The 119621-nt window shown below is 40.0% G+C and overlaps 8 protein-coding genes and 1 long non-coding RNA gene across 20 annotated transcripts; 3 read left to right on the plus strand and 6 right to left on the minus strand.

The window, feature by feature from the left end:
• The first annotated feature begins 6852 nt into the window (after positions 1 to 6852).
• Positions 6853 to 11558, plus strand: LOC124151749 (sperm-specific H1/protamine-like protein type 2). The gene is made up of 2 exons (XM_046524365.2): positions 6853 to 7529; positions 11415 to 11558. The coding sequence occupies exons 1-2, from the start codon at positions 6924 to 6926 to the stop codon at positions 11472 to 11474; spliced, it is 666 nt and encodes a 221-aa protein (XP_046380321.1). The 5' UTR covers positions 6853 to 6923; the 3' UTR covers positions 11475 to 11558.
• Positions 11559 to 13637: 2079 nt separating this feature from the next.
• On the minus strand, positions 13638 to 18298 carry LOC124151736. Its single transcript, XM_048392864.1, has 4 exons — positions 18054 to 18298; positions 14831 to 14973; positions 14515 to 14643; positions 13638 to 14285 (listed from the first exon to the last, which is right to left on the minus strand). The coding sequence occupies exons 1-4, from the start codon at positions 18296 to 18298 to the stop codon at positions 13675 to 13677; spliced, it is 1128 nt and encodes a 375-aa protein (XP_048248821.1). The 3' UTR covers positions 13638 to 13674.
• Positions 18299 to 26075: 7777 nt separating this feature from the next.
• Positions 26076 to 27468, minus strand: LOC124151733. Its single transcript, XM_046524334.2, has 3 exons — positions 27298 to 27468; positions 26982 to 27110; positions 26076 to 26738 (listed from the first exon to the last, which is right to left on the minus strand). The coding sequence occupies exons 1-3, from the start codon at positions 27383 to 27385 to the stop codon at positions 26128 to 26130; spliced, it is 828 nt and encodes a 275-aa protein (XP_046380290.2). The 5' UTR covers positions 27386 to 27468; the 3' UTR covers positions 26076 to 26127.
• Positions 27469 to 30812: 3344 nt separating this feature from the next.
• Positions 30813 to 32157, minus strand: LOC125378058. Its single transcript, XM_048392865.1, has 3 exons — positions 31997 to 32157; positions 31681 to 31809; positions 30813 to 31423 (listed from the first exon to the last, which is right to left on the minus strand). The coding sequence occupies exons 1-3, from the start codon at positions 32082 to 32084 to the stop codon at positions 30813 to 30815; spliced, it is 828 nt and encodes a 275-aa protein (XP_048248822.1). The 5' UTR covers positions 32085 to 32157.
• A 3765-nt stretch (positions 32158 to 35922) lies between these two features.
• LOC124151732 lies at positions 35923 to 37261 on the plus strand. 2 transcript variants are annotated; one of them, XM_046524332.2, is made up of 3 exons: positions 35923 to 36063; positions 36251 to 36379; positions 36599 to 37261. In XM_046524332.2, exons 1-3 carry the CDS (start codon positions 35976 to 35978, stop codon positions 37207 to 37209), a joined length of 828 nt encoding a protein of 275 aa, XP_046380288.2. In that variant the 5' UTR covers positions 35923 to 35975; the 3' UTR covers positions 37210 to 37261. The 2 variants fall into 2 exon arrangements, with proteins under 2 accessions (XP_046380288.2, XP_046380289.2); XM_046524333.2 differs by lacking the exon at positions 36251 to 36379.
• An 875-nt stretch (positions 37262 to 38136) lies between these two features.
• On the minus strand, positions 38137 to 48667 carry LOC124151748 (coiled-coil domain-containing protein 137-like). The gene is made up of 7 exons (XM_046524364.2): positions 48444 to 48667; positions 44443 to 44579; positions 42177 to 42313; positions 41567 to 41625; positions 41166 to 41251; positions 40046 to 40134; positions 38137 to 39062 (listed from the first exon to the last, which is right to left on the minus strand). Exons 1-7 carry the CDS (start codon positions 48530 to 48532, stop codon positions 38841 to 38843), a joined length of 819 nt encoding a protein of 272 aa, XP_046380320.2. The 5' UTR covers positions 48533 to 48667; the 3' UTR covers positions 38137 to 38840.
• Positions 48668 to 52013: 3346 nt separating this feature from the next.
• On the minus strand, positions 52014 to 79031 carry LOC124151745 (epsin-2-like). 10 transcript variants are annotated; one of them, XM_046524353.2, is made up of 11 exons: positions 78756 to 79031; positions 76971 to 77554; positions 76587 to 76670; positions 74029 to 74122; positions 71336 to 71553; positions 69304 to 69327; positions 65423 to 65455; positions 63646 to 63937; positions 60244 to 60483; positions 58237 to 58386; positions 52014 to 57718 (listed from the first exon to the last, which is right to left on the minus strand). In XM_046524353.2, the coding sequence occupies exons 2-11, from the start codon at positions 77466 to 77468 to the stop codon at positions 57516 to 57518; spliced, it is 1836 nt and encodes a 611-aa protein (XP_046380309.1). In that variant the 5' UTR covers positions 77469 to 77554; positions 78756 to 79031; the 3' UTR covers positions 52014 to 57515. The 10 variants fall into 10 exon arrangements, with proteins under 10 accessions (XP_046380309.1, XP_046380314.1, XP_046380307.1 ...); XM_046524358.2 differs by having other exon boundaries at positions 63874 to 63937; positions 78730 to 79031; XM_046524351.2 differs by having other exon boundaries at positions 78730 to 79031.
• Positions 79032 to 79073: 42 nt separating this feature from the next.
• On the plus strand, positions 79074 to 110275 carry LOC124151746. 2 transcript variants are annotated; one of them, XM_046524363.2, is made up of 12 exons: positions 79074 to 79102; positions 85303 to 85418; positions 85862 to 85981; positions 86436 to 86493; positions 87398 to 87501; positions 88700 to 88811; positions 90736 to 90802; positions 91527 to 91554; positions 92016 to 92184; positions 93104 to 93239; positions 94135 to 94631; positions 98383 to 110275. In XM_046524363.2, exons 2-12 carry the CDS (start codon positions 85337 to 85339, stop codon positions 98468 to 98470), a joined length of 1461 nt encoding a protein of 486 aa, XP_046380319.1. In that variant the 5' UTR covers positions 79074 to 79102; positions 85303 to 85336; the 3' UTR covers positions 98471 to 110275. The 2 variants fall into 2 exon arrangements, with proteins under 2 accessions (XP_046380319.1, XP_046380318.1); XM_046524362.2 differs by lacking the exon at positions 79074 to 79102 and adding an exon at positions 79263 to 79366.
• Positions 94949 to 97379, minus strand: LOC125377968. The gene is made up of 2 exons (XR_007219922.1): positions 96545 to 97379; positions 94949 to 95117 (listed from the first exon to the last, which is right to left on the minus strand). It is a non-coding gene; the product is annotated as an uncharacterized LOC125377968 (long non-coding RNA).
• Positions 110276 to 119621: the final 9346 nt, after the last annotated feature.

Raw genomic sequence — 119621 nt, forward strand, 5'->3', positions numbered from 1 at the left:
TTCAGCAACCCATGCTTGCTGTAAAAACGAAGATGTGCCAAATATGTGAATTTGGACAACATTCGTGAAAGTTGATCACACAACTAATTTTGACAGTGATTCCATCAATATTGCCAACGTGGGTGAATGCTGTTTTATGCCGCAGCTAGATGTAATTAGCCTGTAATTAAAGAGTCTCGGTGGAGTAAATAATGGTTGATAGGATGAACCTGGTCAATATGGCTTTATATCCGTAGAATAGGTCTTCAGCAACCCATGCTTGCCGTAAAAGGCTACTATGCTTGTCGTAAAAGGCGACTAACGGGATCGGGTGGTCAGGCTCGCTGACTTGGTTGATGCATGTAATCGATCCCAATTGCGTGGATCGATGCTCATGATATTAATCACTGGATTGTCTGGTCCAGACTCGATTATTTACAGACCGCCGTCATATAGCTGGAATATTGCTGAGTGCGGCGTTAAACAACAAACCAACCAACCAACATATTTAGGTCTGTGGTAAGGGTTTGTGTGATGTTCACTGTCGTGGTCACTGTGTCTCTGGGCAAATTCCGCACGTTTAACTCGTGCAGAGTTTGCGAGTCGCAAATATGTCGGGCCTCAACAAAAACTTAAATAGCATTCTAGTCTCAAAGTACAATTTGAAAAAAAACAAAAAAAACTATTTTGATTATCAACACAACGAGTCAATTAAATGATATCTTGTCATTTTACGTGCGCTTTAATAAGTGTTACCTACACATCATAATTTTATTAATTTTATTAAATATATTTAAACATATTTACCAAAAATATTATTACCGATGAAAACTAAATTTAAGGAATGATATGTATATTTGTACAGAGTTAAATGACACTCCAGCATAATGTCGTTGTTGAAAATCAAAACCTTGTAAAACTTTAAAAGATTTTAATTTACACACAAACACACACACACACACACACACACACACACACACACACACACACACACACACACACACACACACACACACACACAAACCTCGACAGAGAAAATTGTGTTTGATTACGCCTCCTATATATCAACAGCTGGGGTAAGCGGTATCCGTGTTAAGGGTAAGGCCAAGTACAGGGTGGTTCAACCGGGGGCACCTGCTCATGTCAAATACAACAAACAGTGGGTGAGGAATCTAAAGAGACGAGCCGATTGTAACCTCGAACGCAGAGGCCTATTTCCGATCACTCGAGTGTAGTAATGTGGTATTAGGCAGAGAGGATTGAATTCTGGGCGTATCCTCGTCTCTACAGTGTAAGTTTACAAGCAGGCTGCAAAGGTTTATTTGAATCTAATACACACAGGGATCTTGTTCCTACATTCGACGAAGCCTTTAGTCGTGGCGTATGTGTCTGACACGCACGTTCCCAACACGCAGTGCAAAACAGATGGGGACCACGATCCCACAGCAGAAAACACGGAGACAAAGAGATTTGAATTCACTTCAGCTGGGTTTAATAAGCTATACTTACCACCACATATTCAGTGCGCCTATGTGACGTTGTTTCTCAAGGAGGGGGGTCGCGTATTTAAATTAATGTCGAAGAGCAATGTTGAATCGACGTACGTCCAAGTACGTCCGTTTAATTTGTTGTTTATATGAACCTATAAGAACGAATTATTATGATGATGATGATGATGATGATGATGATGATCGTCGTCCTCCTCATCATAATTATCATTATTATTGTTCTTGATATTATTATTAACCTTCCGTTGTCTCGAACATGATAGTTGTTAGGTTTATAAATGTTCCTCCGTTGTCTAATTTGTGGAAAATGAATCGCTGTTTCCTAGAACTCTATTTCAAAGATACCATATATGAATAGCTCATGAACTATTGCCCTCGTTATAGCAGCTATGCTTATAAATAATTAAAGTTGACTTAAATTGTCTTGATCAGTAAATATTCATATATACTATATAAAAGTTACATACCACCCGATTCTTTAATATTACATGACAGATTAACTACATGTATAATAATATGAGTGAGTGAGTGAGTGAGTGAGTTGGGTTTTACGCCGCTTTTAACAGTATTCCAGTTATATCGCGGCGTGTCAGCTTAATGTGGGAGGAAAGCCCGAAGTGATGCAGGTCTCAGACGTTTACCACTTGGGTGAAACCCACGAGCACGGGTATGGTGCTGACAAACCTAGAAACATAATCGGGGCGAACCGGGATTCGAACCCACAATCATAGGTTTCTGGCATGCCCAAGGGACGCAACTCTGCACAGCGAATCGCGGCGCCTTAGACGACTGGGCCACCCGTGCCCCCTATAATAATATGAAGAATCGGGTTGTCCTTAACATTTATTTAGCAACATCGATAACTATATATAGCCTTTCCAGAAGATCCATCCAGTGGAACAAACATATCCAAGCAAGCAATTTACCACCCCACACCATTTATTTCATAGGATTCAAGCACAGCGTCTGAAATATGAATGGGGGAAACACTGCACGTTTCAACCATGCCTCGACTGGGCACGGTATGATCTAATCATATTGAAGTTAAGCCAGCGATCAAGTTCTTTGTGGAAATAAAGCTCATGGATGTTTTCATGCCATATTCTTTTGTGAAGGCGGCTAAACACATCAACAACATTGCCGGAGCGAAGGATTACGAATAATTGAAATAACCGAACCTGTCTATAAAACAGATAAATGTTTTTTTCACTCTATATAAATGTCCAGATAAGCCGGCCCTTGCTGAGAATCACATCTATTTACAGTTAATGTTTTTGAATAACTACCACTACTAGTCTGGTCCGGACTCGATTATTTACAGACCGCCGTCATATAGCTGGAATATTGCTGAGTGCGGCGTAAACAACCAACCAACCAACCAACTACTACTACTACTACTGCTACTACTACTACTACTACTACTACTACTACTACTACTACTACTACTACTATCACTACCATTGCCACTACTACTGCTTAATGTGGGAGGAAAGCCCGAAGTGATGCAGGTCTCAGACGTTTACCACTTTGGTGAAACCCACGAGCACGGGTATGGTGCTGACAAACCTAGAAACATAATCGGGGCGAACCGGGATTCGAACCCACAATCATAGGTTTCTGGCGTGCCCAAGGGACGCAACTCTGCACAGCGAATCGCGGCGCCTTAGACGACTGGGCCACCCGTTGCCCCCTGTACTTTTGAGACCTATCTGGTGTACCCTGCCGAATGATTATCGAAAAGCTGAATCATGCAGAGATTTCTTGAGGCTTCTTAGGAACTGGTCAGGCGGCATATGCAAATGCTCTATATGTAAATAATTTATGATACATGATTCTCCCCTGTGATGTCATTTTAGCTATTTTACTTTAAATATAATTTAGCTTCCTATGTTCATTTTATCATTTCATTTATATGATATATTTTTTTTCTCTTAACCTGTTTTGTTGGAATAACATCTCTAGAAAGAATGTTATATTGTTACATGTAATAACCAACGTTAAATATTATTCTTGTATCTTGTATCCTATAGGTTGAATTATGATTAAATATATAATATAAATAATGGTGATGTTTTTGATATGATATCAAAGCCTTGATTTGCATCTTAAGTTAGAAGTGTTTCAGCGACTGTTTTCAGTCTACAGTAAACTACGGATATAACGAACTCAAAGGGACCACTAATTTTAGTTCTTAATAACCGTAGTTCGTCATAAGCATATATACAGCATATATGCAACAAATTGCCAGGACAAAAAAAAGGTTCGTTATATCGGTAAGTTCGTTATAAGCGTGTTCGTTATAAACGTAGTTTACTGTAGTTACATTTTGTTAACGTTTGTAATTATTTAGTCAAATACAATTTGTAAGTGTATACTTTCTTTTGATCGGCAGTTTAATATCTTTAATTGGGCGACGAAAAACATACTATTTATTTCACAATCGATGCACTTATAACTCTCAAGTATCAGTACCTCTGCACTGTGAAGCATCAACGCCCTCGGGAGTACATATAAATCGACTTGACATACCAGCAAATACGGGGATGGGGCCTTCAGAGCAGTACTTAGCTGATCTTGACTTGCCTGTCCACCCAGTTATGACCATTCTGATTGAGTTATGGTCGTAGATAGCTATCTGACATGTATGTCGCCATGTTGGTGGGTGTTACAGGGTCATTGGGTTAATCACTGCCACAGTGAAACCTCGCTACACCGGACGGTACAGTTTCCAGTGATCCCGTCCGGAAATTCAAGTTTTCGTATTAAGGAATCGTGGCTTAGAGTAACGTCTCTTTATTAAGATACAATATTACGTTCGTAGTAAATCGTCCAGAGAGACGGGGTTTCCGGATTAAAGAGGTTTTTACTGTACAACCGTCATTTAACCGTGTATTATTTTTTGTCTTAGGTGAGAGAAATAAAGACTTTTAGCCGAGTGTGTTTCCTTACCGTAAATATCATATTTTAGGATTAAAAGCTGTATAAGGCTAACTGCAGGCGAGCGTAATACATATGTTTTTATTCCCAATAAATGGCGTTACGATTCGGAAACATACGTAATAATCTCTTTATCGTATGACGTTCTTCTTAAAATAGTGGGTTTTAAGATGTAATTTCACTCAATGATGGAGCTGTAGAAACCGCGTATGAATACAATGTTTGAGTGAACCGCCCAGTGTGTCAAATAGTGCCAAATGACTTGCAGCCATGTCTACAGAATCAAGACACATGGGGAAACCCTATGTATTGGGAACTTTAGTCGATTGAGAAAAAAGGTCATTGCATCGGTGTATTGAGATTGAAGTAGTTCCTTCTGGCGATCTCATTTGTATATGTAACACTACCCATTATATGATACAGATAAGTGTTTTCTGGTCAATGTTTTTGTTTGTTTATTTGTTAGTTGTTTAACGCCACACACAGTAATATTCCAGCTATATGACGGCGGTCTGTAAATAACCGAGTCTGGACCAGACAACCCATCCAGTGATTGATATCATGAGCATCGATTGTGAACGAGTGAGTGAGTTTGATTTTACGCCGCTTTAGCAATATTCCAGCAATATCATGGCGGGGGAGCACCAGAAATGGGCTTCACACATTGTAGCCATGTTGGGAATCGAACCCGGGCTTTTGTCGTGGCGAGCGAACGCTTTAACTACTAGACTACCCCATCGCCCCTGTTTTATGGTTACATAACATCGGATTTTGGTAACCGAGAAAGAATATGAAAGATAATTTTCCATGGTATGAAGTTTTTGTGTGTGCATAATCAGGGTGTTACATGTACATTTCTGATCTTTGTAGTAGCGGCGGTGTAGCCTACTAAACAAAGTGAGTGAGAGTGTTTCAACAGTATTCCAGTTATATCACGGCGTATCAGCTTAATGTGGGAGGAAAGCCTTAAGTGATGCAGGCCTAAGGTGAGGTGAGGTGAAATTAGGTTTAACGTCGCGTCCAAGATTATTGCACTTATATAGCGACGTGCATGCACGTGTATGTGTGTGTGTGGCTGCTTGTACTAGTCCGGACTGATGCCGATTTATAGTGCTAGCTCATTGAGATACCATGCCGCAGTTTAACATGAATACCTCACTCAGACACAGTATACTGACTCCGAGCCGACCAGTCCTTGTTTTAGCCCCTTAGTGCCGAGCGCCAGACAGGGTAACAACAAGTACAATCTTTTAACGTCTTTTTGTATGACGCGGCCCGGGATCGAACCCTGGACCTTCCGCTCTCCGGGCGGACGCTCTACCACAAGACCACGGAGGCGGTCGATGCAGGCCTAAGACATTTACCACATTGGTGAAACATAATCGGGGCGACCCGGGATTCGAACCCGATAATAGATTTCTGGCGTGTCTACAAGGGACGCGACTCTCCACAGCGAATTGAGGCACCGTAGACGTCTCGACACCCGTGTCCCCTTACTTAAATAGCAATTTTAGGACTTCCACTTTCCGTGGAGCAATATTCCAGCAGCTCCAGCCTTTGGGGTCAACATGTCACACCGTTTGAGGTACAGTGGAACATAATCTTTCTTCGAAGATTTCAAAGAGCGTCATACTAGTCCTTCTCAAGGTTCCCAATCGTGTCATGGTAAACGTCGGTTGGTTGGTTTGTTGTTTAACGCCGCACTCAGCAATATTCCAGCTATATGACGGCGGTCTGTAAATAATCGAATCTGGACCAGACAATCCTGTGATTGACATCATGTCCAGTAAGAATGATTCCTTCTTTCAATATTGCTTCCATTTGAGATCCCGGGAAAGAATATGTTCCCAGTATCCCATGTTTGTCTACAGAGGACCGAGTGGTCAGGTTTGGTGTGGAAAGAACCGACTCAACTAAGAACTAGGCTGTTATACTTGTGTCAACGGATCTGAAAGGGGTGGACCGTTGCTCATGCTTTCAGTCAGTGGTTTGTGACTCCATTATTTGGAATCCGCCGTGGCATTTAGGGATTGCTACCTAATGCGGTATAAAACACGATTTGCTCACTTACTGAAGCGTATTATGATTTGTCACAGTTTGCTGGAAACATTTCTATGAAAAATAAAAACGACCACTATATCTCATATCTTGTTCAATAGAATATGTAAATAAATTTCAGCTGGTACAACTCGTGTTTCATTTCATTTCAGCAAAGGACAATATAATAGCTAGTTTTAAAACTACAGTATAAGCAAACTGTTAAGATCAAGGGCATATTTTATGAACGTTTTAAACAATTTGTTTTCATCGCATGTTCAATGAGCTTGTTCACGCAAACATTCCAACCCCTAATGCTTGCAGTGAACACGTCCGTGCATGAAATTCACGTGCAAGTTGTTTCCTCCGAGGTCCGCGCTGTCTGCTTTAAATTCCCATCGCCATTTGCTGTGTGTTTTCCCACGGTAGCTGGTGTTGGAACGTGTTCTTGCAAATAAAGACATGGCTGACACGGCAGGACCGTCAAAGAATGGCGTTAGGAGAGCGCCCGCCACACACCCATCATGGTATGAGATGGTCATTGAAGCAGTCAGTAGCAACAAGGACTCAAAAGGTGCTTCCGTTCAGGCTATTAAGACTTACATCGTCGCGACGTATCCTACCGTTGACCAGAATTCAATGCGACACCACATCAAACGCGCGCTCGAGAAGGGAATCAAACTTAAACTTTTAAAGCGACCGAAAGCTTCCGAAGATGCTACAGGATTGACAGGACGGTTTAAGTTGGATAAAGTCACAGTCGCGGCGGAAGCGAAAGCGAAAGCAAAGAAACTGAAGAAAGCCGAAGAAAAGAAGGAAAACATCGTGAAGAAAAAGAAAACATCGCCCGTGAAACGTAAAACAAAAACTGAAAAGTCTGAGAAAAGTGAAAAAGCAAAGAAAACTAGTGCAAAAGCAAAGGCAAGTGCCAAGTCGCCGAAGAAGGTCAGGAAAGGTGTAGAAACAACGCCGACAGCCCCCAGGTCGAAAAAAGCTGAAATGAAGACTCCAAAGAAACCGAAATCTGCCACAGCCAAGTCCAAAGTTACAGCTACTGAGAAGAAAAAGGTGAGTTGTTAGGTCGTATATGATGTGGCTTTAGTACTTCATGTGACTACCGTAGGTCTTGATCTGCTCTTGATTATTTGTAAGAAAATCGGTAAGTACCAGTACGATAAATATCCATGACATGACCAAGTTAAATTTTTTTATTAAATAAGGCCAAGTGGTTCCAATAATGTATATTTCTTTTAATGACAAAGATATTCCCAATTAAAACACAGGTTAATTTGTTTATCTCTTCTGTTTTCAAAACGAATGTCAATTGAAATGTCTTGTGAACTCGAAATTCAACAAAGTTGTTAATCTAAACTGTAATATAAAGGTTAGCTACATTGCACTTATGTATACATAAATGACACGTATCAGATTTGTATTTTTCAGTTTTCGTAGTAACACCAGTAAGTGTAAAACCAAATTATTAACAATAATAAAATCAAAAAGTGCCAAATTGAGAGCTACTCAGTGGCGCTCTTGTAATTTGTAATGATGTAATGCTTTCAAATAGTCAAGTTTGCCGGTCTACGAACTATAGAAAGATATCCGCTCTGTAACCGCTGATTCAAATTTTTTGGGGGTTAGGGCAACTTTACCCTACATAAATAATTTTTAGTGCTCCTGCTTTATAGCCAGGGAATGATATCTTTTGTTTGCAACAAGTCATGACATGGAGAAAACGGGATTCGACTAGGATAAGAATTGATCTTCAGCAACCCAGGTTTGTCGCAAGCGGCGATCGCCTCCGTGGTCTAGTGGCAGAGGGTCCGCCCGGAGAGCGGAAGGCCCGGGGTTCGATCCCCGGTCGCGTCATACGAATAGACATTGAAAGGTGGTTCTTGTTGTTACCCTGCCTGGCGCTCGGCATTAAGGGGCTAAAACAAGGACTGGTCGTCTTGTCTTAGAGTCGGTATACTGTCTGAGTGGGCATGGTTTCTCAGTGGGCTAGCACTATCAAATCGGTCCGGATATGTACGGATCAGTACAAGCAACCACACACATACGCACGTGTATGTTCTCCCATCTGTCGTGTCGTAAATTTCAATGATATAATCAGTCATACGGTCTTAGTGTAAACCCGAAAATTGCTACCATTATCGTTTTTACATAATGCATCAGTAGTAATTTCATCTATATTCTATCATGCATGTTTTTAGTTACTCACAAAAGCCACACAGACGCTTTACATAATTTTTGACAAATCTAAAGGACTGGAAAAGTTTGATATTATTTGACAAGCGATTGATTGTCATTCATTTGACTTCTTGTGTGTTTGCCAGGACGCCACATTTATTTTGTATTGTGAAACCCGGCACTCGGCAATATTCCAGCTCTCTGACGGCGATCTGTAAATAATCGAATCTGGACCAGACAATCGATATCATGAGCATCGATCTACACAGCTGGGATACGATGACATGCATCAACCACGTCCGCGAGCCTGACAACACGATCCCGTAGTCGCCTCTTACAAGCAGTCACCTTTTACTTGACTGATTGTTAGTTTTGTCATAAAGTGGTACACATTGGAAAGTAATCTTCTTAACGTACATCTGTTTCTATGGTTTGCGTTTCTTTTGTCAGTGAGTATATATAGGATAGTGTATTTCTGGCACTCATTAATTGACCTCGAATTTAATCAACACAACGGCCTGTGGTCAGTGTGGTAACGGGTGGCCCAGTCTAAGGTGCCACAAGTCTGCTGTACTTCCATTTGACGTTGCAGAAACCTACAGTTGGTTTGAATCCCGGAGTCACCCTGATTGTTTCTAGGTTTGTCAGGGCCACATCCGTCCCACCGAAGTGGTAAACGTCCAAGGCGTGCATCGCTTCGGCCTCGCTGTGATATATAACTGAAATACTGTACAAAACGGCGTCGAACCAAACTCTCATTTTAAGCTCAGACCCGTGAAGATTCCGGGCTAGAATAGGTCTTCAGCAACCCATGCTTGTCGTAAAAGGTAACTATGCTTGTCGTAAGAGGCGACTAACGGGATCGGGTGGTCAGGCTCGCTGACTTGGTCACTTGACGTTCATCGATGCTCATGATATCAATCACTGGATTGTCTGGCCCAGACTCGATTTACAGACCGCCGTCATATAGCTGGAATATTGCTGAGTGCGGCGTTAAACAACAAACAAAACCATTTTCAGTTCAACCGTTTATCTTCCCGAGGCAAGGGAGTAAACTGACTGTAAAAGTGCAGTTTCGACCCTTTTAAGCTGGAATTTTGTAGTTATGTTTTGGCTGGACAAACGAATCTAGATGCACAATCAAAATCGCGTAACGAAATCGACATGCGGTTGCTTCGTAACCATATTTAACGTCAGCTGGGCATCGTCAGCTATTTTACAAATATTTTCATGTTTTTATTCAAGGTGCTCAAGTAATTTTTATGAACTTCGCTGAGTCGGACTCGTTGTATTACAATATAGATCATTATTATCGATCAGATTGTCCTGATTCGACGCTGCCATAATGATAGGTGGAATCTGATTGGTCCATATGGGGGACATAGAAGGGACGTAGAAGGGACATAACTCGTAATAGCCACTTGTGAAGCTACGGTCGAGCCCTGAAAATGCAGCCTATTTCGGCAAGGGTGGAAACTGGACTTTTACAGTCGGTTAACGTCCTTACCTCAGTATAAATAGCATCCCTTTGAAAAGTGTAGTCCAACTTGACATACAACGGTAACATCAGTTATGTAGCCTTGTAATGTATTTGAATTGTAGGCCCTACATACTTCTATATGTTGATTGTTAGCTCAACTGGTTTCATATACTGGTGCCACCCTTAGGCCAGTGTTTCGGGAAACACCCGACGTTGCAAAATAGGCTTCGACTCTTTTTGTTGTTGCCAAGTTTGCTTTTAAGGAGACGCGCATATAATGCGGGAATACATATGCTACTCAACTTTTAAGGATAAAGTCATTCTATTTGAAATCTAAACCTGACATGAGAATCGGTTTTGAGTGTCGGTGAAAGATAATTTTTTTTATCCATATCTAAAGCAAAGTTGCGTCCCGTGTGCACTCCAGGAACCAGTGATTTTGGCCCTGATTATGTTTCTAGGTTTGTCAGCACCATACCCGTGTTCGCGAGTTTTACCATTTTGGTGAAACCCGCGAACACGGGTATGGTGCTGAGACCTGAATCACTTCGGGTTTTCCTCCCACAATAAGCTGACATGCCGTGATGTAGCGACTATGCTTGTCGTAAAAGGCGACTAACGGGATCGGGTGGTCAGGCTCGCCGACTTGGTTAATGTATGCATCAGACATCAGATTTTGTCACCGATGCTTTAAATTTGGACATTTCCTCACGTTTACCAGACCCGTGAAGATCCGGGTAGAAGTGGTCTTCAGAAACCCATGCTTGCCGTAAAAGGCGACTATGCTTGTCGTAAAAGGCGACTATGCTTGTCGTAAAAGGCGACTAACGGGATCGGGTGGTCAGGCTCGTTGATTGGTTGATGCATGTCATCGGTCCCAATTACGTGGATCGATGCTTATGATGTCAATGACTGGATTGTCTGGTCCAGACTCGTTTATTTACAGACCGCCGTTATATAGCTGGAATATTGCTGAGTGCGGCGTTAAACAACAAACAAACCAAACCTCGCCAGTTCCACTTTCAACGTTTGTTTGTGGATTTGAATTTTAGTAACAATTTGCAAGTTTATCTCCATTTTATCAAACCACACCTGATTGAATACAAATGTATTTATATTGAAAACGTGGTGAACATCTTAATTTATCTAAACACGCCGTGATATAACTGAAATAATGTTAAAAACGGCGTTAAACCCAACTCACTCACTCACTTAATTAATCTTAACAATCTGTCCGACATGTCTTAACCAAGGTGCATGCCAAATGTTTTCTCGTGTTCTAGGCAAAGCCCGCCAGCAAGAAAGGCACCCCCAAGAAGAGCAAGGCCAAGACAAAATCCTAGAGCTAGAGTGTACAGTTTTATATGTGAACTTTTTAATTGCAGGCTGTAATTGTTTTAGAATAAATATTTTAAAATCAGTTTGAATATACTTTTTTGCGTTTCTTTGTCATCGTAATGTTACACTCCGTTCCTATCTGGCTGCGAAAATGCATGGGCTTGATTATGAGCTAAAGACATGGAGTACATTCGGGTCAACTCGGCGTGTTCCGTGTACTACATGACACCTCGGACACCAGTTGAATGGTGACACTGGATTTCTCGGTAAACCGCATCCCTATCGATCCCCCAGGTTGAGTTTGTAGTTAGTTGGGGTTTAATTAAACAAGGTGCTGACAAATTACGTTGAATGTTTGTCTCCCACAGCCTCGATATGGAGTTCTTTCAAAAATTGCTTTTGGTCGTCAAGATTTGCCATCACATGACACTACAATTGACACTGAACAGCTTCAAGACCCGGGTTTTAGTCTGAAATCGTTTCCTTTCATGTTGATGAATATTTAAACATGAAAACAGTATTATAACTGGACACGGGAGGGGAAGTTGAAGGAATTATTTAATTGACCAAACATGTCTATACATTATCAGTGCACACGTCATACGTGGCTCGAGATGCTTGGTTGGAAGCAGCTGGCAACCATCCAGTGTTTGATGACATGCAGTAAGTCACAGAACCTGACCACCCGATTCTCATTGAAGTCGGCTCTAACGCATAGCGGACCAGTTCGGGAACGGAACACACGGTGCGCGAGTGTTTAACGCCGCAGCTATATTCCAGCTATATGACGGCGGTCTGTAAATAATGGAGTCTGGACCAGGAATCCAGTGATTGACATGAGCATCGATCCACGCGAATGGGATCGATGACATGCATCAACCAATCAGCGAGCCTGACCACCCGATCCCGTTAGTCGCCTTTTACGACAAGCATAGTCGCCTTTTACAGCAAGCATGGGTCTCTGAAGACCACTTCTACCCCGGATCTTCCCGGATCTGGTAAACGTGAGGAAATGTCCAAATTTAAAGCATCGGTGACAAAATCTGATGTCTGATGCAGTTTTCTGTTTTGACTCATATATTGCCGTGTTTCATCCGGTGAACAATTGACTGTGCATGTGTTTATGACCGAGCCACCGGTGGGACAGGATACGCTCAACTTTTCGCCAACACCTGATGTCATCACTATTTATAACTTATTCACAAACACATGTTAATGTTTGTTTTTTTGTTTAACGCCGCACTCAGCAATATTCCAGCTATATGACGGCGGTCTGTAAATAATCGAGTCTGGACTAGACAATCCAGTGATTGACATCATGAGCATCGATCCACGTAATTGGGATAAGATGACATGCATCAACCAGGTAAGCGAGTCTTACCACCCGATCCCGTCAGTCGCCTCTTACGACAAGCATAGTCGCTTTATGTTAAATATATAGTTGGAATCTTACAATGGACTCGGCTTTCACCAGAGATGTTTTATGATTATGGAAAGGATTTTGTCTTTTTATTTACGGTAGATAGTGTTGATGTTGATGTAGCAATCAATTCAACTGTTACAAAGCTAGTACTTAAGGGGATCTACCTCACAAACCACAGACTTCTTTGATTATCTAATCATTTTGAATAAATACTTAATCTAAAATTTGTTGTACTCTTGTAATGAATTACTTAGGTTCAACAAAATATCCTTGTGGTTAAAGTGTTCGTTCTTAATGTCAAAACGCCGACTTCGATTCCATGAAGATTATGTCCCCGAGATCCTTGAACACTGCTAGAACTGGAGTAATATCACACTAACCCATGTATGGCAAGTTCGTGAAATGTGGTGATACTGATGTCCGACATATTAATGTGGATCGATCTCTTGTGGCTATGTTTCCCCTTCGGGATTCCGGGTTTTAATAGGTCCCAGCAACCTGTGTTGGTCGGAAGAGGCGACCAAAACGATAGGGTTGTCAGGCTCGGCGATTTGGTTGATAGCGTGTCATCGTATTCCTAATTATATGGCGTCGATACTTGCTCCCAATATCAACCCCTAACTTTACAGGCCGCCGTCATAAAGCTGAGGGCGGCGTTAACCAACAAGATAAACACATATCCTGTAGCCATTCAACACAGACAGTTCTTAACAAAAAACAAAGACATTGCGTTTAAACTATTACAACTGTTATTTGATTAAAAAAATGAACATTGAATTACATTAACATTTGTTTCTTCTGAACAGATTCGTAAAGCGACGAAAGAAAGATTTTGACTTTTGTACATTTTGTTTCTGATTATAAGTTTCGATCAAATTGGTTGTGCTTGGTGACATATGTTTCTTTGATGACAGACTACTTTGAGAGAGTTCATGATGTCTTGTTGACCTATTGCCTTGTTCACGAGGTATGTCATTCTTTGATTGGACAATGTGGTCAAAGCACGTGGTCCGTGTAGCCCCTGACCTCTGAACAAGTCCAACACCCTCTCCCTCTCCTGAATGTACACGTAGTCTTTCAACACTTAACATGTCCACCTCCTTCACCAAGCGATCCACCTTCTTCCTGAGGGAGACTTTCTCCTCCGAGAGTTGTCTGGCTTGTCTCCGAAGATGTTGATTCTTCAGTTTCAGACATTGGGAACGGAGCCGTGCATCTCGTAGGTCAGCCCGGAGAATGTCCACCTCAACCAGGGCAGCCGTCAGCTGCATGTGGAGGTCGAGCTCTTTGCCAAGTTGTTTGTCCTTTTTACTACAATCCCATTGGAATGGTGGCTCGGGGCGAATAGGTCTTGGTTTTATTGTGACGTGTTTGGGAACCAAATCGTGGAACTCTGAAATTGCAATAATCGAATTTAGTATACAATCAACTCTATGGTAAGTCTAACACATCAGCACATATACATTTACCGTGTTAAATAGATAAACTGGCAGAGAAATTACAGTTAATACAGACTTTTTCAACGAAGTTGCAGGGATATGATAGTTGAAAGCACCCACGGCATACACACAGACAGACAGACATAGACAAACAGACACACACACACACACACACACACACACCTATCGGTTCTGTACGTGCAAAACACTCCGCCACCTCGGAATCAAACCCCTCACACTCGGACACGGTCGGACGCTTTGCGACTGGTCTTGGTTTTATTGTGACGTGTTTGGGAACCGAATCACGAAACTCTGAAATAAAAATAACCAGATTTAGTATTGAATCAATCAAACTGCCAAGTGTGAAAGTTATACCGCGTATATATCTACGTATAAAATTAAGGAAGTGGCAGAAATACAGTGGTTGAATCTGAAACACTTTTCAATTGAAACAGAAGTTGTAGAGTTGAACTCTGTTATTATATATAACGGCACACACCTGTCGGTTCTGTACGTGAAAAACACTCCGCCACCTCGGAATCAAAGCCCTCGCACTCGGACACGGTCAGACGTCTTGTGGCTTGCATAATGCTTCGATAATCTCGATAAATGAAGAGCGTACTGCAATGCTGCTGTAGATAGCTGAAGGTATGTCAGACAATGGCGTGACGTCACAATATCAGCTAATGACGTCATTGCGACGTCTAGACGGTAGATTTCGCTGTCGTTCGGAAGAGGTCGGTAGATTTCGTTGTGAGTGTGTTCTGATTGCTTCAGATCAGCCGAAAAATACCATCATGAGAAGCTCTTTGTACTTTGGTATAATATCGTTACTTTCTTCAAAACAAGCATCATATCATGGGCTAATATTAAGAAGATAATTAACAATCTTAATTCAGAAACAGTAAAAGGTATTGTCTATTTGTCCATGTTTTTTCTCAAATGAATTTCGTTTTCGGAAAGGGTTTATTTTTATATTGTGAGCTATGTGATAATGTCATCAGTGTTGGAAAGCAACAGGGATATAATTTGGTCAGCACCAAATTGAAATGTTTCAAATATATGATTGGCCGTTGAAAAGAACATTCTATGTTACAGGTAAAATGAGTGAGTTAGATAGTTTTAACGCCACCTTCAACAATATTTCAGTTAAATAACGGCATGTCTATGAATGTTTATTCCCAAAGTTTGGAAATTTCCCTTTTTTGACGACACTGTCTCGTAGTTCATGATTATAGAACATGGACCAGTTGTCTAAGGCGCGGCAAGACGCTGTGCAGACATGCCTCCTTCTTAGACATACAGACTACTCTGGTCGTTAGTTCTTGGTTTGTCAGCACCATACAATAGACTGGAGGATTTCACTTTACTTATGTAAAATATAAATAATGTCCCAAATTACCACAAAGAAATTGCAACAAAAATTGAAACATTGTTCCTAAATAATATACTAGAGGTGGGTTATATGCTTTCGGAACACACAGGGGCGAGGACAAATTATATATCACAGGATATTTGTTTTTAATTCATATTTTGCATCTACACGAGAAGAAGTTTACTCTCAATTGATGTAACTTTGTTCTGATGGTTATAGTTGTAATTTCAACATTTTGAATTATATATTAGTAAATTAGGAAACGGTCTAGGGGAGAAACACCCGTTAGCCTTTGCCGATGAGAGTGACTTCCCTTGTGTTGAATAAAAGATGGCGTAGAACAACGAAGCTCGTCTTGAGGTATACTTCTATTATGGTAATTGGAATAGTTCCAAATTCGTCGAAGCTTTTTGAAAAAAAGAGCAGACATTCACTTCATTCATAGATTCATTCTACGACAAAGCTTAACTGTTGGCAGTGAAACAGCTGTTTGTCTATATATTTACATCCTTAGACGGACATCCGATAACCGATAACTTGATAATGATGACTGAAAATTATAAGATACTAAGAACATTTGATGTATTTGGTACATTGGGAGATTTATTGTCTAGTGCTACTGGAAATACGTTTAACCATCATAAATGATGTGCATATATATCCTTCTGTTGAAATATGTTGACCATTATGTACTTTTCGAATGAATTTAATTAGCACACAGTTTGTAATGTTTCCAATGAACAATACAACCTGGATCTTTAGCACTTAAAGAGACGCTTGTGGGGTACGGGTGGCCGATTGTGTAAGGCGTTGCAATTCGCTATCCACTCGTGTTAAAATCCGATAATCGTGGGTTCGAATCACAGGTTCATAGTCGTGCTCGTGGGTTTCACCAAAGTGACAAATTTCTAAGACCTGCATCACTTTGGGCGTTTCTCCCACAAAATACTGGCAGGCGGTGACATAACTGAAATGCTGTTCGTAGCGGCGTTGAGCCCAACTCTACAGTATTATGTGTCTGTCGGTCACAATGTCTCAGATTGTTGAATACATATTATTGAACTTTTATAGTGAATGAGATTTTTGTCTGCGAATGTCAGAGGAATAAAGTTGAATGACACACGTGTACATTTACCTAAACAATGTGGATATCAATTCACCCAATGAGAATTATGTTTTTCCACAATATTGTTAGATCCTCCTGTACAGATGTCCAGGGCCCCGTTTCACAAAGCGTAGCACAAGGACTACCGTGACTCCCTTACTTTAACATGTACTTACGATAATCGTAGCATTAATATTGCTTTGTGGGACGAGGCCCAGGCCTCGTCGTGGATCGATGCTCATGATCAATCACTGGATTGACTGGTCCAGACTAAATTATTTACAGACCGCCGTCATATAGCTGGAATATTGGTAAGTGCGGCGTAAAACAACAAAGAAAGAAACAAAATAGTACTTAAGGGTATGTACCTTACCGATCACTCAGTTCTTTGATTATCTAATCATGTTGACTAAAAATTTAATCAAAGATATGTTGTATTCTTGCTATGAATTGATTAGGTTTACCTTGAGTTAGTTGCCTAGTGGTTCAAGCGTTAGCTCTCAATGCCAAAACCCAGAGTTCGATCCCTAATATACACAACACGTTAAGACCTATTTTCGATGGCCCCGATATTGCTTGAACACTGCTAAAATGAAGCAATGTCACACTCAACCCATGCATGGATGGATGAACGGTATGGCTTATTCGTGAAGTGTGATGATACTGATGCCTTACATATTAATGTTGATAGATATCTTGTGTCTGTGTTTCCCTGTGGGGATTCCGGGTTAGAAAATGTCCCAGCAACAAGCGCTGGTCGTAAGAGGCGACAAACTGCATTGTTGATTGTGTGTCATCGTATCATAAGGCTTACAATATCAATCACTGACTTTACAGGCCGTCGTCATATAGCTGGACTTTTGCTTAGTGCAGCGTTAAACAACAAACAAACATAACTTGCAGCTACTGAACACAAACAGTTGTAAAGAAATAACAAAGACATTGCTTTTAAACTATAACAATTGTTATTTGATCAACAAAATGAACATTAAATAACATTAACATTTGTTTCTTCTGAACAGTTTTGTAAAACGGCGAAAGAAAGATTTTGACTTTTGTACATTTTGTTTCTGATTACAAATTTCTATAAAATTGGTTGTGCTTGATGACATATGTTCCCTTGATGACAGACTACTTTGAGAGAGTTCATGATGTCTTGTTGACCTTTTGTCTTGTTCACGAGGTATGTCATTCTTTGATTGGACAATGTGGTCAAAGCACGTGGTCTGTGTAGCTCCTGACCTCTGAACAAGTCCAACACCCTCTCCCTCTCCTGAATGTACACACAGTCTTTCAACTCTCAACATGTCCACCTCTTTCACCAAGCGATCCACATGCTCCCTGAAGGAGACTTTCTCCTCCGAGAGTTGTCTGGCTTGTCTCTGAAGATGTTGGTTCTTCAGTTTCAGACATTGGGAACGGAGTCGTGCATCTCGTAGGTCAGCCCGGAGAATGTCCACATCAACCAGGACAGCCGTCAGCTGCATGTGGAGGTCGAGCTCTTTACCAAGTTGTTTGTCCTTTTTACTACAGTCCCATTGGAATGGTGGCTCGGGGCGAATAGGTCTTGGTTTTATTGTGACGTGTCTGGGAACCAAATCGTGGAACTCTGAAATTGCAATAATCGAATTTAGTATATAATCAACTCTATGGTAAGTCTGAAACATTTACCCTGTTAAATAGATAAACTGGCAGAGAAATGACAGTTAATACATACTTTTTTAAACGAAGTTGCATGGATATGAGAGTTGAAATCACCCACGGCACACACACACACACACACACACACACACGGACAGATATAGACACACACACACACACCTATTGGTTCTGTAGGTGCAAAACACTCCGCCACCTCGGAATCAAACCCCTCACACTCGGACACGGTCAGACCCCTTGGGACTGGTCTTGGTTTTATTGTGACGTGTTCGGGAACCGAATCATGAAACTCTGAAATAAAAATAACCGGATTTAGTATTGAATCAATTAGACTGGCAAGTTTGAAAGTAATACCGCATATACATGTACGTATAAAATTAAGGAAGTTGTAAAAATACAGTGGCTGATTCTAAAACCCTTTTCAATTGAAACAGAAGTTAAAGAGTTGAACTCTGTTAAAATATATAACGGCACACACCTTTCGGTTCTGTACGTGAAAAACACTCCGCCACCTCGGAATCAAAGCCCTCACACTCGGACATGGTCAGACGTCTTGTGGCTGGCATTATTCTTCGATAATCTCGATAAATGAAGAGCGTACTGCAGTGCTGCTGTAGCTTGCTGAGACAATGTCAGACAATGGCGTGACGTCACAATATCGCCTAATGACGTCATAGCGACGTCTAGTCGGTAGATTTCGCTGTCGTCCGTTCGGTGGAAGTACCTTCAGAACAGGTCGATATATTTCTTTGTGAGTGTGTTCCGATTGCTACACATCAGCCGAGACATACCATCATTGGATGCTCTTTGTTCTTTGGTATAATGTCATCAAAACAAGCATCATATCATGGGCTAATATTAAAAAGATAATTAACAATCTAAATTCAAAAGCCGCAAAAGGTATTGTCTATATTTCCATGTTTTTTTTCTCAAATGAATTTCGTTTTCGGAAGAGGTTTATTTTTATATTGTGAGCTATGTGATATTGTCATCAGTGGTTAGGCTTTTCACAACTGTCTATATATCTGTAAATCTATTCTTGCGCAGGAAAGCAACAGGGAAATAATTTGGTCAGCACCAAATTAAAATGTTTGAAATAAATGATTGGGTGTTGAAAAGAACATTCTGTGTAACAGGTAAAATGAGTGAGTGAGGTAGTTTTAACGGCACCCTGAGCACTATTTCTGTTAAATAACGGCGTGTCTATGAATGTTTATTCCCAAAGTTTGGAAAGATGAGATCTCAGCATCGCTTCTAACTTCATACCTACATGCACGACACTGAGTGGCTGAAATACGGAAAGTTGTACATCCTCCCAACTGCCTTTTGATTCAATTATACAAGTGAGAAATACGTGGAACTGTTTTTTCTGTTCACCTTTTTAGACTGACTCGTAGTTCATGATTATAGTAGATGGCCCAGTTGTCATGGGTACGGTAAGACGCTGTGCAACCATGCTTCCTTAGCATATGTAGCATATGCAGCTACGATACTCTGGACGTTGGTTCTTGGTTTGTCAGCACCATACGATAGGCCGGAGGATTCTCACTTTGTTTATCAATAGTTTTCAATGTTTGCAATTACAAAAAAAAACTGGTTCTTGAACTCTTAACCCTCTGGATGCCGCGATTTTTTTCTGACGCACATTTTCCAAAGATCGGAAAAGTGAAGGTTGTGCGAGAATTGCGCTCACGCGGCACTGGATCTACCTCTGGCTATAAAATTACGCAGAGGTGGAGAATATTAAATTTCCTATTTGATGGTGTAAAGTTAACTGCAAATAATGAACCGTTTTAAAAAAAATACACTTATAAGTGTTGCCCGAGATTTTTTTCTGCCTTGAAAAACCGTAAATTTCTCCGCTTTTTATCGTACACCGATAAAAGTACTGTGCGACGATTTGTTTTGTTTACATGCTTTACGGAATCTGTGAGCGAACAAAATACTGCTTAATATCTGAACGACATAACTATATACCAAATGGAGTTATATGCGTATGTATAACGACCAACATGAAATGCCAAAAATGACGAAAACTGATTTTTCTCTATGACGTCAAAAGGCGACAGAGAGGTTACACACGTACAAAGAAAAAGGGGCATAACTCCGCTCTGTTCAGCACTAGTTTATTGTAACTCAGGTCAATTGGTGAGAATTAGCTGTGGGTAAGGACAATATATTTTCGTGGTGTTTTGTTCACGAGGAACCAAACTATTCCAACAGAAATATCGATAAAGAAACTGTATACGTTTAGTTGTAAAAAAAATCCATAAGAAATGATGAAATCGTGCTTCATAAAAAAGAGGTAATAGAGAAATGGAGGGCCCTATCTAACCTATAACTTAGTCCTTAGATTCAAACATTCTCCTGAATGTGTAAGTGTAATTTGACTAATGTTGCACCATTATTAATGGAGCACTAGCCTTATCATCAAATGTAATGAAATATCCAAAAAAATAACACCGTTCTATTTGACGTCATGGCTGGTTTTATGTCTTTCATAACGTCGGAGAAAGACGACACTGGTATTTTGATAACTATATATCTCCCCTAATTTTCGTTCATGATATGGAAAATCTCGATGTGTAAAACGGAATACGACGCTTTTTCGACACAACATAAAATGACTGCTTTCACCAATTAAATAATGTCTTGAATATGTAAACAATTAGCTAGTTTATCGTGTGCCTTAATTGGACAAGACACGCACCTGATTGGCATCAATTTACGCAATGAAATACCAAAAAGAATATTTCAAAACAACCAAATTATATTCAATATCTCGTCTCAGAATTACATACTAAAAGATGCGGAGAAAGCTCTATTGGTATAAAATTGTCAGGATAATCGTATACGGTTGAACCAACAGCTAGCTAGGGTACTTAAATTGGCATGGGTTATATTTTTATACATTTTACAATTCCTGGAGAAATAAAGTGAACAGTTTAATATCCTGTGATCACAACATTAAAAAAAGAATGAACCCATTGATTATATAATGCAAAACGAGAGGAATAATTCGTAAATTGTTTGTGGCTAACACGCACCTGGCGAATCGTTAGATATCACGGCTCTGTGTATCAAACGACAAAAAAACAAAAAACAAAAACAATTCCAAGACCAAGACAATTCTTTCAGAAATGTGTGCATATCATTTTACGAAAAATATTATCCATTTTGTTAAAGTAATATAGATCTATTCAGTTTTAGTTATAAAATAAAATGAAACAGCTATTCAAAGACATTGGTTATATGAACTTATGATATTGACTATTACACATCCCAAGAAATACGTACATGCTGCAGTTACCTTTACGCTTCATCTTGTAACACTTGTCCAAAGGAAAGAAATATAATCGTATTCGACACTAAAAACCTATCAATTGTTATGTAAATAATGTTCAAACAAACAGGAGATTATCAAAGGTTCGTTCATTCATGTTGTGGCTTATATTTGTGTATGATATCATTTTGAACATTGACAAATATCCAAAGGGAAATTAATTCTGTGAAAAAATGTATAAAACATATGTAAAATCTACATCATAACTGAAACTGTAAACAGCATGATACAATGATCGTGTGCACTCTCATTCAAGGACCTTCACCTCAAAGGAATTACCAAATATGTACAACAATGTTGACGTATGACATCACTACCTGTGACCCACTTTTACAAAATGGCGTGTTCACTGTCAACAGTACGCGGGATTTTACGCGGGACTTTCGTTGATTCAGGGATCGTATATACATAAATGTGACATGTAAGTAATCAGAAACATTCTGACAATCTATGTACTGTTATTTTTTGTTATAATTTTCATTGAAAAAAACCGAAATAGGCAGAAATTCCGATAAATACCGTTGTCGTTGTGCGTGATTTGCGTCAGTCATGGCGTCACACAGGACGGTAACTTTGACAATTTCTGTTGAAAATATCAAATCATTGCAGTGTATCTATTTTAAATTCCCTAATGTTTCCTACTACTCTCTTCCCGTGCATATTCTGAAAATGTTGAGCCATTATCTTGAAAGAATAGACGAATGGATAGCTCAAAAAAGTAGAAAATGCTACACTGTGTAAAGTCTGTTTTTTGCTTTGTTTACATTTCAAACAAGTGCAGCTTTTCGAGCACAGCATTCGTTTTCACACCTAACATATTTTGCTTGATAGCCAATATGGCGGAAAGTTTACTTTGGCGTTCGTGTTTGCGTATTTTCCAAAACATTCGAAACGATTCTCGGGTTATCGGAGACGTTTTGGAATGATCATTGGTGATTTCATAAAAGACAGATACCCGTGATCACTAATATGCTATTTTGGAAATTCATTTCTCCGAGTAAATATCCTAAATTTAGATTTCAAAACATGCTGTAAATAACGCCGTGAGAGGTGATTTAGTAATGTGTAAAAAATGGCGACATTTACGATGTACCTAATTTTCAGAGGTCATTTTCAGTAATTTTGCTTGGCCTAAAATGCCAGTGGATGATATCACAGAACAGGTAATTTCCCACCTTATTCAAAACTGTGAAGTGTATTTGTGTGGGTGATGTATTTTAAATTTTATTCGACTTCAAAGTGAGGGTTGTAGAGGAAGGACATATATGTCCCACTCTCCTACCCAGAGTTCCATGCGGCCGGTAGCCAGCTAGCATAGTACCTCTGCCACAGGCCAGCGCCATGTGACGATTCGTCACATCTTTCACAGCCCATTCAAGATATTGCATATGCTTTTCATCCGTTTCATGTTTGACAAGTCTACACATTTTCATAAACAAATGTCAAATAATGGTTAACTTTCATTGAGAAAGTATGCAAATACTTAAAAATCTACTTGTTTTTGCGTAGTTATCCTATGTTTGCATTGGTTGTACGGCTCCACGTGCTGTCATCGAAGCCCAACGGAGAGCTAGCGACACGGTCACTTTGATGCATAAATATATATTGTCATACAACTCACTGTCGCAGTTGTAGTAGCATATCTATATAGTTATGCAAAACAATATGTAAAGCGCCCCCAAATACTTGCATTAGTCGGTTCTATACTGATTTCTGAAAAAGCGCGTTTGTTTACAAACAAGAGAAAAGTCCGGTCACGTGATATGCAAATTAGCCTGATATACACACAACGACAAAACGAAACAAGGTAACAATTTGAACACATTTCGGCCAAATCCAACTGTTTAATTTGTGGAAGAGGGTCCAAGTCGGAGAGGCCTCCAAGCACTGATATGGAAAGTAATCCCGCTTGGCTACTGCCCGCAATTTATATCTCCAAAGTTGCCAAACCTTGTAAAATGCCTTATCTACGGCACAGTTAGATGCTGATTTTCAGTATATTCAGACTATTATTTTAATAATGATAGATATTATCCCAGTAGTTTCTCCAGATTCCCGATGGTTAATTTTGACAAGATCGCCGAATGACAAGGGCGACGCCATGTTTGTTTATTTACAGTGAAAGTAGTCCCTACTTGACCTCTGATATTTGCATCTCTATCCGCGTATAACCCCAACTGATATCCTTTTAATCCGTTGGCTTTATCCTGCCGAGAAAGCCACCCATTACATGATAAAAACCGATATCTTTATAATGATGATTGAGTATAATAAGATAGTAAGCACATTTGAAGTATTTTTTACATTGGAACATTCATTGTCTAGCGTTCCTGGAAATACGATTATTCATCATAAATAAATATGATAATGTGCATATATATCCTTCTGTTGGAATATGTTGACCATAATCTACTTTTCGTATTCATTTAATTACCACACAGTTTGCAATAATTGCAATAACAATACAAACTAGGTCTTTCGCTCTTAACGTGACCCTTAGGGGTACGGGTGGGCGATTGTCAAAGGCGCTGCAATATTCCCTATCCACTCGTGTTATAATCCGATAATCGTGGGCTCGAATCACAGGTTCATAGTCGTGCTCGTGGGTTTCACCAAAGTGACAAATCACCTGCATCACTTTGGGCGTAACTGAAATGCTGTTTAAAACGCCCTTGAAACCAACTCTACAATATTACGTGTGTGTCGGTCACAATGTGTCAGACTATTGAATACTTTTATTGAACTTGTATAGTGCATGCGATTTTTGTCTGTGAATGTCATAGGAGTAAACTTGAATGACACACGTGTTCATTAACCTAAACAATGTGGGTATCAATTCTTCCCATGAGAATTATGTTTATTCCATAACATTGTTAGATCCTCCTGTACAGATGTCCAGGGCCCCGTTTCACAAAGCGATCTTAGCACTAGGACTACCGTAACTCCCTTACTTTAACATAGACTTACGATAATCGTAGCATTAATATCGCTTTGTGGAACGAGGCCCAGGCCATATTTTCTAGTTTTCCCTAGTTTCCTTGTCCTATTCTCCCTATTATGTCCGATGTAATTCCCTACTTTGGCATGTATCATATGATTCTGTGGTCTTTCAGGCGAATACTTGACTTGCCTTTCCATTTGTTTTTTGGGACGAGTGCCACCGGTTGGGTAGGATAGGCTCACCTTTTCGCCAACACCTGTTGTCACCTCTATTTGATAGTACATGTAATTCACAAACACGTTAAAGATATAGTCTGAATCGTACAATGGCCTCGGCTTTCAGCAGACATTTCTTATGATCATGGAAATGATTTTGTATCTTTATTTACGATAGATATTGTTGATGTTTAGTGAAACAATCAGTTCAACTGTTACCAAGGCGAGTACTTAAGGGACCCGTGAAGATCCGGGTTAGAAAAGGTCTTCAGCATCCCATGCTTGCCTTAAAAAGCGACTATGTTTGTCGTAAGAGGCGACAAACGGGATCAGGCGATCAAGCTCACTGACTTGGATGATGCATGGCATCGAATCCCATTTGCGTAGATCGATGCTCATGATCAATCACTGGATTGACTGGTCCAGACTCGATTATTTACAGACCGCCGTCATATAGCTGGAATATTGCCGAGTGCGGCGTAAAACAACAAACATAATAGTACTTAAGGGTATGTACCTCACCGATCACACAGTTCTTTGATTATCTAATCATGTTGAATAAAAAAATGATAAAAGAATATGTTGTATTCTTGCAATGAATTGATTAGGTTTAACTGAGCTGGTTAAAGCGTTAGCTCTTGATGCTAAAACCCAGAGTTCGATCCCTAATATAGACAATACGTTAAGACCTATTTTCGATGGCCCCGATATTGCTTGAACACTGCTAAAATGAAGCAATGTCACACTCAACCCATGCATGGATGGATGAACGGTATGGCTTATTCGCGAAGTGTGATGATACTGATGCCTTAAATATTAATGTTGATGGATATCTTGTGTCTATGTTTCCCCGTGGGGATTCCGGGTTAGACAAGGTCCCAGCAACGAGCGCTGGTTGAAAGAGGCGACAAACTGATCGGGTGGTCAGACTCAGTCACATGGTTGATTGTGTGTCATCGTATCATAAGGCTTACAATATCAATCACTGACTTTACAGGCCGTCGTCATATAGCTGGACTTTTGCTTAGTGCAGCGTTAAACAACAAACAAACATAAATTGCAGCTATTGAACACAGACAGTTGTAAACAAATAACAAAGACATTGCTTTTAAACTATAACAGTTGTTATTTGATCAACAAAATGAACATTAAATAACATTAACATTTGTTTCTTCTAAACAGTTTGGTAAAACGACGAAAGAAAGATTTTGACTTTTGTACATTTTGTTTCTGATTACAAGTTTCTATTGAATTGGTTGTGCTTGGTGACATATGTTCCCTTGATGACAGACTACTTTGAGAGAGCTCAGGATGTCTTGTTGACCTTTTGTCCTGTTCACGAGGTATGTCATTCTTTGATTGGACAATGTGGTCAAAACACGTGGTCTGTGTAGCTCCTGATCTCTGAACAAGTCCAACACCCTCTCCCTCTCCTGAATGTACACACAGTCTTTCAACACTCAACATGTCCACCTCCTTCACCAAGCGATCCACTTGCTCCCTGAGGGAGACTTTCTCCTCCGAGAGTTGTCTGGCTTGTCTCCGAAGATGTTGGTTCTTCAGTTTCAGACATTGGGAACGGAGTCGTGCATCTCGTAGGTCAGCCCGGAGAATGTCCACCTCAACCAGAACAGCCGTCAGCTGCACGTGGAGGTCGAGCTCTTTGCCAAGTTGTTTGTCCTTTTTACTACAGTCCCATTGGAATGGCGGCTCGGGACGAATAGGTCTTGGTTTTATTGTGACGTGTTTGGGAGCCAAATCGTGGAACTCTGAAAACGCAATAATCGAATTCAGTATAATCAACTCTATGGTAAGTCTAAAACATCAGCACATATACATTTACCCTGTTAAATAGATAAACTGGCAGAGAAATTACAGTTAATACAGACTTTTTCAACGAAGTTGCAGGGATATGATAGTTGAAAGCACCCACGGCATACACACAGACAGACAGACATAGACAAACAGACACACACACACACACACACACACACACACACACACACACACACCTATCGGTTCTGTACGTGCAAAACACTCCGCCACCTCGGAATCAAACCCCTCACACTCGGACACGGTCGGACGCTTTGCGACTGGTCTTGGTTTTATTGTGACGTGTTTGGGAACCGAATCACGAAACTCTGAAATAAAAATAACCAGATTTAGTATTGAATCAATCAAACTGCCAAGTGTGAAAGTAATACCGCGTATATATCTACGTATAAAATTAAGGAAGTGGCAGAAATACAGTGGTTGAATCTGAAACACTTTTCAATTGAAACAGAAGTTGTAGAGTTGACCTCTGTTATTATATATAACGGCACACACCTGTCGGTTCTGTACGTGAAAAACACTCCGCCACCTCGGAATCAAAGCCCTCACAGTCGGACACGGTCAGACGTCTTGTGGCTGGCATAATTCTTCGATAATCTCGATAAATGAAGAGCGTACTGCAATGCTGCTGTAGATAGCTGAAGGTATGTCAGACAATGGCGTGACGTCACAATATCAGCTAATGACGTCATTGCGACGTCTAGTCGGTAGATTTCGCTGTCGTTCGGAAGAGGTCGGTAGATTTCGTTGTGAGTGTGTTCCGATTGCTACACATCAGCCGAAAAATACCATCATGAGAAGCTCTTTGTACTTTGGTATAATATCGTTACTTTCTTCAAAACAAGCATCATATCATGGGCTAATATTAAGAAGATAACTAAAAATCTTAATTCAGAAACAGTAAAAGGTATTGTCTATTTGTCCATGTTTTTTCTCAAATGAATTTCGTTTTCGGAAAGGGTTTATTTTTATATTGTGAGCTATGTGATAATGTCATCAGTGTTGGAAAGCAACAGGGATATAATTTGGTCAGCACCAAATTGAAATGTTTCAAATATATGATTGGCCGTTGAAAAGAACATTCTATGTTACAGGTAAAATGAGTGAGTTAGATAGTTTTAACGCCACCTTCAACAATATTTCAGTTAAATAACAGCATGTCTATGAATGTTTATTCCCAAAGTTTGGAAATTTTCCTTTTTTGACGACACTGTCTCGTAGTTCATGATTATAGGAAATGGACCAGTTGTCTAGGGCGCGGCAAGACGCTGTATAGACATGCGTCCTTCTTAGGCGTACAGACTACTCTGGTCGTTAGTTCTTGGTTTGTCAGCACCATACAATAGACTGGAGGATTCCACTTTGCTTATGTAAAATGTAAATAATGTCCCAAATTACCACAAAGAAATTGCAACAAAAATTGAAACATTGTTCCTAAATAATATACTAGAGGGGGGTTATATGCTTTCGGAACACACAGGGGCGAGGACAAATTATATATCACAGGATATTTGTTTTTAATTCATATTTTGCATCTACACGAGAAGAAGTTTCCTCTCAATTGATGTAACTTTGTTCTGATGGTTATAGTTGTAATTTCAACATTTTGAATTATATATTAGTAAATTAGGAAACGGTCTAGGGGAGAAACACCCGTTAGCCTTTGCCGATGAGAGTGACTTCCCTTGTGTTGAATAAAAGATGGCGTAGAACAACGAAGCTCGTCTTGAGGTATACTTCTATTTGGGTAATTGGAATAGTTCCAAATTCGTCGAAGCTTTTTGAAAAAAAGAGCCGACATTCACTTCATTCATAGATTCATTCTACGACAAAGCTTAACTGTTGGCAGTGAAACAGCTGTTTGTCTATATATTTACATCCTTAGACGGACATCCGATAACCGATAACTTGATAATGATGACTGAAAATTATAAGATACTAAGAACATTTGATGTATTTGGTACATTGGAAAATTTATTATCTAGTGCTACTGGAAATACGTTTATCCATCATAAATGATGTGCATATATATCCTTCTGTTGGAATATGTTGACCATTATCTACTTTTCGAATGAATTTAATTAGCACACAGTTTGTAATGTTTCCAATGAACAATACAACCTGGATCTTGAGCTCTTAAAGAGACGCTTGTGGGGTACGGGTGGCCGATTGTGTAAGGCGTTGCAATTCGCTATCCACTCGTGTTGGAATCCGATTATCGTGGGTTCGAATCACAGGTTCATAGTCGTACTCGTGGGTTTCACCAAAGTGACAAATTTCTAAGACCTGCATCACTTTGGGCGTTTCTCCCACAAAATACTGACAGGCGGTGACATAACTGAAATGCTGTTCGAAGCGGCGTTGAGCCCAACTCTACAGTATGATGTGTCTGTCGGTCACAATGTCTCAGATTGTTGAATACATATTATTGAACTTTTATAGTGAATGAGATTTTTGTCTGCGAATGTCAGAGGAATAAACTTGAATGACACACGAGTACATTGACCTAAACAATGTGGATATCAATTCACCCAATGAGAATTATGTTTTTCCACAATATTGTCAGATCCTCCTGTACATAAGCCCAGGGCCTCGTTTCACAAAGCGATCTTAGCACTAGGACTACCGTAACTCCCTTACTTTAACATGGACTTACGATATTCGTAGCATTAATATCGCTTTGTGGGACGAGGCCCAGGCCACATTTTCTAAACGATGCCTTTCCCTAGTTTCCTTGTCCTATTCTCCCTATTATGTCCGATGTAATTCCCTACTTTGGCATGTACCATATGTTCCTGTGGTCTTTCAGGCGAATACTTGACTTGCCTTTCCATTTGTTTGTGACAAGTGCCACCGGTGGGGTAGGATAGGCTCACCTTTTCGCGAACACCTGGTGTCACCTCTATTTGATAGTACATGTAATTCACAATCAGGTTAAAGATAGAGTCGGAATCGTACAATAGACTCGGCTTTCAGCAGACATTTCTTATGATTATGGAAATGATTTTGTATCTTTATTTACGATAGATATTGTTGATGTTTAGCGAAACAATCAGTTCAACTGTTACCAAGGCGACTACTTAAGGGACCCGTGAAGATCCGGGTTAGAAAAGGTCTTCAGCATCCCATGCTTGCCTTAAAAAGCGACTATGTTTGTCGTAAGAGGCGACAAACGGGATCAGGCGATCAAGCTCACTGACTTGGTTGATGCATGGCATCGAATCCCATTTGCGTGGATCGATGCTCATGATCAATCACTGGACTGACTGGTCCAGACTCGATTATTTACAGACCGCCGTCATATAGCTGGAATATTGCCGAGTGCGGCGTAAAACAACAAACAAACATAATAGTACTTAAGGGTATGTACCTCACCGATCACACAGTTCTTTGATTATCTAATCATGTTGAATAAAAAATTGATAAAAGAATATGTTGTATTCTGGCAATGAATTGATTAGGTTTAACTGAGCTGGTTAAAGCGTTAGCTCTTAATGCTAAAACCAAGAGTTCGATCCCTAATAACTACAATACGCGAAGTCTATTATCGATGGCCCCGATATTGCTTGAACATTGCTAAAATGAAGCAATGTCACACTCAACCCATGCATGGATGGATGAACGGTATGGCTTATTCGTGAAGTGTGATGATACTGATGCCTTACATATTAATGTTGATAGATATCTTGTGTCTATGTTTCCCCGTGGGGATTCCGGGTTAGAAAATGTCCCAGCAACCTGTGCTGGTCGTAAGAGGCGACAAACTGATCAGGTGGTCAGACTCAGTCACATGGTTGATTGTGTGTCATCGTATCATAAGGCTTACAATTTCAATCACTGACTTTACAGGCCGTCGTCATATAGCTGGACTTTTGCTTAGTGCAGCGTTAAACAACAAACAAACATAAATTGCAGCTATTGAACACAGACAGTTGTAAACAAATAACAAAGACATTGCTTTTAAACTATAACAGTTGTTATTTGATCAGCAAAATGAACATTAAATAACATTAACATTTGTTTCTTCTAAACAGTTTGGTAAAACGACGAAAGAAAGATTTTGACTTTTGTACATTTTGTTTCTGATTAGAAGTTTCTATTGAATTGGTTGTGCTTGGTGACATATGTTCCCTTGGTGACAGACTACTTTGAGAGAGCTCAGGATGTCTTGTTGACCTTTTGTCCTGTTCACGAGGTATGTCATTCTTTGATTGGACAATGTGGTCAAAACACGTGGTCTGTGTAGCTCCTGATCTCTGAACAAGTCCAACACCCTCTCCCTCTCCTGAATGTACACACAGTCTTTCAACACTCAACATGTCCACCTCCTTCACCAAGCGATCCACTTGCTCCCTGAGGGAGACTTTCTCCTCCGAGAGTTGTCTGGCTTGTCTCCGAAGATGTTGGTTCTTCAGTTTCAGACATTGGGAACGGAGTCGTGCATCTCGTAGGTCAGCCCGGAGAATGTCCACCTCAACCAGAACAGCCGTCAGCTGCACGTGGAGGTCGAGCTCTTTGCCAAGTTGTTTGTTCTTTTTACTACAGTCCCATTGGAATGGTGGCTCGGGACGAATAGGTCTTGGTTTTATTGTGACGTGTTTGAGAACCAAATCGTGGAACTCTGAAAACGCAATAATCGAATTCAGTATAATCAACTCTATGGTAAGTCTAAAACATCAGCACATATACATTTACCGTGTTAAATAGATAAACTGGCAGAGAAATTACAGTTAATACAGACTTTTTCAACGAAGTTGCAGGGATATGATCGTTGAAAGCACCCACGGCATACACACAGACAGACAGACATAGACAAATAGACAGACAGACAGACACACACACACACACACACACACACACACACACACACACACACACCTATCGGTTCTGTACGTGCAAAACACTCCGCCACCTCGGAATCAAACCCCTCACACTCGGACACGGTCAGACGCTTTGCGACTGGTCTTGGTTTTATTGTGACGTGTTTGGGAACCGAATCACGAAACTCTGAAATAAAAATAACCAGATTTAGTATTGAATCAATCAAACTGCCAGGTGTGAAAGTAATACCGGGTATATATCTACGTATAAAATTAAGGAAGTGGCAGAAATACAGTGGTTGAATCTGAAACACTTTTCAATTGAAACAGAAGTTGTAGAGTTGAACTCTGTTATTATATATAACGGCACACACCTGTCGGTTCTGTACCTGAAAAACACTCCGCCACCTCGGAATCAAAGCCCTCACACTCGGACACAGTCAGACGTCTTGTGGCTGGCATAATGCTTCGATAATCTCGATAAAATAAGAGCGTACTGCAGTTCTGCTGTAGATAGCTGAAGGTATGTCAGACAATGGCGTGACGTCACAATATCAGCTAATGACGTCATTGTGACGTCTAGTCGGTAGATTTCGCTGTCGTCCGTTCGGCGGAAGTACCTTCGGAAGAGGTCGGTAGATTTCGTTGTGAGTGTGTTCCGATTGCTACACATCAGCCGAAACATACCATCATGAAATGCTCTTTGTACTTTGGTAAAAAATCGTTACTTTCTTCAAAACAAGCATCATATCATGGGCTAATATTAAGAAGATAATTAACAATCTTAATTCAGAAACAGTAAAAGGTATTGTCTATATTTCCATGTTTTTTCTCAAATGATTTTCGTTTTCGGAAAGGGTTTATTTTTATATTGTGAGCTATGTGATAATGTCATCAGTGTTGGAAAGCAACAGGGATATAATTTGGTCAGCACCAAATTGAAATGTTTCAAATATATGATTGGCCGTTGAAAAGAACATTCTGTGTTACAGGTAAAATGAGTGAGGGAGATAGTTTTAGCGCCACCTTCAACAATATTTCAGTTAAATAACAGCATGTCTATGAATGTTTACTCCCAAAGTTTGGAAATTTTCCTTTTTTGACGACACTGTCTCGTAGTTCATGATTATAGGAAATGGACCAGTTGTCAAGGGCGCGGCAAGACGCTGTATAGACATGCGTCCTTCTTAGGCGTACAGACTACTCTGGTCGTTAGTTCTTGGTTTGTCAGCACCATACAATAGACTGGAGGATTCCACTTTGCTTATGTAAAATGTAAATAATGTCCCAAATTACCACAAAGAAATTGCAACAGAAATTGAAACATTGTTCCTAAATAATATACTAGACGGGGGTTATATGCTTTCAGAACACACAGGGGCGAGGACAAATTATATATCACAGGATATTTGTTTTTAATTCATATTTTGCATCTACACGAGAAGAGGTTTACTTTCAATTGATGTAACTTTGTTCTGATGGTTATAGTTGTAATTTCAACATTTTGAATTATATATTAGTAAATTAGGAAACGGTCTAGGGGAGAAACACCCGTTAGCCTTTGCAGACGAGAGTGACTTCCTTTGGGTTGAAATAAAAGATGGCGTTGAACAACGAAGCTCGTCTTGAGGTATACTTCTATTTCGGTAATTGGATTAGCTCCAAATTCGTCGAAGCTTTTTGAAAAAAAGAGCCGACATTCACTTCATTCATAGATTCATTCTACGACAAAGCTTAACTGTTGGCAGTGAAACAGCTGTTTGTCTATATATTTACATCCTTAGACGGACATCCGATAACCGATAACTTGATAATGATGACTGAAAATTATAAGATACTAAGAACATTTGATGTAGTTGGTACATTGGAAAAATTATTATCTAGTGCTACTGGAAATACGTTTATCCATCATAAATGATGTGCATATATATCCTTCTGTTGGAATATGTTGACCATTATCTACTTTTCGAATGAATTTAATTAGCACACAGTTTGTAATGTTTCCAATGAACAATACAACCTGGATCTTGAGCTGTTAAAGAGACGCTTGTGGGGTACGGGTGGCCGATTGTGTAAGGCGTTGCAATTCGCTATCCACTCGTGTTGGAATCCGATTATCGTGGGTTCGAATCACAGGTTCATAGTCGTGCTCGTGGGTTTCACCAAAGTGACAAATTTCTAAGACCTGCATCACTTTGGGCGTTTCTCCCACAAAATACTGGCAGGCGGTGACATAACTGAAATGCTGTTCGAAGCGGCGTTGAGCCCAACTCTACAATATTAAGTGTCTGTCGGTCACGATGTCTCAGATTGTTAAACACATTTAAGTACATTGACCTAAACAATGTGAATATCAATTCACCCAATGAGAATTATGTTTTTCCACAATATTGTCAGATCCTCCTATACATAAGCCCAGGGCCCCGTTTCACAAAGCGATCTTTGCACTAGGACTACCGTAACTCCCTTACTTTAACATGGACTTACGATATTCGTAGCATTAATATCGCTTTGTGGGACGAGGCCCAGGCCACATTTTCTAAACGATGCCTTTCCCTAGTTTCCTTGTCCTATTCTCCCTATTATGTCCGATGTAATTCCCTACTTTGGCATGTACCATATGTTCCTGTGGTCTTTCAGGCGAAAACTTGACTTGCCTTTCCATGTGTGCGTGACGAGTGCCACCGGTGGGGTAGGATAGGCTCACCTTTTCGCGAACACCTGGTGTCACCTCTATTTGATAGTACATGTAATTCACAAACACGTTAAAGATATAGTCTGAATCGTACAATGGACTCGTCTTTCAGCAGACATTTCTTATGATTATGGAAACAATTTTGTATCTTTATTTACGATAGATATTGTTGATGTTTAGTGAAGCAATCAGTTCAACTGTTACCAAGGCGAGTACTTCACTTGTTCAAATGAACAAATATAGTACACGTAAAAATAGGGAATAGCACAAGACAATAGGGAAAATTTAGACAATATTGGTCTGGGCCTGGTTCCCCAAAGCGATTTTTGTACTGAAATTAAAGTTACGCAGTCTTGTGTTAGGATTGCCATGAGGAAGGCGCCCCTGGACGTCTGTAAAGGAAGATCCAACATTATTGTGGAAAAACAAAATTCTCTTCGGATTCTTCATTGTGTTTCTTTCTTGTTTAACATTGCACTCAGCAATATTCCAGCTTTATGACGACGGTCTGTAAATAATCGAGGCTCGAACAGACAGTCCAATGATTGACAGCATGAGCATCGAGTTACGCATTTGCACACGATTACATGCATCAACCAAGTCAGCAAGCCGGACCACCCGATCAGTTAGTCGCCGTGGATCGATGAAATATTGCTGAGTTCGGCGTTAAACAACAAACAAGCAAAGCATATTCTGACCGACAGACATATAATATTGTAGAATTGGGCGGAATGCCTTTGGAAAACCATTTCTGTAGGACATTAATATTTTGTCACTTTGGTTAAACCCGCGAGCACGAATATGAACTTGATATTGGACCCACAATCATCGAATTATGACACGCCGAGAGGACAGCGACTTTAAGCGCCCCAAACGACTCGGACGACCGGCCACCCGTACCCCCAAGGCTCTCTTTAAGAATTAGTTTGTTTTGTTAATTGCAAACATTGAAAACTATTAATAAACAAAGTGAGAATCCTCTGGCCTATTGTAAGGTGCTGACAAACCAAGAACCAACGTCCAGAGTATCCTAACTGCATATGCTACGTCAAAGAAGGAAGCATGTCTGCCCAGCGTCTTACTGTGTCCTAGACAACTGGGCCATCTGCTATAATCATGAACTACGAGTCGGTGTGGTCTTAAAAGGTGAAGACCAAATTATTTCCCTGTTGCTTTCCTGCGCAAGAATAGATTTACAGATATATAGACAGTTGTGAAAAGCCTAACCACTGATGACAATATCACATAGCTCACAATATAAAAATAAACCTCTTCCGAAAACGAAATTCATTTGAGAAAAAAAACATGGAAATATAGACAATACCTTTTGCGGCTTTTGAATTTAGATTGTTAATTATCTTTTTAATATTAGCCCATGATATGATGCTTGTTTTGAAGACATTATACCAAAGAACAAAGAGCATCCAATGATGGTATGTCTTGGCTGATGTTCAGCAATCGGAACACACTCACAACGAAATATATCGACCTGTTCTGAAGGTACTTCCACCGAACGGACGACAGCGAAATCCACCGACTAGACGTCGCTATGACGTCATTAGGCGATATTGTGACGTCACGCCATTGTCTGACATAGTCTCAGCAAGCTACAGCAGCACTGCAGTACGCTCTTCATTTATCGAGATTATCGAAGAATAATGCCAGCCACAAGACGTCTGACCATGTCCGAGTGTGAGGGCTTTGATTCCGAGGTGGCGGAGTGTTTTTCACGTACAGAACCGACAGGTGTGTGCCGTTATATATAATAACAGAGTTCAACTCTACAACTTCTGTTTCAATTGAAAAGTGTTTCAGAATCAACCACTGTATTTCTGCCACTTCCTTAATTTTATACGTAGATATATACGCGGTATAACTTTCACACTTGGCAGTTTGATTGATTCAATACTAAATCTGGTTATTTTTATTTCAGAGTTTCGTGATTCGGTTCCCAAACAGGTCACAATAAAACCAAGACCAGTCGCAAAGCGTCTGACCGTGTCCGAGTGTGAGGGGTTTGATTCCGAGGTGGCGGAGTGTTTTGCACGTACAGAACCGATAGGTGTGTGTGTGTGTGTGTCTATTTGTCTATGTCTGTCTGCCTGTGTGTATGCCGTGGGTGCTTTCAACTATCATATCCCTGCAACTTCGTTTAAAAAGTCTGTATTAACTGTAATTTCTCTGCCAGTTTATCTATTTAACACGATAAATGTATATGTGCTGATGTTTTAGACTTACCATAGAGTTGATTATATACTAAATTCGATTATTGCAATTTCAGAGTTCCACGATTTGGTTCCCAAACACGTCACAATAAAACCAAGACCTATTCGTCCCGAGCCACCATTCCAATGGGACTGTAGTAAAAAGGACAAACAACTTGGCAAAGAGCTCGACCTCCACATGCAGCTGACGGCTGCCCTGGTTGAGGTGGACATTCTCCGGGCTGACCTACGAGATGCACGACTCCGTTCCCAATGTCTGAAACTGAAGAACCAACATCTTCGGAGACAAGCCAGAAAACTCTCGGAGGAGAAAGTCTCCCTCAGGGAGCAAGTGGATCGCTTGGTGAAGGAGGTGGACATGTTGAGTGTTGAAAGACTGCGTGTACATTCAGGAGAGGGAGAGGGTATTGGACTTGTTCAGAGATCAGGAGCTACACAGACCACGTGCTTTGACCACATTGTCCAATCAAAGAATGACATACCTCGTGAACAAGACAAAGGGTCAACAAGACATCATGAACTCTCTCAAAGTAGTCTGTCATCAAGGGAACATATGTCCCCAAGCACAACCAATTCAATAGAAACTTGTAATCAGAAACAAAATGTACAAAAGTCAAAATCTTTCTTTCGTCGATTTACCAAACTGTTTAGAAGAAACAAATGTTAATGTTATTTAATGTTCATTTTGTTGATCAAATAACAACTGTTATAGTTTAAAAGCAATGTCTTTGTTATTTGTTTATAACTGTCTGTGTTCAATAGCTGCAATTTATGTTTGTTTGTTGTTTAACGCTGCACTAAGCAAAAGTCCAGCTATATGACGACGGCCTGTAAAGTCAGTGATTGAAATTGTAAGCCTTATGATACGATGACATACATTCAACCATGTGTCCGAGTCTGACCACCTGATCAGTTTGTCGCCTCTTACGACCAGCACAGGTTGCTGGGACCTTGTCTAACCCGGAACCCCACGGGGAAACACAGACACAAGATATCTATCAACATTAATATGTAAGACATCAGTATCATCACACTTCACGAATAAGCCATACCGTTCATCCATCCATGCATGGGTTGAGTGTGACATTGCTTCATTTTAGCAGTGTTCAAGCAATATCGGGGCCATCGATAATAGACTTCGCGTATTGTAGTTATTAGGGATCGAACTCTGGGTTTTAGCATTAAGAGCTAACGCTTTAACCAGCTCAGTTAAACCTAATCAATTCATTGCCAGAATACAACATATTCTTTTATCATTTTTTATTCAACATGATTAGATAATCAAAGAACTGTGTGATCGGTGAGGTACATACCCTTAAGTACTATTATGTTTGTTTGTTGTTTTACGCCGCACTCGGCAATATTCCAGCTATATGACGGCGGTCTGTAAATAATCGAGTCTGGACCAGTCAATCCAGTGATTGATCATGAGCATCGAGCTGCCGTGGCAACCATGTTGAAAACCAAATTTGAACCTCTTGAACAAATTGGGATGTCATCATTGGTGGGAATCAGTAAGTTTCAGCTTCATTGGTCCAGTGGCTTGCTGAAGAGCTGATGTTTAGGACAGATAACAGACAATCAGGCCACAACATAAGCTCACTGTACTTTTAATAATAAATAAAGTCTTGGACATTGACACATTGGTAGATCATAAATACATGAAACTTCAGGTGGATGAATATAGTGTCAAGAAGTAGTCTTGAAACATTGTTAGAAACAAGGAAGAAGTTATTATCCATGAAAGTCTTCATGCCAAAAGCAGTACTGAACATTTGTCACTCCTAAAAAATACTGACACGTGGAAAAAAGAACAGGACGAAAAAGATGGAAAACAGGTCCATTGGTTGTAATTTCCAATGTGCCAGTCACCTGTTCAACAATTTTGTGTTGCAACAGTGAACAGAATTCTGTAATCACAGTTGTATTTATTTCACAATGTCAATAGTAACAGGACACCTCCTGAAAACAGTGAAAATGGGTTTGCTCTTTCAAAAACAATGGGCCAATGTTCATGTGCAGGTCAACATACAAACACCCTGCACATTATCAATCAGAAACTTCAGATTTTACAAGATCACCTAACAGCCCCAACTTTAGTGTGTTTGCTTGTGATGCCAAAGACCTGGGTTTGAATCACAACATGGTTACAATGTGTAAAACCCATTTCCGGGTGCACCAGCCCCACCCCACCTCCCACCATGTTATTGCTGGAATATTGCTAGAAGCGGGGTAAAACCATACCCACTCGGGGACAGAAACAAGTCCCCATCTCAACACATGACAAAGCCTTCAGTTTCAGCTAAATCTGTTCATCTTTTTATTTTTCAACTCCCTGTAGAGCTGCACAGCCTTCTCCCTCTCGAAGTCCATGATGTGTTGCTGTGCCATGGACAGGGTTTTCCTCTTGACCGTCTGCCCCAGCTCACGCCGCCCCCCCTTACCACCCGAGGGCGTCTGCTGACTGTGGCTGGAGTTGCTTGTGATGATGTCTTTCAACAACAGGGACTTCTTACCTGGCTGAAATGGGAAATGCCAGCAATGTTATAATAATTATCAGACACCTTTGAAGCCCTGTCTGATTACAAATCACCTTATTCCAAGTGAATGATTAAAACTGGGAACACCACATTCTGTGCTTATCCTGGAGGTCCTTGTTCAGTGTGCACTGCTGACACTGACAGCTCTGTGACATATGCCCATTGCTTACCCTCAGAACTGTGTCCTGTGCCCATTGCTTACCCTCAGAACTGTGTCCTGTGCCCATTGCTTACCCTCAGAACTGTGACCTATGCCCATTGCTTACCCTCAGAACTGTGTCCTGTGCCCATTGCTTACCCTAAGAACTGTGACCTATGCCCATTGCTTACCCTCAGAACTGTGTCCGGTGCCCATTGCTTACCCTTAGGGCTCTGTGTTCCGTGTGCATTGCTTTCCTTAGTATCTGCTTACTTTGTACCCATTTCTTAACCTGAGACCTCTGTTCTGTGTGCATTGCTTACCATAATATGTGCTTCTTTATATGCATTGCTTACCCTTAGGGCTCTGTGTTCCGTGTGCATTGCTTTTCCTTAGTATCTGCTTACTTTGTACCCATTGCTTACCATGGGAGCTCTGTTCTGTGTGCATTGCTTACCTTAGCATGTGCTACTTTATATCCATTGCTTACCACAGTATCCTATTGTGCTGTGATCCTTGCTTACCCTTAGGGCTCTGTGTTTTGTGCGCATTGCTTACCTTAGTATCTGCTTACTTCACATCCATTGCTTAACCTGGCACCTCTGTGTTCTGTGTGCATTGCTTTCCTAAGTATCTGCTTACTTAATATCCATTGTTTACCATGGTATCCTCTTGTACTGTGTGCATTGCTTACCCTGGGAGAGTATTGTCTGGGTCCATTTCCTACCCTGGTATCCTCTTATTGCATGTGCACTGCTTACCATTGGAGCTTCCTGTGTGCACTGCTTGCTTCAACAGTTCTTCTTTCTGTGTGCTTTACTTACCCGAGGAACTCCTTGTTCTGTGTGTGCTTTGCGTGGGAGGACAGACAGAGTTGGGGGAGCATGGACTATTTCCCCGAATTGTACCTCATCTGAAGCAGGAGGTAAGGAGGAACATCAACATTATATTCATAAAGAATCTTTTCAGTCATATCATGGATCTTCCAACTACATTATTATTTTACAAACCTGATTAGGTATTCTTAATGAGAGCACAATACATTAACACCGAAAACAACATCACATTTTGGGGAGTTTTGAGAAAGAAATATACAATTTTGGAAAGGGATGTGAGAAAAAGTCCTATGTCATTAAAATATACTCAAGATACAATCACTGGCAATGACTAACATCCATGTTGACTATACACCAGCAGTGAAAATACATGTCAACATTTGCATTCTGTTCTGCTCTATGAGTGAGTTGGGTTTAATGCCGCTTTGATGAGTATTTCAGATTTATCTTGGCTTGTCAGCCTAATGTTGGAGGAAAATGAATGGATGCAGGGATTACATGTTTTCCGCCTGGATGAAATCCATAAGCATGCATATGGACCTGACAAACCTAGAAACATAATCAGGGCAAATCTGGAATTTGGACCAACGATCATAAGATCCTGGCATACCTAACAGATGTAACTCTGCACAGCTAATTGTGGCACATAAAACAACTGGCCCACCTGTGCCACTGAGAGAGACAAGAGTGTGAAACATGATGTCATGGATAAAAGTATGTCAAAGCTCCAAGCCTGTCAAAGGTTCAAGAATGTCAATGGTTCAAGGATGTCAAGGGTCCAAGGCTGTCAAAGGTTCAAGAATGTCAATGGTTCAAGGATGTCAAGGGTCCAAGGATGTCAAAGGTTCAAGAATGTCAATGGTTCAAGGATGTCAAGGGTCCAAGGATGTCAAAGGTTCAAGGCTGTCAAAGGTTCAAGAATGTCTTGGATAAAAGGATGTCAATGGTCCAAGGTTGTCAAAGGTTCAAGGTTTCAAGTATGCCAAAGGAGCAGGGATGTTAAAGGTTCAGTGACACAAAGGTTCAAGGATGTCAAGGGTTCAAGATTGTCATTCCTGTGAACCCCACATTCTTGTCATGGTTTATACATGGATGTACTAATTCAAACCTTTGAACTGGCTGAAGTCTCGTTCTTTTTCTCTATCTTTTTCTTTCTTCTTCTCTTTATGTTTCTGCTTATGCTCTTTTGATCGCCTGCAAAGCGAAGGCACTCCGTAAAAAGCAAACAGATTGACAGAGCAAACAGTTCATATCATATGGTCATATATTTTGGTTTAATTTCAATTTCTAATACGTAACATTACAGGTCAAAGATGATGTGTGCACTGTTTCTTTGGTAACTGTCAAATAATTTTTACAGACATCTTTAGGTATGACATGGCCATGGATCGCCCTCTGGGCAGAGGCTCTAGATACTACACCATGGATCTGTCCTCAGGGATGTGAATACGAAGCAGTGAGACAGATTCTTCCATATTCTGACAGCTACTGATTATACCCCATACTCACATTTTCACTTTTTCTGCTCTTTTTGTTGTCGTAGGATTTATGTCTCCGCTTCTGTGAAACTACAATATATAATATTTTTATAGAATTTCATTGGCTACATGTATACAGCATAATTCTGTTACCCAATGTCAACTCTTTTTGACTTATTTACAGTCTGGGACACAGACAATCCAGTGCTTATCACTCATGACCAACAATATCCAACAAAAGAAGTTAAAAGATGGTATTTATTGTTACCCGTCCTGGCACTTGATAAAACAAGGACTGGTTGGGCTTGGAGTCAGTATACCGTGTCTGAGTGGGGTATCCATGTCATACTGTGGCTAGGTATCTGGGCATGCTCAATGGGCTAGCACTGTAAAACCGGCGTTAGTCCAGGCTAGTACAAGCAGCCACATAAACACATCACTATATTAGTGCAATAATCTTGAATGTGACTTGTATCCCCATTTTACCTCAACTCACAGTAAATCAGCTAGCTTCTACATAAGTATAGTGTGTTGTGGACCTTTTCTGCCCCGGATCCCACAACAGGGTCCAAATAATTGAATACAGCCCCAATGATCAGCTATTTTATAATACCCATATTCATTTAAACAGCTGTACTTACCATAAACTTGTCTATAATGTCCTCATCATCTAGTGTTCTCATGGTTGAATGGTTGACATCACCTTGTCTTTGTGCTGCACTGGACTGACCTTTCTTTACTGTCATTACATTTCTGGTTTCTGGGTCACTGATGGAAACTGAAAAAAGGAGAGGTATCCATTCATTCATCCCTCATGTTCATAGGAACTAGCGCTGGGACAACACACCAACTGTGCGATCCGATATGTATCACGATACCTTGCTCAGATCCATTACGTATGATGATACCTTGCTCAGATCCGATACGTATCACGATACCTTGCTCACGGTCCGATACGTATCACGATACCTTGCTCACGGTCCGATACGTATCATGATACCTTGCTCAGATCCGATACGTATCATGATACCTTGCTCAGATCCAATACGTATGATGAGACCTTGCTCACGATCCGATACGTATCACGATACCTTGCTCACGGTCCGATACGTATCATGATACCTTGCTCACGGTCCGATACGTATCACGATACCCTGCTCATGGGCCGATATGTATCATGATACCTGTCTGCGTTCTTATCTGTGGTGTGTAAGCCATCTTTTTCACAGACAGGATGGCCAAATACCTGACACACAACGATTTACAGTTGCCAGTGTCAAGTATGTCGCAATGGATGAAAATATTTACGTTTTCACTACCGGTACTCATTTTCACAAGTAATAAGTGTTTGGTGTAACATTTATTGAAGAATTCATTTAAAGTAAGAATCGATACTTTCTACTTAGTGTGTGATTATGTGCGAAGTAATCGCAATCCACCAATGCATCAGTGTACTGTCCTACTACTAACAGGTGGGGCAAGCTGATTTGTCAACCATAAAGATTATTTACGGTCCCCATGGAGATTTCCAAAGGTCTACCCAGGTTTATCCCACCCCCTACCCTGAATTCTACACTTTTTACATATATATTCATTTACCAATGATCGGTGCTAAATTCTCTCATGGCTGGAGGTAAGATCAAAGGTGCCACTCAATCTAATAGACAACATATAGTGCTATGACTAATCACATAAACATCCCGCCTCGCCTCTGCCCTTGTCATCTAACTATAACAATTCAGAACTCAACCATGATCTAATAGTCAACAAATAATTCCTAGACATATGTCATGATACATTATTTCTTACATATATAGCAATTTCCAACACTACTCAATGAAGCCTTATCCAGGATAGCCGTATCTATTAAATGAATTATCAAAAGAAAAGCGACGTATGCTTACCCTGTTATGTATTGGAGAACTGGGAATTATGCATAACACATGAAGGAGGGATGGCATCGATAAGACACTCCGGTTTTGTCAATGGTGCAAGTTAAGGGCAGTTGGAAATGAAATTCATTTCATTCTTGTTTGCCCTATTTATGAAGATATTCGCTCAAAATATTTCCCATATTTAGACTTCATTACTTATAATTATCGTAAAGACACACTGGTTAGAATGTTAAACTCTTCTGATGTAAACTGTCTTGAGAACTTAGCCAATTATGTTAAAGATGCTATCTGTCTTCGTTCTTCTTCCCTTTAAATATTATTTCATGCAGAACTTGATGTGAAACTTAATTGTATATATCTGTACGTGGGCCTGAGGCCTTATTACCGAATAAACTGATTGATCTTATCCAGGATAGCAGTATTAATGCATGTAAGACTTGCCACTCGTATGACCAACATCCAAAAAGTACTTCAAACATTCATATTTGCCCTGAACAGTACTTACTGACTTCCTTCAAATGAAGGTGTGTAGAATCATCGCTTACTGCTACAGAAGACATAAATTGGTGTCTGGGGAATTACATGATCACTATTCATTCATTTAACTCTCCCCTGGGATGTATGGTAGCACAAGTGTGAGAGTGAGTGAGTGAGTGAGTGAGTTGGGTTTAACGCCGCTTTTAACATTATTCCAGTTATATCACGGCGTGTCAGCTTAATGTGGGAGGAAAGCCCGAAGTGATGCAGGTCTAAGACATTTACCACTTCGGTGAAACCCACGAGCACGGGTATGGTGCTGACAAACCTAGAAACATAACTGGGGCGAACAGGGATTCGAACCCACAATCACAGGTTTCTGGCGTGCCCAAGGGAAGCAACTCTGCACAGCGAATTCCGGTGTCTTAGACGACTGGGCCCTCCGTGCCCCCCACAAGTGTGAGAAACATGTGAAGGACAATATAGTGCTGGAATCATGCAAAAACAAATAGAAGAATATCGTCACACTACTCACACTTGCCCTTCTTCCTCTTCTTGTTGACGCCTCCATGCTGCTGCGCGGCGTGACGTTTTATGGAGGCTCCCAACAAAATAGCCTTCTTGGGGATTTCCTGGTCCACATTTCTAGGTTTCAGGTTGAGCTGACCTTTACTGGAAAACATGAACACAAATTAATGGCCAACATTAATTCATATCATAAGAACCAGGCAGTTTTAAAACCCAACAAGACAGTTGGGCAGGTGACCGATAAATGTTGCCTGCCTATCTTGAATGTGACCTGCATGCAATCAGACATTATAAATATTGAAAGATTGACAAAAATAAGAGACAAATCAAGCCGTGATTCAGTTGAAATAAAGCAAACAATTACTTGAGAATATACGAGGAGTTATAATAAAACTGAATATGTTATAGTCTAAAAATAATCTGACAGTCGGGCAGGTGGAGGAAAATTTCATGCAGCCCAACAGAACAGTTACCAGCCATGGGCAGGGGGCAGGCAGTTATTTCGGACACTGGAACCAGGTAAAAATATGTTTGTCATAGTTTTGGTCATAATTCACTTGTCCACTGAAGTTATAATATCAAAGAATTATATTGCGTAAAACACATGATATTGGCATAGTAAGTCAAACTGGCACTGGGTAAGCATGGTAAGTATTCAACATGATTAAAACAAATTTGGTTTTCTGACTTACAAAGTTTATTCAGACAATTGCTCTACCTTTGAAAGACACAAGGGGAGATAATCCCGATCATGACAACATATGCTCTTTGATTTGATGTTTTATTCGTGCCTTAACATGTTATTATACACAAACTTTGAAAGAGATAAGTTTCTAGTGTCTTGTCAAATACTACCACACCAAAATCAACAAGAGCCTTTATTTCTATTTACAGATGTTTCAAAAAAATTGATTCAATCTAAAAATTCTCTTGGGTCTCATTTTATGGATATTCCAGGTGGACAATGTGAACTGCAGACACCTGTGTCACAGGTGATTCCAGGTTAGGAAAAAACTGTAGAATAGAGCACCAGAACTTCTCGTGAGGATGATCTCTGCCAAAGGCCATGTGTCACACAATCTCTGCCAAAGGCCATGTGTCACACAATCTCTGTCCAAGGCCATGTGTTAAACAATCTCTGCCGAAAGGCCATGTGTCACACAATCTCTGCCGAAGGCCATGTGTCACACAATCTCTGCCGAAGGCCATGTGTCACACAATCTCTGCCAAAGGCCATGTGTCAGACAATCTCTGTCTAAGGCCATGTGTTAAACAATCTCTGCTGAAGGCCATGTGTCACAAAGACAAGCAACCAAGTTTAGGGAGAATCTTAAAGATGTGAACTGGCTACCTTCAAATTGTTAGCCTAAAAGCTAACCGACTGAACTACTGTTAAACTCAGTGTAAATCTACATCTCGACATGCCTAAGACATTACGGAAATGAACAGAAAGGGTTGAATAGGTCATGACACTCCAACAACTACAAGCCTAAGGTGTCAGACTTCGAATTCATGGGTATGAATGACATGGTTTTTAGTAATTCGATGGGTGATTTTTTTGACAGAAAAGTGTGGGTTTTGGATTGGCTTGTTGTTTTAGGCCACACTCAGCAATATTCTAGCTATATGACGGCTGTCTGTAGATATCAAGTCTGGACCAGACAATCCAGTAATAGATATCATGAGCATCGATCCACGCAATTGGGATAGATGACATGCTTCAACCAAGTCAGCGAGCCTGACCACCTGATCCCATAAGTTGCCTTTTACGACAAGTGTAGTCGCCTTTTACGGCAAGAATGGATTGCTGAAGACCTATTCTACCCCGGATCTTCACGGGGAAAAGTGTGGGAGGGAACACTGTAAGGATCATGTGAATCATAGGAGTGAGTATTTTTTTACGCCGCTTTTAGCAATATTCCAGCAATATCATGGCGGGGGACACCAGAAATGGGCTTCACACATTGTACCCATGTCGGGAATCGAACCCGGGTCTTCGGCGTGATGAGCAAACGCTTTTACCACAAGGGTACCCGACTGCCCCGTGGATCATAGGAAGGAACTAGGAAATCATAAGCACGGCTAGTGATGCCATGAGGGTGAGTCGGCTTTTGAAACATTACGGAACAAATGTAGCAGGTGAAAATGGCTTGGGTGGATGTTTCAGGACAGTTTCCAGTAGCCAAAATATTTGACACAACCATTTCATCCAGTTCTCTCAATATCATAAATGCAACTGAAAATTTGAAGGCAATACCCAACAAGTACATTTACTTGCACTCAAAGGTTTTTGTCACAGACTCTGTTGAAGGGACAGTTTGTCAACAGTTGTGTGTGTGTTTAAATCATGCATGAAATAATTTTTCGCGTGTGCATCACATTCTCAAACCAAAACAATAGCGCTCTGCGCAGCAAAACTGATAACGCAAGCGCTGCACAGAACAACTGGCTTCAGTCTTGTTTTTTTATTGGAGGCAAATTGAAGAGAAAGCTTGTGTGTTTTTCTTATGGGTGCAGGCTAAAACGGCACCTCAGCAAAACGTCACCGGTTTCTCTGGCGAAAACGGCACCGCATTTGGCGAAAACGGCTACTATGTGTCGGGCGAAAACGGAACCTCTATGTTTAATAACGATAAACAACTATTTTTGTAGTAATATATAGGGTTTATTTACATGGTATTTGATCTGAGGCCGTAATGTGAATTTCCGATAGGTTTGGTACTCTCATTTCTTCAGTATCTTCTGACTGGAAACTGACATGAAAGTTACCAATCACCTCTTCAATGACGGGAGCTACGCATTTCACACAGCGGAAAGGGAAGTCAGTACGGCAAATTTCTCTATAACGGGCCATAGAAAGTACGGTTCCAGTTGTCACAGTTATCACATGATACAGCATGTTGATTTTTTTTCTGTCATTCTTCTCGCATGCAACACATCGAAAGGCCATTGTGAATAATTGTGATCTGACAGCACCATGTTAGGCCTCAAATACAGTTTCAGCTTAAATTGAGTAAAGGTACTTAAAACTTCAAAGCGTATAGTGAATAAAAGTCGGTGATTAAATTGGAGTAGGGGGCTAATTTCTTATTTGTTTTATTTCACAAATATTTGTGTTTGTAAGAGACGATGTGAGTTTAATTTCTATTATCTTTCGTCAAAGCATGTTATGTTTTCACCATAAGTTGAGTTGCGTATAAGCTAAGTTGGATTATAGTTGGAGCAGAGGCTAATTTCTAATGTAAACTTGTTTTAACATCTCACAATTATTGGCCTTTGCAAGTTACAATGTAAGTTTAATATCATTCATTTGACCAAGGTAAAAAAAAAAAATAAGGTGCCGTTTTCGCTCGAGTCGAGGTGCCGTTTTCGCTTGAGTCGAGGTGCCGTTTTCGCCAATCGGTGCCGTTTTCGCCCGGTGACGTTTTGCTGAGGTGCCGTTTTCGCTATAACCCTTTTCTTACGGATGAGTTACAAAATACTTATTGCCAGCTTAATTAGATGAGCAGACATTGTTTCTAAAAGCCTTGATTACAAAAATATGCCTCGGTCGTTTGAAGCCAATTATTCTACTACCCAAAGTTCTAGTGGCCAGCCGAGTAACTCAGTCACATTGTTACATCTAATACAGTCCTTTCACCCAACTGCGTGGTTCGATGCGCATGATGTCAATCACTGGATTGTCTGGTCCAGACTTGATTATTTACAGACCGCCGTCATACAGCTGGAATATTGCTGAGTGCGGCGTTAAACAACAAACAAACAGTCCTTTCATGTGTTTTTCATGTTTGACAAGTCGTACACAAGAGAATAAAAAGTCAATAGAAATGTATCTTTTATGTAATGTTTTACTTTTATCCAACTAATACCTAATTTGTTTGTATTGAATCTGTGCGTTTATAAATGCATAATTTGGCCTCGTCGTTATGATATATCATTAATACAGGCTATGGCAGAGATACGTTTAATTTTAACCCTGCTAGCCTAATATCATTCAAAATGTCCTACCGTGCTTCACTTTCCACTTGTTTTATTGGATCTAGTGGTTTTACTTTCTTGTGCTTCCTACTTTTCTGTGGTTTCCCTATTCTTCCCATAATTACACAGTTCACAAACACTTTTGACGTCAACTCGACAGACTCCTGTAAAATAGCGACGATCAAAATCAAAACACAACAGCGTGGTCAGACACTTCCGTATTTTCCAACCATGCGCAGTGGGGACTTCCGCTATAGAAGTAGGAGATCCACTGCTATCAGATGTCCCAGGGCATATCTTCATGGAAGACGTCCATGTGTTCAAATTATTTGTAAATTCTCCCCTTTTCAATATTATGTAATGAGATACATTGACAACAGAAGTATCTCATTCATATTTTATGTTGTGTGATGATAAATACTGAGTTTTGAAACGAAATCAAACAGCTATAAGAGCCCTTATTTTTTTTTTTTGAAAAGTCATTGCAGCTTTCGTATCATAACTGTATAATGCAGATCTGAGTTAATATTTCTGATTATCTGAAAATATTTGCTTGTTCATGAAGGATATGACCATTGCCAATACTTGAATAATTTAATGTTCCTGACAATTGTGTTCCTCAAATAAATTGCTGCTTATATTCCTATTAAGTTCTGTTGAATCCAATTACGTCAGTGTGCATGTACCCATCTGGGGAAGACATGGAATTACATTAAGACTTAAACTTATACTTCGAAGATGAAGCTCTATACTTTCGAAATAACGGTACAAACAGCTCATGACCACAAATAACACTTTACAACAGGATATTCATCCATCTTTGCATATTCTTTGGAAGGACTCCAGTTGAATATTGGTTAACAATGCTCCAGGTCTTCAGAATTAAAAATACAAATAATTATAGAAAAATGTGTGAAGGTATAAGATGATTCAACACTTAAACAATAGTATTGTACTTCACTCGTCAAATATATATAAAACTAATTTGTCTAATTACATAAAATATTTTTTCAAAAGCTTGATAAGGTCTTTGACAGGCATTTAGAAGCTGGAAGAAAATGGACATTAAACGTTTCTGGATAACAACTCCTTTATGGTTGTACCAGCGTGCCAGGGCTACACCAGGGGTGAGGAGTAGCTCTGAATGGTCGTTACAAAAAGGAGTTGTTTTACATAAACGTGTCATGTCTTCATAAAAGCTTGATGTGAATTGATTTTAAATAGTTGGCCAAACATATGTATCACCCCTTGCTGCCTTAAGGTTTCTCTATTTCATATGGACTAAACACATGACTCATCTGAACTACCAGTAGCGAGTGAGTGAGCGTTGTTTAGGCCTCCTTTTTCACTATTAGCATTTTCCCAGCAATATCACTGCTTGGGACATCAGGCATCGGCGTCACACATTGTACCGATCAAGTGTCAGTATATATTAAAACAAAGCAAAATAAGTTTAAGTGTGCTCAGTGAATAGTATGAATGAGTTGAGTTAAATACTTATTTGTTTCATTGTTTGTTTGTTGTTTACTGCCGCACTCAGCAACATTCCAGCTATGTGCATGACAAAGGTCTATTAACACTCGCGTCTGGACCAGAAAATCCAGTGATTGACATCATGAGCATCGACCTACGCAATTGGAAAACGATGACATGCATCAACCAAGTCGGCGATCCTGACCAGTCGATCTGGTTACTCGCCTCTTAAGACAAGCATAGTCGCCATTTACGGCAAAGGTTACTGAAGACCTATTCTAACCAGGATCTTCATGGGTGTCCTATAGCTAGAATATTGCAGAGTCCAAACAACAAACATATTAAAGGGACAGGAAGTTGGCCGTTCGCTGGTCAAAATGCTGCTTTGAACAGTATTTCAGGTACATCATAGCGTTTCGATCTTAAGTGTGCTACAGCACAATCTCATTAACATCAGATCTTAGTTCTCGCTATCGCTAAACAAAGCTACTTTGTTTAGCGGCAGCGAGAACTTATATTTGATTTTAATGAGATTGGCTACAGCAATGGTTGTTTTCTTTTCAAACTGAAAACCCTACTTTGCTGAAGCTCTCATCCACGAGTGTAGTTAACCTCGTCAAGTGCATGTCATTATCCCCCGCGATTTCATCAAAATCAAAGTCAAGAGTGTCCCCGTGCAGCACAACGGAACAACGCCGTCGGACGATTGGACACCGGAGAGTAATAAGTCGGCTGTATTCAATCAATGGGTCCTAGAACACCATCTATAGACATTGGTATCGGTATCAACAGCATGGTACGCGACAAACCTCGTGTTACAATGCCTGCAACGGACAGATTCGTTCCGCGACGTCATTTGCGACAAAGGTGTACAACAGCAATTCATGGAATGCAAAGGATATCTGACCAGACAGTGTTTTGACGCAACAACATCGTCAACTGCGACGTCAGTGGTGTCAAGCATGGCCTAACCGGCGCTGGAGAACTGTTTGGTTCGAGACGAGTCAATATGTAACCTGCATCAAACTGATGGTCGAATCATGGTGTACCGACGTCGCCATGAACGCATTGCCGCCAACAGTACACGGAAAGTCGACAGATAAGGCGGTGGCAGCGTAATTACGTGGGTAAAATTTTTACACACTGCTAGAGCAGGCTCCAAGGCTATTTTGATGAAACCATACACTGTCCATCTTTCAACACTACAATGATAAATCGCAGACAGTATTGTAAAGGCCTCATTTTGAACAAGACACTAGTGGGCCAACATTCGGCAACTCTCATTTGGCCATTTAATTTATTCGTATTGGACATCTCTACTGATGCCAGTTTGCAATGCCACTCAAGTTGGTATTACTTCCCACACACATAAATCTGGTAATGCATTTCACTTATGGAGTGTATACGATCTAGTATTTGAATCTTTCAAACCGCAAATCATTGGATTCATAACTTTAAAGTTGCATACAAAACCCTAAATGAACCTATGTCAAATTGAAATCACCATACAAGCACAAGCATCATCTTACTGGTTTCCATACCATTAATCTTTATCAAACTGGATACTAACTGTTGTCTTGATTAAACAAATTTACAACTACAGTAAGGAACACACAAAAACGAACACACTGATATAACAAACTCTTTTATGGGTCCCTGCTATTTACTGTATAGATGATATATGCAAGCATATAACCAACTAAATTTAGTGGACCCCTTGTGTTAATTATATCCGTAGTTTACGGTATCTGTAATTAGTTCACATCTGAGGTGTGAAGTAATCTCAATCATCCTTACTCATTCACATTATGTGACCTACAACCTACATGATCTATACTACTGACAGAAATTAAACACCCAATTTCTTATGACTATAGTTAAATCCCAATAGTCATGGAAAAATCAGGTGTTTTTTAACTTCTTTTGAGTACTATATATTACTGAATTATGAAATAATAAGAAATATTTTCAAGGCTTAAAATCAAGATTCCACCCATACATGTCCATTACAATTTCATGCCAATATTTTACGGAGGGAAACTACAGGACTGTTATGTTAATTTCAATGACTTCCCAACAATTGTGAGTTGAATAATGAGTGTCCAGATAAACAACAGAAGCCATATGTGATAATATTTGGTTTATTCATGTTATTATACGAGTCAGAATGTGATAACACTGCTGTTATCATCTCCAAGACACATGTAGCTGGTGACTGCCCACAGTTATAGTAGCTCCCCACTGAGCATTGCAAGCACATTCTTTATTGTGGTCTCCGTTGCCGCTCTCACACAAAGCCACCAATCAGGTAACTGCTTATGAAAATAAAATATAAAACATTTCCCAGATGAAAAGTCTCATCCAGGTCCACGCTTAGCGGCACATCCAGTCCTGATTAAAATTAGTCCATTCCATATGTTGTGCAACAGTCTAACAAACACAGCTCTCTGCTACTTCATGTTTTCCATTCAGTGTATCTGGGTTTGAACTGTTGAGAGGCATTCTAGTTCCCAATTTCTGAGGCTTGTCCATACCAGAGACCAGACAGACCTATCATTGTCACCACTCATGAGCAAGAGACCCTGTCGTATTTCTTATTTCTTCTATTGTGGCTTCATTGTTGATTCCAAAGACTCAACAACAATTGAATGAGAAAAATACGAGCATCAAAGTGCACAGCGTATACAATATGACACACCACGCCACATGAAGCGAGACACATTTTTGTACAGTAGCATTTGTACATACTTATTGCCATCCAAAGGCAGTATTGTCATGTGAGCTTACGATGTTTCCATGGTTACACAATCAATACTGAGATACTTTGAAAAAAGTCAAACCGGACTCAACTGTTGTAAAAAAATAATTCTTTTATGTGAGGTTACCTGTAGCTTTACAATATCTTATTGAAAGTTGGAAAAAAATACAATCAGTAGTCTGACTCAATCAGCAACTCTGGATATAACAAACATACAAGTTGTGAATAAATGTTTTTAGCAAAGGCAGCAATTTAATATGAGGTAGGTGAACACCCTCACTATCCCCTATGATTATAATATGCATGGAAAAGTCTCTTTATAGAAGCAATCTTGGTAAATATTTCCACACAGTGGAGTACATTTCTTCCTATCTACCTGCATGTTTACTGTACTTAAATGCCATTTCTTATCATTTGAAAACCTAGTTTAACCCTGAAAAGATCTTGGTTTAATAATTTATGACCTACTTTGGCACTTGGGTATAGAAGATACTAGTGGTTTCACAACAAAATTCTACCTACCAGTTGTGCATTTATTTCAATAGCTACATAACACTCTAATCATCAACATGACAGCTGGGCTTTATTCCACAAAGTGATCTTGCCACACTGACTGACATGTACTGACGTGCCACACTGACTGACGCCCATATTTGAACTTTGACTGTGATAGTCGTTGCACTGAGACAGCTCTGTGGAAAGATGCCCTTGAAAAAAACCCACAAAGTTTCAAAACTTGTGCCTGATACATTTGTTTCAATCACCAAGGTTTGATATTTGTAATTAATTCTAATGAGAAAAAAAATAGTCTTAAACAAATGACTTGGTATAACACAAGTCATATCCAGAGTTGACTGAACATGCAAATAGACACTGTTTCACCACAAGCTTACCACTTGCAAAAGATTAGCTCATGACACAACATATTGCATTATCAAATGAAAAACAGACAAATATTGATGAACCAATCACAAATCCACCATACATAACAATAGTTAAAGACAAAAAATCTACAGCAGTTCTCCAAATCCAGTACTATTCATTCAAACTTTTAAAGTTCTTTAATTTCAAGTTGGTATTATCCGTGCAAAAGAATGCAGGCATGACATCTAACTGAAGTACATGTAAGTTAACTTGGAAATAAATTTAAAATGTATAATAAAAACATATGCAGTTAAATGACAAAAATGTTTACATTTAAGAGATTCAAAATCAACAAATTTGAGAAAAAATAAAATAAATTGCCTGTCAAACTCAATCTCGTGCATAGAAAGGGAAAACATTTCTTTTAAGTACAAGTAGAATTGAGAAAACAAACAAACTATGTTCCTGGTAGATAATTCCTTATAACACAGAGTTAGAAATTAAGTGATGGTTCTTAAATTTTTGGCCATAATATTCAGATTAGATGACCCTCCACAATTTTGGGTTATGACAAACACTTGGGTTGACTTTAGTACACTGTTGAATCATTTTTTCAGTCCATGAAATCTTAAACTTTTGTCCTTTCCTATTTACTCTGCTAATAAAATTTGTTCAAATCAAAACATTATTGAATCTTGTTTTTCCAGGGTGATTTGAATGACGTTGAGTTGACAGAAAGAAGCCTGGCCATGTCTGGTACAGTATGAAAGACTATGGTGAGTTTAGCAACTGAGGAACAGAAACTAAGTAACAGAAACTGGCAGTGTGCACTGAGGATGTTCACCAGGTTATTGCCTGATGTTCAACAGTAGATCCTGGGATTAAACAGGGGTTAACTCTGAAGAGTACACATCATGGCAAATACCTACTCATTAGGGCTCTGACGGATAGGAAAAAAACAAAAATGGACCTGAGTACCCATATCGCAAAACCTGACCATGACTTTGAGTACCTGATTTCAACAGCATGCCTCCCAATCAACATTTTGTCCTTCTTTGCACCATCAAAATGGATCCAGACATTGTACCGTTCCTCTTCTAAGTCTTCAACAAGCATTTTAGAGAAGATGTGAGTTATCTCCCCTGGTCAGAAACTCAAGTCCTGGAGGTAGGACTGGAGTCCATTCCATTTCAATCTGACCGGTGCTTGAACATTATTACTCATGGCAACTGTACCTCAAGCCACAACTAATCAATACCTTGGGATTTTGTGATGGGTAAAGATGACCAGGTGCATTGGATGGATTTGAATATTGGGGTCACATATGTCGAAAATAGGGTCACAGTGTAAGAAATTGAAGTTTTGTTTATTTTAAGGGTCAATGACCCAGGCTCCCTAGCAATCCGAATCATACCAATGTGAACCTTGAGGTCAATATAATGATTCCTCTAATAATAGATCCAGAAAGAATATTTATTCCATGTCAACTAGATTCCACATGAAATAAATCTTCAGTACTCGGTCATCTTTCCCAAACACTTCCAACAAAAATATTTAAAAAATCCAGTAATATATATTTTCAAATCAAAACATGAAGTTAAAGATTTGATTGGTTGTGGCCATACATTCCCTTAATAACAAATGCACTTTTTTAAGAGGGATTATTTTACAGAATATATAACCATACATATCTATTAATGTCATTTTCGCTGATCTGTCAGATCCTTTCACTCTGTTTATAATACAAGACATGCTGCCAAAACAAATATTGTCGGAGAATCTCAGTAATGCCAATAAGCTGCATAGCCAGACAGAATCTCCGAAACACAGGACAACATTCACAAGAACTGACCTGGATGACTCAAGACAAACATCACCAGTCGGTGCAAATACTAGTTCTAAGTGTGTGAACTAGATCAAAACTTTGTGTAAAGACAATTACAATATTCCTGGTTAACATAACCCCTTATGACACCAACCAAACATACAGTCATAAATAAATAGAGAAGCACTATTCTACATGCTGTAGTCTGAAAATGGCAATTCATATTCCACAGTTAGGCCCTTCAGTTAGCCAGATAGTGTTCAGGGCTGGATGGCCGAGAGGAAAAGTCCTGAGATGAGTGAAAAACAAGGACTAGATGTTTCCTCTATCATGACTGTCCAACCCCGTGACTCTTCTGTAATGACTATGCAGCTGTTAATTTGAATTACACAGCAACTCCTTCTATTCTAATATCCGTCGCACAGTTTATGAATATAAATATTATAAACAAAACTGAATAAATAGCATGCTCAACACCAGCAAGAAGGTGAAGGTAAGGCCTCTGTCTTGTGCAATAACAGCCAACGTGTTCCGACAACAGTTCCATGCAATTACTCGACACAAGACATGATGCCAGGCAAGCAGTCAATATTGCTTCACACTGAATCAGCAAATTCTCAGCCATTCAAGCTGAACCAAACAGGTTCAATTCTGCCTTGACACATATTGCTGTCAATCCATGCTTACACAGTATCACCCCAGTACTGACCTATTGCCAATAGTTAATATAATGTGGTAGCATTTTAACCATTTATTTATTAGTCAATATTTCTTTCTAACATAAGGTGCAGTTCTTGTGTCTTTGAATTTGCTTGTATATTTTACCCCTTAAACTTAAAAAAACCAATATTTTCCATGTGTCATATTCTCATGTGTAAATAGGATGATAACTGATAAATGTGACACAAAAACATATCATCATAATCTTATCATATTTTAACAACATTCGCACTGAAACATACCCTTGGCTGATACACAGCAATATTGTACGGACCACAGCGATGTTCTTATTGATTATCTGCAGCAAAATGAATCTGTACCGTTTACAAAAATATTTTTACAGAAAGTTCAGCTGTTCAATGTATGAAACCAAATCCACAAGCGTTACACTACCATTTAAGGCGAGAGCTAGGCGTTCCCTTGAAAGACAGTATTGTTACATAGTTGTACAATACACATACACATTGCCTTGGTATTTGTGACCAAATCAAAGTTGGTTGCCACTAGCAACCTGATTCATTCATTCACTCACTCATTCATCCCAGTACAATGAAAGCTGTCAGGTATATCAAAAAACTCTATTCTCTTCATTCATTGATAGACATGTGTAACACTCCTGTGTTTTCTAATACTAATTTTGATATGAAAGTATCTACATATTGTAGATGGTGCATCAAACATGGTAATGGTTACAGGATTCCTTGAATGCAGACTGTAATGACTATATAGAATTATTGAGTGATTATCGCATGCTTGATAGAACAATAGAGTCCGATGTTCACTTGTTATGCTAATGTTTACATAAATAGTATTGTCAGAATACATGTGTATGGTCTAACCATTTGTTTCCACACAATCATTTCCTCTTCAAAAATATTCAAAAGAAAATTATATAAAGCAAGTCTAAGAAGACAAACTTGTGCACAACTTAAACATTAAAGTGAAATTTGCATACACAATACACATAAACATCAAAAGAGCAGTCAGTTTGGGGCTTAGACAATGAAAAAGATTATTATTGATTTATGATGTATTTCCTGGACTCTTATAACTCCAGGGATGTTTTCACACAAAAGCATACTGCCTGCAGAAACAAGGCTGACGAATTTGGCAGAGTCAAATCAACAGGTACAGAATACACTCAATGCTATCCTAATATCACTGGTATAAATCATAGACGAAGAAATTGGAGGGGTGACGTTTTTCCTGTGTATTGTTTCGAGATCTTCATGCAACAAGTCTGCTAGGTCTATCCAACACAGGTATATCTCCAGTACATTGATAAATGTTGGACACCAATCAGACCAAAGGAGTCACACCTTATATACCTTAAAACATAAATGTACAATTTTTGTTCAAGAAATATACAATCAGATCTGCTGAGCCCCAGACCTTTTGAATACTGGAGCAACACGTAAACCTTGATATCTTAACCTCCCATCCGCTGAGAGTGGACCGTTCCTCATAAGAAGGGGTTGTAACTTTGTTGTTGTGGCTGCATGGGCTGGTGGGTTGTGTTCACTGGAATGAGAGGGGTGGGCAGGAGTCCAGAATTAACAGGCTGTGTGAAACCTGGTGCTGTGTTCTGTAGTTGGTTCATGGGTACTCGTGTGACGGGCTGTTCGAATGGGTTACTGGCTGATGGTGCAGCAAATGGGTTATTACCTGCAAGGGAAAGCAAGGGATTTTCTTCATCACACAATCATCACATCATCCATTCATTTCTTCAAACTTTCAAGTTAACCCATGTCATGTTCAAACCCAAATAAGTCAGGAAATGTGATTCCATTTAATGAAAGAAAGTGGGTTAGATCATATTATAAGAGGACCACAAAGGTTTTTTCAGATAAAAACCTTATCTTGTAAGGTTCTAGCTTAGCTTAACCCATCTAATCTTGAATCAAATTAAGATATTATGAAAAGCGATGCCATTTCATTATAAGACAATGGGTTGGATCATAGAGTAAGAAAATTACAAAATGTTTTTACAGATAAAAACTAATCTCATATGAAACCATGCTATTTTTTCACTTATCTAATTCGGATTCAATATTGAATTCATCCATAAGTACTCTTTTTATTTGGATGTTATATTTTAGTTTGTCAATCTCATTCTGACATAGTATATATTGACTGAAAGTGTTTCTCCCCAAGTTCAACAGTGACTGTTAAAAGACAGTAACCTTTAGGTGCAGGCTTCGATACAAGTTCATCTAAGTTAACAAGCCCAGTATGCTGGCCAAGAAAATCCTGAGCAGATTTTTTCTTTTCCAGTGGTAGATTCTGGTTAAGGCTTCCCATGTTCCACGCCCCATCACTTGCACTGGAGTCCACTGTTAGCAAGAGAAAGATCACCATCATGTAGCAAACATTCCTTCACACACTTTCTCCCAAACTTCCATACACAAGGATTGCAGTGATGGAGAGGCAGTGATGGAGAGGTGAGTAGAGGGGGAAGGTACACAAAATATTTTAAACATGCACAATAGTAAACATTTATATTGCAGATCTTATACATACTACTCAATTTTTGAAAGGAGTCTTCCTGATATCCAATCATCCTGGAACTTATTACATATAATTAAGATGGTATTGGCTTTCTGTGTCTCACTGTCAGTATCAAAAGTTGAGTAGTATGCCTAACATCATCAAATCAGAACAAGACCAACCAGAGGTTGACCGAGAGCCATATTGCTAGGTCTCCAAGACAGTACAGGGCTCGACGTAAAGAACTTGATTTAACTTGCACCAGGTGCATGTTGACATGAAGACCAAATTGCACCAAACAAAACCAGGTAGCACCCTGGTCCACTAAATTTATCAAAGTTGAAACAGGTCGGTCTACTGCCAGTGTCCAATTAATTAACGACAAAGGAACATGTGCACATAATCTTGAAGAACCCACAGTTTGAAGATGTCAAGCCCCAGGAAGTATGACAAATTAAACAGAATACAGGGAGTAGTAATGTAGTATCATGAATACACCTTAGAGGGTTTGAGTTTGGTCAAAGATCAATTTTGTGTGGGGATGAGTAAGGGTTAGTCAGACACAAATGCTTGACACGCACTTGACACACACATGCATGTAGACATGAATAATAGGTTGCATTTTTCAATAATAGGTTGCACTGGTGCATGTTTAATATAGCTAAATTGAGCCCTGCAGTATAACACCTGTAGATGATATTCCTTGTGTTCTTCGCTCAACGAATTGGCCAAACTCTGCAGCTACGGAGACAACCCAAACCCCACTAAAGCTGCCTCATGAGACAAGCATGAGGTACAGAGGACCTATTCTGACCTGCAATAGCCACAGGGGAGATTACGGCAGTCAGTAGATAATCAGATCTGGAACCGACAAACCACTGACCAACAATGACCAAAGACTTGTCATTGAGGCGTGACGACATATTGTCAGCAAAATCACCAAGTCTGATCACAAATCCTTTTTCGTCAGCTCAAATGACAAGCGTACAAGATTGATTTGGACTAGTCCAGGCCATGAAGACTGGTGGTTGATGAGCACTGATGCACGCCACAGTGGTACTGTGACAATCAACCAGGTCATACATAATCCTCTCACTGGTTCTTATGACTAGCATAGGCTATGTGGGACCAGTTCTGCCTTGCATTACCCACAGGGGAAAAGGTTCTCGAGGTACAAAATTACAGTGTCATCACTACTACGTGCAATTTTTCTGTCTCTATTCCATATTTCACACAGATCCCACATAACAGTGGTAGACACTATTGGTCACATCCGTTTAGCCCATAGCTCATTCCTGACTAGTGGTTTATGAAATAAAACTACATTTGGGGGAGAAATAGCAGCTCCTTGATTCAAGTCGTCACTGACTAACAGACAAGTGGTCATGTCTAACCCTGCAATGCTACAAAGGACCTACATTTGGGGGAGAAATAGCAGCTCCTTGATTCAAGTCGTCACTGACTAACAGACAAGTGGTCATGTCTAACCCTGCAATGCTACAAAGGACCTACATTTGGGGGAGAAATAGCAGCTCCTTGATTCAAGTCGTCACTGACTAACAGACAAGTGGTCATGTCTAACCCTGCAATGCTACAAAGGACCTACATTTGGGGGAGAAATAGCAGCTCCTTGAGTCAACTGGTCACTGACTAACAGACAAGTGGTCATGTCTAACCCTGCAATGCTACAAAGGACCACCAACCTAAAGGATCAAAGGCCTGAGCTGCAGAAGAACCAGCAGATTTGGCTGGCGATCCTTCGGTACTCCGAGAGCTCAGCAGGTCAAATGCTTCGTCGATATTGTTGGTGCCATTTGTGGTGGTTGTTGGTGCTGCTGGAGACCCAAAGGGATCCAGACCAGCAGTTTGCTGGGGTGGGGCTGGGGACCCCCAGGGGGAGCTCTGTGGGCCTGGGCTCACACCCCATGCATCTGGTTGAGATCCTGAAATGAAGGTTTCAAATATAACCAAAGAATTGACATGCATGTTCTGTCTTCACCTACAAGAATCAGCACCACCGAGGATCTATTTGCACAGTTACAAGATTTGAACAACAGGTTTACTTGTTTTTCTTTGTGTTTTCACTTTCATCTTTCTGGATGTTGGAACATATTTCAAGAAATACAAAATGGGTTTTTTTAACAGAAAATATCCAAACATTGCTTAACAATCCATATTGATGACCAAATTGTCTAGATAAAACAAACATTTAATGTTTACATTCAACCGTCCAACAATAAAACACCAGATTGACATAGGTACATTTTAGCAATGAGATGATATACAGTGTTTGAAACTAAGCATGAAGGGAGTGTTCATTCAAGTTGACAAAAATAAAGGGCCTTTTGGGCCCACGAATGACCAAATATGGGGTCATTTTCAAAAGGAGATCGATAACCTACATTGTGACAGCTTCAATATGAGAGTGTAATGGAGGTGTTGAACATTTTGATCGAGCTTGCTTCGTAATGTTGCACACTGCTCACTTCTATATAACCTACAGCAACGAGGCATGGTGATGAATGTTGATGTGATATATGATGCATGTTGAGGTATATACAACCTTTAGACGACATGTTCTAGAATGATCACTGATAGGTAATTGGTTCGGTGGCATGAGCCTATTGCTAACAAAGAAAGGCCTGGAGTGCTCTTGATCAGGGTACCACTGCAGCAAACCTCATGACCCACATACCACATGTATCTCACACACAAAACTAAATTTTCTACATACTGTTACATCAAAAGTTGCTGTAATGAACCAGAAGTTGTTATCCATGAAGTTGTATGTTTACAAACAAAATTCTTCTTTCCCCAATATTTTAGAAACTATTTTCTAAATGTGCTTAAAATCTTGTTGAATAGTCTGCTAAAGGATATCAGAGCCAGTGCAAGATACCAGTCCAGAGTTTTCTTACATCAACAAGTTTATGAACATTTTTTAATTTGACCAACACTCTGTTAAACTACAAATACGAGCCAAGATTCATCTTGTTATATAAATGACATTGATCAGGGCTTTGCGAAATGGGGCACAGGAATAAATAACTCAACCTAGACAACCTAGCAATTCAAGAAAATAAATCATCCCAAATACCTATAACTGCAACGACAGGAAGTGCACACATCGTATACACAGTGAATGGAAGAGTGACATTCTCCTCATCCATCTCCTCCTGTTGTTCCTCCTCATACGCCAACAGGCGTGCCTTCTCACCATACAAACTCAACATCGTCACGTCTTCCTAACAACTACACAACTGTGTACAGACACGCTAAGAAATAATAGTGGAAATTTTCGAACATAATTATGACCAACAGATTAAACCACGTGCCTTCCTCCAAAAGTACTTATCAGGATGACAATAAAATAACCAGACTGTTGAGTCATCAGTAATCACCACAAACAATCTCAATACTCTCAGCAGACCTGCTGTCTTGAGGCCACTACACACGGATTAACCTACGGGTGTGCCACACTGGATCAGCTCAATGATTTTGTACAATGTTACTATTGCCACAATATGAGGTGAGGTGAGGTGAAATGGGGTTTAACGTCGCGTCCAAGTTTATTGCACTTATATAGCGACGTGCATGTACGTATGTGTGTGTGGCTGCTTGTACTAGTCCGGACTGATGCCGATTTATAGTGCTAGCTCTCGAGATACCATGCCACAGTGTAACATGAATACCCCACTCAGACACAGTATACTGAGTCCGAGCCAACCAGTCCTTGTTTGAGCCCCTAATGCCGAGCGCCAGACAGGGTAACAACAAGTACCATCCCTTAACCCTTTTTGGTATGACGCGGTCGGGGATCAAACCCCGGACCTTCCGCTCTCCGGGCGGACGCTCTACCACTAGACCACGGAAGGCGGTCCCCACAATATGAACTGGAAGGGCTATGAAGTAGCTGCAATAACCCAATCTGTGTTGCTCCCTACAAAATGATTTTGATAACTACATGTAGAAAGTTGCCTACTTCGTCCCAATCAGTACATTGTAGAACATAACCCAGTATTGTGCTGTAGATGTTTGGAATACTACAGTTAATTGGGTATTAAAGACAAGTAACAGGTTCAAGATTTGTCAAACTGTGATGTCCCTATTTGTAAATTAACGAGTTTGGTATGAGCTCTTTTGATCCAGACATGTCTGCTTATTGTGGGAGGAAAGTGAAAGAGGGGCAGGTCATTTGCATTTATGAATTGTTTTTTGTTTTTTGTTGTTTAACGCTGCACTCAGCAGTATTCAAGCTATATGGCAGCTGTCTGTTAATAATTGTGTCTGGAAAACACATTCCATGACATCATGAGCACTGATCTATGGAAATGGGATATGATGACATGCATCAACCAAGTCAGTGAGTCTGACAACCAGATCCCATTAGTCACCTCTTACAACCGACCCGTGAAGATCCGGGGTAGAATAGGTCTTTAGAAACCCATGCTTGCCATAAAAGGCGACTATGCTTGTCATTAGAGGCGATAACGGGGTCGGGTGGTCAGGCTTGCTGACTGAGTTGATGCATGTCATCTTATCCCAATTGCGTGGGTCGAAGCTCATGATGTCAATCACTGGATTGCCTGGTCCAGACTCTATTATTTACAGACCGCCGTCATATAGCTGGAATATTGCTGAGTGCGGCGTTAAAGAAACTCTTACAACAAGCACGGGTTGCTGAAGACCGACCTGTATCTTCTTGGTGAAACCATAAGCTAATTAATATGGCGTCAACAGACAAAGGATCTGTTATTGCGAAGTAAGTATTTGTCTCAATGCCCTCACTAGATCCAGGTACGGTGTAAAGAGGCCTTGTTTATTCATGGGTATTCAATGCTATAATATGAGAATGTAATGGAGGCGTCACAAATTGTGATGGAGCTAGTTTCGTAACGTTGCACACAGCTCACCTCTATATAACCTACTGCAAACAAAACTTTTTCATGGGTGATGGAGTAATGTAGTGTACATACAAGACTGTGTAGTACTGACAGTGGTGTGACTAGGCAAGCAGTGACAGTAGTGTGAGCCAATGTGTGTGGCCTGTACTAGTATTGTGCATGTGGCTGCCAGTAATCCTAGCCACACACAGTGCCACCTACCAGGAGTGGACCCTGACTGAGGTGTAGATCTGGCTGGGCTCACAGTTGGTGCTCCCCAGGGGTCAATATTGTGAATGGGAGGGGTGGGTTGAGATGGCCGGGACCCAGCAGGTGATACCCAGGGGTCAACTGGTTGGGGTGAGGCAGCATGTGTTTTGGGTGCCCCTGGGCCAGGCAGTGGCGCCCCCCAGGGATCTGTTGGTTCTTGTTTCTGTTGCAGTGGCATACCCCAGGGATCTGTTGTTCCTTTCCGTCCTCCGTCAGCCAAGCTGAACAATTCTGGGTTGTGAGTCTGAAATACAGAGACAGCAAATGTAAGTGTTACACAAAATGACAACAAGTGTTAGTATTAGTATCAGTGCTGGGTTAATTCTGCTAAATAAGCAATAATTTTGCTTGCTTTCTTAGTATCATTTCTACACAGGGTTTAGCCATAAAATATTTAAACTACATAAGAGAGATATTTAGATGAGTCACCACTGAACACTTAAGAGGTGTAGCCCTCACATAAGCAGCATCCCCCAATATGTGTGTTTCCATCTTCCCAACCAACCCTAATCGGGAGCTCCCAGAACATAAACATTTTCTCTTGTTTTTCTCTCGATCACCATCCTGGTATTGTGCATATTTCATGCATTTATTTGTTGCACTTCACAGAAGTTAATCCAGTCATCTTCTCCGTTTGAAAGTATGCTTTGGAAAACGTAATGCAAATTACACTTTTCAAAGAAAAGAGTAACAAACAAATCAAAACAACCTACTCTATTTTGGGATGGTCTGAAATAGGACACACACATATTTCTTGGGAGGCCTAAGAATAAAATAAACCCGACTTGACACTACTGTTGGGGTAGCCTAACTAATACCATTTGCACATTCAGTTACATGACGACACAACTGATCAAATATGAAGGATGAATTCAAACTTGTATATCATACAATATTTATGTTCTATAAGCTCTTATGCAGAAGCAGAGAAAGTGGTATGCATTTGTCAGGAATATTTAAGATTCCTGCTATAGGATTAACGCTCAGATGCTGGGTCTTGTACTATTAAATCATGTGAGTAAGCAATAATTGTTTTGTAATGTTTGTACAAATCTCATGCATAAGCTTTGAAGATGATTTTTTAATCTTTCAAAGGAAAATATTTACATTAGAAAATTTATCGTCCACGATTATATTACCCAGTGTATTATAATTCCATTCTATTATGATAAAACTCTGGACCCATTCACAATAACTTCACTTTGAGCCCATTTGATATGACACAATGTTAAAATAGTTCTCCAACTACAAACATTTAAGTTTGCGAAAAACTCTGTGCTAAGTTGGTCATAACAGATCAAGGTGGTGATGACACATCCTAAACAAAACACATGCAACGAATGGTCCAGGATGTTTACCAAAATAGAAAGGTTGATATAAAACTCTGGATAATTGAGGATGAAAACCTAGGGCCGAACTGAATAAATTGGATAGATAAACAAACAAAATTTAAGAAAAATGGGATCTGAAAAGAACCTAATTGATAAACAAAATTGATCAAAGAATAAAAATTCAAACTAGAAACAGGGATCTGAAGGCGTCTCATTCTAAGTATTATTTAAAATTAACACACAATCTTTTCCATGAGTATTTTAATAATAAGAATGTCAGCATCATCTGCATATATCAGACCTTTACTAAGAATATTAAAACTAGGTAGGACTGGGAAGAGGCGTGGTGTGTTAGTTGCAGTTTGGTGTGTTCATAGCTCGTGGAACAAATCATCTACCTTTTTTCCTCCAGCAGGTGGTTTAATGATTACCTATGATTGGAGGAAAGGAAAAAAACAACATTTTCATCAAAGACAATTCTTGACACTCGTTAAACTGTACATCTTTACAAAAAAATATCATTGTTCCACATTATCACACAGAAAAAGATCTTAAAGTGAAAAAACATCAGCATATATTAGGCATTACCCAAATCAACCAAATGCCCTTGGTGACATACTTATATTTCTATATCTGTTATCTAAATTCAAACACCATGAGGCACACTTGTTCACATTCAAAAAAAACATATGCAATTTGCATGCATACATTCCTAAGAAAAAAGACTGTAAATCATGAAATTTCATTTGATTTCATGGAAGATATAGCACATGTCAAGCAGGTAAGTTTGATACTATTCAGTCGAACCACTATCAATCTGTACTCTTTCATGGTATTCTATGTCTGCAGTCTTATTGTTATCATTTGCAGGTTAGCTTTGTATTTCAAGGGTATCGCTACTCGCATTAATTTCATGATTTACAGTTCTTGCCTACCTGTTCCTGAGAATCAATTGTTTCCTCTTTTTAGTCTGTTTGTTTGTTGTTTAACGCCACCCTAAGCAATATTCCAGCTATATGACAACAGTCTGCAAATAATCAAGACTGGACCAGACAATCCAGTGGTTGACATCATGACCATCGATCCACGCAATTGGGGATGATGACTGCATCAACTAAGTCAGCGAGCCTGACCACCCAATCCCGTAAGTCGCCTATTATGACAAGCATAGTCACCTTTTACGGCAACCACAGGTTGCTGAAGACCTATTCTACCCCGGATCTTCACGTGTCTTTCAGTGTGTGAGTTGGGTATGACGCTGCTTTGAACAGTATTTCACTTCTTACTTAGGTCACAGTGTGCCAGCTTAATGTGGAAGGAAGGCCCACAGTAACACAGGTCAAGCAAGTTTCCCACTGTGGTGAAACAAAACCCTTTGGCTACCCTATCCAAGCATTCAGATGTTTGTTTATAAACTTTGTATTCATGTATGTAACACACATGCTAAATATTGAATCAGTCCATGTTAAGGCAAATCTTCTTTCTAAGTGGACATGTTCTCATCTGCATCAATGTTAGACATGTTCTCAAGGAATATCTACTTTCAATTCATCCATGCATCTTGTTTGAAATGTGAAATTAGTCATTTTCAAAAGACTTTTTTCAAGAGTCTTCAAATGGTAATCAGCCACTCAGGAACATGTGGCTTTTCAGTTAGCCTGAAATTCTTTTGCACCTTCTCAGTCTTTTGGAACAGATTATAGATATTTAATTTTTCATACATTTTGCTTTTACCCTGAAAATTATCAGAAATTTGGCTACAAAATTGTCCTTGTCAAAAACAGGCACAAACCATGTGAAAGCACAGTCAAAGCACTGACACGTGTGGACATGGTCTGGATGACAGTGGGTGTGACTGGCATGGTAGTGAGGATGGTGTGGGTCCTGTTCCACAGGGCGAACTTGACTGTCCAATGTCCATGTTAAAGTATGGGAGTTACATTCATCTTAGCGATAAGATCGCTTTGTGGAATGGAGCATGGGAGCTAGTTGGCACGGCCTGGAAGGTAGTGGGTGTGGTCTGGGTGGGAGTTAGCATGGCCTGGAGGATAGTAGCATGGCCTGGAGAATAGTGAGCATGGCCTGGAGGACAGTGGATGTCAATGAGGTCAGGATTGCACCATCATACATATACCAGCCCTGTATTCGTAGTGCAGTCATAGAAGGACAGAGGAGAGGACATGGATGCCACGGCACACACCATGCTTCAATAACAAACCTGAGTTAGTCAGACAGGTTCCAGATCATTGTATTAGTCACTCCAGATGGAAACTTAACACAACATCATCCACAGAATCCAAAATCATGCTGTCAGAATAGTGAAAGAACTCTTCCATTATCTGTTCTTTTCATCTCTATATCATTCGGTCAAACATTATAATATTTTACTTTTTAGTTTGTTTGTTGTTTGATGCCGCACTCAGCAATATTCCAGCTCTATGATGGTGGTCTGTAAATAATCGGGTCTGGACGAGACACTCCAGTGATTGATATCATGAGCATCAATCCAATCAATTGGGATACAATGACATGTATCAAACAAGTTAACGAGTCAGACCACCCGATCCCAATAGTCGCTTCTTTCGACAACCATAGTAGACTTTTACAGAAAGAATGGTTTGCTGCAGACCTATTCTAACCCGGATCTTCACAGGGCTATTTTACTTTTAGTTAAATGTGCTGCAAACTGGAAAAGTAGTAACCTATCTATGAGGCCAAGACTGAATACAATGGAGTATTCAAACCTCTTCTGCCAGTGTGTTTTGTTTGTTGTTTAATGCCGCTTTCAGCAATATTCCAGCCTTGATGGCAGTCTGTAAATACTTAAGATTGGACAAGAAAATCCAGTGATTGACATCATGAGCATCGATCCACTGAATCGGGATACATGACATGCATCAATAACCACCTGATCCCATTAGATGCCTCTTACGACAAGCATAGGTTTCTGGAGATCAATTCTGAACCGAATCTTCACTGGAGTCTTCTGTCACACTCACACCAAAAGTTTATGTTGTTAATGCAAACTACCCATAAGTCCAAAACAGGAATTTATCTAGTATTCCTTGGCAAGTGCCCTTGGCAGGCATAATAGGAAATCATTGTGATTTTGTTCAAAACTAGGATTTAAAAAGAATTCTTTGTTTAGCCAACTCTAAAAGGTATTTTAACATTGCGTTCAATGCAATAATGTAATATTAAGCATTAAAGACTCTTCTTCCATATTGGTCCTATCATGATAGCATCTCCCTCTCACCATACACTAAATGACACCATACATGATAATGGGCTTCCATAACTGATCTGACTTTGGGGCAATACATTCGTCATGTAAAGTAAAACAGGGTTTCTGTCAAATGCTAATTAAGTGAATATATAATATGTACAATATTCATCATGTGGCTGAGAAATAAAATGTAGTAAGTGGCCAAAAGGTTATTCCTATGCTATGATTAGACAAGAAGACATTTGCTGATTTGGGTTACAAATCCTTGTTATACTTTGTCACTCTCAACTTTTTAACAACAGTACAAGACTGCATGTGTTTACTGATTCAGCTTTAACATGTTTAAAGAAATACTAATGAAAATTCTGCAACTCAATCCAATGTCTTCAAAACAAAAATAAATTTACTTTTCAAAGATCAATTTGCAAAAAGGAAATATTAATGATATGCAAATTTATACTTAACAATAATTCAAGACTAAATGTTCTTATTCGTTCAAAATGTTAAGGACATAATAAATAATTCACCTTTCGCTTCACAAACGAGTGTCCTATTCACAAAACTAAACATGCTAAAGACATTATTTAAACATTGTTTTGAAAAAAACCCATTTTGAATGCTTAATTCATTGTGTCTAATAATCATGTCACACATAGCAAAGAAATGTGGAAATAGAAATCAATATTCAAATCAAATCTTTTCATCACTTCTATGACCACTGCAAATGCACATGGAACAAAGGATTATCAAATGGTAGGTATATTCATGCCACAATCAAGGACGACAACATAATTCATTGAAGTAGACGGTTAGTTTAGCCTCAAACTGTCTCTTGGTCAATAATAAGCATGATCAACTGTCAACAATGCAGCATTCTGTAAATGTTATCAACATACAGTCAACACACTAAAGAGTGTATTAAGATGCCTTGTATACAGAAATGCATTGAACAATGGCACAGGTTGATACGGCTACACAACGGACCAACAATGCGCATGGAGAGCGACAGAGACAGTGTTTACCACATGCAAAGTGGAAACAAAATAGGCTTACTCTATTGTTACTCTTCTTTTGCTCCTATAATCGTAACAAAATCATAGAAATGAAGAAACATTCCTGAAAATCAGTCTTAAATGTTGTAAAATAAGGATAAAAGGAATAAGTGCCCATAGTAATGCAAGCAAAATGTGGAAACTGATATTTATTATTTGCATCTTCGACCTCTATACTGAAAGGCTGAAACTAATGTAAACCGTTTTTTGGTGAATAAGTAATATCCCAGTCAAGTCATTGCGGTCTGTAAATATTATGAATCCAGGCCAGGAAAAGCATCTGTTGGCAGCTAGAGTGAGTGAGCGAGTATGGTTTTACGCCGCTTTTAGCAATATTCCAGCAATACCATGGCGGGGGGACACCACAAATGGGCTTCACACATTGTACCGATGTGGGGTATCGAACCCGGGTCTTTGGCGTGATGGGCGAACGCTTTAACCACTAGACTACCCCACTGCCCTGTTTACAGCTAGAGAACAATCCAGGTAGTCAGACTATGACAACATACAAGCAGTCAGGTTACACATTGTAAGCACCTCACCACTTAAAACAAGCATGGGGTACTACTACTAGGAGCATCTTCTCCTGGGAATCCCTGAGGTAACATTCTGTCAGACTGCTCATCCTTAGTCACATTTAAAATAAGATGTAAAAGAAAATGTTTTTTTCTAACCTCTAAAGTAGAGAGTTGCGATGACTTTCATGTAATCCAAAAATATCTTTACAATGAGTACAAGTTATAACACATGATTCTTAAAACAAATTCTATCTTGCAGACCTGGGCTCTATTCCACAAAGTGATCACAATGCTAAGATGATCATAACACCCATACTTTGGCACTAAGGTAGTCGTAGCACCTAGGTCACCTTGTGGAACGGGGCCCTTGTCATAAAGTGCATAGGAACAATGCCATGGGCTGCCACACAATGAATGATAAAGCATGGGAAGTAGTTCTGAACCAGCTTTAGCTGCAGACATAATGCAGAGGGAGGAATAGTGTGGGTCATTACATATCATCAAATACCTTGTATCCCTGCATCGGGTAAAAGCCTCTACGAACCTAAAACAACTCCAGATGATAGCAAGTCCCAGCTAGCACACTTAATATCACTTAACACTGGATGGGACACTGTGCTGTTAAAGAACGCCATTAGTTCCATCTCATCCTTCCACAAGAAAACACAAAGCTATCTAACATGGGGGAGAGGGGCATTCAACAGTTTACAATGACTGAAGACGTTATTAGGACTTATAAACAGGACCAAAATAATTGTCATATGACTTCACACATAAGAAATACTGAGTGAGTGAGTTTGGTTTTAAGCCGCTTGTAGCAATAATCCAGCAGCATCACAGCAGGGGACACCAGGAATGGGCTTCACACATTTTACCCAAATGCTTGAACGACTATGACACGCCTACCCACCCCATACAAGATATTGAACTTCGCACACTCACAGGATCAATGTGAAGTTGACCTTATATGTGGCTACTGTGAAAATGCAATTTGATTTGTCTCGATACCATTTGCAGCTCACAAGACCAAAATAAACCGTCCCCAGCAGATCTGCCTGTATATAGCCCAGGCTGAAAATATTAGAGCCTACTAGCTAAAAGGACACTGTGTGTTTTAGCAACATTTTCTGTACAATATTCGAAAATAAGGGAGTCCTGGAGTGCTTGAGGTTTGAACCTATAATACTTGAATCCAGGGACCCTCTTAATACACAGGTCTACAGGAAAGAATTTATCTTTTGGCATACTGTCAGTGGATTCAAAGCTTTGTATGTGGACTGATATAAGCTGACAAGACCAAACAAAAGTTTCCAGACATATGCCACATCACAATGCAAATTTGTCATGGAAATTCACACAACATAAATATGTTACAAAAATTAGTCATCTTTAAGCATTGCATTTATTAAGTTTCAGAATACATGTATATGTACCCAACCACAACCCTTCCTATCTGCTGAATGGCATGAGTTAAAAACTGAAAATTTCCTCAGAATGAAACTGGATTTCTCATACCTCATCAGCATGTTTGCGACTCTCATCAAGGGCCATTTGTAGTTTGATATCGTCCGACTTCTGCTTGCGTAGCTCCTCATCATGTTCCTCTTTGCTCATGGCGAGTGCAAGCTGCAGCTGGAGTTCCTCCTCCCCGACCGACGCTGGCCGAGCATGGTCAAGCTCGACAGACATGCGGCGGCTACCACTCCCACCACTGGTCGGCGACACTGAAACAGCTGAGAGAGAAAAGACTCAGCGGGTCTGACCCCAATGTCAAACTCCAAATGATGTATGCAGTTTGTGACTTGAGCCAACAGTATGAAGACAAGAACTAGTTACCGTATATGACCGCGGATAAGCCGACCCCGCAGATAAGCCGAGGTGTTAACTTGACCATTGAAATACGAAAGAAAATGATATGACCCGCAGATAAGCCGAACCAGGAATTGAAAGGCAAAAAAACACTGCCAAGTCGGACTGCAAGACATGTGCCGGTGTACTCGCAGATTTTCAAAAATATAAGATGAAAAATGTTGTAATTATATTGAAAAGTCATTATTATTTCTAATAAAGATTTAACAAACCAGTCATCCACTTTCATAATGTGGGAAGCTGTTTCTCGTGGTTTTTTTTAATCTCATAATGATCGTTATATGTTGCCATCAACAACAACCATTTTGTGAATCGGTGTATATAGAATTATGAACCCGTGAGAAAATATATCAGCTAAATCGAAGACTCGCAGTTTGAATTCAACATCGTAAGCATGGCGTTTTCGTTGGAGAATGTCAGTCAGTAAAAATATACCAACTTTTATAACCCCCTTTACACCACTATTGTACATGTTAATCCAATTGAATTAAATAAACTATCATACTATGAACCCATTGAATGACCATCACTTACTCACAGGCTTCTCCAGTTTATTAAACTAATCTCTCGAAAACAAAGGAATTAAGCTCCTACTCCCAACACGATCGCTAAGCACCCACAACTTGAAAATGTTTGTGTAAACAACATGACAATACCAATCGGCCCGTTATTATCAATGCACATTTTCTTGTGTACCGTGTTGCTTTTTAAACAACAGGAAGCAATCACAGTGGTCACCGTTTGTGACGTCACAGGAAACAGCTGATCACATGTTTTTGCAAATGGCGAACGGAATAACTCGCCCGATACAGTTGTTTATTTGCCTCTTTCAATAAAGGTAGACACTTGTTCACTATCAATTTATGAACTTTGAAAAACGTACGTAATAGCTATTGGCGATTTCATCTGGGGATTATATATTATAGCTGTGAATTACATATATTGTTACATGTAAAAATTGTCGAGTTTACGAAGAACGATAAACTTTGAACATTCAATTGAAAACTTATTATCGGAAGTAGTAACATGCATAACATTTTTTTAATAATGACAACATTGGTGTATAATAATAACTTTATTGATAATTTATAACAATAATGGCTCTAGTCGTGGCAACTTCCAAACTTTCGGGAAGTTATGATAAATCGGACCGTCATTCAGGCGATGTTTCTGACAGATCACGATCTGAAAAATACTATCATGAAAGTGTATCCCGTGGATAAGCCGACCCCTTTCTACAGAATCTTTTTTCTGGTCCTCAAAATTCGGCTTATACGCGGTCATATACGGTAAGTAAAATTCTATTCCAACAAGAAAGCTCAGTCAATAAACAGTTTATTTAACAACACTAAACTACTGTAAATGACACGGAGAGCGAAGATCTGGCTGGTGGTACTGTGACTTAATAGTTTCACTGTTTATTTATATTGAAGCATGTGTGTTTGATTCATCTGATATTTCTGTTCTGAGAAGAAATAAATTAATCAATAATCAGTATCCGCTGAGTTCATGTAAGATATTCTCAACTGGATCACCATGTTTTTGTTTCAAACAAGGACATTCCCATCTTCATTAACGAGATTAATAAGCAAAAGGCATCACACAAACTTTGTATTTTATTTGCTGTTGTTACAGTGGCCACAGACAGGCAGCTGTAATCCTATTTCAAATCCGAGGCCATTTAAACAGATATTCTTCTTTCTCATGACTTTTTGGTTTGTTTTCTTGGACACTTGAGTGAGTGAATATGGTTTTACACCGCTTTTAGCAATATTCAAGTAATATCACAGAGTGGGACAACAGAAATTGGCTTCACACATTGTACCCATGTCGGGAATCGAACCCAGGTCTTCGGCATGACGAGCAAATGCTTTAACCCTTAGGCTACCCGACCGTCCCTCTTGGACACTGACTGACTGTCCTCCAAAATGTCCTAAAGATATTTTTCAACTTTTGTAATCAGGAAAATGTCATTACATATATCTCAAGAAAAAAAATAACTCGATGGAGGGGTTTATCTTTTTAATTTTATTTCCTTATTAGAAGTCTGGTGTTAATAATGCTTATGTAGCTCTTGACTTCATTTGCATACACCACTTATGTCTCTGAGAACATAGAAGCTATGACGACACAGTGAACATCCCCTGTGAATCTGACACACCATGAATGGAATGACATGTGCAGAAACTAAATTTAAGTTAGAGATTACGTTTCTAAACAGTGGCAATAGAATCTAGTCATGAAAAACAAGAAATCTATTTTGACAAGCCTAAACTTTAATTAGCTCTTAGCCATGTTCCAAGTATGGGGAGATCAAAGATTATCAGTTCCAAACGTACCATCATCATATCCTGAGCCTGTTGCACCACCGTAAGGGTCAGCATAACCGCCAGATCCTGACTGGAGGGTTGGACTACCTGCATCAAATCTGGTCTACAAGGAAAACAAGAAATTTCTCTAGAAACAAAAACATCAGAATGTACTTAAATCACATCAGGCAGAACAGTATGAATGATAATCACATAAGACTGAAGATCGTTTTCTGTATGGCACAATAAGAAACATAGAAAAATATACACTCTGCTCTTATTTATCATGTCTTCTGTGAAACACAAACCTGGTCTTGTGTCACAGATAGAAGACCTCATTTTGTTAAATGCCATTCATAAATCCAGGGGTTGATTTAACTGCTGGCCTGTTGGCCCGTGGCCAGTTAAAATTACAAAGGACTTGGTGAAACCTAAAGTAGATGGCTCACTTGGAAACTAAAAAATTTAAACCCTTCTCCATGTATGATTAATTCTATTAATACTCGTGAAGACGTAAATTTGATGAGAAAATATTTAGGGGGTGATGAGGTCTTGTGAATTGTTAACTCAAAGAAAGATATATGTCAGTGATCTTGTTAGAAGGACATCCAGCCACCATTTTGTAATGTCGCGTACAACAACATCCTTATTTTCTCATAAATCATCACTACGTTTTCTTCCACTTTTCAACAGCCTTTTATTTTTAAGACCAAAATAGCACCATACCTCAGCTGTTCCCCTTTTGTTGGGAACGATTTCTTCAGCAATGTTTAGTCGAGAGGCTCGATATAGAGATGTGAAAATGACAAAGAGAAGTGTGTACTCGAAAGAATATTCATCCGAGCCATACCAGGAAGACTTTTAAGTACTGTATTTCATTACTGATTAAACCCAAAGAAATAAGCTTCTGTAAGTATTTTACATAATATTTTACCGACCCATTTAGATTATATATCTCAATATATATAAGTACTATTACTGAAGTTTTGTTGTAACTATATGACTGAAATAATGCTGATACGACGTTATATTTTGTGCAATATTATGCTCTCTGAGCAGTCTGTCATTGGCCGACTTAAATTTATGATTTCAAAATCTTCTGGACCACTGGAGTTTGAGAGTGTTTTGTGGAACAACCCAGAGAAATGCTTACTCAAAGTACTTGTCATCATTTACATTTTCCATTATTAATGAACAATTGGATTTCAACATATTTAACATTGTGGGCGTCATAATCATTATAATGTGCGAACACCACGAAACACATACATGTTAGTATTTCCCGTTTTGAAATAACACAAAAATTGCAACTAATTCCATTGCAAAAAGATAAATATCAACATCAACGTGTACTGACATGGCCACAACATATTAAATACACACTAATACTATCATGATCATTCAGCCAAATCACAACTGAGTTGAAAAGATTATTTTCTGAATGACAATATATTAAACAATTAAAAGTTAGGAGACCATAGTCAAACACTGAGAACGCACGAACACTGAAACTGATGACACAGCACTTTTCACATAATGCTTCCACCTTCGAGCCCTTGGGCAAGGGTCACTGTACCGTTCAAGTTCGTTCCAAGTGGTTTATTTATTTGTCAGGAAGTGGAACTTATTTCAATGAGGATTGGGCAGGAAATCAGTTTGGTGTACAATGGTGTATATTCTGAACATGAGTCTTGATATGTCAGAGCTCTACACAACTGAAGTCAAACTCACTAACAAACAAACATATAAATTATAGAGGTAAGGATAAGAATTTATGGATGAACAACTTCTTTTTTACAATTAAGAGTGACATTTCGGTGTAGGTTCTATCACTTGTTTGATAACGGTGTTAGAACCTACACTGAAACGTCGCTCTTAATTGTAATAAAGAATTTGTTCATCCATGAATTCTTATCCTTACTTAGTACTCCAACTTCTAAATGCCTATCAAAGAAGATATAAATTATAATGTCAGAATATCCGAAACATCTCTACAATTGTAAAAAACGGTTGATCATCTATGCTACCTTACTAAAATACACTACTCAAAAAAAGTTAAAGAACACCCGATTCATTCATATAACTAAGTTAAACTGGCATGGCATGAAAGATTAACTATAGTAATATGAAAGAATCACGTGTTCTCTAATTTCTTTTGAGTAGTATATATTGCAGATTTATCAACTTTACTCAGCATGCTCAGTAGAATTATTTGATCCAATTGTAGAAATATGTGTATGCAACCATTTTACTGATGAGAGTTGGGTTCAACCCCACTATGAACAGGATTTCCGTTTTATCATGATGTGTTAGCTTACCATACCTTAGTGATAGGTAAGGCCAGTGTTTACCACTCTGGTCTAAAAACTATGGATAACAACCAAAATAAAGCGAGAATTCAGTGCTCAGAGGCCAATATCAAACGTCAGTAAAACTTCCCAATTTGAATGAAAAATGTCCCGATTCTAACAAAATTTACAAAAATAAAAACTTTAAACAAAATCCAATTTTGAACAACATCACATTTTTACCCAATTTGCCCGCCAAGGGCACTCAGATTGGAATCCTAAATAAATCTCTGTACTTGCCGACTTGTCTGATCCATGCAAAGGGGAGCAACTCAGTGAATTGCCTGTCTGTACCACCGGGTCGGTCATGCCCCCTGACTTTTTCTGACACACACAATGCATACTAGTATGAAAACAGGATCAACCGACAACGCAAAAATATAACAGTTGAATTAAACATTCAGTTCTTAAATACATGATACTTTTTAGGGATAGCAACTTCATTTATTCTGTCACAATGTTTCAGAGCTACTTCTTGCTCCTTCATCACCTGATGAAACCTCGTGACAAAGGATATAAGAAGTCCATTCAAAGTGTCATGTATTCATGTTCTCCCAACTTCTAAATGCCTATCAAAGACTTCATTCAGTACTTATGTAAATGGCAATCATGCCCAGTGCTTACCCTTTCTCCTCCTGTACTTCCTATACCCATCGCACTTTGTGCAAAACGTTCTTTGGCTTTCAGAGCCTTTGCACGTTCATTTTTTAAACGTTCATCATCAGAGAGAAGAGCCACAAGCTGCTTGGCCTTTTCTCTCACGTTCATCCCTTGGTCCTTGTTTCCAGCATCAATGTATTGAAAACTGGTCAAAGTTTTGACAGCGTGAAAGTTTTCCTTGCATTGCTGTGCTACTTTCTCACTACCAGTTTTTATAATGTAGTCTAGAACCATCAACGATTTATACACATGTCGCCAGTTCTTTCCATCGTCATTCAAACGCTTCCACACCATCTGCATAATTTCCGTGAAAGCCACCACATTGTATGTCAAGTCTGCAATTTCCGACATGAGAGTACTTGACGGACCCCACGGGTCGTTAGAGGTGGCCTCCCGGACCTTAACTTGAGCGTCAGAGTAATTCTTAACCACATTTTTTAGTGTTCGGCGTATAGTTGGCATCTTGTCTCAGTCTCTATTTTTTTAAAACAACAAACACTCCTGTGAAGTACTTTTTAAGCTAAAACTTCATAACTTTATGGTAGAATCTGAAACCAAGAAGATACTCTGTATTAGTGAATGGGATTAATGAATATACAGCTTGATACAATAAGACTTCGTCATAACCCTAAGATGCTTATGTTACAATAAAATCAATATAACAAAGCGGATTCCAGGTTGCTACTATAACACTATTAATAAAAACACATTATGGACACCCTGTAATTTCAAATACTGTCAATGGCTAATAAGCACACTTGTACTTAGATTTTGGGTAAAAATTATTATCCACGTACAGTGGACACAATAATACCAAATCAGTTTGCATAAAATAATCAAATCCGGATGAAGAAAGTCTGAAAACCAGTTATTCATAGCTTCATAGAGTGGTAGTCCATACTGTCAGGGTAAAATTGATCCACAATCACAGATCAGTAGAGTCAAACATTGTAACTAGCAGCACATAAGTCTAACATTCTTAAATAAATTTAATGACATATGCTGGGGCACCAGAGATGTATTTTGGCCCATAAATACAACAGAGGGTATTTCAAGATTTGAGTCAAAATCTCAAACAGAGATAAACATAGAATTATCACAGAATATGAAGAGTTTCCAGGTAAGGTACTTTTTTCTATAGTTACTTAGTAGATGAATTTTGGACATCGCCTAAGGCTATCAACACAGGGCCATATTCCTACACAACCTGTGTTCAAAAGATTCAGGGGCCTGAGTCAAGCACCTAGCCAGACATTAAATTTAAAGATTAATGAAACTGCCATGGTGACCTAAAAATAGCTAAGCTAGGACTTAGCACTTTCTTGTTATTGTAACAAGCTATCCTGAGCATGATATTAAGGCTTGGCCTATTTCACAAGTAGAAAGTCCTGTTCAAGGATGGTTAGGCCTATTTCTAGGTTATGACAGTATCGAAGTTTCAGTCTTACATACTATCTCTTTTAAGCATTCATTTTTAAATTAAATTAAATAAAATGACATGAAACGATAAATTCCATAATGAAAGTCATGCCGCCCTACAAATAGAGGCGGAAGTAACCTATAGAGTGAAATGCAGATGTTTCAGATAACTTCCGACGTCTTGTTTTTCTGCCTGACATGAACAAACAACGGTTCACTGAAGTTTGAGTCGCTATCTTTCCCTGAAAACCAAAACTCTATAATGTAATAACTTTAAAACTATTATGTGATAACTGAATCTTACCTACTACACATAAAGTACGTAATTACCCTCAAATCTCAAAAGTATTTGTCTGAAGACACCGACTTCGTCCTTCCTGGAGAAGAAAAATGGCGAAATACCACTTCCTGTGACTAATCCAGCAGGGAGGTAAAGATAACAGCCACTTTTAATCAAGTTCTGTACGCCTGTCCCTCAACACATCTAGGAAACATCATAATGAGTCACACTTGATATCATTTAACCATTAAAAAAAATCACAGTTTGATCTATATGTGATAGTTAACAAATACAAGTTTAATTTTAGTAACAGTAAATCTGTTTGTCAGAACGGCAATTATACTACTGCTTACAAGCCCAGGATTACCGTTACCGAATTACGTTACATTTGGATCGTGTGAGACAAAAACATTTGTCATTTTTCATTTTAGATAATTTTATATGATTTCAATAAATATTTTCCAACCACATGAACATATTTTAACAAGAAAGTAGATGTAAACAAAGTTGTGAGTTTGCTTTTATATGAAACTGTCGTCCCCCATATCTTATTTGTTATTCGCGAGAACCTGTCTGAAAGTTCCCTCTCCCCAGAGTGAGATAAGTGGCACGGATGAACGTGACACAAGTCTATATCACTACTATTCAACAAAACGCTCAGGTTTGATTTGTTTAAGGAGCTTTAGATAGCCCTGTCTGTATTTTCAGTGCTCTAGTAGCTCAGTCTATTTTAGTTGAGAAAGGAATGTTAAATGTTGGGTAGATTAAGATGTTGCTCGGCAATGTTTACAAACGTATTTTGCCCTCTGCACAGGGGAAGATGCGGCAACCACTGCAGATTAAATCTAATTCCCCCTAAATTCGAATTATTTACCAAATGCTCATGCATAGGTGTAGGTACGGTGCATATTCATTGGAGAATGTGTCATTGATATCCTGTTTATGGGGAGGAGGTGACATGCACTTGTGTTCACATCAAGTTTGACTATTGAGTCCTTTGGTCCATTACATCGATAATTGATTTTAATCACCGTAGACCAATGTAATAATGAATGGTTGTAGTTATCTATAATTATTTTATTGTTCACATCTTTTCCTGACACAGCAGATGATATTGTAGAATTTGATAATGTTGACTTGTATGTATCTCTGATATAATAGTAATATTGTCAAGTATATCATATACACTTGAAAGTATTGTCCTCATGTAATCAGGGGCGGTGGGGTCGTCTAGTGGTTAAAGGGTTTGCTCGTCATGCTGAAGACCCCCTCCGTGGTCTCGTGGTAGAGCGTCCGCCCGGAGAGCGGAAGGTTCGGGGTTCGATCCCCGGCCGCGTCATACCAAAAGACGTTAATAGATGGTACTTGTTGTTACCCTGTCTGGCGCTCGGCATTAAGGGGCTAAAACAAGGACTGGTCGGCTCGGAGTCAGTATACTGTGTCTGAGTGGGGTATTCATGTTAAACTGCGGCATGGTATCTCAGTGAGCTAGCACTATAAATCAGCATCAGTCTGGACGAGTACAAGCAGCCACACAAACACACACACGTACATGCACGTCGCTATAAAAGTGCAATAATCTTGGACGTGACGTTAAACCCCATTTCACCTCACCTCACCGTCATGCTGAAGGCCAGGGTTCAATTCCCTACATGGGTACAATGTGTGAAGCCCACTACTGGTGTCCCCCGTCGTGATCTTGGAAGGATATTGGTGGTATTTTCCTCTCTCAGTCGGCAGACCATCCATCAAAACCTTAAATATAACTTACATTTGGGATTTCTGTTTATGTCTCACATTTCTAATTTCACAAAAACAGGAGATGGTCCAACTCACTTTCCATACATAACAAAATTGCATCACATGATAAGTGGTGATTTTTTATGGCTAAGTGTAAACATGCAGACTACAGGTTCCTTCAGAATTGTCAACCTACAATTATGTCAAAAATTACATTTTGTCTGTCTAGATATGTTGACATTAGTACACACACACATGTCAAAGGTAATGTCTTTCTGGTATTTGTATCTGCTTACCTTGTTGAACTTGAATCCCAGCATACTGTCCACCTGAGTTCTCTCAGTTGTCACACGGTGGTAACGTTATATCTCGTGTCACGTATTGCAAGACTATCAATTCAAAACGACTGACTTAATGTCCTAGTGTCAACACAGTAAAACAATAGAACACATCATATAGTGGCCAGAAAATTCCAAGTAAATAATAATTAAACATGATGAAGAAGATACACAAATGCGCATAAATATATCTGGGCTGAGAGTGTTTTGGTGCCAATTCTTGTATCAACCTATATTTGTGCCTGTCTGTAAATTGTACAACTTCTTTAAATTATGTTTCATATTTTGTCCATTACATAAAGGATTAAGCATATTTGGTCATGGGGAAAATGCCATTCTGGAATATGTGTTAAAGAAATCAGTTGCAAGATATCATAAGTATTTGTGACAATTCTAACTGAAATATGAATAATATTGAGTATTTGAGTGATCTAACCTGTGAATGCCTCCCTTCGTTTAACCCCAAGATCATACCATGGGACAGCATATACAACATGTATCAGTGTATGTATGTACATGAGACCTATCTCCAGCTCTGTTAATGGGCATTTCAGCCTTTTAAGGGAACTGAAAGAAATGACTACACCAGATCACGGTATGACATATCGCTCTGTTGCCATAGAGATCTTAAGTCAATGTTTGTTGTGAGCATGGCTACATATGAAAGCACAAACTCTAAAAGAAATGAATATGATGGTTTTGTTCGCTTAGCATGGCAACTGCTGCACAATCAGAATATGTTTACACATGGTGGAGCAGGTTTATATGTTTCCATATAATTATTGATTTTGTATACCAGCGATAGAAACTACTATTAGTCTTCTAGTCCTTATAATGATAACATACAGTAAAACCTTAAAAAAAAGAGGCAAAATTTCTACTAGTCCTTACGATACCTTAACTATTGGGCAGTTTAGCAAGGTCTGTGGGACTAATGCCCATTTCTAACACTGTGTACATAGTTTGGGCAGACTATATTTTTTTATTTTAGAGATTATTTGTGAAAAATAGCTTAGTTGGACATGTTGGTAGATGGGTTTTAAAAATAAATTGAAAATGACGTAAATACAAAGTTTTTCATCAGAATAATTTGCCATGGACATCATGTCAAGCTGATGTTGTGGGTCTTGCACATTTACACAAAAAATACACAGAAAATGTGTAAATGTGTATGGTCATGTTTGGTGGAACATCGGAAGTTCAGTGCTTTTTAGATTTATTATTTTCCACTTCTGATTTATTTTTTGGTGGGCAGATGCCTAAACCAATGTTAATAATATTATTACCTTAACTGATTTGCTTGTTATGACAGTGATAGATTAACTTTAGTCATCTAAAAAAGTTGGGTGTTACATGATCATGATATCACAGTCATTTGAATAGTTATTCGTCACTTAAACTAAGGACACAACTGCCTAATATTATTGAACCTGGTGATATGTTAACAAGCATGAACAATAATCAAAGGGAGATAATTAACACAAGGATGTAACATAGCCTCCTCCTCTCTATACTGTAGCTGCCACCAGTCAAAGCTCCCCACTGTGATAGATGGCTACAACCATGCTTGGAGTTGAACTCGCACCTGACTGACCGTTTTGTTTACAAACAAGTGATGACTGCCATGACGCCAAATACTCTTACCCCTACTAAATTGTTTTCTTTGTTTGTCAATTTGAATTTCTTTTTCATTACAACTATCATGTAATTGGTATAGTAAGAGTGTAAGGGAGAAGTTGGTTGACTTTCCAACTTATGGATTCGTCTGCAATCTTGACCAATCCAATCAAACAAATGAAAAGGTTAATTCATCCTGGAAATATGGTCAGTTGTAAATCTTTTGAAAAATAACTGTGATGGCATTCCCCAAAACAAAAACAGAAGTATAAACGTTACTAGATTTGGGGTTAAAACAAAGTCGCATGAATGTTTGTGTGAACTTGGTCATGCACATTCATACTGTAATCCTCCAGTAGTCGGTGTATTGCAGATAAACTCTCCAATAGTTAACAACTAATGTTCACCCTCCAATAGTTATCAACTAATGTTCACCCTCCAATAGTTATCAACTAATGTTCAACCTCCAATAGTTCTAAACTCCATTACCCGATCATGTCAGTCGAACCGTGTTTGTGATCTTTGATAGACAAAACGTAGAAACGCACCCGCTCAATCAGTTAAGGAACTACGCTCCCCATTGGTTTGCATGTACCAGTCGACGTTCGCACGTTACCCTGCAACACATAACCTGGTTTTGCAGGCTTTTCTTCTGAAATGTAATATGCCGTCGTGATATCACTGAAATTCTGTATTTAAAAAGGGCGCTTGACTCCGAGTTACACTATAAAACTACCATGATTTCCGACATCTGAGGCAAATGAAACGGAGACACATTAGAAATATATTTATTTCAGAAAGACGACGGCAAAGTTGCCCAATCTGGTAATACGAGTTTCATTGATTTTTGTGCTGCACTCTCAGCTGTAGTTGATTAAGTTACTGCGAGAGTTGATGTTTCATCCAGAACCGCTGTAGGTTGGTTGGTTGGTTTGTTGTTTTACGCCGCACTCAGCAATATTCCAGCTATATGACGGCGGTCTGAAAATAATCGAGTCTGGACCAGACGATCCAGTGATTGATATCCTGACAACTCGATCCCGTTAGCCACCTTTTACGACAAGCATAGTCGCCTTTTACAGCAAGCATGGGTTGCTGAAGACCTATACTACCCCGGATCTTCACAGGTCACCGCTGTAGCTGTCAACATTGCCTCAGCCGATGTAGAGGCAGTGGATGTCAACGTTTTCGAAGTTGAGATAGCAGGACCAGAGGCGGCAGATCCCAAAAGGGCACTAAACCCCAAATACAGGAACCGTCCTGTATTTGTGTTAACACTATAAAACTACCATGATTTCTGACAGAAACAACATTTGCCTGTCTTTTCTAAATGCCAATACCCTGCTTAACTAATGACTTCTTTCGAGCATCCAAGACGTTTCTCATCCCCTTGAAATAAGGAGACTCGTTAACGTTAATCTGGATATTTTCGGCGATAGTATTGCGATGAGGCGATTGCGATCAGTTCATATGATGTATTTCCCCGATATTTTTCGCCCTTTAGGTTTCGTACTTCCACCAAGAAACGCATGAGATTTTTTATTAATATCTGTTTCACGATGCGAAAGAGCAATACTGTCGGGGTTTAACACGACGTCATCACGTAACCAATGGGATTGTCTTTCCTTGACCTGCGCTTGGAAGACGTCGACGGCCTATCTACTCTTGTTTTCTGTGTTCTGAGAAAAAGCCGAATTACAATTTAGACTTTGAAGATCTTGCTCTGACACAGGCTTGCTAAACGGTTAGGAATTCCAAATACTATCTGCGTCATCAATGTTATGAGTTGTAACGGGAATTTGTATGGCCTGGGGAATACTTGCTTCTACGTGTTGAGAGAGTTCCACCAAATCTGTATCATTTCCAGACAACTCATCTGATTCCAAGATATCACTTTTACCCACATCAAAATCTGGTACAGCCACGTCAAGTATTTCAATATGAGCATTAATGAGTCTTTCAAAATCTGAGTTAGTTGCTGCCTGGTTCGAGCTCGTGTAATGAATGTTCATCACGTACAAAGACTGAAAGCTAAATGAGAAATCGCACGTGCTTTTCCGCGCTCATATTAGACGAGACCTCCAATAGTTTTGCTCGAACTTTAGCGCGTTCATGCGCGCAGTTTCAATCGATTCAGCATAAACAAGAACGACCCTCCATTATATATGCACGTGCATATTGGGTGGACATTAGTTTAATATGTATTTTGAATGGGAGTTTGTTTTAAGTTGGATATAGTCCTCAAAGTCACGATTATTTTTGCACGTGGGGCAAGTTCTCGGCCTGACGGCCTCGAACTGATCCCACGTGCAAAAATAATCGTTACTTTTCGGACCATATCCTACACTTAAAAGGCAAATTTCAAGATTCTTGTAATGGCTTCAGCCACACTGGTTGCAGCGTTGTTACCGAGAGTGTAGCGAAGGTGTCACTTGCTGGGAAGGAGCTTGTGGAGCAATGTACAAAGGAAGATAATTAGCATCAACGATCCACCTCTTTCCCAGCATGAGACACATTCCTTATTCTCCTGGTATCATCCCTGCTCCAGTGTGCAAGCAGCCATTACAAGAATCTTGGCATTTTCCCTCAAACCCCAAATGCAGTGACGTTTATATTTTTGTGTTGGTCTGTGGGAATGCCATTATAGTGAATTGGGAAAAGGTTTACGACTAATTTACTATTAAATTAAATTATTATTCCAGATTAATTTTTGTTTAGTTAGTCAACCAACTTCCCTCTTACATTAGCACTGTACCAATTAGATGATAGTTAAAATGAAATAGAAACAAACAGATATAAATTCACCTGGTGAGTGGTATTTATTTTTTTGCCTTATTCCATGAATGATGATGATGATGATGATGATGATGATGATGATGATGATGATGTGTATTTTCTCCAGAGATGCTGAGATGCTGGGTTTGTTGTGAACGAAGATGAAGAGTCACATAGCCACAGTGGTGATAGTCAGCTTCTTCAGCGTCTCGGCCTCTCAAGTTGTGTCAGCTGCACTCAGTGGTATGTATGATTCGCTGTGCAGAGTTGCGTCCCTTGGGTACACCAGAAACCTATGATTGTGGGTTCGAATCCTGGTACGCAACGATTATGTTTCTAGGTTTGTCAGCACCATACCTGTGCTCGTGGGTTTCACCGAAGTGGTAAACGTCTGAGACCTGCACCACTTTGGGCTTTCCTCCCACATTAAGCTGACATATATAACTGGAATACTGTTAAAATTCACTCAGTGGTATGTATACCGCTTATTAACTTATTGGGGACATGAGTCAATGGTTTATTGAGATAAATCAGACATTGAATTGATGCATAGAGATTAATAGTTTCTACAAGGTAACCTCATTGACTATTTATTGGATTTTGATACCAACTTTATCTGATTGGTTTATCGCCATCAATAACTCTATCCACTTCGATTAAACTATTTGCTATATTGTCACTGTCAGGAAAGAACTGCTCCAAGACTGCTGACTGTGGCTGGAAGTCGACTTGTAACACGACAAGCTCCCAGTGCTACTGTACCTCCGGCTACGTCCTTCACAGTAGTGGCAAAGATTGTTTGAATAGTGAGTAAAGATTTTCGCCAATCTCATTTGTGTGAGATCTTTTTCTTCAATACGATGCCTCTTTGTGAAGATCTGACACAAATCCATGTCAAAGCTTTTAAATTCTTGGTCTGAGCTAGCAAAGCGATCTGATTTCTGTATCTTGAAAACTTCAGGAATACTGTCGAAGTATATTTGTATCTGTTTTCTTTTGTTAAGATTGCCATTTTCGACTCAAGGTGGTAAAGAAATGAATCCGACCAAAATAACTGAAGTACTTTTCAAAGGGGACTTAAGCCAAACTCACTCACTCATGTGACTTGATAATGGTGTTAGACTCTACATTAAAATGTCACTAAATGCAATTTACCAGAAGTTGTCATCCATAAAGTTGAGTTTTTTTCTTATTTACTCACCAACTTCTAGAATGCCAATCCATTAAGTCAGCTTATCTTTGTTATTGTCTATTTTTCAGAAAGCTGCTCCGGTGTGAAAGACTGTGTTGAGTGCTCATCAGCTGATGTCTGTATGAGGTGAATAAGTTTCACTCTTTCTTTATGTTATGTGTTACGTCCATTCAGAAGATGAACCTACTTTTTTTTTTATTACGTAGATCTGATACCTGTAATTTACTTCGAAACAGAATGCATTTACATGTTTCTAAATAGAATTATGAACCTCAAAATTCCCATTGCACCATCACAAAATGACAAAAGAACTGTTTAGTGAGGAGTGATGTGGGATAGCTTGAGGTATATTTTCAGTTGATTGAAAGGTTGAATTCGGGGATTGGTGACAGTTGGTTTTAGTCTGAGGATGTTTGCTTTCATTCAATCAAACTGTAAGTCTCTCATGACTTAAATAGAGTAAACTACGGTTATAACAAACTCAAAGGGACCACAAATTTTAGTTCATAATAACCGTAGTTCGTTATAAGCATATATACATATTTTATATATACAACAAATGGCCGGGACTAAAAAATAGGTTTGTTATATATCGGTCAGTTCGTTATAAGCGTGTTCGTTATAAACGTAGTTTACTGGATGTGACAATAAAATCTTCTGGTACAGATGCCCAGTAAGCATTATTTAGATGGTTCTCTTCAGAGAAGATGAAGCAAGTCTTGCGAAGTTTGGTTCTCACGACACACCACTATTATTACGTCATTATTGTAGGTTTTAGATTATCTAGGACCCACAACAAGGGACTACAAATGTTTAGTAATTAAATCAGTATTTGAAATTTCATACAAGTTTGGAGAAAGAGGAGCCTTCAAAATTATGGTTGAACATGTCCAGGCCACAGACATTACCACAGGCAAACCAGTTATAATGTATGATTCTAAAATGTCATGACAGAGTCTTTGAAGTCCACTTCCTCGATCCATGTTTATGTTATCTACGTTTTTGAACAATCAATATTCATATTTTTCAGATGTGTGAGTTTCATCTTGAAAGATACTAGAAGCTGTGTCTCTGTTTGTAAAGGCAAGGCAGAAATATCAGAAGAGGGGCCGTTCCTCGGCAATGTCTGCACAGGTCAGTACTTGATGGCGGCCATCGATGTTCTGCCAGTGGAGTTCAGCCAGAGATATTAAAAAGCCCTTTCCATTGTATATAATAGGGAGCTAACAATGGATTTGGCTGTCAGGTTGAGTCAATATGATAATTGTGCCCCAACTATTGCCCAATGGCTAGGTTAAGTATGAGATAAATATATGAGGTGTTTTCAATGTAAAGCTAAATTACCTGGAGGTTTAACCATGCTAAATTGAACATGGAACCAAGTATTGTAGTAAGTGCAACACTTCAATTAGCAAACTATGATTATACAAATTGTTATTTTAATATGTTTATTGACGATCATTTAGAAAAAAGCACTTTTCTATATGTATTAGCTTCCATGGTGATACAGCCATTAGATCAGCTCTTTCAACCAGGGGTGGTTATTGTCATTTGGGGGGAGGTCGGGTAGCCTAGTGGTTAAAGCGTTTGCTCGTCACGCCGAATATCCGGGTTTGAATCCCGACATGGGCACAATGTGTGAAGCCCATTTCTGGTGTCCCCCGCCGTGATATTGTTGGAATATTGCTAAAAGCAGCGTAAAACCAAACTCACTCAACTCACTATTGTCATTTGGAACCTCTGATTGTCCAATCTCATTGGAGTATTTTCCTAGTGCCTTGTGGAAAGCTGCCACATAAAAAGAGTTATATATATGTTACCTGGTAATTTTCTTTCATGTTTTTGGAATAGAACGTAGCAAATTCATCAAGGTTGAGTCAAGTGAACCCAGAGCAAACTTTGACTACCCAGTCAAATTGAGGATGCAGGGGTAGTTGTGTCTGCTTACTAAGATGATTTGGCTCCGTTTCTTTACCACCTTGATACATAAATATATCTATTTTAACAAAGGAAAAACCAAAACAAAACACAGATATTCCCTCAATAGTACTGGTGCTTTAGGATGTAAATGCCATTGTGCTCAGAAACAAAAGGGTGTATAAAAAATCCACAGGAATGTATCACAGCCTTAAGTATTTAATAAAGATCTCATTTTTATCAGAATCAGTAGACAGCAAACTATTTGTTAATATCGCAGCATCTATCAATTCCTTTGTGGTACAACCATACTTAATCAGGTTGATCAATGTCGAGAGTTCATCTTATGAATGTATGAGTTGTCGTAGTTGTGACATTTAAAATGGCTTATGACGAAGGAAACATTATGTTGCAGAATCCAATGACACAAAGGATATCATCATCCCCATCGTAGCGGGAGTGGCAGCAGCTGTGTTGCTCTGTTTCATCATCACCTTGGCCGTGTGCTGCCATCTGAGGAAAACAAGGTCAGTTCTGCTTCGGGTGTAGGAGATCCTGCCCACTAAGTCATTTTGTGTTGGGAGAGATTGTGTCTGAGGAGATAATGTGTGTTGGGAGAGATTGTGTCCGAGGAGATTATGTGTGTTGGGAGAGATTGTGTCCGAGAAGATTATGTGTGTTGGGAGAGATTGTGTCAGTGGAGATTATGTGTGTTGGGAGAGATTGTGTCCGAGAAGATTATGTGTGTTGGGAGAGATTGTGTCAGTGGAGATTATTTGTGTTGGGAGAGATTGTGTCCGAGGAGATTATGTGTGTTGGGAGAGATTGTGTCCGAGAAGATTATGTGTGTTGGGAGAGATTGTGTCAGTGGAGATTATGTGTGTTGGGAGAGATTGTGTCCGAGGAGATTATGTGTGTTGGGAGAGATTGTGTCAGTCAAGATAATGTGTGTTGGGAGAGATTGTGTCCGAGGAGATTATGTGTGTTGGGAGAGATTGTGTCAGTGAAGATAATGTGTGTTGGGAGAGATTGTGTCCGAGGAGATTATGTGTGTTGGGAGAGATTGTGTCCGAGGAGATTATGTGTGTTGGGAGAGATTGTGTCCGAGGAGATTATGTGTGTTGGGAGAGATTGTGTCCGAGGAGATTATGTGTGTTGGGAGAGATTGTGTCAGAGGAGATTATTTGTGTTGGGAGAGATTGTGTCAGTCAAGATAATGTGTGTTGGGAGAGATTGTGTCCGAGGAGATAATGTGTGTTGGGAGAGATTGTGTCAGTGAAGATAATGTGTGTTGGGAGAGATTGTGTCCGAGGAGATTATGTGTGTTGGGACAGATTGTGTCAGTGAAGATTATGTGTGTTGGGACAGATTGTGTCCGAGGAGATTATGTGTGTTGGGACAGATTGTGTCCGAGGAGATTATGGGTGTTGGGACAGATTGTGTCAGTGGAGATTATGTGTGTTGGGACAGATTGTGTCCGAGGAGATTATGTGTGTTAGGACAGATTGTGTCCGAGGAGATTATGTGTGTTGGGACAGATTGTGTCCGAGGAGATTATGTGTGTTGGGACAGATTGTGTCAGAGGAGATTATGTGTGTTGGGAGAGATTGTGTCAGAGGAGATTATGTGTGTTGGGACAGATTGTGTCAGAGGAGATTATGTGTGTTGGGAGAGATTGTGTCAGAGGAGATTATGTGTGTTGGGACAGATTGTGTAAGAGGAGATTATGTGTGTTGGGAGAGATTGTGTCCGAGGAGATTATGTCTGTTGGGAGAGATTGTGTCAGAGGAGACTATGTGTGTTGGGACAGATTATGTCAGTGAAAATTATGTGTGTTAGGACAGATTGTGTCACTGGAGATTATGTGTGTTGGGACAGATTGTGTCCGAGGAGATTATGTGTGTTGGGACAGATTGTGTCAGAGGAGATTATGTGTGATGGGACAGATTGCGTCGGAGGAGATTATGTGTGTTGGGACAGATTGTGTCAGAGGAGATTATGTGTTTTGGGAGAGATTGCGTTGGAGGAGATTATGTGTGTTGGGAGAGATTGTGTCAGTGAAGATTATGTGTGTTGGGACAGATTGTGTCCGAGGAGATTATGTGTGTTGGGAGAGATTGTGTCAGTGAAGATTATGTGTGTTGGGAGAGATTGTGTCCGAGGAGATTATGGGTGTTGGGACAGATTGTGTCGGAAGAGATTATGTGTGTTGGGACAGATTGTGTCCGAGGAGATTATGTGTGTTGGGACAGAGTATGTCAGTGAAAATTATGTGTGTTAGGACAGATTGTGTCGGAGGAGATTTTGCATTTCGGTGAGTCATGACTATTCACACATGTGGTATACATGGTATAGAGAAGTGAAGAACTATTTATTTAACCACATGATATCTTCTGCATAATGTTGACAGCATTCATTCTCTTAATCCTGTTGACATTTCTCTGCTTTCAGGAGGAATGTCAATCTTCAAGAGAAGAATTATAAATCAAGAGAACTTGAGATGGGCAAAGTTAAACAGGTGAGTGAATCATTAACAAGGCTGACATTAATGATGAAAACTATGTCCAGTAAGGGATAGTGTTCATGATGCGTTATGGACGTTGCAGGACAGGGGCTTTGTCCTCACGTGAGGACATGAGATATTCATACTGTCTCAAAGCTCAGGACCACTTGAAATGTGTATTTATGTTTAATATGAAAATGTGTCATCTCTTGGCAACGATGATTACTTTTCAAATTACAAAATGTTTAAGCGATCGGTTTCATAAATCTATACTTGGGCTCTCAAGATATCCCTAGAAAACTGACTCCAATAGACTCTGTCCGTCTGTCCATAATCATTTCCTTTTTCCGGGGCAGAACGCGGAAACCATTCAGTGTATTATTTGATCGAAACTTGGCAAATCTATCAGTCACATACTGAATTGGTAGCTTTTGATATTTTGGGATTTTCCAAATTTTTATTTTTTAAACTTTTTATGGAAAGAAGTTGGACATAGACTCCATTGGGGATGGGGTTCGTTTCGAAAACCATTCAGCATATTTGATCGAAACTTGAAAAATGTATCCGTCACATACTGAAGTAGTGCCTTTTGCTATTTTGTAATTTTTAAAGTATATTGTTTTGGAATTGGCTTTAGATATTAATTTTTAAAGTGTAAAGAATCACATAGTCATTAAATACTATAATTTGTATTAATACAAATAACTTTGATTAACAATGATGTTATTTTTGTTTTCAGTTTCCTGTCTATGACAACAAGGGATTTGGTAAGAAACTGTGAAAAGTCAAATTTAGAGAATCAAGTATTTAAATTACTTGAAGTCCTAGCAAACTGTTCTAACATGAGAGGTTTCAGATCAGACAGAGATTAACAACTGTATTGGGAGTATGAGGAACGATTGACTCTGTGATTTGAAATAGGAACCAGTCCTTTAATAAGGCCAGAGTCATATCCCAAAAATGATTTGAATACCATGAAGTATACAAAAATTAAGTGCCCTTTCTCGCCACAAAATGGTTGGAATAAGGAGCCTGCTTTAATGAAGGCAGGATCTAAAAGTGTTAGAAACCTGAAATGAATTAGGATCCGGGTCTTAGTTGAAGAAACAGTCTGTTTGGTATATTCAAATTTTGAATCATGAGATGTACTACTTATGGCAGAAAGAGAGTTTGTTTTGTGTTTATGCACACAGAGACAGACAGCTAAGTCCTGTTTGTGTTTCTTCAGAGAGCGAGAGCCAGCTGAGTGTCCGTCAGAATGTGATCAACTCTGACGTATACCTGCAGCAGTTGGAGGAGTTGCGACCTCACACAGAGACGCTGATGATGGTGCTGAGTCAGATACGCCGCAAGCTGCGCAGCATGGATCAGTCCGACCCAAGAGTGCCGACATACAAGTAGGCTGCTTCAGTTGTTTCTGTTCCCTGTTGGCAGTCATAATTGAGATGTGTTTCCACATAAGGAAGTCAGGAGCGACAAAGTGGTAAAGTTTCAAATCCCAAATCACGACTTTGCAATGATACAGAAAGAGCAACAGTTGATTTAACAACATTAGGTAACATGAGAAATAGGATCTTTAATCACATAATCAGACTTTCTCAGTAAGATTATGACTGGTATCCCAGTAACCTGTGCTTGTAAAAGGTTTCTGAAATGGGTGGTCATGCACTATGACTTGCATGATTTCATTGTCAGTGTTTGCAATTACGGCATCCCTTATACAAAAATATATACTGAAAAATATTTGGATGCAAAAACAACATACACGCATCCCCTTACGCGTTTTTCATTTTGAAAAAAAGTTTGCTTTACGCATAACTTATTGTTGTTTTGTTTCGAGTTTCTCTCGCTCCCAAAACCCATGTGATAATGTGTATCCAATATTCGCTGGGTTCCGGTGCTAGCTAGCGGGAAACTGAAGTATCCCATGATGTTTCTCTTCCATGTCGTGTCCATAATGGCATCGCTAATTGGTTTACAAAACGGAAATAGAAACGTAAGCCAATCGCAGACCTTGTTAACAGTATTTTGTCATTGTCAAGGACTAAGGTCAAAATGGCGTAAAATTTGTCAAAAGAAAAATAGGTTTTAAGAAAGTTGGCTTGAAGAGCCAGTATACTCTTTCAACCGCGCTAAATTTAACATTTGAAACCTCACGCTGCTTGTTTGGTTCCAAATTCAATTTAGCGTGGTTAAATCGACAGGTAACCTAGCTCTACATTGAAAACACAGTATGTTTATCTCCTAATTAACACACTCACTCTTTTCGTATGTAAGACATTGTTAACAGTGTGGTGTTGGTTTCTTCTGTGTCAGGGGTGTGATTCATCAGTTGTGTCGAGTCTTGGTGTTGCTCCACAAGAAGGATCCCACAGTCAGTATCCCTTCAGATGCCCTTGGTCTGATAGAGTGGGCACAACAGATGCTGGAGGACCACAGAGAGCAGGACGATGTGAGTGGTAGAAGGGGGTGGGGCAGGGGTAGGGCGGGGAATGGGGGGTAGAGTGGTAGGCACAGCAGATGCTGGGTTACCACAGAGAGCAGGAGGATGGGAGTGGTAGCAGGGGGTGGGGCAGGGGTAGGGTGGGGAATGGGGGGGGTAGAGTGGTAGGCACAGCAGATGCTGGGTTACCACAGAGAGCAGGAGGATGGGAGTGGTAGCAGGGGGTGGGGCAGGGATTGGGGGTAGAGTGGTGGGCACAACAGATGCTGGGGGACCACAGAGAGCAGGACGATGTGAGTGGTGGCAGGGGGTGGGGCAGGGGTAGGGCAGGGATTGGGGGTAGAGTGGTGGGCACAACAGATGCTGGAGGACCACAGAGAGCAGGAGGATGTGAGTGGTGGCAGGGAGTGGTGGCAGGGGGTGGGGCAGGGGTAGGGCGGGGAATGGAAGGTAGCGTGGTGGAGGATGCTGGAGGATGTAAGTGATTGCAGGTTGTGGCAGGTCAGTGCTTGGGATGGGGGTAGAGTGGTGGGCACAACAGATACTGGAGGATGTGATTGATGGTAGGGGGTGAGGGGGGCAGGGGTGATGTGGGTAATGGGAGGTAGAGTGGTGGGCACAGCAGATTTAGGGAAATTAGTATTGGGAAATTTTGTAAGTGTGGAGGATGGGGATTGGGGGATATTGGATATATAAGATGAGTAGGGGAAATAAGTTGGAGAGCTTATTATCAGGAAATGTGAGATACAGGTGGAAATATATGATTTTAGACAAATAACCAACTTAGTTGGCGTGAAAAAGGTCATAAGGCATTTATCATTAGACGTGTTGAACATACGGTTAGGACCATAAAATTCATTTACAAGTAATGTGTCTATAACTTTTTTCACCTTTTCTCCTACAGGAAGAGCAGAATGTGTCAGCAGAACCTATGGAGGGTCCCATCAGTAGAATCTCCTACATCGACGTGGACTTGGAGCACATGAACTCCCCTGTCTACGCTACACCTGTGGGCAAGGATCAGCCCGGACACCCCCTCAGCTCCAGCAACACCTCCGGCTACTACAGCAGTGTCCCTGTGCCCTTGCCTGAGATGAATAATATTGGATATGCTACCATTAACCGAACACCCACCAATCCCACCTTGTATAGCTCAAATAAGAATGTTCTTTCCAAACCCGGATCTGTGCAGAAAGTGAACAATGTGAAATCCCGGTCCCGTGTTGTTACTAACGCTGGCTACTTCGCCAATGGCCGGTACTACGACCCCAGCCCTCAGCCAGTTGTGTATGCACCGGCCAGCTCCTATAGCGACAGAAGCGCTGGCCCACTCTCAACATTCACTGGGGACTTTCACAGATCAAGATCATTTTCAGGAAGTGATAATAACTCAAATTCTGAGTAAGTACTTTCTTTGCATTGCAGACCACCTTAGTCGTCTAGTGGATAGAAATCTGCCAGAGAGCTGAAGGTGGGTGGTAGGATCCCCATATGCATCATACTGAAAGAAGGGGGCACGGGTGGCCCAGTCGTCTAAGGCACCGCTATTCACTGTGAAGAGTTGTGTCCCTTGGGCACGCCAGAAACCTATGATTGTGGGTTCGAATCCCGGTTCACCTCGATTATGTTTCTAGGTTTGTCAGCACCATACCCATGCTCGTGGGTTTCACCGAAGTGGTAAACGTCTGAGACCTGCATCACTTCGGGCTTTCCTCCCACATTAAGGCCAGACACTGCACCTTACAATTGACAAAATGCTTCACAAGTATTTGTTAGTTTTAATTGGTTACATCTTTGAGGTATACATATTAACAATTGAAATGGAGTCTTTTCCAGGTGATGTTGCCACCGGTTGCCATGGAAACATCCAAGATGGCCGCCGCAAGCCTGAAAAAGATTGAAATTAGTTTCAGTTTTTCTCTAAGACCAATAAAGATATTTATATAATTTCAATTGTATAACAAAGCTTGTATGGTGTTGGGTACAATGACAGAGAGAAAAATTGAAAAAAGACTGGTATATATTTTTAAAATAATTTTTCAAAATTTCACATTTTTTAGGTTGATTTTTACCCATAATTTATTTTTTAAAATCGAAATGGCAAACAAATTTTAAAAAGTCTCTCTGTTATTGTGTAAAGTAATCCTCTGCCTATATGTACACCAAATTTCATTCAAATCGGGCCAATAATGGTTGAGATCTATGTTCACTAAGATCCAAAATGACGTTAATGGAGAAAATGAGGAAATAAGTTTGTATATGGTTTTCTTCCTTCAGCACCTATTAAACACTTACAAAATCTTAGTTTACTGATGGGATGTATTCAAGATACATAAAACAATGCATGTACAAAGAAATAACAGGACTTAAAACTCCCCAGCACCATACAACAAGCCTTCAGCTGCCTCAACATGAACTCGGTCCCTTTTTTTAGCCTCCCACTTTGCACTACGTTCTATCTTAGATATCTCCTGGCTTTGCTTCCTTGCTTTGAGGGTTCTCACATTATCAAGTCTTTCAATAGAAGCTGCTGTTATTTCATTAGCTTCTATTGCAAGCTTGTTAATTACCTGAGTAATGTGACATGTACCCTCATTGAACGAAGCTATTGCAGACGCCACTGCCCGATGCAACCGCCTTGCACCCACAAAGACGGTCTTCGGACAACGGGACTAGATCACGGAATGCAAGCATTCATTAGCATTCTGTGTCTTGCCTTTCACCATCCTCTTAAGGAGGTTTTCATCAGACATTCTTTGATACACAGGTACCATCTTTTCTGCAATTTCTGCATCGAGACAATGTCTGATGTTGACAAAACTTCCTTAGTATTTTCAACAACAACCTGTGAAAGAATGTTTTGTTTTTGTTGAAATGTCTTAGGATGGAGACCTTCCATTCCAAAACCCAGACAAAACATTTTCATTGCAGCATGACCAAGTCCTACCTCTGACAGAGCATAAAAATGTCATTGACCTGAAAGGGATTGGTACCAGATTGATTACCTTACCTTTGTGAAGTGTAATTTTTGGCAACACACATCTGACACTTTTGACATGTCAACATAACGTTTACAGCAAATCCAAATCTATCAAAATTGTCACTCTTTTCAAACAACAAAGACCCCTGTTCGTGACATGATAGGCATTCAATCTCTTGAAAAAATAAATTCATTTGTCTCATGTCAATTAACATCCATTGAGGTTTTGGTTCATCACTGTCAAGCACGGGAGATTTGATATTTTCAGCAGCTTTAAATTTTGATAGTTTTATGTCGCTGCGTGAAGTTGCATTCAATAAAAAAGAATTCTCACCTTCATTGTCTCCAACGGGGATGTTTTCCCCAACGGCGTGGTCCCCGGATGATTCCGATGCATCTAAAACGTCCAAGCTGTCAGAATCTGACACAGGGATGATCGCGCTGTCAACACGGGTCGTAACTCTAACACCGCATTTCGAACGTGCCTGCTTCAACTGACTTGCCCTTCGCCTCCTATTCTAACATAGGCGTGTTGTGACCCGTGTTTTGACCTCATTTTAAAAAAATACAACAATTTTCAGTTAAGAAAATATCAAAAACGATGTTTGCCTGTCAATCTTTTCGCAAAGCAGCCGCCATTTTGTATACCTACCGGAAAAGACCGGTGTTTTGTTGCTAAGCCGAATGGTGCATTGTGGGATACGTTTTACTTTATTTGGATCGAACGAATATTCCCGAATGTTGCATTACGGGATATTTCTCCTTAAATGGTAATTTACGTACGAATGTCTCGCGGGAAAAACCGACGATAGCCTCACGTGGAATATCTATTTTTAGAATGTTTTTGCACAGAAAGATGGCGGAAACGATCAGCTTTCTATCGATGTATAACATGAAGGGGTTCGTTACAGCTGCGGGGGCGTTGTCATGGGTGAAAGTTCAGGTTTTTCCACATTGATTACGATCATATTTAAAAACAATACCACACATTATGATTTTAATAACGTTTTTTATTCAGTAAATGTACACAATATCGTAAAAAACATGTTGCATCACAAAGTACATGTATTATATATGCGAAAAAAATCAAAATCTCGATTTTGACATATTGAAGCAATTATGTTAATTTAAGGTGCCGTGTCTGGCCTTAAGCTGACGCGCCGCGATATAACTGGAATACCGTTAAAAGCGGCGTTAAACCCAACTCACCCACTCACTCATACCGAAAGATGTGGAAAGACTACTTGTTGTTACCCTGCCTGGTGCTCAGCATTAAGGGGATAAAACGAGGACTGGTTGGCTCGGAGTCAGCACACTGTCTGGGGTGTCCATGTTACACTGTGGTATGGTACCTGATTGGGCTAGCATTATAAAACCAGAACTAGTCTGCACCAGTACAAGCAGCCAAACAGACATCTGCATGCACATTGCTATGTAAGTGCAATAACCTTGAATGCAATATTAAATCCCCTTTTTCTGCTTGCCCCGCCACCTTTTCATTGCAGAATATATAAAAACAAAATCAATTATATTTGATGAAAATGCACTTTTAATGTTTATGACAAATATTTCTTCGATATTTGAGTTACTGATGGCCCAGGTGAGGAATTGTTTCCCATAGCTGGGCCAGTGTTAACTGATCATGGGTTTAAATCCCAAATTAACGATCCCTGGTTTGTATACACCATACCCTTACAGTTTGGTCTCCCCACCACCGAAGTGGTCAACATCCAAGAATCTGTGTCAACATATCTGCATCACTGCTGTATAATTAAGAAAGCAGTGTTTTGAAACCAACTCACTCAATCACTCTTGTGATTTAAATTACCTGTGAGAGTTATAAGGGAAACGAAGCCAACTGCATTCATATTTTATTGAAAGTTAGTTTATTTGGTTTGTACTGATCCCAGGCCTTTTATATCAAATTTAGTGGGGCACAGGTGGAGAGTGCAGAGTTGCGTCCCTTAGTAAGGCCAGAAATCTGAGTTGGCTTGAATGCTGTTTCACCCTGATTACATTTCTAGGTTTGTCAGCATCATACCTGTGCTCGTTGGTTACACCAATAAGTAAACATAGCATACATCACTTTGGGCTCTCTTCCCACATGAAGCTGACACACCGTGAAATAATGTTCGGAGCTGTATTACTCACTATATCAAATTTATATTTCAGTGGAGACAATGAAGATGATGATAAATTAAGTGACCTTGACCCCTTCCCATTTGACCCTCGAGATGCTACAGACCCTGTAGAAGTTTAGCAAGGAACGAGTTATCTCCCCTGCTGAATATCAAGTTACTGGAAGGCATACTGAAGATGGCTACTGAATCCTGTGTGAAAATGGCAATAGATGCGGTATGGCACAATGCCATCTGTGTATGGTTTGCAGTGGGATACAAAATGCTGACTGAAAATTGTTCATTGAGTAGGATGCAAAATGCTGACTGTGCAAATTGTTCATTCAGTGGGATACAAAATGCTGACTGTGCAAAAAGTTTATTGAGTGGGATACAAAATGCTGACTGTACAAATTGTTCATTCAGTGGGATACAAAATGCTGACTGTGCAAATAGTTCATTCAGTGAGATACAAGGTGCTGACTGCAGATTGTTCATTCAGTGAGGTACCTAATGCTGACAATGCAAAGGGTTCATGCAGAACATGAGAAGATCTTGAGTTCCCGTCCTTCGTGTTTCATGCATGGTTTCATTCTGCTAATTTATGAAGGCAACATTCTACTTTGTTTGCCAACATGTGTCCATTTATTGATATCCAAGTTATTGTTTTCAATGGCAGTGTTCCACTGTTGTGGTGAAGCCTGTGGATTGAGACCCATCGTCATGTGTTATTCATGGCACTGCAGCCCCCCGGGCTTATAGAGGCTCGTCATGCTTTCTTTGTGTTGAAGCGAGGTACGCGACACTATGAATCTGTCTCACAAATCACATGGTGTAGAACCAGTGCAACTAGAGCAAGGGCATGTTTAGTTGTACGAGAAACTCCTTGTTCTGTCGTAGAGCTAAAACAATTCCACGTGAAAATATTATTTTTTTTATTCATGTTGCGTACATTTTTACACTTCAAAGGAAAAATCACAATGCTCACAATGGGTTTAAAACAATCATCGCCTTAAAAAATATAAATCCATTTGTTGTTTTATTGTTTTTAGCCTTATGTATGCTACAGTCAGATCGTGTTTGAATGTTAGATTATGGTACTCTGAGGGATTTCTTGTTACAAGTTATTCTTCTCTTGAACCTACAAGCGACCTCTCGTGTTTGACATAGCTCCCTGTTAATCTAAAACCTGCTTTCATCAAGCTGGGAATTTAACATTGTCTGCTACAAGGTATACTTTTATCATTGAGTTTTATGTTCAAAAAGTGGACAAGTTTTAATTTCCTGAAAGATGAGGATGGCCGGCTTGTTGGCACCACAGCTGGTTTCATGTGTTAGACGGTTTACTTGTGTATGATTTTATTGTATACTTGTGTATGATTTTATTGTATGATCCATTTTATTTCTGCTGAGACTCAACTTCTGTATTTCAGTGAAGTGCAAGTGACAGGAAACAGTTTTTATTTCTACACGTCCCCAGATATCCAGGGTATATATGTTTTTCATATTTTTCCATTCAATTGATAGAAAAAAAAAAAAATTCAAAAAGGGAAATATACTTTTTCTCCAGATGTAACACTGTGTTATCCAATGACAGGGATATGTTATGTGTTATGGGGCGCCAGCTTCAAGTTAAAGAAATTTGTTTTGCATCGTAAAAGTCCAGTCATTCTGTAGTATTGTTTATACCAGGATGTTACTCTTCCTAATGGCATTTGATTGAATGGTATCATCACATTCCCCCAATGTCAGACACTGACAAAAAGGCCTAAATAAAGTAATGATATAATGTTTCATCCCCGCCCACCACGCTACCAACGACCACATGGAAGAAGGCAGATTTTCACCTGACAGTTTAGTTCTATTATCATTGTGTGGAGCAACAAGTATCTCTCCTCTCCCCAATAATTCATATGGTTTGTTCTTTCATGTTCTAGAGTAATAAAAGCCTTGACGTGGAGACAATTATGGATTTTTGCAAAGTGTGCCCACCTGTTTTTACGTATATAAATCCATAAACAGAAAATATATTGAAGTCAAAGTAAATACAGCAACAATACTAACTTCACCGACTGATTATTCAATCATTAACGCAAAATCCTGTAGACAACAATATGGAATCTGTGACATCGTCTGTGCAATAATGAAACATAAGCCATTCTATTATCAGAAAAAAGTAGTCTGTACGTAGGCATGGCCTCTTTATTTATTTCAGTTTGTGGAAACAAATGCAAAAAAACCAATTGCTTTGTTAGCAATCATATGCCGCAGAAACATTTGCAATTATTTATTTAATATTATACCCTGGATAGAGGTGTTCAGTCTGAATAAGTAAACAATCTGTTATCTTGCTGTTCGTGCAGCCTTCGGGGTGGTCGGGTAGCGTAGTGGTTAAAGCGTTTACTCGTCACGCCGAAGACCTGGGTTCGAATCCCAACATGGGTACAATGTGTGAAGCCCATTTCTGGTGTCCCCCGCCGTGATATTGCTGGAATATTGCTAAAAGCGGTGTAAAACCAAACTCACTCACTCACTCGTGCAGCCTTCTGTCCCTGCTCTGTGAGCTTCTACTGTAGAAGTAGTTTGTAAAATGTTCTTATATAACCTGTTTCCTTTTGTATTACCTTGATGATGTGTTCATCAGTGTAGGCAATGTTTAGTTTTAATAGTTACTGTGTTTTTATATGTAGTCAAGTATTACTAGGTTAAGTTTTAACCTTGTTATCACTGGTAGCAGTATATAACCCTATGATGTATTACCTGTCTGTCATGGTATTTAGTTTGAGTAGAAGTGTGTCAAGTATTTGTCACCATTTTATATAAGTTACTTACCAAATACCTTAAGACATATCCCATATTACAGCAACACTTCACAACTTTCACTTTGCTTTATCGAGCATGATGTACACATTCCATTTCCACATTCACTGTGTTTGCGTATCTGAATTTATATGAACAGCAAAGGTTGGCGGTGTATTTTGTTTATATTGAAACATTCCTGATTACATGTACAAAGTATGCATCATTCTTCATTATCAAGTATCTGTGTGTGATGTTATCTATTGTGATAGATACCCTGGACCCACTAAAGTAGCCATCCATTTTCTAGTTCTGTCTTGTCGGAGACCTGCATCACTTCGGGCTCTCCTCCCACATTAAGCTGACACGCCGTGATATGACTGGAATACTGTTAAAATCGGCATTAAAGCTAACTCACTCACTCACTCACTCCAGTTCTGTCTTAATCCTGATTATTGCAACAGATGCTCTATCACCAGTACTTGCCTAAGCGAAGTATATTAATTTCAGCATAAAGTCTTTACTCCCCGGTCTCAGTAAATTTGAAAAATCTTTTTAGCTAAAAGTAAATAAAAATAGTCTTCTGATTCTATGAATTATATCTTATGGCTCTGCAGTTGTCAGTGAGAATCTTCCGAACTCGTGTGAAGGAGTGTAATTTTGATTGGCTGTTAAATTCAAGCTGATGTGCGAGATAAAATCTCTGACATTAAGTAACGAAGTTACAGTGGTGAAAGGGTATTGATAAGGGAGATGATATGCTTGATAATCCAGGATGTGTATACGTATCCCTGCATTCATTCCTTGATTCTGTTGCTGCTCAATCAGCGAAGGTGTTCTCCATGGTGATAGTTAACATAATAGATAATATCTGCAGTAAAACCCATTAATTTGCACCCCTTGAACCTGATATATATCATTTAAAAGTCACCATAGAGCAGTACCTAAAGGCTTGAAGACCTAGAACATTATGTAATCTAATAGGCCATGTTTATCCCTGCTGTTGCACAACAGGCTTGTAAATGACGTAATGTATTACAGAAGTTTTGCGTAGTTAGAGAGGGATTGGTCTTAGGACTGCATCATATTTTGCTGCCCCCAACCAAGCCCCCACACGCATTATAATTTATCATATTCCTCCTCTCTCTCTCCCCCCCCCCCCCCCTCTTTCGTGTAACTGTTTTGTATGCTCCAACCCACCCATCCAATGACAAATGACCAGTCCCGAAATAATAAACAAAAAATTTAACAAACAAAAATATTTGAATTGAATATAACTGTCATTTATTTATAATATCGCATCCACCCTCAGATAGTTGTGATAAGCCTCCTCTTTCGCTGTCATTTTTGTTCCATGGATTTCTCTGTCGCGTTCTCGCTCCCCCACCCCCAACCAGTCCTAATTCCTTCCCACGGAGAGGGTTCTGTGGATACTGATGGTAATGTATTACTTTATTTAAGGAAGTGCCCTGTGTTTGTCAATTGCTACCTTAACGACTGCAACTTTTGGGTTGGCACTATCTCAAATCATGGCTTGTCCTCTACGGATAACTTGACATGTGAAAGGTGTTAATGTGCTTTTACTGTTAATATTAACCCAGCAAGAAGTTGTACATTACTTTTACCAGTATTTTGTGCTGAGTTATGACGTAAGTCCCAGATTATACTCAGCCAATAGACTTGTAATACAGGTACCTATGACATGATGCTGTTCAATGCTTGTGTGAGCTTTATCAGTCTGGGACTGACATTAACGGGACGTACTACCTGTGCTTTGTTACATTGTTGCCAAATGGTCATGCTCTGTCTTCCATGCATGTCATTGTGATGTAAACCTTGTAAGGAAATGATGGTTCCTGTTCATATATTTAAGCTTGACTTTATACATGCTTGCAATAGTGTGAGAGCTTACAGTAGTATTTAATAAGTGTGCCTACCTGCTTAATGCCTGTTAAATATATTAGTCATGTCTTACTTTTTTGGATCTAGTCAAAAATGGTTTAATCAAACACAATTTTAAAGTTATTTGCTAATACAGTGGGTTTATACGGCCCCAGATCCACGCTGTACATGATGTCGATCAGGAGTTGAATTGCCTGTTGAATTCAGTGTATTATGTAGCAATATATTGCTAGTCCAAATCAAAATGCTTAAATGAAATGTTGTGAGTGCTTGTACAATATTTACAGTTTCTTAGAACTTTTGAACTTGGGACAAGGACTAGTGAATTAAACTGTTATTGACATCCCAGTTGCAAGAACATTGTCAGTCATACTGTATAGATACTGTTAGTCTGACAACAGGTCTTGTGTGTAATGTAGATGATAAGTTTGCAATGAAATTCTTCATTCATCGTGCGGAAATATGGTTATGCCAATTGCTTTGGGAATCTCACCATTATGCTCACCAGGATATTTATTTCCAGTAACTAGAATCTGTAGGGAAACGGACAGACTGGTCATGTATATTTTAGATATGTAGAAGTGACTGATATGACTCTATTCAAGACTATATGCCCAGCTTGTCAAACTTGAATATCTACCACGGCTTTGAATAATGGAGATTAGCTTATTTAACTATCCGGTATTCCTTAGAACTGTTCATGCCCCAGTTTCTATACAATGCACTTGCACAAGTAAATATTGGTGTCTATGGTTCATCTTATGTTCTTTATTGTTTCATTGTGGACATCAGTTGTGAATATGTGTTTCTTGTATTATTTGCTTTGTAAACATTGAATCATTTTACATGTTATAAGTTATACATTTGAAATATTTTGACAAATCATTCTTTGGACTGATAATCTCAAATCTTGTTCATAATAAGACCAGACTATATAATTTCTTGTTTTATATATGACTGATTTTTTTTCAAACAGTAAATATAAGATTAGAATTCTGTTTTTGAGGGAAAAATATGTTTTTTTTAAATATTTCTGTTTGTTTTTTGGTTTAAAACATAAAATCAGGTTGTATTAAAGCCAGTTATCCTCAAATCTGTCCTGAAAATGTTCTAATTTCCGACGACATCTTAGCATATTGACCATGACAATCTAAAACAAAAAAATTAATTTGTCTGACCAAACTTTTGTATTCCATTTCACAGTATCTTTTCCCCGATCTTTTGTTGTTCTGTTATGTACTACATGTAGTATTCTAGATTTGGGACTGCTTCAGTATTCTTCATCACTGCAGGTCACAGCGTCAGCACTAGTAATACAAACTGTATTCCAAGGTCATGAAGAAAAGAGATTATTTTCTTATATTGTGCTGATGTCTTCTACATTGTATGACTTTTTCTCCTTTCATTAAGAGACACAGGAGGGGTATCAACCTTGGATTTCTGCCATTATTTAATTTGCTTAAGTTCTCAGCAAGTGAACATTGTCTTGTCAGTTGTGTGGGATGTAGTATGTGAGCAGTACACATTCCAATCTGCAAGATCTCCCATGTTGCTAATCAGGAAATGATCTGCGAGATCTCCTGTGATTCTAACTGTTGCTGAGACTTTGACAATAGCCATTTTGTCCTTAACATGTGCTCCACATGTCCTTAACATGTCCTTCACATGTCCTTTGTCACATGATTATAGAACAGAGGGTAAATCGAATCTTTGCTTCTCAACCCTGCAGAACCTATTAAACTGGCAATATTGTCTCTCTTGTGTGTTTGATAACCCACTCACTCTCACAGTAGTGCAGTGGTTAGTGGACTTGCTTGTGACACTGAAGAGAATGTTCAATTCCCAACAAGGATTTTGAAGTTGTGAAACCTCATGGTGTCCGACAAGCTATGGCTAAACAATTTTTTACAAGTTGTTTTGAAACTTTACTCTTTGTCATATTAAGAGGTTTCCAGCAAATTAGGGACCATATTTTGAAAAATTGTATACACAGTTGTGGCTCGATTCATATTATTTTTGTATCTGGAAATGGTAGAGATGGCAGACCATAACATCCGTGAATAGATGTGTTCAGGGCCCACATGCACAAAGCAATCTCAGCATTGAGGCTGGTGTAACTCCCATATGTTTAACAGAGCATCAGTCTTAGTGCTAAGGTTTCTTTGTGCAAGTGGCTCCTGGGTATCCAAGAATTGATATGAGTTTCAATTTTTTTATCGTGTTGAAACAAAAAAACATGTCAGAGAGGCTTACTCAACCCTATTTTTGCCCAAGGGACCAATTCTATGTGATGAAGCTGTTGCTACCTCAAGCTACAATGATATCATGTGATATGCTGTCCAAACCGTATTGAGTTTATGTTCTTCTGAAACAACAATCCCACAACATGATTGTAATACTACACGTTAAGTAGTTGTGAAATGTTATAGTTTTGTTTTTTGTCCGACTTTCACTAAGTGCCTGAATGGAAACTTCTGCGTCTGTGATGCCTTGGTAATATATGCTGTGTCCATGTGGTGATGATGCTGTTTGGAGGCTATGATGAAGCTGTGCACAGTGTATCATATTACTTTTGTGTTGATTCTATTCATAGTGTATCATGCTAGTGGTTCAGATTTTCAACAGAAGTCCTCTTCACTGTCAACTATCTATAATCAGTTGTGCAAGTAATAGTATCTTGCTGCTAGGCCTCTTGTGCACGCACAAAGCGGGAAACCCCACTTATTTCCAACACCAGCTATCTTTAAGCAGATAATTTTGGAGGTGTGTGGTATTACTCCTGATGTAATAGAGGTAGTGTTCTTAGAATTATTTACAATGATAATCATTGTTTGATGTTCAATTTTAGATATTGAAGGTATCCCCAGATTCAAATTCTATAGGAGATAATCTCAAGGACCCCACTTCAATTTGAACACTAATTATTATTCATTGAGCTTGTTGTTTGAGTTGACATGGTTGCAATATTGCTTAAACCCTTGTAACCTAATCATTCACTTCATTCAGGGATCCATGGTATCCCATGGTGCTCCAGGAAATGAGTAAACCTATGATCATCCACTTCAGTATAGGATTGGGTGAGATAGCCTTGTGGTGCAAGTGTTCCCTGATCATGCCTGAGCCTGGGTTCGATTCCCCTTGTTCAATGTGTTTCCCCTTTCTGATGTCTACCACTGTATTATTGCTGAAAGCTGTGTGAAGCCCTACTCACTTTCTTACTGCATTGTAGGTAGTCTGGCTCAAAACTTGAGAATTTATGATGTGCAGACTTTTAATAGTTCAGATGTGAAATGTATTAAGCCTTAGACATATATTTTAATTGAAATTAGATGAATTCCAAGTTACAAGCGAGTATATATTGTAATAATGCCTCGTCTACTGTGAGCTGTTATTCGTGTTGACATGACTGATGATTTGTGAATGCTCTCTACAAGTGTATAACTTACATTTTCTGTTGCCATTAACAATGCTAATCCTTACATTGATATTGTATGGATGTACATATTGTGACATAAACACTTTCAAGTTAAATGTTATCCATAAGGGACAAAGCATCGAGCTCATGTTATTGCTTTTGATATTTGCACATGTGTATTTTTGTTTGTTTTGTTTGTTATTTAACGCCACACTCATCAATAATCCAGCCGTATGACGGCGGTCTTTAAGTAATCCAGTCTGGACCAGACAATCCAGTGATGTGAGCAACAGTCCAAGCTGTCAGGGCATGATATCAACCAAGTCACAGAGCCTGACCATCCAATCCATTTGGTTGCCTCTTACGACCAGCATATAGGTTTCTGGGGACCCATTCTAACCTGGAATCGCTATGGGGTTACATTTTGTGGTTCTCAAACCTGTCATTTGAGGATGACATACATGTATTGTGTGGTTGTGAGGACAATATAGTAGAACTTCATTCACTGTTCATGAGAGGGACTTATCAAGATCTGCTCAGTGGCTGATATACATGTACAACCCAAAATCTGAAGCAAATGTCATTAAATATTCCCAATTCCTAATAAATTTGTGAAAATGAGAGCTATAAAAATCCAAGTTTTAACAAAGTCACAATTTGCCTGCCAAGGGCACTTAGTTTGGAATCCCAGATTTATCTCTGTTACATTGCGAATTCATAGTGTGCTTTTTTCAGAACAATAAATTTGACATTTCGTAAGTTTTCTTTAATTTGATACCTTAAAATGTTAATTAATAATACAAAGAGAAACCTTAAGGATCATGCATTATTAATGAATGTTCATCAATTCTTTCCGAAGAGATGGTCCATAATGCCTGGAAAAGTTTTTCTCTATTAAAGTTATGAAACATTACAGATTGTCGTGTGAAGTCAGAAGGGAAAAAAACACTGCCAAATATTGAATATGTGTGTAGGAGTAGTTATTCAAATTTCAGTAAAAATATTTAAGAAAATAGAAGTTTTTAATATTCAAATAGTTGGGTTTGTTTTTGAAAGGTCTTTGAAAAATATTTTGAAACTTTCTTGTAAATGAAAAAATTGTTCTGTAGGGATGAAACAGTAAACCGACATATATTGGCATAATTTATCACAATATTTTATTCTATTGTGAGTATTAGTGCATAAATTTGATATAGGTTTGATATAGATTTTTGGAATCAACGTTCATGTTATTTTAAGACATCTCCAATACATGGTCAGATTATATTCTACTCCAAAAAGGTTAAGGAACACTCGATCTTTCATATTACTGTAGATAATCTGTCATGGCACGACTTTTGAGTAGTTCACATGAATTTCAAATGATGAAGCTTGAATATCAAGAATATCTGAAAACAACCTGATGTGCAAATAATGCATACAGTTTGGGAAACAATACAGAATGAAGGATCCTTGAGGTGAATATCACAGTACACAAAGTCTGTGGTGAACTGTTACAGCATGACTGACTTGAACATCAGCCTAACAGTAAGCCATGACGAAGCACCCATTTTGAAAATGACATAATGTAATTCGTATGTGAACACCTCTTAAAAAACTCCTGAAACTACAAGAAATAAATATGAACATGTGACTCACCCAACTCCATAACATTAAAATGGGCATTTCGTACCCCCTTGATCTGCCTCTGGTTATTTTGAGCTGAGACAATACCAAGGTGGTATTAATGGCATAAGTGTGCTTGACAGCCTTGATATATCTGATTCAATCTCATTAAAATCAGATCTAAGTTCTCGCTGCCGCTAAACAAAGATCTGAGGACATCCCATTACGGGTCACGTCAGAACGACCTTTCACGAACTTTGACTTACCACTGAAATGACTAACACGAAGTCGACATCAGCCATTAGAAAGCAGCCTTCTCGAATTTTCGGCACTTGTTCAACCTGGCGACTTCTATTTCAGACTACGCTTGAAAAATATGTTGACACGATTAAACTTTTGAAAACCGAACAAACGAACATTCCGGAATGTCTAATATATGGTTGAGATTGTATGGCAGTGCTTCCCACGTACTGTGCAACGCCTCCTCCGTTCAAATGTTTATCCCACGGAAGCGAAAGATAGACAATAATTTTGACGAAATCAGTCGTGCGTGCCGTAACTGTCGTTCGGAATACCCTGTGTTAACATTGTCGAGGTTGCATGATTAGAAAACACATACCGACTGTCACTTTCATGATCTTGTAAGCGAAGCTTCGATTGGTCGGATGAAGGGTTGTTCTGACGTGACCCGTAATGGGTTTTCCTCAGATCTTTGTTTAGCGATAGCGAGAACTAAGATCTGATTTTAATGAGATTGTATCTGATTGTATATATACCATAGTATAAATATGTGCAAATGTTGAAATTCATTATCCAGACATAAAACTGTGTTACCGTCTTTTGTCACAAAAAAAACAAAACAATTAAAGCACATTTGTCTCGAAATGCTGACATTTGAAGTTTTATTGCTATTTGCATGGTTTGTGTAAAGTGAATCATGTTTTTCTTGCAGGCATTTTGCCTAACAGGACATTTCCCAATATGTTTGCTGGTGATTAAGATCCTACTGTGCTTATAATTGTTTTGAAACATTCTTGTGAGGTCAAAGTATGTTTATAAGTTAAATGAAGTGTCACTCATTCCGAATACATTTCTGCTGGTTTTTTAATCCATTGAATATAAATTTAACAAACATCTCTTTATAATATTGTCAAATTGTATGCATGGACGATAATATTGACTGAAGTTTCATATTGAGACATGCTTTTTTATATGTATGTACAAACCTGGTTGTGTATTTTTGTCATATTGAACTGTGGATTGAATTACTGTGACCGATCTTCATCCTGAATACAGACCGTCCTGACTGCTGAAACAGACAGCAGTTATACAAAGCAGCTGTTAATTTTCTATAATGTCTATTTCAAACAGCAGCTTGAGCATTCGTCCAATGTTTAGTAAACAAATGTGTTTAATTCTGTTATGATCATATAGATTTCAAGGATTCTTGTATCAGAGTGAAATTATGATCTGTTGTGATCTAGTGTGATGAAGTTCACCAATACGTTGCCTGACCTTACATTGGTCATGTATTGTTAACGAAAAGTTTAGACAGATTTTATTGAATTACTTTCCATTTTTTAGTTTGTGTGAATGGTTGTGAAAGCTGAAATATCATAGTGCCTATACAGAAGACTTTTGTCTTTCATGCTTTTTGAAAAATGTTTTATGATTCTTTTTGTAAATATACTGTATGAATTGGCACATTTACAATTATGTGAAGCTGTCTGTTTTAATCTGAGATATATATTGTGCAGATTCTCTCCTGAAAATTTTGTGATACAAGTGCTTTTGTATGTGTTGCCAAAAACATTTGCTTTGCCTTGACATTTTCAATTTCACATGTGGCAAGACGAACATTTCTTTGAATTTTGAAACCCACGGTTGAAGAGAACTAGTATCTGTAATAACATCCATCACATTAGGAATACTCATGTTAAAAATGTATTGGGTTAAAATACTCCATAAATGAAATTTAATGAGAAATGTACTGGAAATAAGGAAGTTGTTCAGCTTTTGTCACTGATGTACAAGTTCACACAGTAAAGGTACAAGAGACAGACTGAAGGGAGAGGTTTCCAACATAGCAATCAGGGTGTGGGGCTATATATTTGTTATATAACTATATATACATAAATACATATTACAATCGTGGTACATATATCATTACCAAAGTGTTCCATGTACAGTGTACTTAAATCCTGATTGAATAAATGTCATGACGCTCTTTGATTTGGTTTGTTTTGTTCATAAAGGTAGATATCCTCAGCTGGAGCTCTTCATCAGCTTTGATGTGCTTGTTGTTAAAGCCTCACTCAGACATATATCAGGGGCGGTCGGGTAGCCTAGTGGTTGAAGCGTTCGCTTGTCATGCCCTAGACCCGGGTTCGATTCCCGACATGGGTACAATGTGTGAAGCCCATTTCTGGTGTCCCCCGCCGTGATATTGCTGGAATATTGCTAAAAGCGGCGTAAAACCATACTCACTCACTCACTCAGACATCTATCAGCTATGTATGACTGTGGCCTGTAAATAAGTGAGACAAACCCGTAATTGATATTATGTGCAATGTCCTATGATGTCTTTCACTTCACCAAATCACCTGACATCAAGTTTGACAACCCGGACTGTTTAGTCAAATCTTTCCATGCTTACTACAAACATGTTGCTGGGGACCTTTTTCTAACCTGGAATCCCACTCGGGTCCAACTGATGAAAACATCCAGTTGATGTAACTTAGGCAGATGGATAACTCCAGGTAATGAAGAACCTCAAGTGATGGAGAACTCTAACACTTCCCCACCTCTAACAATGGTTTTCTTAACATTTCTCACAGAATTTCAGAATTTATGCAGGCTGAAAATGTAATTTGGTCCTTTACAATAAAATCACATATTAACAGTGAGTACATCTGTTGTGTTTGTTTGTTGTTTAACGCTGTACTCTGCAATATTCCATCTATATGACGGCGGTCTGTAAATAATCGAGTCTGGACCAGACAATCCAGTGATTAATATCATGAGCATCGATCAATGCAACTTGGATACGATGACACGCATCAACCAAGTCAGCAAGCCTGACCACCCGATCCCGTTAGTCGCCTCTTTATATATCCGTTGTGAAAGTACCTACTACATTTTGAATGAAGAACAAAGTCTTAAAAAGTGGTAGATTCAAAGACTACACAGAGATGAAAAATGTCAAATAAGCAAAGGGCATACCATGTTTCATCAAAATAGTAACACACTGTATACTGAGTTGCACATTGATGTATAAGTAAACTAGCCTCAAATAGATGGTGAACTTACTATTGCTGTGTTTGCACTGATGTTTTGCTCAAATAATAAGTCAAAATGTGAAAATTATCAGAATTCTGAGGGAACATTTGAGAGGTCTAGCTTCACGAACCCAGAGGATATTTTGGGAAATCTGCATCGCAAACCATTGAGATAAATGATGATAATAGGCATAAATGTTAAATTTGTTGATTTATAATTTAATGGAGATATCATAGTTGTAATCATATGCATAAAACTTGATCTTTTCCCTTCCTGTTGGGGTCATCCAGTAACCATCAACTTGTAGTCTTTTCCCTTCCTGTCGGGGCCCTCCAGTTACCATCAACTTGTAGTCTTTTCCCTTCCTGTCGGGGCCATCCAGTAACCATCAACTTGTAGTCTTTTCCCTTCCTGTTGGGGCCCTCCAGTAACCATCAACTTGTAGTCTTTTCCCTTCCTGTCGGGGCCATCCAGTAACCATCAACTTGTAGTCTTTTCCCTTCCTGTCGGGGCCATCCAGTAACCATCAACTTGTAGTCTTTTCCCTTCCTGTCGGGGCCACCAGTAACCATCAACTTGTAGTCTTTTCCCTTCCTGTCGGGGCCACCAGTCACCATCAACTTGTAGTCTTTTCCCTTCCTGTCGGGGCCACCAGTCACCATCAACTTGTAGTCTTTTCCCTTCCTGTCGGGGCCCTCCGGTTACCATCAACTTGTAGTCTTTTCCCTTCCTGTCGGGGCCCTCAAGTAACCATCAACTTGTAGTCTTTTCCCTTCCTGTTGGGGCCCTCCAGTAACCATCAACTTGTAGTCTTTTCCTTCCTGTTGGGGCCCTCCAGTAACCATCAACTTGTAGTCTTTTCCCTTCCTGTCGGGGCCACCAGTCACCATCAACTTGTAGTCTTTTCCCTTCCTGTCGGGGCCATCCAGTAACCATCAACTTGCAGTCTTTTCCCTTCCTGTTGGGGCCCACCAGTAACCATCAACTTGTAGTCTTTTCCCTTCCTGTCGGGGCCACCAGTCACCATCAACTTGTAGTCTTTTCCCTTCCTGTCGGGGCCACCAGTCACCATCAACTTGTAGTCTTTTCCCTTCCTGTTGGGGCCATCCAGTAACCATCAACTTGTAGTCTTTTCCCTTCCTGTCGGGGCCACCAGTAACCATCAACTTGTAGTCTTTTCCTTCCTGTTGGGGCCCTCCAGTAACCATCAACTTGTAGTCTTTTCCTTCCTATTGGGGCCTCCAGTAACCATCAACTTGTAGTCTTTTCCCTTCCTGTTGGGGCCCTCCAGTAACCATCAACTTGTAGTCTTTTCCCTTCCTGTTGGGGCCCTCCAGTAACCATCAACTTGTAGTCTTTTCCCTTCCTATTGGGGCCCTCCAGTAACCATCAACTTGTAGTCTTTTCCCTTCCTGTTGGGGCCCTCCAGTAACCATCAACTTGTAGTCTTTTCCTTCCTGTTGGGGCCCTCCAGTAACCATCAACTTGTAGTCTTTTCCCTTCCTGTTGGGGCCCTCCAGTAACCATCAACTTGTAGTCTTTTCCCTTCCTGTTGGGGCCCTCCAGTAACCATCAACTTGTAGTCTTTTCCTTCCTGTTGGGGCCTCCAGTAACCATCAACTTGTAGTCTTTTCCTTCCTGTTGGGGCCATCCAGTAACCATCAACTTGTAGTCTTTTCCTTCCTGTTGGGGCCCTCCAGTAACCATCAACTTGTAGTCTTTTCCTTCCTGTTGGGGCCATCCAGTAACCATCAACTTGTATTCTTTTCCTTCCTGTCGGGGCCCTCCGGTTACCATCAACTTGTAGTCTTTTCCCTTCCTGTCGGGGCCCTCAAGTAACCATCAACTTGTAGTCTTTTCCCTTCCTGTTGGGTCCTCCAGTGACCATCAACTTGTAATATTTTCCCTTCCTGTTGGGGCCTCCAGTAACCATCAACTTGTAGTCTTTTCCCTTCCTGTCGGGGCTATCCAGTAACCATCAACTTGTAGTCTTTTCCCTTCCTGTCGGGGCCCTCCGGTTACCATCAACTTGTAGTCTTTTCCCTTCCTGTTGGGGCCCTCCAGTTACCATCAACTTGTAGTCTTTTCCCTTCCTGTTGGGGCCTCCAGTAACCATCAACTTGTAGTCTTTTCCCTTCCTGTTGGGGCCTCCAGTAACCATCAACTTGTAGTCTTTTCCCTTCCTGTCGGGGCCACCAGTCACCATCAACTTGTAGTCTTTTCCCTTCCTGTTGGGCCCTCAAGTAACCATCAACTTGTAGTCTTTTCCCTTCCTGTTGGGGCCCTTCAGTAACCATCAACTTGTAGTCTTTTCCCTTCCTGTTGGGCCCTCAAGTAACCATCAACTTGTAGTCTTTTCCCTTCCTGTTGGGGCCCTCCAGTAACCATCAACTTGTAGTCTTTTCCTTCCTGTTGGGGCCCTCCAGTAACCATCAACTTGTAGTCTTTTCCCTTCCTGTTGGGCCCTCCAGTAACCATCAACTTGTAGTCTTTTCCCTTCCTGTCGGGGCCATCCAGTAACCATCAACTTGTAGTCTTTTCCCTTCCTGTCGGGGCCCTCCGGTTACCATCAACTTGTAGTCTTTTCCCTTCCTGTCGGGGCCCTCAAGTAACCATCAACTTGTAGTCTTTTCCCTTCCTGTTGGGGCCCTCCAGTAACCATCAACTTGTAGTCCTTTCCTTCCTGTTGGGGCCCTCCAGTAACCATCAACTTGTAGTCTTTTCCCTTCCTGTCGGGGCCATCCAGTAACCATCAACTTGCAGTCTTTTCCCTTCCTGTTGGGGCCCACCAGTAACCATCAACTTGTAGTCTTTTCCCTTCCTGTCGGGGCCACCAGTCACCATCAACTTGTAGTCTTTTCCCTTCCTGTCGGGGCCACCAGTCACCATCAACTTGTAGTCTTTTCCCTTCCTGTTGGGGCCATCCAGTAACCATCAACTTGTAGTCTTTTCCCTTCCTGTCGGGGCCACCAGTAACCATCAACTTGTAGTCTTTTCCTTCCTGTTGGGGCCCTCCAGTAACCATCAACTTGTAGTCTTTTCCTTCCTATTGGGGCCTCCAGTAACCATCAACTTGTAGTCTTTTCCCTTCCTGTTGGGGCCCTCCAGTAACCATCAACTTGTAGTCTTTTCCCTTCCTGTTGGGGCCCTCCAGTAACCATCAACTTGTAGTCTTTTCCCTTCCTATTGGGGCCCTCCAGTAACCATCAACTTGTAGTCTTTTCCCTTCCTGTTGGGGCCCTCCAGTAACCATCAACTTGTAGTCTTTTCCTTCCTGTTGGGGCCCTCCAGTAACCATCAACTTGTAGTCTTTTCCCTTCCTGTTGGGGCCCTCCAGTAACCATCAACTTGTAGTCTTTTCCCTTCCTGTTGGGGCCCTCCAGTAACCATCAACTTGTAGTCTTTTCCTTCCTGTTGGGGCCTCCAGTAACCATCAACTTGTAGTCTTTTCCTTCCTGTTGGGGCCATCCAGTAACCATCAACTTGTAGTCTTTTCCTTCCTGTTGGGGCCCTCAAGTAACCATCAACTTGTAGTCTTTTCCCTTCCTGTTGGGGCCCTCCAGTAACCATCAACTTGTAGTCTTTTCCCTTCCTGTTGGGCCCTCCAGTAACCATCAACTTGTAGTCTTTTCCCTTCCTGTCGGGGCCACCAGTAACCATCAACTTGTAGTCTTTTCCCTTCCTGTTGGGGCCATCCAGTAACCATCAACTTGTAGTCTTTTCCCTTCCTGTTGGGGCCCTCCAGTAACCATCAACTTGTAGTCTTTTCCCTTCCTGTTGGGGCCCTCCAGTAACCATCAACTTGTAGTCTTTTCCCTTCCTGTTGGGGCCCTCCAGTAACCATCAACTTGTAGTCTTTTCCTTCCTGTTGGGGCCTCCAGTAACCATCAACTTGTAGTCTTTTCCCTTCCTGTTGGGGCCCTCCAGTAACCATCAACTTGTAGTCTTTTCCTTCCTGTTGGGGCCCTCCAGTAACCATCAACTTGTAGTCTTTTCCCTTCCTGTTGGGCCCTCCAGTAACCATCAACTTGTAGTCTTTTCCCTTCCTGTCGGGGCCATCCAGTAACCATCAACTTGTAGTCTTTTCCCTTCCTGTCGGGGCCCTCCGGTTACCATCAACTTGTAGTCTTTTCCCTTCCTGTCGGGGCCCTCAAGTAACCATCAACTTGTAGTCTTTTCCCTTCCTGTTGGGGCCCTCCAGTAACCATCAACTTGTAGTCTTTTCCTTCCTGTTGGGGCCCTCCAGTAACCATCAACTTGTAGTCTTTTCCCTTCCTGTTGGGCCCTCCAGTAACCATCAACTTGTAGTCTTTTCCCTTCCTGTCGGGGCCATCCAGTAACCATCAACTTGTAGTCTTTTCCCTTCCTGTCGGGGCCACCAGTAACCATCAACTTGTAGTCTTTTCCCTTCCTGTTGGGGCCATCCAGTAACCATCAACTTGTAGTCTTTTCCCTTCCTGTTGGGGCCCTCCAGTAACCATCAACTTGTAGTCTTTTCCCTTCCTGTTGGGGCCCTCCAGTAACCATCAACTTGTAGTCTTTTCCCTTCCTGTTGGGGCCCTCCAGTAACCATCAACTTGTAGTCTTTTCCTTCCTGTTGGGGCCCTCAAGTAACCATCAACTTGTAGTCTTTTCCCTTCCTGTTGGGGCCCTCCAGTAACCATCAACTTGTAGTCTTTTCCTTCCTGTTGGGGCCCTCCAGTAACCATCAACTTGTAGTCTTTTCCCTTCCTGTTGGGCCCTCCAGTAACCATCAACTTGTAGTCTTTTCCCTTCCTGTCGGGGCCATCCAGTAACCATCAACTTGTAGTCTTTTCCCTTCCTGTCGGGGCCCTCCGGTTACCATCAACTTGTAGTCTTTTCCCTTCCTGTCGGGGCCCTCAAGTAACCATCAACTTGTAGTCTTTTCCCTTCCTGTTGGGGCCCTCCAGTAACCATCAACTTGTAGTCCTTTCCTTCCTGTTGGGGCCCTCCAGTAACCATCAACTTGTAGTCTTTTCCCTTCCTGTCGGGGCCACCAGTCACCATCAACTTGTAGTCTTTTCCCTTCCTGTCGGGGCCATCCAGTAACCATCAACTTGTAGTCTTTTCCCTTCCTGTCGGGGCCACCAGTAACCATCAACTTGTAGTCTTTTCCCTTCCTGTCGGGGCCACCAGTCACCATCAACTTGTAGTCTTTTCCCTTCCTGTCGGGGCCACCAGTCACCATCAACTTGTAGTCTTTTCCCTTCCTGTCGGGGCCCTCCGGTTACCATCAACTTGTAGTCTTTTCCCTTCCTGTCGGGGCCCTCAAGTAACCATCAACTTGTAGTCTTTTCCCTTCCTGTTGGGGCCCTCCAGTAACCATCAACTTGTAGTCTTTTCCTTCCTGTTGGGGCCCTACAGTAACCATCAACTTGTAGTCTTTTCCCTTCCTGTTGGGCCCTCCAGTAACCATCAACTTGTAGTCTTTTCCCTTCCTGTCGGGGCCATCCAGTAACCATCAACTTGTAGTCTTTTCCCTTCCTGTCGGGGCCCTCCGGTTACCATCAACTTGTAGTCTTTTCCCTTCCTGTCGGGGCCCTCAAGTAACCATCAACTTGTAGTCTTTTCCCTTCCTGTTGGGGCCCTCCAGTAACCATCAACTTGTAGTCCTTTCCTTCCTGTTGGGGCCCTCCAGTAACCATCAACTTGTAGTCTTTTCCCTTCCTGTCGGGGCCACCAGTCACCATCAACTTGTAGTCTTTTCCCTTCCTGTCGGGGCCATCCAGTAACCATCAACTTGTAGTCTTTTCCCTTCCTGTTGGGGCCACCAGTAACCATCAACTTGTAGTCTTTTCCCTTCCTGTCGGGGCCACCAGTCACCATCAACTTGTAGTCTTTTCCCTTCCTGTCGGGGCCACCAGTCACCATCAACTTGTAGTCTTTTCCCTTCCTGTCGGGGCCCTCCGGTTACCATCAACTTGTAGTCTTTTCCCTTCCTGTCGGGGCCCTCAAGTAACCATCAACTTGTAGTCTTTTCCCTTCCTGTTGGGGCCCTCCAGTAACCATCAACTTGTAGTCTTTTCCTTCCTGTTGGGGCCATCCAGTAACCATCAACTTGTAGTCTTTTCCCTTCCTGTCGGGGCCACCAGTCACCATCAACTTGTAGTCTTTTCCCTTCCTGTCGGGGCCATCCAGTAACCATCAACTTGTAGTCTTTTCCCTTCCTGTCGGGGCCCTCCGGTTACCATCAACTTGTAGTCTTTTCCCTTCCTGTTGGGGCCCTCCAGTTACCATCAACTTGTAGTCTTTTCCCTTCCTGTTTGGGCCTCCAGTAACCATCAACTTGTAGTCTTTTCCCTTCCTGTTGGGGCCTCAAGTAACCATCAACTTGTAGTCTTTTCCCTTCCTGTTGGGGCCCTCCAGTAACCATCAACTTGTAGTCTTTTCCCTTCCTGTCGGGGCCCTCCAGTTACCATCAACTTGTAGTCTTTTCCTTCCTGTTTGGGTCCTCCAGTGTCTACCAATCTGAAGTCATTTCACTTCCTGTCAGGAGCCACAAGTGACAATCAACTTGAAGTTTCCTTATTTCCTTGCTGGATCCTCTAACAACGGTTCAGCTTTATCTTTTCACGTAAAGACCTGTGGGATCTAGTGGCAGTCAAGTTGTCTATGCACTTTCTTGCAACAACTGTTCACCCCACTGCGAGGCAGTACCCTCCCCTGAAGATATGCTGTTGTCTCTGCGTTTCCCAGTAGTAGCCTTCGAATCCCCCTCTATTTGCCATCTCACATTATGACAAGACACGACTCTGACCATCAAGTTGTGTCCCTTCAATTAATACCAGCAGGGACAATCTGGTGTCGTTCAAGTTGCCCTTCGCTTCCTGTCATGGATCACATTTTGCGGCTTTACATTCTATTGCGGTCTCTTCAGTGGTCATCGAGCTATTCTGTCTGCACTTCCTGGCAGTGCCATCCAACAGCCTTCAGCCTATTATCTCATCATCCCCTGTCAGGGGCGTCCTCTGACCATCTAGTTGTTTCTTCACTCCCTGTCATTGGCCTCCTCTAATCAAAGTCTCTTCACTTCCTGACGGGCATCCAGTGACAATCCATTTGTTTCTTCACTTCCGGTCAGGGCCATCCAGTGATCATCTAGTTGTTTCTTCACTTCCAGTCATTGGCCTCCTCTAATCATTATCTCTTCACTCCCTAACACGGGCATCCAGTGACAATCCATTTGTTTCTTCACTTCCGGTCAAGGCCATCCAGTGATCATCAAGTTGCTTCTTCACTTCCTGCCAAGGGCATCCAGTGATCAACCAGTTGTTTCTTCACTTCCTACCCAGGGCATCCAGTGATCATCAAGTTGCTTCTTCACTTCCTGCCAAGGGCATCCAGTGATCAACCAGTTGTTTCTTCACTTCCTACCCAGGGCATCCAGTGATCATCCAGTTGTTTCTTCGCTTCCTACCCAGGGCATCCAGTGATCATCCAGTTGTTTCTTCACTTCCTACCCAGGGCATCCAGTGATCATCCAGTCATCTCTTCCTTTCCTGCCAGGGGCATCCAGTCGTTTCTTCACGTCCTACCAAGGGCATCCAGTGATCATCCAGTTGTATCTTCACTTCCTACCCAGGGCATCCAGTTACCATCCAGTCGTCTCTTCCCTGCCTGTCAGGGGCATCTAGTTGTTTCTTCACTTCCATATCAGCGACCTAATTTATTTTTCACTTTCTTTTGGGACAGTCTGGTAACCATCAAATTGTTGTCTTCACTTCCTCACATTTGACCCTCTTCTGGCCAATCAAGTCCATTCATGACAGGACCCGTGAAGATCCAGCAACCCATTCTGTCGTAAAAGGTGATTATGCTTGTTGTAAGAGGCGACTAACGGGATCGGGTGGTCAGGCTCGCTGACTTAGTAGATGCATGTCATCGTATCCCAATTGCGTGGGGGCGATGCTCATGATGTCAATAACTGAATTGTCTGGTCCAAACTCGATTATTTACAGACCGCCGTCATATATAGCTGGAATATTGCTGAGTGCGGCCTCAAACAACAAACAAAAGTTTGCCTCATCTGGTAGATGCTGTACGCTGTGTCAACCCAAACGGTTGTAATGTTCGAATGGTGTTTGTCATCCTCAAACGTGTTTCACAATGATCGTTCAATCCCTCAGGTGTTGAATACAGCTGGGTCATCTTTCGTTCCTGAGAACGGTTGCATTCATGCTTCAGACCTACACAACACCTTCATCCCTTAATCCAGGAAGGGATGACAATGTAGTCAATCAACATATCTTCTTTTTGTCCCCATGGACTTATAG

This window comes from Haliotis rufescens, unplaced genomic scaffold (assembly GCF_023055435.1).
Source record: "Haliotis rufescens isolate VD_foot unplaced genomic scaffold, xgHalRufe1.0.p SCAF_11, whole genome shotgun sequence".
NCBI classification, from domain to species: Eukaryota; Metazoa; Mollusca; class Gastropoda; order Lepetellida; family Haliotidae; genus Haliotis; species Haliotis rufescens.

Bases quoted from the DNA above. Each gene is read 5' to 3' on its own strand.
- LOC124151749 (XM_046524365.2), top strand. From the start codon at position 6,924: ATGGCTGACACGGCAGGACCGTCAAAGAATGGCGTTAGGAGAGCGCCC. The intron at 7,530-11,414 runs GTGAGTTGTTAG...CTCGTGTTCTAG, and splicing joins CAGCTACTGAGAAGAAAAAG to GCAAAGCCCGCCAGCAAGAA.
- LOC124151736 (XM_048392864.1), bottom strand. From the start codon at position 18,298: ATGCAGCTGACGGCTGTCCTGGTTGATGTGGACATTCTCCGGGCTGAC. The intron at 14,974-18,053 runs GTCAGGAGCTAC...ACATACCTTCAG, and splicing joins GGTGTTGGACTTGTTCAGAG to CTATCTACAGCAGCATTGCA. The intron at 14,644-14,830 runs GTGTGTGCCGTT...TTTTTATTTCAG, and splicing joins TTCACGTACAGAACCGACAG to AGTTTCGTGATTCGGTTCCC.
- LOC124151733 (XM_046524334.2), bottom strand. From the start codon at position 27,385: ATGCCAGCCACAAGACGTCTGACCGTGTCCGACTGTGAGGGCTTTGAT. The intron at 27,111-27,297 runs GTGTGTGCCGTT...TTTTTATTTCAG, and splicing joins TTCACGTACAGAACCGACAG to AGTTTCGTGATTCGGTTCCC. The intron at 26,739-26,981 runs GTGTGTGTGTGT...TTGCGTTTTCAG, and splicing joins TGCACGTACAGAACCGATAG to AGTTCCACGATTTGGCTCCC.
- LOC125378058 (XM_048392865.1), bottom strand. From the start codon at position 32,084: ATGCCAGCCACAAGACGTCTGACTGTGTCCGAGTGTGAGGGCTTTGAT. The intron at 31,810-31,996 runs GTGTGTGCCGTT...TTTTTATTTCAG, and splicing joins TTCAGGTACAGAACCGACAG to AGTTTCGTGATTCGGTTCCC. The intron at 31,424-31,680 runs GTGTGTGTGTGT...TTGCGTTTTCAG, and splicing joins TGCACGTACAGAACCGATAG to AGTTCCACGATTTGGTTCTC.
- LOC124151732 (XM_046524332.2), top strand. From the start codon at position 35,976: ATGCCAGCCACAAGACGTCTGACCATGTCCGAGTGTGAGGGCTTTGAT. The intron at 36,064-36,250 runs GTGTGTGCCGTT...TTTTTATTTCAG, and splicing joins TTCACGTACAGAACCGACAG to AGTTTCGTGATTCGGTTCCC. The intron at 36,380-36,598 runs GTGTGTGTGTGT...TTGCAATTTCAG, and splicing joins TGCACGTACAGAACCGATAG to AGTTCCACGATTTGGTTCCC.
- LOC124151748 (XM_046524364.2), bottom strand. From the start codon at position 48,532: ATGGGAAGAATAGGGAAACCACAGAAAAGTAGGAAGCACAAGAAAGTA. The intron at 42,314-44,442 runs GTGAGTAGTGTG...TCCTTTTTTCAG, and splicing joins GAAGAGGAAGAAGGGCAAGT to TTTCCATCAGTGACCCAGAA. The intron at 40,135-41,165 runs GTTTGAATTAGT...CTCCTGCTTCAG, and splicing joins AGACTTCAGCCAGTTCAAAG to ATGAGGTACAATTCGGGGAA.
- LOC124151745 (XM_046524353.2), bottom strand. From the start codon at position 77,468: ATGCCAACTATACGCCGAACACTAAAAAATGTGGTTAAGAATTACTCT. The intron at 74,123-76,586 runs GCAAGTACAGAG...TTTTCCTTGTAG, and splicing joins TGCATGGATCAGACAAGTCG to ACCAGATTTGATGCAGGTAG. The intron at 69,328-71,335 runs GTATGAGAAATC...TTACGATTATAG, and splicing joins GTCGCAAACATGCTGATGAG to GAGCAAAAGAAGAGTAACAA.
- LOC124151746 (XM_046524363.2), top strand. From the start codon at position 85,337: ATGAAGAGTCACATAGCCACAGTGGTGATAGTCAGCTTCTTCAGCGTC. The intron at 85,982-86,435 runs GTGAGTAAAGAT...TCTATTTTTCAG, and splicing joins TGGCAAAGATTGTTTGAATA to AAAGCTGCTCCGGTGTGAAA. The intron at 90,803-91,526 runs GTGAGTGAATCA...TTTTGTTTTCAG, and splicing joins AGATGGGCAAAGTTAAACAG to TTTCCTGTCTATGACAACAA.